The sequence below is a fragment of the Pangasianodon hypophthalmus genome, chromosome 1 (assembly GCF_027358585.1).
Source record: "Pangasianodon hypophthalmus isolate fPanHyp1 chromosome 1, fPanHyp1.pri, whole genome shotgun sequence".
Lineage (NCBI taxonomy): Eukaryota > Metazoa > Chordata > Actinopteri > Siluriformes > Pangasiidae > Pangasianodon > Pangasianodon hypophthalmus.
Genome location: NC_069710.1, coordinates 5,952,502 through 6,093,542, shown reverse-complemented (window position 1 = coordinate 6,093,542; position 141,041 = coordinate 5,952,502). Strand labels below are relative to the sequence as shown.

The window sequence follows — 141,041 nt, the reverse complement described above, 5'->3', positions numbered from 1 at the left end:
TTTTGTTTTTATCTTTTACTACTCCATTTCTCAATACTCATTTTAAGTGCATTGTGGTGGGTTTGTCTGTTTAATGAAAAATAAATTCACTTAATACATTCTCACTACCTTTAAAACCTAATGGGCCCCAAAGATTGACATGGGCAGGCATCTTGCTAGAGTCTGGTCCAGAGAAGCTGAGAAACAAATTAAAAGCAATACAAGTGTTTTTTTGTTTGTGAACGGTGAAGGAAGTACACTTCTTTTCAGATGCTTTCACTTAAGTTACTTTGATGTGGTCAGTTTTGTGCTTTGCTTGATTCAGCACACTTGACTCAACACGCGGGCTGATGATAAAGGCCTTAATGAGTTGAATCAAGTGTGATGGGGCAGAGGAAACACTGAACTGTGCAAGACAACGCCCCTATAGAACAGAATTTCTGTATCAAGGTTTTAAGTAACAAAGGTGGGTTTAAAAAAAAAGGCCTCCAACTGACAAGCTTATTTATTGGTCGTGATGTCACCTTACCCCTCAGCCTATGGTCACCCATCTCTGCATGAAAATCTCCATGGCTGTACTCATCATTTATACATCTTCATCCCCTCAAATTCATTTGCATAATATACAGTACTTTTACTGGGACTTAAAAAAAGTTGTTTAAGACATTACAGCAGTTACAACTAAAGTAAATGGTACTAAAGTAACATGGAAATTATGAACTATTACTAGAGTGCTTTCTTTTTTTTAATAATTTATAGTACTTTATATATTTGTATAGTGTATAGTCATAATATTGTAGGAAACGAAAAAATGTGTATAAAGTTGTAAGCATATTATCTCATAACATTACATGCTACCCTACTATAAACATTGTTGCACATTGTGGCACAAGACTTTTATTTCAGTTTATTTTCCAATATATAATACATCATTAAAGTACTATTGAAAGCCTATAGTGAATTATAGCATTCCCCACAATTATACAAATAAAGATCTGAGCATTTCATTTCCTTCAGAATTGGTTGGCTGCATGTGCATGAATCTGGTCTCTTATTATTTTGTGATACAATATAGCTTGTATTCATAGTATACAATTTAAGAGCTTGCAGGCTGTCGTAAGTGTAACTTTTGCTTTGTAAATATTTCATTTTTAATATTTAATATTTTGTTAATATACTTTTTTCACTACAATACCTAGTTATGGGCAACCTTTTCTGTTATAATCGCTTCGTAGTATGCTTCGAATCCATGCATCATCCCAAATACCAACACACACCTTTAGTCTTTCTCAGAAGGGATCACGAGTCCATATCCATACCATCTCCATCTGTCCTATTGACACGCTGCTGTGTGTTTCTAGGCTGAGGGGCAACAGGAGACAGTTGAGGGCAGTGGGGCTACCTCTAGTGGCTCAGCCGGCCCAGCCCAGGAGAATGGGCTGAAGGAGGGCACTGCATGTGGGGGCGAGGCACTCCGGGACCCCCAGGGCCTGGATTCTCTCATCCCTGAAACAAGTAAGTTTGTGTGTCATCCCGCTCCAGTCACAAGGCCTGCTCCAGCCCTCTCCCTCGGAAGCACCTGTCATACGTCAGGCTCAAAACCCATTATAAATTCCACTCAGGTGCATTTAGAAGCCTGACTCAAAGGTTTTGCTTGGGTCTAAATCAGGATTTTAGAAATGAATTCACGGCTGACTTGATTCTAGTGAAGACTAGTTTATTGCAGTGCTCATTGCTAATCATCACATTTTAGGCTATAATACAGTTATTTATTGTCCCCAAAGGGCTCCCCCTGCTCAGTCTTGTTCCAAGGGTTCTTTCTTCTTGTACATCCACTGTAGGGAGTTTGCCTCTCTGTTGCGCTTGGTTTGCTTAATAGGGGTTAAAGTTTATAATATTCATAGTTGCCTCTAAACTACAAAATTATTCTATATTATACTTTTTTATTGTGGCTTAGCTGTTTATGTTCAAATGCCTGGTTTGCTACAGGTAATAAAAACTGGTAGCATTTCTTTTAATTTTCCCTTTGACCATTAAACTTTAAATAAGACGATAAAAGGAGCCTCTATCTAAAATGTTAATTATTATATTGGACAAAATAACTGATCATCCGTACCTATCTAATCCTATAGTTATAGTTTAAAATGGAAGAGTATAGTATTCTGAGATCATTTATGTGGCGGTCTGTGGAAACCCTTTGGATGTTGTTGTACTTGAAAAACAAAAAAACCAAAACAAATATATTTCACTTTCTAACCTAGTCTTGACTGTCTGTCAGCAAAGATTTTTGTTAAGGAACCATTTTAACAAACACAGTGGAAAAACAGTCAGTCTACTAAAGAGTACCTAAAGACTACCTGAAGACTAAAACTAGCTAGGTTTTACCTTTTAATACTAATTTCATAATTCACATTCATTTTCATTTTGTAAATATATTTTGTTATATTTAATGTGTTTGTGTTGATCGTTATTTTTTGGTTCTTCTGGAGGGAGGGAGGGAGAAGGATTGTCTCTCTATAATCTCTTTTCCCTGACCACAAAATCATCTTGATTTTTTTTATTTTTCAGGCATCTAATTCTGCTTTTTGCTATCACCTTATCATTTCATTTCCAAAACACCTCCTGTCCACCTCCTCTTCCTACTTTGCTCTCCTTTTGTATCCAATTCTTGTCCTGTCTTTCTGTTTTTCCTATCCAATACTCCCTGCTGCAGATTGAATCTTTCAAGCTCAGCTTCCGCGAGAACGCCCGCTCTCGCACGGACCACGGCGCTGACATTATCACCTGGCCCGTCGTGGGTGACAGCCCTGCCCACCCCCATCCGCTCCGCAGCAGTGTCTCATTCAACGACTCATTGGTGACAGCCCACTTGCCTCGCTCCTCCACCACCCCCGCCCTCCTCTCAGCCTCTCAAGAGCAAGAGGGTGATGCTGACTCACTCAACACACTCCGCACGTGACTTCCACCACTCATCTGTTAATTCTCATGACCTCAGCCCATGGGTACACTGTTTCTGTCTGAGTATTCACTCTGGCGATTAGTAGGTGCAGATGAATTTGGCAGAATCTATTCACCGGCCCATCCTTAGCTTCATAACTTATACTCATACTCAGTTTATTCAACATCTTCCCTAGTAGGCTCTCTCCTGATTTTACTCTGGAAAGTTTGGTCTTATTCAGTGCTACAGTCTTAGAATTTATCTGATTTCCCATGACGTAGTTATCTGGATATACATGACCTGTATTCTTGTGTTTACACAACTCCCTTTAGAAACGTTGGACCATAGTGTTGTGTTGTACCTCTTTGTCAGCATGCGGGGCTGTCATGTGATCTTAATAAGCATTGACTACCCTGCTTCAGTATCTTCAAGTCTCATAACTCAATCGCTCTCATCTGTCACTGTCTCTTAAGCAAACTCACATTTAACATATGTAGTCAGTCTCAGCTGTAGGTTTCAATTAAACTGCTCTAAAATTGTGGTTTGTGCTGTTTTTGAGTGAATACTGTGGCTATGAGCTATACGTTTGTTTGATTTTTCATTTTCTGTATGCTCGGATGTTTGATTGTGTCATTTGTTTTCTTCTAGTAAAGCAATACAGCAGTCTTTGCCTATAGGACATTAACTACGTCTTGAAACAAATACACAAAAGGTACAGCTTAGAGTCTCAAACAAAGCTATATACATGTCTCAGAAAGAGTTTACGGTAAGCAGATGATGAGGCCTGCAGAACAATGAATGTGAGAAAGGACATGGGCATGCAATTAGTGGATGTTAAAAGAAGTGTGAATTTAGTGTGATTGAAGTGAAGCTATTGATTATGTACCACTGGTTCCGTGATTAAATGGAGGTTTGAGATGGAACGGTTAATTTTTCAGAGAGAGCCTGAATCAGTAACTACTTTTGGGAAGATACAGAGGCACTTAGAACGTCAGTTTCACACAAAATATTTTGTTTGGCTTGCTCAGTTGTTGCTTTTGATGGAATTTAGTTGACCTGTAAATGTACTTACACATAGTTCCACTGCCACTACAGGTGGTTTTGGCGTGCAAAAGCAAAGCTTGCCAGCATAACTTTTATTAAAGAGTCACTGAAGAATTATTTGACAGTCACATGTATGTTCCAAAAGCATGTTGGAGACAACAATTATGTTATAGCTTATTTCTCTTGTAGCATTTAATCTTAGTCACCTCTGAGTAGCCTTTTTAATGTGGTCATAATCATGTGTCCCACTCAGAAAACCTTACATGTCACATAGTTCTTTGGTCCCTTACAGCTAAGAAAGGAAATTAATTAAGGAAATTAAACTGCAAGAAAACAACGCAGTGCATTTTTTGCCTTATATTTCAGCAGTGAAGTGAGCTCAAAAACACTACAATCAAATAAATTCAGATATAAGTTAAATACCCTGTACTAGCACTGATCACCTTCATAATCTTGAAGGTTTTTAAGCACTATTATTGAATCACAGCAAATCATTCAAATTCACAATATTATCTCAGTAATATTTAATAGATTAAAGTGCCACTGATGAGAAAATCATTTACTCACTATGAATTATGAACTGGGGGGGTAGCAAAGAGTCTTTTGGTTCATGGGCAATAACTGTTATTATTTATGTAATAGTGATTTTGAAAAAGGAAAGGTTTGTAGATATTTGTATTTGAACTATGATGTGCAGCTTTCAAATGCTCTGAGTATGGTTCTCGTTGAGGTCTGACGTTATTTTGTAATCTTCAGCTAGGTAAATAAAATGTTGTGGTCATTTTAAACTCACTTCCCTGAATGCAGTCTTTTTTTTTTTTTTTTTTTTTTTTTTTTTTTTTTTTTTTTTTTGTTTGTTAAATGCAGTGTACTCTGCTTTTTCATTTAACAGCTATTGTTTCTCATTAGTTACTAGCACACTGCTATATGTAAATATATATTTATACATTCAATATTTGCGCTGGAAGAAAAAGTTGGAAGTAAAAAGAACATTAATCATGTTTTAAAAGGATGTCGAGTAAAGCTTTGGTATGTTGTTAAGAAGTGCGCTTGTCATTTATTATTATTATTATTATTATTATTATTATTATTATTATTATCAACATTGAAATTTAACTGCCTTTTTCTGAGAAAAGGGCTGACATGAAAGAATGTTTTGTATTTGCGTTTCTCACTTACTGCCATTGCTTTGGTATGCTGGTTGTGGCTGTGGGTAGTGGGTTACTCCTGCAAACAACAGACATCTACAAACTGATTATGGAGGCCGATCAGTTTCACAGATTACCTTTACCATCATCTTCTAGTCTTAAAACATGAAGAGCACACTGTCATATATACACGTATAATGTTCATACAGTATCAAAAACATCATTGTTTTTGAATTATGCTATTTTAATGAAGCTAGCTGCCCTAATAAAGCAGTGAGAGCAGAGATTAAAATTGGCTATGCAGTGTGAATTTGGATGTACCACCTTGGCACACTTGAGTATTTATCACAGAGCCGCAAACATGAAGCATACTACCCTTGTTTGAGTTATATTGAGGCTTCAGCATACAACCACAATCTTGTGTAAAACATATTATGTTAAAATTGCCCATATGAAAGTGTAAGAAGCCCCATAAACATGCTTAAGCTAAAATATTGTACTAACAAAAAACATACTAAGAGCATGCAGAACAATTGGGATGTGTATGGTAGCCTTGTCATGTGCATACAGTGTCTTTTGCAGGTTTTCTTTTTTTTCCCCTCTCCCATTTATTTTGAAATTCAGTTTATTTTCTGGTTTGAAAGAAGTGTTAATTGTGGTCAATTGTTAACTAGTGATGTGATAATTAAACATTAAATAAAATAATGTGTTTAAAAATGTTGCACATGTATTATGAAGTGTGTTTAATTTCTTGACACTGAACATTGACGTTAAACTGCATTGTTCTGTTGCAGGTAATTTTTAGTTTTTGGGTTTTTTTTTTTTTTTTTTTTTTTGCTTATTTTTTTTTAAGGTTAATATGATTAAAAAATATGTATGTGTAAACTGAGGAAAGGATCAGAGAATCTAAGGAAGGGCAAGACAGGGAGGCAAGCTCAGGAGGAAAGCAGTAACCCTGTGTTGGTCAGCAAAAAGCAAAAGTTAGTCAAGAATACAGTTGAAGCAATCACTGATTTTGATTATTATCTAGGAGCCACTGATGCTCTTTAGAGTCTGCCTATAACAATGTATAACAGCTGTCATGGTTAAAAAGCAGCTTACCTGATGCAGCGCAAACTGCATGAGCAAGGTATGTCAAACCAGCCAAGCCTTGTACCACAGAGAGTATTGACATATTATTTTGAAATAAATAGTTTTGCAATAACCATTTATATGTAGTGCTACAGAAAAGTAATTTGATCACAAAAAATTACTACACAAAAGTAATACAAAATACAGAGACGGGTGGTGAATTAAAGGGAAGCAAGACGTGTAAGCTTCAATGCACCTTAGTTGTGAAAGATTGTACAAGTCTTTGAAACTGTACAGGAGGGATGAATACACTTCTTCCAAAAGATATTTTAACTGGTGTTAACTGGATAACTGGTGTTTTAGTGGTGGAGCAAGTCAGTCCCAAATCTCCCATAGGTGTTAATTTTTTAATTGAGATCTGGTGACGATGAAGGCCATACTATTTGACATATTTTCATTCTCATCAAACCATTCAGTGAGCCCTTGTTCATTGTAGATGAGGGCATTTTCATCTTGGAATAAATGAAATAGATAATTAACTTTTCTATGCCAATACCATCAGTATAGAGAAGTTTCATTATAGGATAATGGTTATCATTCAGAATAACAAAGTGGGTTGTTAAATAATTTTGGGGAAAAAAAATTTTGGGGAGACTTTTAAAAAAAACTGTCTTTTAAAGTGCATTTAGACTTTGTCCAGCAGGTGGTGTTATATTACTGAGTCAGTGCTTAGACACAAACTTCCTTTCCTGGCAGTGAAATACTCTTAAGTAGACATTTAGGGTTTTATAATTTCAGTGTTCAAAATGTTAAGTAAGGCAGGACACCCCTTGTGCATTGTAATGGTGGCTTTTAAATGCATTGCAGACACTTTTGCCTTTGTAGTTTCAATGCTGCATTCACCTTACCTCTACTTTTCCTGGTTGGAGTTTGGGAATTACAAGTTACAACCTCAAGTTGAGTGCAGCACACGTTGAAAATGTTAAAAAAGAAGGCATGAAAGCATTGTACTACAATGCAGAAGGGCATTGTCGTAATGGTTAATAGATGTCAAGGCAGGTGATTGTGTTAGATGGACTAGACACTTGAAATGGAAACTTTCTTTGCAAGTATGGAGTGTCACTTTGCTGGCAAGGAAAGAGCCTGAATTAGTATGTGAGATGGAAGGTTATGGACAAAAGTGTTGTCTCTATGAAGTTTCAAGCTTCACATAGGACAAGTTGACTGTTGCTTATGCGTATGCACCAAATAACAGTTCAAAATATTCAAGTTGGAGCTGAGCTCCATAGTTCTACTGGGGGACTTAATACTCATGTTTGGTACAATGGAGATACTTAGAGGGGCGTTATTATGAGAAACAGCTTGGGAAAGGTGGAGCTGACTACATGGTGCAACTGGAGGGGTACTTAGATGGGTGTGATTGGGAGGATTGGCCTTCCAGATCTAAACCACAGCAGTGATGTTATTAGACATCTGTGCAAACAATCACTTTATTCAAAAACACATAGTTGTTTGAACCTGGTACTTCTCAGAGATTAGGGCTTTCGAAGATAGCGCCAGCCAGATTTACCTGGAAAACGCAGGGGAGTGGTGAGGGACGCAGTCATGGTCAAAAAGGAGGCCTTCTGAGTAATGCTCATGGAGGGCTGTCCAGATTTAGGTGAAAAGTATAGGAAAGAAGGACTGCAGCAAAAGCAGTTGCAGTGCAAAAGCTCAGGCATGGGAGGAGTTTGAGAGGTAATGAAAAAAAGACTTTCAGGTGGACCCAAAGATATTCTGGGAACCTTTTGAGAACAGAAGGAGGGGAAGCCCATGCACAAGCTCTGCTGAGCAAGTACAGGGAGTGTTGACCTCTACTGAGGCTATTGTTGTATAATGGAAAGAGCTCTTTGAGAAACTTCTTAATCCAGTGAACATGCCCTTCCTTCAGGAGGCAGTGCCAGAAATCTCTGTTGTTTTGCATCCCAACTTTGTGGCTGAGGTTACTATGGTGGTACGAAACCTTCACAGCAGCAAGGCTGCAGCCTGGATAAGATGTGGCTGGAGATATTGAAGGCAAGGACAAGGCAGGTTGTGTGAATAGAACTGTATATAGTTGGGTTGTGTGATTAACATGCCTCTTCAATTCTTCAATGTTGCTTGGAGATCTGGGGCAGTTCCTTTGGACTTGCAAAATGGGATGGTGGTACTTGTTTTTTTTTTTGTTTGTTTTTTTCTTTTTTAAAGTTTGGGCAGAGGGTGTGTTAAATTATAGGAATCGCACTCCTCAGCCTCTCAGGAAAAGTCTTTGTAAGGGTTCTGGAGATGACATTCTGTCTAATGAACCTAAGACTCAGGAGGAACAATGTAGGTTCTGCCCAGACTTTGAAATTGTGGACCAGCTCTTTACAGTGTGAAAGGGGTTGTGGGAGTTTGCTAATCCAGTGGATTTTCATAAGGTGATGATTGTGTGTCTCAACATTTGTTGTGGGAGGTACTGTCAGAGTGTGGGATATCTGGGTTTTTATTTTATTCAATTGGGTTTCTGTGCTAGCTTTTCTGCTCACCACAGTTGTAAAGAGTGTTTATTTGAGTTACCATAGCCTTCCTGTCAGCTTCTGGCCATTCCCCTCTGACCTCTCTCCTCAACAAGGCATTGCTTTTGCACCATTGTTTGTAATTTCTAGAAACTGTTGTGCCTGAAAATCCCAGGAGAGCAGCAGTTTCTTAAATACCCAAACCAGCCTATCTGGCACCAACAACCATGCCACAGTAAAAGTCACAGTGATCACATTTTCCCCATTCAACATTAACTGAAGCTCTTGACATGTATCTGAATGATTTTATGCATTGCACTGTGGCCACATGATTGGCTAATTGCATGAATTGCATGGCAGGTGTGCAGATGTTCCTTATTTTCAGATGTTTCAGAATTCCCCATGTGAACCTGAAATATACTGCATCTGATTATTACATGGCTCTGTTGAACACTGAGTTCTGATTACTTGTCACAATTAGAGCACAGGCTTAGCACACAGTAAATATAATAAAATCTGCTATTTTCGAACAGCATACTGGTAGATCTATATAATTAACCACAGAGTCCTGCTACTGCTTCACATTCCTCTTTTTGTTCCACCAACATGTGATGTTACTAAATGGAGGTAAGTTCACCTTTTTTTCTCGCAAAATGAACACCTCCAGAACGAAACATGATCCATCTGATTGTACAGTTTGATGTTGGTTTAGCCAAGGCACAAATGACATGAGTACACAGCCTTTAATCTCACTAGGGGTGTGTGTGTGTCTGTGTGAGTGTATGTATGTGTGTGTGTAAGGTACCTGTAATGCATTAGGGAATTACACAGTACCCATAAGCACAGTATACATATTCAATATTGTAACTATTTATTTTTTCTACATTTAAGAAAGGACCTGAGCATGATCAGTAGCTTTCCAGAGACTTCTGTATGAAGCTTCACTCTTCATCATGTCCTTTCTGTAGCAAGGAAAAAAGACCATGTCAATTATCCAAGGCAAAACTCTTGCAGATCAACATTTTATATGTATGGTTTTTGTTTATTATAAAATTGACAACTTGCCTTAGAGCCTGTGTCACGGCTCTTAGCCCTCAGCTTGTTAACCTGAGACTCTGCAATATCAGCTCTTTCCTCTGCCTCATCCAGCTCATGCTGCAGCTTGCGGAACTTGGTCAAATTGCCATTTGCCTGCTCCTCCTAAAAATAACAAAGTAGTTAATTCAGAATACAAACATGACATCCAATAAAGATTTAGAAAGCTAGTCCATAATTAACTTACAGCCTCCTCTGCAGCTCTCTTGTAGGATTTAACCTTTAGCTGGAGTTTGTCTACTAGATCCTGTAGACGGGCCAGATTCTTACGATCCTCTTCAGTCTACAGAAACATGGGGATGTATTGATTTTTCATTTTACTTGCTTGTTAAAATGATGTTAGATTTGCAAGATTACTGAAAAGAAATAGAACCTGGTAGGTCAGCTCCTTAATGCGGCGCTCATATTTGCGGACACCCTTAATTGATTCACTGGCTTTCCTCTGTTCCATCTCCACTTCACCTTCCAGCTCTCTGACCTAAAAATGTTTTGAAAAGAAAAAATTAATTGGTATAGAAAATGTATATTTTACACTGGATATGTTAAATAAAAAGATGTTTGTTTTACCCTGGATTCCAGTTTCTGGACCTGCTTCTTGCCACCTTTCATGGCGATCTGCTCAGCTTCATCCAGACGGTGCTGGAGGTCTTTAATGGTCTGCTCCATGTTCTTCTTCATGCGCTCCAGGTGAGCACTGGTGTCCTGCTCCTTCTTCAGCTCTTCTGCCATCATGGCAGCATCAGTAATGGCTTTCTTGGCTTTTTCCTCAGCATTCCTGCACTCTTGGACAGACTCCTCTACTTCACTTTGAAGCTGGCCAATGTCACTCTCCAGCTTCTTTTTCTGATTTAGCAAGCTGGTGTTCTGAAATGTAAAAAGTTTTTTTGACATTGAGACCCTAATCCCAAATAACAAGCTCTAATTTGTGTGTACATGCAAAAAGTGGGCGTGTTACAGAATAATTGTCAGAACTACTTCACATGCAAAGTAGGAGTTTTGGTTTATCCTTTTTGTTCATGGTGGCTGCAACAAGTTTAAATTTCTAACAAACTCTCAGAATCAAACTCAAAATAAACACATACATAATTGTTCCTCCAGTATAATGCCAATTGAAGGCTGTGAGAGGTGTCAAAAAATATTTTATGCAAAATTTTAAAAAATGTATGTCTGTGTGAATTAAAGCATTTTTTAAAGTCTCTACTGAATTGTGGTTGACATTGGAGGTGTGAATATCTAATATGAAACAAACTTTTTATTATTTTAAGAAACCTTTTGATCATTTTGATACCCTGAGACATAATATCGATAAACCTTATTGTTATTGAAATCTAGTAAATGATATAATTTTGTCTTCAACTGGCAAATCTCTGTATACCGTTAGTAAACATTGTTAACATTGCGCATGGTTATACAAGCACAAGTCATTATTACATCATGATGTCAGAATTAAAAAAAAAAACAAAAACATGTAGTGCATTAGATTTCTCTGCATGGACATTCTACAGATTCGGATTGTATACCTGAGAGTGCAGTAGCTGAACCCTCTCACTGACATCCAGCAATTCTTGCTCAGCCAGTTTGCGGCCTCTCTCGGTCTGCTCTACCAGGGATCTCAGTTCATCCAGTTCAGCCTGCAGCAGGTTGTTGCGTCTGTCCACAATAGCAATGTTCTCTTTGAGATCATCGTTAGCACGGAGAGCATCATCCAGCTGCAGTTGAGAATCCTGTAAAGTACAGATTTTTCAATTAACTCATGTAATATACTTACTCTTCAATTAAATTACACAACATTCCACTGATAAACAGAGATTAATCATTAATATACAAAGACTACTTGTGCATGCCTTCATATGTCCATGGAGACTCTTCAGCTGTTTCTGGGCCTCTGAAGCCTGCCTGTTAGCCTGGCTGAGCTGGATCTCCATCTCATTTAGGTCTCCCTCCATCTTCTTCTTCAACCTCAGGGCCTCATTTCTACTGCGAGTCTCAGACTCTAGAGAGCTTTGTAGGGTGTCCACCACTCTTTGTTGGTTTCTCTTGGTTTGCTCCATTTCCTCATCTTTTTCAGCCAGTTTGCGTTCAATGTCAGCCTTCACCTGGTTGAACTCCAGTTGGGCCCGCAAGATCTTTCCTTCTTCATGCTCAAGAGATCCCTTTCATTAATAAATCATGAACAAGACCAGTAAGAGGCCACAAGAGCTCATCACATTAGGTAACATTTAAAAACATTGCAGTTTTTTTAACTAAATATTATTGAAATAATTTTAGGTTAAAACATTACTTTATATGGATTCTTGATGAAGAAATGGATAGGTGTCTTTTCCAAATGACCTTAAATCTCTTACCTCAGCTTCTTCTAGAGCGGACTGAATCTCGGCCTTCTCCTGCTCCAACTGTTTCCTTGCTTTTTCTAGCTCATGAATACTCTTTCCACTTTCACCAAGTTGTTCAGTGAGATCAGAAATTTCCTCTGTTTAATAGACAACAGGTGATTAACACACCATCAGAACAGCAAACACTGTTATTTTGAACAATGTACCAATAATGTTAACCTTGCAGGTTCTTGTTCTCCCTCTTCATGGTCTCCAAATGGTCCAAAGACTCCTCATAGGAATTCTTCAGTTTGAAGAGCTCAGTACTTAGAGATCTAGCCTCTTTCTGAGAGCTTTCCAACTCGGACTGGGATTCCTCATACTTTTGCTTCCACTCAGCCAGGACCTGTGAAAATTGAGCACAGATATACTTTGTAGTACCTCAGCCAGATTTCATGTAAAGCTAAAGTAGACAATAAGAATATGTTCTCTTATCTATAGGTTTAGAGTTAACTAAATTAATTTATGAATGACCAGATTTGGTCACAAGTATTGACACACTAATATATATACCAAGTTTAAACGAATTATCCAAATACTAAACAAATATGAGTGTGTGCACTCATTTGGTACCTACCTTGTCAAAGTTTCTTTGCTTCTTGTCCAAAGCAGCAGCAGCAGCATTGGACCTTTCCACATCAACCATGAGATCTTCAATCTCATTCTGCAGTCTGTGTTTGGTCTTTTCCAGAGAGGAACATTTGGCATTTACAGCTTCCACAGCTTCTTCTGCATCTTGCAGACGCTGAGCAAGTTTTTTCCTGGTTTAAGTAAACATGTTAAATAAGTGTATAAATATATATTACACTGTTCACAGCTGATAGCTTGATAGGATTTATCTTGATAAATGGTGCAAACAAAACATATCTCACAAACCATTATTTCTAAGATATCAAAAATTAAATTGAGTAAATTGTGATTATATAATTATATAAACAGTAAGTTATTATGCACAAAGTACTTACTTTGCATCCTCCAGCTCTTCTGTTCTCTGGATGGCATCAGTTTCATACTTGGTCCTCCACTGAGCCACCTCAGAGTTTGCTTTGGAGAGACTGCGCTGTAGCTCAGCCTTAGCCTCCTGCTCCTCCTCAAACTGCTCTCTGAGCAGGTCAGAATCATGACGAGCTGACTGCACTGCATGAGCCAGGGCATTCTTGGCCTGAAAATCAGTTGGCACCATGGTTACCAATTTTTTTTTTCATCTGGTGGTTTTAAGTGTTGATTGTTGGGCATTAAAAAAATACCTTGACTTCCTCCTCCAGCTGTCTCTTGAGATCCTCAATCTGCTGGGTGTAAGACTGTTTCCCCCTTGTCAGCTGAGAGACCAGTGAATCCTTTTCCTCCAGTTGTCTGGAAAGCTCACCTGAAATGATGAGACAAGTCTAAGATCAATTGCACTATATGAATATGGTTTAATTTTTGGTTGTTTATGAGCTTACCATTTTCAGTCTGAAGCTTTGCCTTCTGCATTGAAAAATCATTGATTGTGCGCTGGCCTTCCTCAGCTTTGGTTCGGAATTCACTCATTTGGTCCTCCAGGGTTCTACACATTTTCTCCAGGTTTGCCTGAAAAATTTTATACATTTTGATGTGCTCCTCTTAAAGATAAAATATACACGTCTGTATACACAGTGCATAATTATTCATTGTTACCTTGGATTTAACAATCTGTTCCATGTTGGAGACCACATCATCTAGCTCCAGTCTCAGTTCACTCTTCTCCTTCTCAAGCTTCTGCTTCACTCTCTGAAGGTTGTCAATCTGCTCTCCCAGGTCTGCCACACTGTCTGCATGTTTCTTTCTTAAAGTTGCAGCAGTGGCCTCATGTTGCAGGGTGGCCTCTTCAAGGTCTCTGCGCAGTTTCTGGAACTCAGCCTCTCTCTTTTTGTTCATTTCAATCTGGGCAGCAGTGGCACCACCAGCCTCCTCCAGCCTCTCACTAATTTCTTCCAGTTCTCGTGCCAAATCTGCCCTTTGTTTCTCAATCTTGGCACGGGCAGCTCTCTCAGCCTCCAGCTCTTCTTCTAGCTCTTCAATACGAGCCTATTTCGAGAACATTGGCATTTTGAATTTTTTTATTTTGTAATTTTGTAATTTATAATTTTAACAATTCAAGCATATGCTCTGTTAATTTCCTTCCATTACCTGCAACTCCTTCAGTTTCTTTTGAAGTTGGGCTCCCAATGCTTGTTCATCCTCAATCTTACTGTTAAGCTGGCTGATCTCAAAGTCTTTTCTACAAAAGCAAATGGATATTTCAGTTTCTTTGCCATTGTAAATGTTCTGAATTTCACAAAATATATTTGAATTCTTACTTCTTAAGCCTCTCCTCCATTTGCTGCTTGTCGTTTTCCAGATCCATGACATTCTCTTGAGTCAACTTCAAGTCACCCTCAAGTTTTCTCTTGGCTCTCTCAAGATCCATTCGAATTTTCTTTTCTTGCTCGAGAGAACCCTCAAGCTAGACAATGTCAGAAGCAAAGGAAAATTCAGAAAATTTTGTATCCTGTTTAATCATCTGTGAAATTAAGTTTTTATGACATCTAAGCTACTCACATCATCAACTTGCTGCTCCAGTTTAGCTTTGGCTTTGGTCAGAGTGTTGACTTTGTCCTCCTCACTCTGCAGATCATCCAGTGTTTGCTGATGAGCTTCCTGGAGAGCTTTTTTCTCCTTGGTCAGCTTGGCAATTATTTCATCCAGAGCCGCCATTTCCTCAGTTAGGTTTTTAACCTAAAATTTATAGCAATGCTTCAGTACCTTGAAACAATGCATGCTTCTACCATGGACAAGCTGAATTTAACTATAGTAAATTACCTTGTTCTCAGTGGCATGCTTTTCTTTCTCCACTTTGGCCAGGGTAAGCTCCAGATCATCAATGTCTTTCTTCAACTCAGAGCATTCATCCTCAAGCTTTCTCTTCTTTGCAACCAACTCAGAATTCATTTCCTCTTCATCTTCCAGTCTCTCAGTCAACTCTTTGCATTTAGCTTCAAGTTGGATCTTGTTCTTAATTAGGCCTTCACATCTCTCCTCAGCATCAGCAAGGTTATCTTGTTCCTACAAGTATAAGTCAAGTTTTAATAGTTTGGAAGAAAAGGAATTATTGTGCCAGTCGAATAAATAATGTCATGAAAAACTACCTAGAAATAGCAAAAACAGAAATGCTAATAGTTGCATTATATATATATTTTTTAAACTTACAGATTGGACTTGGAGCTGTAGGTCATTCTTCTCTTGGAGAAGACTGACCATCTTCTCTTCCAATTCTTTCCTGCGGGCTTCAGATTTAGCATAGGCCTCCTTCAACTTTGTGAATTCTTCTTTCATGTTGGCCATTTCCTTCTCAGCCTCAGCTGACTTCAGCAGAGGTTTGATCTTGAAGTACAGCTTCATCCAGGGCCAATTCTTCACACCCATGAAAGCACGGACATTCCACTGGATTACCAGCAAGGCATCCCTGTAATGATTAAATTCCAATAGATATATCAGTTCTTCAAATAATTTGTTTAAAAAAAAAACAGTATTTGACAGCTGGTGTAACCTACCTCCTCTCAACAATCTTCTGAAATTCAATCCTTGAGAGAAGGCCACGAGCCCTGGCCTGAATACCAGTAAGGATGAGTGCAAGGCGGTCATCTCGCATCTCCTCAAGTTGTCCCAGAAGACCAGCCTTGAAGAACACCTACACAGAGATGAGTACATGAGAGATTATGTGTCAGAGAAGAAGAGGGGAAGTTGCTTATTTGAAATTTAATTTGTTGAAGCCTTATACCTTTGTATGTCCCAGTTTATACTGGTTGTGGTCAATGTCCAGAGAGCCAAGCAGTTTCTCTGCACCTTTCTTGTTGTCAATAAACTGCCCCTCAGGAATAGCAGCAGGATTCAGGATACGGTAACTGAATAGGAATTAGGAAAGACCCAGAATCTTAAATACATACAGGATTTTTTTGTTCAAAAGTAATAAAGATTAATAACAAAACTCACCGTTGTCTAAAGTCACCATACAGGATCCTGTTGGGGAATCCCTTTCTGCAGATTCTGATGCCTTCCAGTACACCGTTACAGCGTAGCTGGTGCATCACAAGAGGATTCTCCATGGCCCCAGGAGTCTTGGTCTCATTGGGGATAATGCAGCGGACAAAGTGTGGGTGTGTGGACCTCAAATTTGTCATCAACTTGTTCAGGTTCTCCTGTAGATAGCACCAAAGCAAGTGTTACACTATATGACCAAGTGTATGTGGACACCTGACTATGACACCCATATGTGGGCCTTCCCCAAACTGTTGCCTTCATTTGAAATAATGGGCCTAAACCTGTTCCAGCACAAACTCCCACAGCCAAATTCCAAAATCTAAAGCCCTCGCAGAAGAATGGAGGCTGTTACCGCACCAAAGGGGGAACAAATCCATATTATTGCCCATGGTTTTAAAATGGGATGTTCAACAAGCACATATTGTGCTTGGGTGTGATGGTCAGGTGTCCGCAAACTTTTGACCATACAGTGTATGTTGAATTACTAGATACATTTATCTGCACGGTGGTCTCAGAAGTGTTTAACAACTCACACGATGGAGAGCAGACACAGTCTGGAATGAAGAACCCTTCTTTTTCGCACCTTTGCCACCCTTTCCACCAGACTCCATAGCTGTTTAAAATGAAACAGTTGTAGTGTCATCAGCAATTGAAAGTATAATTGCTACTTTCCATTACTTTTCTGGGGCTAGACATGGTCTTTAATGAGAATACATGTCTGGAGACAGTATTCAGTAGTTCAATTTTGTTGAGAACAAGGGAAAACAATGCTATGCTGAACTGTATTTTAACATCTGCAGGTGTAACAATGTGCCAAGCAAGTTAAGTCTTCAAACTGGATGTTTTACTGAACCATTTTTGCTTTGCAAAATATACATCTTTTATATGTTTTTACTGCATTTAATCTTTTCTCTGTATCCATGATTCACATGATACTTAAATTGCATTTTATTTTAGAATATTTTTATTGTTGGCTGCCATCCTTACTTTGAGCTTCACTCTTGCAAGGTGTTGGACCGGCTTAGAAATTTAAAAGCGAGCTTGTTCATTACTAAGTTCCAACCTACCCTTCAGTCAAATTACCTTGTACACTTCTCCAGACATGTATTCTCATTAGAGACTGAGCCTGGTCCATCCAGTATAGTTTTCCATTAGTCTACAGTTTTGAGCTATTAGTCTTCAATTCTGTAAATACCCTTACCTGAGTCAGCTCCAGCATAACCAGCAAACAGATTGCCTAACAGCTTCAGAGTAGACTTTTGGAAAAGTCCTACTACCGTTTCATTGAGTGGATCCTTGTTCTTCACCAGCCAGTTGTTAATGTTGTAGTCAACAGTGCCTGCATAATGAACCAGGGCAAAGTGAGCCTCTGGTTTGCCCTTCACAATCCTGGGCTTCTGGAAATTATTAGATTTTCCCAAGTGATTGTCATAAAGCTTAGCTTTAAATGTGGCATCACTGGCTTTGGGGAACATGCACTCCTCTTCAAGGATGGACATGATACCCATGGGCTGAAATTCAAAGAACAAGTGGTCAGTGATTTTTTATTTTTTTGAGAAAATAACATGATTTTTTCCCCTTATACTTAATATTGTGTGTTACCTTTTCAATAAGCTCAATGCAAGCCTGCAAGTCCATGCCGAAGTCAATGAATGTCCACTCAATACCCTCTTTCTTGTATTCTTCTTGCTCCAGCACAAACATGTGGTGGTTGAAAAACTGCTGCAACTTCTCATTAGTGAAGTTGATGCACAGCTGCTCAAAGGTGTTGAACTGCAATAGAAATACAGCATCATTAACATGGATGAAGCCCAAAAAAATACCACAAAAATACCGGCAATATGAATGAAAATCTAAAAGCAGTACTGATTAACACATACATCAAAGATTTCAAAGCCAGCGATATCCAGCACACCAATGAAGTACTGGCGAGGCTGCTTGGTGTCCAGAGATTGGTTAATTCTCACAACCATCCAAAGGAACATCTTCTCATAAACTGATTTTGAAAGAGCACCAATCGCATAGTACACCTAAAAAAATAATACAAGTATTAAATAATAATATAATAATCATTAATAATATAATAATAAGATAATAATCAAAGACTACATCTTTAGAAGAGGTAAATTATATGTAATAAAAAACTCCATGTTATTACCTGTTGGACATTCTGTCCCTTGGTGACCCACTCATTTCCGACTTTGACTCTTGGGTGGCACAAACCCTTAAGCAGATCGGCGGAGTTTAGGCCCATCAGATATGCGACTTTGTCAGCATCTGTTTAGATAATGAAGATATTGTGAATCAGTGTATTGCAAATTATTGAATTAATTTGCAATACACAGCAAAGGTGTCTGATGGATATCACTCTTATCTGAAGGTTATGCAATTAACACTGACCCTCAGTGCCATCAGCCTCAGCCTGCTCCTCTCTCTGCTTTTGCTTGAACTTCATGTTACCAAAGTGCATGATGGCACCAGTCAGTTTATAGATACCGTTCTTCTCATCTTGGGTAAAGCCCAGCACATCAAAGGCTTCCTGTTGACCAAATACATTGTATTATATATTGTATCATGGATAGGAAAAAATATATAATAAGAGTTATACATACATCAGTAGCTAAAAGCTCTTCACTATCATTAATAGAGGCCACTTGTGTCTCTCCTTGGGAGATGAAGGCATAGTCGTATGGATTGTTGGTGATGAGCAACATTTCTGTAAGATAAACAAAATATACATATTCATCAGACATATTCATCTACATGTATGTATATGTCAGCAAGTCATTAAGTCCCACTTGCTGTACACTTGCCTTACTTTTAACCTTTTGCCTTTAATTAACACTTATGCAATTATGTGAGCTGTAGCAGGGGATATGTGAAGGGAAAAACCTTTACTGCTGCCCCTAAAGGATTAACCATGAAAATAAAGGACAAAACAGCAAAAGCAACAACAGTTGTGTGTTATGCATATATCAAACATAGCACTCTGTAGTGTAGGCAGAACCCTGCACCCACCCAGCAGTTCTGGTTTCTGTTGAGACAGGATCTGGTAGAAGATGTGGTAGTCTCTCTCAGCCTTGAGCTGAAAGGTCACACGAGACTTTTCCAGAAGATCTGTATAGAAATGTATACATTAAAATGTGTACTGTATAAACATTTCTTTGGACTTTTTTAAGATGAATTAGATTTTGATTAGAAATTAGATTCATTTTATGTGAATTAGATTTGTACTTACAAGTCTCAATGTCAGCAGAGGCCAATTTTCCACTGACACCAAAGTGGATACGAATGAATTTACCCTGTGTGTAAATAAGACCATGTGAGTTTTACACATTTCCTATATTCTTACAAGATAAATATAAACATACATGAAATATACTTACAAAACGAGACGAGTTGTCATTTCTGATGGTCTTGGCATTACCAAAGGCCTCCAGGGCAGGGTTACACTGGATGATTTGATCCTCCAGGGTACCCTAAAAATTAATCACATGCATTAAATGGCTTATATTTAGGACAATTGTAGGTAAATCATCTTCTTTATAAAATTACTTATAGTAAATTACAAACCTTTTTCTCCAAAGATGGATCTTTCTTTCCAGGTGCTGCTGCAATGCTAGCAAAGTACTGGATGACTCTCTTGGTGTTGACAGTCTTTCCTGCACCAGATTCTCCACTAATGATAAGAATTGATAATCACATATTTATCACAAATATACGCCATATTGTATGTGTCTTTAAAAATCAGGGTAAGTTTTCTACTTACGTGATAAGGATTGACTGGTTCTCTCTGTCTGCAAGTTAAAAATATAATTAAAAAAATAGATGTTAGACATGTTAACAGACACATACCTGTAATCTGAAGGGCATTACAATACATTGTGTTTACCTGCCAGCATGTACTGGTAGGCGTTATCAGAAATGGAGAAGATGTGAGGAGGAGCTTCACTCCTCTTCTTGCCTCTGTAGGCAACAACAACTTCCTGGTTGTACACTGGCAGCCACTTGTAGGGGTTGACAGTTACACAGAAAAGTCCTGAGTAGGTCTAAAAGAGAAGTGTAAGGTTAGAAATGTGACATCTTTGTTATTATTGTGTAGTACAGGTGTCATATCCTTTTCACTCACGTAGATCATCCAGGCTGCATAACGCTCTTTGAGGTTAAACAGCACAGCAGGTTCATGCAGGAAGGTGAACATCGCCATGTCCTCAATTTTATCGAACTTTGGCGGGTTCTGAGGGTGAACATCACACTCCTTCACAGTGACAGTCTGTGAAATAGAGAAACAATAGCTTAGACCATTGAACAACTGCCAAAATGATTGTTCATTAGTTTCAGTTGGACCAAGAACTCTACCTTTCCAAACTCAGTCTCTACAGTTGCTTTGTCTCCATCTCTGCTGGTGACGGTGGCCTTGACATACTCAACTTCAGGATCCGGCACAAAGCATTCCCGTTTCATGTCAAAAGGACGAGTCTGGGCCTCCAGTCGCTCCTTCTCTGACTTGCGCAGAAAAGGTGCTGCGGGACCAAACTCCTCCATTATTGCGTCTGCCATCTTTCTAGAGGACTTAGGACATATTCAATAATCAACACATATGTAATTAGTAATGTAGAAGGAGGAGCAATAAGATTTTATAAACCAGGTCTTTGCTTTATAATTTACATAATATTTTCTGGTATTTGTTATTGAGCTGCCAAAGGTAAGCAATGGTTCATGCGGATGTCCAAACGTTTGCATAATTTGTAAATCTGTCCACATTCAAAACATAAAGCAAGCACATTTTAACTTTTTGTCGATGTATAGAAATGTAATACATACATGTTATGGCAAACACACAGGTAAATTGTTTTGTGCTTGACCTGGAAAAGATAGAAAAGATTTGTATGCTTTACCAAATATTTTTCAATTTAGCAATCTCGTCATAGACCAGGTCTTATTTTATTACACTATATTAATGCATCGGTAGCATTAAAAAATTTAGGCATGACTTACCTTGAAGTGTAGTGATGTATGTGCTTAGAGCCTGTCTGTGGGTCTCTTTATATAGGGACTGAATGGAAGCAGTATGGCAAGAATGCCGATGGTGGTGACGTTGACATGCTCTATTTGGTTAGGTGCGTGTGGCACATAGCCCTTTTTGGAACACAGAAAGTATGTTTAAAGGAAGCTGTAGCAGAGCAGCTGAAAGGCCGTACTAGAAAAAAATTAAAAGGGTCTAAATAAGAATGGGCCTCTATAGTGTATATGGCTATGCAATCTTTTATTTATTTATTTATTTTTGAAATTTCCTTTTCTGTCACCCCTCACATGATTGGGGATATGTGTCAAGGTGGATAGTGGCTATGCATATCTGAACTTCCATCACAAGCTGTCCTTCTCAATCACAGTATAGCACCCGCTAGGAATTTCACAGGTTATCTTTGTGTTCAAGGATAAAAGCAAGGAAACACTGCAGAGCAAGCTTGAGACTGAGAATACTGTAGAACAATACTAATGGTAAAAATGGGAATCTAACCATGACCTTGGATCTGCCTGAACCATGGAAGACAGGTGTTGTTTTTGTTCGCATGCAGACTGTCATCAGGTTCTTACAAATATTTATTTTTATTTTTCTAATAGGCACAAATAGGCATGCATTTACTGAATTATAGAATATTGTCCTCCTTTTTGTATTGTTAATGTAATTGTTTCATTGTTGTGTGACACACTTTCTTTTTTTTTTTTTAAACAAACTACAAGCATCATCTTTGCCTGTTAACCCACTCAAAATTAAATGCTTTTTGGACATACTCTGTTAAAATCGGGAAAGCAAATAACTAAAGGGGACCAAGTTTTTGTAACCCTCCTCAATGCATATTGTTTTATTGCAAGAGGTCATTTTTATGACTATGCAGTTCCGTAGCTCATTCCTACATGGCTAAAATTCCAGATTTAGGACAGAAGGACAACTTAGTAAAAGCTGGACATTCCAGTTATCAGTTTTCAATAAAAAATTATGTGGTGAAATATTAACACAATTATGCCCACATAGTGAGGGACTGATGTTAATAAACCAGACTCACACCTTTATAATTTTAATCATAGATTTTATTGTGTTATATGGGCTGAACAGAGTTGCTGGTGACAATAACATATTGATAAAGCTTAGTTGGTGTAAATTGATTCAGGTGTTTAATTGATAAACAGACTTAGTCTAGAATTAACATTTTCTCTAACATTCCTCTTGACATTATGCTAGCAAGTTTTAATGAACCTCAGTATATCACTACTTTATTATGTACACTTGATCAGGATATTATGAACAGGATCGTTATGCTGAAAAGGACCAGTGTGTAAACGTGTAAACCAGATTATTGTAGCTTTAGACTATTATCGCCATTGTCAGATGTTTTGCACTGACCCATCATCCATCACTCATGAACCTTTGAAGCCTGTCCTGACCCCATGTCCTTCAGTTAACACGCTCCCTCTCATCAAGCACCTTACTTAGTCTTAACGCTTGGACAATCTATTCTAGGCTCTTGACATTCTTTCTGGTGTCCCATTCTCAGCTGTCTGATTGACCTGGATTATCATCACACAAGAGCAGGGACTGAAGAAAAAGTGGTACTCCTCCTGTGTTGAAAGCTGTAACCTGAACCTCCTTTTGTCGAACACTGCACTATAATTAGGAGGTTCTTGCATCTGTTCTGAACAAAAGGTGAGAGAACCCCCTGTCAGTTTTTCACACAGCCATGCAAACAGACATATAGGAAGCATAAATAATGTTTTAAGAACTTGGTTTACAGCAGTTTCAGCAGTACTTCAGTAAAATATTTTATGCTATAATATTTTGATTTTTACTGATTATTACTCCTGATAAAGCCAGTTGTGATTTTTTTTCAGTCTTTCTAGTTGGCTCTTCTTAATAGTCTATAGAAAATCTGGTAAAATGTTATGGTAGAAACAATTAGGGATTCAGTTGTGGCATAACAAAATACACAACATTCACACACTGTCTAAGATAATAGAGAGTCACCTCCAGAACTATTGGAACTTTTTGCGAAAGTAAACAAAAAGTAATTTATAAAATGAGTAACAAAAATCTTAAGTAGTGTCTTTTTTTCTCTCAGCATAACACCGGGTTCAAAGTTATTGGCTTACATTAAATATTTGCTGAAGCCTGATCTGAAGCAAATGACAGCCCTAAGCTTCTTCCTGTAATGTTTAATAAGTTTGAAGTACACTTATTAAGGGATCTTGGACCCCCGCCATGCATATCTTAGCCTATGGCAGCATACATTTTTGTACAAAATATTCCAATCCAGTATATAATCCTATGTTTATGAATTTAAAGTTAGTGCAGCATAAATAAGGAGTAGCTGAAACCACAAGCCATATGTTGAATCTCAAATGGCTTATTATTGGGCATAAAAGCTTATATCCTATTGCATACCCTATTTTGTGCTCTTAGGGAGTTGAAAGCCATTTGTGATTACACCATACACACATATATAGTTAAAATAACACACAATCCTTAAGTAATATTAGACTATAACTGTTTGGCAGTATCAATACAAATTTATCAAATTCAAACACAATATCAAATTGAAATTTATGGAATTAAATGAGCTAAAGAGATTTGCAGAACATTATTACAAGTGCACATTTAGAGATCTCATTCATACTGTAATATTGTGAAAGACTGTTGATCAGTCCTCACATTTATTACAATGAATAAGCACATTAAACTAATGGCCGACAACAGATAGCGAATGTTAGTAGGTTCATCTACAGATAGTGGCTAGGAGCTAGATAACATTGTCCATAAGCAATCAGACAGAACCAGATACAGTAGCTAGCAACTCTTCATACATGCCTTTTTCATGTATGCTCCTGTAATTTTTAGTTAGATATCAGTGAATAGAACTAATAAATATCAGCAAATAAGACAAATAAATAAGGTTTACCTGTCGAGAGAATTGCAGCTCAGAAACACTGGGTCTGTTTATTCAATGCAGATGGAGCCAAGCCTAGGGATTTTGTCTTTTACCAGGCCTGGTGACACATATCTTGGACGTATAACTTGGTCAGCCTTATTTGGAAATGGAGATGTGAGGCCGTCTTGCGAGATCATGCCCAGGCTCAAGTATGTCGATGTTTTAGATTAATTAGAATAAACTTCTCTACTTGGGAGTGGTCTATCTCCTACTTATAGGTGATATGCCCCAGGTGATAGTGAGGATCCTAATTTTGTGATATCTTGAGATCATATGTGTTCGACACTTGGGTTAAGCCAGTTGCAAAGCTGTCTAGTGATCACTTCGTGGTGAGTTTGATTCACCACACAGGTTAGCAGCCAGATGGACCTGGTTAACCCAGGAGAGCTTTCGTTGGAGCATCGAACAGAGGCTTTAGTGAAAGAGGAATTTAACTTCCACATTCAAAAGGACCCTTATCTTGAATAGAGTGAAGGCAAAGAAATCTGAATGGACTATGTTTAATGCAGCTGCAAAAAGCTGTAGCCAGAAGACTTAAAATCTAATGACAGAGGAGACACAAAATATATTTGTATGTCAAAAAGGTCACTATGCTGCATAGAGATATTCCAGCAGCACACATAACCAAACCTTTTATTAATGTATTCATTCAAACTCAACCCTTTTCTACAAATACACCACTCTCATGTGCGCCAGTAGATAAGAGGATGCTAAAATGCAGCAAACTATTATATAGACAACTATTATAGCAACTATTATGTATAATAAGATGGCCCTATTTTTTTGCCTCATTTATTAGATTTACATAGATGTACTTAGGGTCTGGATACTTTTTCAAATCCCTGCCCACTGCATACATTTTAGCTGGCATAATGGCTATTATTTTAACTTATGTAATATAGCTGTAGTGAGTTAGAATAATGAACGCTGTCAAAGATGTTTAGAATTTAAAATACTTATTTATTCTACACCAGAGAGTTCATGAAAACATGATCAACAGCTCTGCAAATATTTCTGTAGAAGGGTCACTCTTCATCATGTCCTTTCTGTAACAAATAGAGAAGAGAATTTTCCTTACTTAATTTTATGGCCTATATTGTTCAGGTCAATGTGTTCATGTGTGAACGCTATTGGTAAAAACTTAAAAACTCGATTACTTGCCTTGGAACCAGTGTCACGGCTCTTAGCTCTCAACTTGTTAACTTGGGATTCTGCAATATCAGCTCTTTCCTCAGCCTCATCCAGCTCATGTTGCAGTTTGCGGAACTTTCCAAGATTGGCATTAGCTTGCTCCTCCTTAAAAATAAAATCACAGTGAATGGCAAATACTAAACATGGTAAACAGCAAGAATATTTTGGCGTAGTTCAGCAATTAACTTACAGCCTCCTCAGCAGCCCTCTTGTAGGACTTGACCTTCAGCTGGAGTTTGTCTACTAGGTCCTGCAGACGGGCCAGATTCTTACGATCCTCCTCAGTCTACAAAATAAAAAACAGAAAGATATGCTGAAATTTGGCGTTCTTGTTTCTTAATGTTATTAGACAATGCAAATTGATCTTTGATAATAAGGCAAATAACCTGGTAGGTCAGCTCCTTAATACGGCGCTCATATTTACGAACGCCCTTAACTGATTCACTGGCTTTCCTCTGTTCCATCTCCACTTCACCTTCCAGCTCTCTGACCTAAATATTTTTAATAGAAAAATGGATTTAGTGTAAGAAATGGATTTTGTATAGTGCTGGTGTCAATCAGATGGAGATAAATGAATAAATTTACCCTGGCTTCCAGTTTCTGGACCTGCTTCTTGCCACCTTTCATGGCAATTTGCTCAGCTTCATCCAGACGGTGCTGGAGGTCTTTAATGGTTTGTTCCATGTTCTTCTTCATGCGCTCCAGGTGAGCACTGGTGTCCTGCTCCTTCTTCAGCTCTTCTGCCATCATGGCAGCATCAGTGATGGCTTTTTTGGCTTTTTCCTCAGCATTCCTGCACTCTTGGACAGCCTCCTCTACCTCAGTCTGCAGCTGAGCAGTGTCTGCCTCTAGTTTCTTCTTCTGGTTCAGCAAGCTAGTGTTCTACAGTTATATAGTTATATAGTTATAGTTAAAATATTCTATAGTTTATATTCCAGCATATCTACCATGTAATCGAAAATAGGAATCAATATACTACCTGAGAGTGCAGTAGCTGAACCCTCTCACTGACATCCAGCAATTCTTGCTCAGCCAGTTTGCGGCCTCTCTCGGTCTGCTCTACCAGGGATCTCAGTTCATCCAGTTCAGCCTGCAGCAAATTGTTGCGTCTGTCCACAATAGCAATGTTCTCTTTGAGATCATCGTTAGCACGGAGAGCATCATCCAGCTGCAGTTGAGAATCCTGTAAAGTGCAGAATAAATCATTTAATTTAAGGAAATCATTGTATACTGTGTTGCTGAAAAACTGTCATTAATCCCAATTTACGGCACCCATTAATTTGGCATACCTTCATATGTCCATGGAGATTCTTCAGCTGTTTCTGGGCCTCTGCAGCCTGCCTGTTAGCCTGGCTGAGCTGGATCTCCATCTCGTTTAAGTCTCCCTCCATCTTCTTCTTCACTCTGAGAGCTTCATTTCTGCTGCGAGTCTCAGACTCTAGAGAGCTTTGCAGGGTGTCCACCACTCTTTGTTGGTTCCTCTTGGCCTGCTCCATCTCTTCATCCTTTTCAGCCAGTTTACGTTCAATGTCAGCCTTCACCTGGTTGAACTCCAGCTGCGCTCTAAGGATTTTGCCCTCTTCATGCTCAAGAGATCCCTGTTAGTAACAAATAACAAGAAGTAATGTTTTTAAGAACATTTATTCAAAATGTATTTAAATTCTGACCAAATCCTTCTGCACTGATCTATTTGATTCAACCGTAGATTCATTATGTTTTGTTATAAAAGGATAATATAATAAATACGATAATATAATATAATGGAATGTGACCATTTTTAAAAAATTCACCTCAGCTTCCTCAAGAGCGGACTGAATCTCGGCCTTCTCCTGCTCCAACTGTTTCCTTGCTTTTTCCAGCTCATGAATACTCTTTCCACTTTCACCAAGTTGTTCAGTGAGATCAGAAATTTCCTCTGTTTAATAGAAAACAAGTGATTAACACACCATCTGAAAATCAAACATTTATTTTGAACAATGTACCAATAATGTTAACCTTGCAGGTTCTTGTTCTCCCTCTTCATGGTCTCCAAATGGTCCAAAGACTCCTCATAGGAATTCTTCAGTTTGAAGAGCTCAGTACTTAGAGATCTAGCCTCTTTCTGAGAGCTTTCCAACTCGGACTGGGATTCCTCATACTTTTGCTTCCACTCAGCCAGGACCTGTGAAAATTGAGCATGGATATACTTCCTGCACCCCAGCAAGATTTCATGCACAGCTAAAGTAGACAGTAAGAATATGTTCTCTTATCTACAGGTTAGAGTTAACTAAATTAACAGGTTTGGTCACTTGTGCAGATAACAGCATGTTAGTTGAATGTATGCATATACATACGTAGTACTTAAAGAAAGAATGCAATATTTGGGTTTGTCAATGGACATGTCTTTAATACCAAGTTTTGAAGGAATCATCATCAGAATATCAAACTAATATCAGTGTGTTTATTGTCATACCTTGTCAAAGTTTCTTTGCTTCTTGTCCAAAGCAGCAGCAGCAGCATTGGACCTTTCCACATCAACCATGAGATCTTCAATCTCATTCTGCAGTCTGTGTTTGGTCTTCTCCAGAGAGGAACATTTGGCATTTACAGCTTCCACAGCTTCCTCTGCTTCTTGCAGACGCTGAGCAAGTTTTTTCCTGGTTTAAGTAAACATGTTAAATAAGTATATATAGCTTGTTCACACTGATTTTGTTAGATTTATCTTTTAGGTTGATAAAATGGAACAATCTAAACAAACCATTATTTCTAAGATATCAAATTAAATTGAGTAAATTGTGATTATATAATTATATAAACAGTAAGTTATTATGTACAAGGTACATACTTTGCATCCTCCAGCTCTTCTGTTCTCTGGATGGCATCAGTTTCATACTTGGTCCTCCACTGAGCTACCTCAGAGTTTGCTTTGGAGAGACTGCGCTGTAGCTCAGCCTTAGCCTCCTGCTCCTCCTCAAACTGCTCTCTGAGCAGGTCAGAATCATGACGAGCTGACTGCACTGCATGAGCCAGGGCATTCTTGGCCTGAAAATCAGTTGGCACCATGGTTACCAATTTTTTTTTTCATCTGGTGGTTTTAAGTGTTGATTGTTGGGCATTAAAAAAATACCTTGACTTCCTCCTCCAGCTGTCTCTTGAGATCCTCAATCTGCTGGGTGTAAGACTGTTTCCCCCTTGTCAGCTGAGAGACCAGTGAATCCTTTTCCTCCAGTTGTCTGGAAAGCTCACCTGAAATGATGAGACAAGTCTAAGATCAATTGCACTATATGAATATGGTTTAATTTTTGGTTGTTTATGAGCTTACCATTTTCAGTCTGAAGCTTTGCCTTCTGCATTGAAAAATCATTGATTGTGCGCTGGCCTTCCTCAGCTTTGGTTCGGAATTCACTCATTTGGTCCTCCAGGGTTCTACACATTTTCTCCAGGTTAGCCTGAAAAATTTGGTACATTTTGATGTGCTCCTCTTAAAGATAAAATATACACGTCTGTATACACAGTGCATAATTATTCATTGTTACCTTGGATTTAACAATCTGTTCCATGTTGGAGACCACATCATCCAGCTCCAGTCTCAGTTCACTCTTCTCCTTCTCAAGCTTCTGCTTCACTCTCTGAAGGTTGTCAATCTGCTCTCCCAGGTCTGCCACACTGTCCGCATGTTTCTTTCGTAAAGTTGCAGCAGTGGCCTCATGTTGCAGGGTGGCCTCTTCAAGGTCTCTGCGCAGTTTCTGGAACTCAGCCTCTCTCTTTTTGTTCATTTCAATCTGGGCAGCAGTGGCACCACCAGCCTCCTCCAGCCTCTCACTGATCTCCTCCAGTTCTCTTGCCAAATCTGCCCTTTGTTTCTCAATCTTGGCACGGGCAGCTCTCTCAGCCTCCAGCTCTTCTTCAAGTTCTTCAATACGAGCCTATTTCCAAAACATTGGCATTTTGTAATTTCTAATTTTAACAGTTCAAACATATACTTTCATTTAGTTTCCTTCCATTACCTGCAACTCCTTCAGTTTCTTTTGAAGTTGGGCTCCCAATGCTTGTTCATCCTCAATCTTACTGTTAAGCTGGCTGATCTCAAAGTCTTTTCTACAAAAGCAAATGGATATTTCAGTTTCTTTGCCATTATAAATGTTCTGAATTTCACAAAATATATTTGAATTCTTACTTCTTAAGCCTCTCCTCCATTTGCTGCTTGTCATTTTCCAGATCCATGACATTCTCTTGAGTCAACTTCAAGTCACCCTCAAGTTTTCTCTTGGCTCTCTCAAGATCCATTCGAATTTTCTTTTCTTGCTCGAGGGAACCCTCAAGCTAGACAATGTCAGAAGCAAAGGAAAATTCAGAAAATTTTGTATCCTGTTTAATCATCTGTGAAATTAAGTTTTTATGACATCTAAGCTACTCACATCATCAACTTGCTGCTCCAATTTAGCTTTGGCTTTGGTCAGAGTGTTGACTTTGTCCTCCTCACTCTGCAGATCATCCAGTGTTTGCTGATGAGCTTCCTGGAGAGCTTTTTTCTCCTTGGTCAGCTTGGCAATGATTTCATCCAGAGCCGCCATTTCCTCAGTTAGGTTTTTAACCTAAAATTTATAGCAATGCTTCAGTATCTTGAAATAATACATGCTTCTACCATGGACAAGCTGAATTTAACTATAGTAAATTACCTTGTTCTCAGTGGCATGCTTTTCTTTCTCCACTTTGGCCAGGGTAAGCTCCAGATCATCAATGTCTTTCTTCAACTCAGAGCATTCATCCTCAAGCTTTCTCTTCTTTGCAACCAACTCAGAATTCATTTCCTCTTCATCTTCCAGTCTCTCAGTCAACTCCTTGCATTTAGCTTCAAGTTGGATCTTGTTCTTAATTAGGCCTTCACATCTCTCCTCAGCATCAGCAAGGTTATCTTGTTCCTACAAGTATAAGTCAAGTTTTAATAGTTTGGAAGAAAAGGAATTATTGTGCCAGTCAAATAAATAATGTCATGAAAAACTACCTAGAAATAGCAAAAACAGCTATAATGCTAATAGTTGCATTATATATATATTTTTTAAACTTACAGATTGGACTTGGAGCTGTAGGTCATTCTTCTCTTGGAGAAGACTGACCATCTTCTCTTCCAATTCTTTCCTGCGGGCTTCAGATTTAGCATAGGCCTCCTTCAACTTTGTGAATTCTTCTTTCATGTTGGCCATTTCTTTCTCAGCCTCAGCTGACTTCAGCAGAGGTTTGATCTTGAAGTACAGCTTCATCCAGGGCCAATTCTTCACACCCATGAAAGCACGGACATTCCACTGGATTACCAATAAGGCATCCCTGCAGAAATTAAATTCGAATAGATGTATTATTTAATTTATTAGACTAGAAGAATTAGCAGAATAAAATTAGAAGAATAAAAACAACATTTGACAGCAGGTAATAACCTACCTCCTCTCAACAATCTTCTGAAATTCAATCCTTGAAAGTATACCACGAGCCCTGGCCTGAATACCAGTAAGGATGAGTGCAAGGCGGTCATCTCGCATCTCCTCAAGTTGACCCAGAAGACCAGCCTTGAAGAACACCTAGATGAGTAGGTGAGTACACAGAGATGAGTACATGAGAGATTATGTGTCAGAGAAGAAGAGGGGAAGTTGCTTATTTGAAATTTAATTTGTTGAAGCCTTATACCTTTGTATGTCCCAGTTTATACTGGCTATGGTCAATGTCCAGAGAGCCAAGCAGTTTCTCTGCACCTTTCTTGTTGTCAATAAACTGCCCCTCAGGAATAGCAGCAGGATTCAGGATACGGTAACTGAATAGGAATTAGGAAAGATCTTAAATACATGCAGGATTTTTCCGTTCAGATAAAAAGTAATGAGTTTTAATAACAAAACTCACCGTTGTCTAAAGTCACCATACAGGATCCTGTTGGGGAATCCCTTTCTGCAGATTCTGATGCCTTCCAGTACACCGTTACAGCGTAGCTGGTGCATCACAAGAGGATTCTCCATGGCCCCAGGAGTCTTAGTCTCATTCGGGATGAGACAGCGGACAAAATGTGGGTGTGTGGACTTCAAATTTGTCATCAACTTGTTCAGGTTCTCCTGTAGATGGCATCACAGCAAGTTTATGTTGGATTACTACATATATTTTATTATGCTTGGGTGTGATCGTAAGGTGTCCGCAAACTTTTGGCCATATAGTGCATGTTGAATTACTACATATATATTCCTGCACTGTGGTTTCAGAATTGGTTAACAACTCACGCGATGGAGAGCAGACACAGTCTGGAATGAAGAACCCTTCTTTTTTCCACCTTTGCCACCCTTTCCACCAGACTCCGTAGCTGTTTGAAACAAAGCAATTGTAGTGTCATCAGCAATTTCAATTTCAATAGCTTTCCTCTTTTCCTTTTGTCTTGCAGCCAAACATAATCTCTGATAAGAATAAACATCTGGAGAAACTTGTAATCGAGTGTGGTTAGGGTGATCACAAACAACCCTACACTCACACGCTTTCCTTCTGTAGCCTGCCCAAACATCTGTGCACTTTTTCATGGAGTATGACATAGACATGTTAACTCCTCATAATGGATGTTTAACTGAACCTTGAAGAATATATTGTTAGGTTGAACTGCATGTAACCTTTTCTTTGCTTTTGTGGCACAGCTACATGCTTAAATGGTGTTTTATTTTTTATGCTCCACCTTCACAAGTCTTAGTAAAACTGAGCTTGTTCCCTAGTATGTTTCCACCCACCTTTGAGCCAGGCACCTCCAGATATTTATTCTCCTTAGAGATCACATCTGGCCCCATGCCAGTAACTTTCCATTAATCCACAGTTTTGAGCTATTAGTCTTCAATTCTGTAAATACCCTTACCTGAGTCAGCTCCAGCATAACCAGCAAACAGATTGCCTAACAGCTTCAGAGTAGACTTTTGGAAAAGTCCTACTACCGTTTCATTGAGTGGATCCTTGTTCTTCACCAGCCAGTTGTTAATGTTGTAGTCAACAGTGCCTGCATAATGAACCAGGGCAAAGTGAGCCTCTGGTTTGCCCTTCACAATCCTGGGCTTCTGGAAATTATTAGATTTTCCCAAGTGATTGTCATAAAGCTTAGCTTTAAATGTGGCATCACTGGCTTTGGGGAACATGCACTCCTCTTCAAGGATGGACATGATACCCATGGGCTGAAATTCAAAGAACAAGTGGTCAGTGATTTTTTTTTTTTTGAGAAAATAAAGTGATTTTCTTTTTCAATTTACACTTAGTTTTGTGTGTTACCTTTTCAATAAGCTCAATGCAAGCCTGCAAGTCCATGCCGAAGTCAATAAACTCCCACTCAATACCCTCTTTCTTGTATTCTTCTTGCTCCAGCACAAACATGTGGTGGTTGAAAAACTGCTGCAACTTCTCATTAGTGAAGTTGATGCACAGCTGCTCAAAGGTGTTGAACTGCAATAGAAATAAAGCATCATTAACATGGATGAAGCCCAAAAAAATACCACAAAAATACCGGCAATATGAATGAAAATCTAAAAGCAGTACTGATTAACACATACATCAAAGATTTCAAAGCCAGCGATATCCAGCACACCAATGAAGTACTGGCGAGGCTGCTTGGTGTCCAGAGATTGGTTAATTCTCACAACCATCCAAAGGAACATCTTCTCATAAACTGATTTTGAAAGAGCACCAATTGCATAGTACACCTAAAAAAATAATACAAGTATTAAAAATAATCAAAGACTACATCTTTAGAAGAGGTAAATTATATGAAATAAAAAACTCCATGTTATTACCTGTTGGACATTCTGTCCCTTGGTGACCCACTCATTTCCGACTTTGACTCTTGGGTGGCACAAACCCTTAAGCAGATCGGCGGAGTTCAGGCCCATCAGATATGCGACTTTGTCAGCATCTGTTTAGATAATGAAGATATTGTGAACTGATGTATTGCAAATTATTTAATATGTAGTGCTACCCCCACCCCCCACCCCAGTAAAAGTGTCTAAAGGATAAGGCAATTAACACTGACCCTCAGTGCCATCAGCCTCAGCCTGCTCCTCTCTCTGCTTTTGCTTGAACTTCATGTTACCAAAGTGCATGATGGCACCAGTCAGCTTGTAGATACCGTTCTTCTCATCTTGGGTAAAGCCCAGCACATCAAAGGCTTCCTGTTTACCAAATACATTGTATTATACACTGTATCATGGATAGAAAAATATTATTATAGTTTTTATATTACCAAAGTTTTAGCATTAAAGTTATTACAGTTATTAAAGTTTTGTACATACATCAGTAGCTATAAGCTCATCAGCATCATTAATAGAGGCCACTTGTGTCTCTCCTTGGGAGATGTAGGCATAGTCGTATGGGTTGTTGGTGATGAGCAACATTTCTGTAAGATAAACAAAATATACATTCACATATTCATCTACATGTATGTATATGTCAGCAAGTCATTAAGTCCCACTGCTGTACACCTTCTTGCTTACTCTATGTCCTTTAACTCATTTAATTCATTTAATTACTAACATTTTTTACTGACAGAAATTTTTACTGGTAGAACTATTTTCTGAACCAGCAACAACAAAAATTATATGTTATAAATATATCAAAAATAACACTCTGTAGTGTAGGCAGAACCCTGCACCCACCCAGCAATTCTGGTTTCCTTTGAGACAGGATCTGGTAGAAGATGTGGTAGTCTCTCTCAGCCTTGAGCTGATAGGTCACACGAGACTTTTCCAGAAGATCTGTATAGAAATGTATACATTAAAATGTGTACCGTATAAACATTTTTTGGACTTTTTTAAGATTTATATGAATTAGATTTGTACTTACAAGTCTCAATGTCAGCAGAGGCCAATTTTCCACTGACACCAAAGTGGATACGAATGAATTTACCCTGTGTGTAAATAAGACCATGTGAGTTTTACACATTTCCTATATTCTTACAAGATAAATATAAACATATATGAAGCAAACTTACAAAACGAGACGAGTTGTCATTTCTGATGGTCTTGGCATTACCAAAGGCCTCCAGGGCAGGGTTACACTGGATGATTTGATCCTCCAGGGTACCCTAAAAATTAATCACATGCATTAAATGGCTTATATTTAGGACAATTGTAGGTAAATCATCTTCTTTATAGAATAACTTAATAACCTTTTTCTCCAAAGATGAATCTTTCTTTCCTGATGTTGCTGCAATGCTAGCAAAGTACTGGATGACTCTCTTGGTGTTGACAGTCTTTCCTGCACCAGATTCTCCGCTAGTGATGAGAATTAAGTCACATGTTCAACAAAAAAAAACATATATATATATATATATATATGGTATTGTATGTCTTTTTGAAATTTGGGGTAAGTTTTCTACTTACGTGATAAGAATTGACTGGTTCTCTCTGTCTGCAAGTTAAAAATATAATTAAAAAATAGATGTTAGACATGTTAACAGACACATACCTGTAATCTGAAGGGCATTACAATACATTGTGTTTACCTGCCAGCATGTACTGGTAGGCGTTATCAGAAATGGAGAAGATGTGAGGAGGAGCTTCACTCCTCTTCTTGCCTCTGTAGGCAACAACAACTTCCTGGTTGTACACTGGCAGCCACTTGTAGGGGTTGACAGTTACACAGAAAAGTCCTGAGTAGGTCTAAAAGAGAAGTGTAAGGTTAGAAATGTGACATCTTTGTTATTATTGTGTAGTACAGGTGTCATATCCTTTTCACTCACGTAGATCATCCAGGCTGCATAACGCTCTTTGAGGTTAAACAGCACAGCAGGTTCATGCAGGAAGGTGAACATCGCCATGTCCTCAATTTTATCGAACTTTGGCGGGTTCTGAGGGTGAACATCACACTCCTTCACAGTGACAGTCTGTGAAATAGAGAAACAATAGCTTAGACCATTGAACAACTGCCAAAATGATTGTTCATTAGTTTCAGTTGGACCAAGAACTCTACCTTTCCAAACTCAGTCTCTACAGTTGCTTTGTCTCCATCTCTGCTGGTGACGGTGGCCTTGACATACTCAACTTCAGGATCCGGCACAAAGCATTCCCGTTTCATGTCAAAAGGACGAGTCTGGGCCTCCAGTCGCTCCTTCTCTGACTTGCGCAGAAAAGGTGCTGCGGGACCAAACTCCTCCATTATTGCGTCGCTCATCCTGAAATCTAGAGACTGTCCTACCTGCCTTCAAGTTCCCTCTTTGTTCAGCCAAGTTGATGTTATGCTAACAATGAAAGGAAGAATTTATCAGCTTTGATTAGTTTCTTACTTCTTTCTCACACTACTAAAATGATTATGATTAAATTACGATAACACCACATTCCAGGCCCACAATATACGAGATCATAATAAATCTGTTATAGCCCAATGTTCTTTACATAAAATAAATAGAAGCCTTTAGGTATTTTAATGCTCCACAAGAAGCTTACTCCTCCTGCTAGGATCTTGTCTTCTCCACTTACCTTCAGGGAGTGGAGTGGTGTGTCCCTGTACAACTCCATGCCCCCTTTTTAAAGGGAATCAGTCATCCTAAAAAGGTCATAGATGGATGACCAACAATGGTCACGCTAATTTGAAAATAAAACCCCCCTTCTCCCCCCAACTGATTGGAGGAGGTTTCCAAGGGATTGACATATATGGTATTTGTTAGCAACAGGTTTCAAGGAGGAAATAACTCAGATTTCTATAGAAACATCATTACCACCATCCTTACTAGGAGCTCCTTTTACGATGTTATGACAGGTTAACAAGAACAACACTGAAAGGATGAGGTCCATTTTGACAGTCTTCTCAGTGTAGGTTAATTTTCTCAATTCCAGTTATTTCAAATGTTTACTATTTTATTTTTTCTATACATATTTGCCTGATTATTGTTGTGTCTGATCATTTGATTAGTAGTATTTTTAGCATCACAAGGTGCTTGGTTTTTGTCCTCAGTACTTTGTTTCTTTGTAAGTTTTCTCAGGAGAGAACTGTAGTATAACTTTCGAATTTTCAAATGCTTATTTTGCTCTGTAATTAATTATTCGATGATTTTAAAACTTAGTGTATATCCATAATGTGTATATGCACAAAGTTATGTTAGTATTCTATTTTATATCAATTTCATCTTATGCATTAAAATGACAGTGGACATCATGGTATAAATGCTAACTGTAGAAGACAGCAACCTGTGTGATCTTAGGCTTGTGTGACCTTGTTACCAAGTACACTTTGCACTTCTAATCAACATGATAACTTATAACTGTTATCAATAACTTTGTAATATTGTTTTATAGGACTGTCCATGTGGAGCGAATCATTACTATAATAAGTTATTGTTCAGTATGTTTCTGCATAGAAGTGATAATTATGCTGCAGGCATTTGGTTTAGGCATGAAATAAGCCGTATATGGGTACTTACAGTATCGTACCTGTATCAAACCTATAATGTATTCATTGTGAATTGTTATTCTTGGAGCACAGAGTGCAGTTGAGTTGAAAGTAAACTATGCCCATTCAGAATGGGTTGAATTTTTACATGAACAGTGTATCATATATATATATATATATATATATATATATATAAACAAAATACCTAAGCTTACAAAAATCATCTGAATTCTAACCGTTCTTTTCTATTCAGTGACTTCATCAGATGATTAAATTAGAAGAAATTATGTTTAACTTAATTTCTGGCCATAATCATGTAGTACTTCGCTTTTTTCCCTCAATTTGGTGTAATGAGTTTAATGTGTGATGAATGTTATGTCATATTAATGTTTCTACATTAAACATATAATGGATTGAATGTAACTTAGACACCTAAAGTGACTAAATAGCAGAGAATCCATTTGCACATTGATTTTATTTTATTTAGCTGCAGACATACAAATCATGGAGAGCCTGGACACAATCTTGGGCACAAGCTTTTGAAAAAAATTCACCTATGGGGTTCATTCATCCTGCTTTTTCTGTAAGACAGAAAAATGAATTAAAGGTAAACATCTTACAGGTAAAAGGTATATATTATATTCTTAAATCAACTGTGTATCTTTAATTTGCATCAACTTTGTAATTTTTTGATAAAATAAAAAAATAGAATAAAGCCAGCTACAATTATTAAACATTAGTACAGAGAAAAACTCCTCTGTACTAAGAAGCAGAAAATAGTGTGCTGATATTTTAGTAAATCCAGTCATGCTTCTCAAAGGCAGAGGTCAAGAAAGCTGCCAAAATGTCATATACATTTTGAGAACCCCTAGCAGGTGCTAAAATATTATTGTAAGGACCTCTGACTTCTTGAAGATGCTGAGGACTAACACCCTCACACTATTTACCCCAGCCCCTGACTTCCTGGAACATTCCATTTTGAACACAATAGTACCACGTAAGAGATCCATTCTCAGCTGTGCAGGTCCCTCAAGTAGTCAGCACCCCCACTGTGCAAGGCCACCAACACAACCATCTGTACATCTTAAACAAAGGGTGGGCTATTGTTGGTGGTACAGTAGGTCATCGTGTCACTTGATTTGCATGGACACATGGTATGGCAACTTTAGACTCCTTTTAGGAATTTTAGGAATCCTTTATATAACTTAACTGACGTGTGAAATTCGTAAGCACTAGAAAGAAGTGTATCAGCAGGTTAGCTGTCAGCGTGTTCTGAGGCTTCTTCTGCTTTTGTGTTACACTATATCTATAATCAGTTAGTTGTTATTTCCAGTCATAGTTTAATTTAAGGGTCTTCTTTTAAGGGTCTTCTGCTTTTAACAGCTCTGTTCTTATTGTCTGTGTTTGAAGTAATACCTTCTCTTCATTTGCAGAACATGTTTTAAGTGCCTCCAGATTATAAATCGCAACTAAAGTGATAGCTTCAGATGAACTAATGAAATTTAGTAATTCAAAATATTCTTAATATATATAAAAAAGGTTCACTTTAACCTCCAATGATGAGCCAAACAGGTCCAGATTTATATTCCTCACTCTTCTAACTACATACAGTGCTAAATTTAGTGTTAGTTTAAAAGAAGATATTAAGTAATTTATAGTAATTATTAACTAATATGCCTTAAGATTAAGCTGAAAGTTTAATAGGTTACAAAGTGACCCATTAGTCTGTTTAAAACGTATCCAATTTGCCATTAAAACTTTCAGAACTGTGAATTCATTAAGATTTCACACATGCATTATAATGCATTATAATGTATTCCTTTATCAAAAAGCATTAAGTTATTTTTTGTATTTTTTCACAAAAATGTCAGTGTTTTTGCTAATGGATCTCTTCAGTATATGATGATATTAGGCCAGTATTTTAACTTCAACTTTAACTGTTCCTTCCCCACAATGTCTTCAGTTGTTCCAGTTTTATTTGTTCAGTTCAATTCTATTCAATTTTATTTGTATAGAGCTTTTAACAGTGGACATTGTCACAAAGCAGCTTTACAGAAATAAATAAATTCAAGATATAAATTTTAAATTTATAAATTTATCGTTAATGAGCAAGCCAGATGCAACAGTGGAAAGGAGAAACTCCCTGAGACACATGAAACCTTGAAACCTTGAGAGGAACCAGACTCAAAAGAGAACCCAGCTTCATCTGGGTGACACGGGATAGTGTGATTATAAATACTTTCCCTTCTATAACCATGTACTATATGGAATTGTGTAACCAGAAACTTCATTATAGTTTTAACATGAAGTCTATTTTGTCAAAGTTATCAACTGTTCACTGATGGAGACTTGAGTGCAAAACTTTGTGGCAATTGCAGTCCTAAAGCTATCATAGGAATTGTAGTCTTAAGCCATAGTAGCAAAACTGCTAAAAAAAATTCTTCTTTTTCACAAGAGCTCGGTCTATTAAACCAGTATTTTTGTTAAGTAATTACACTCAATATATGATGTTATGTCAACTTATTTTTTTAAGTGCCGAAAGGATATAGGCACCTACATGATCATAAGATTCATGAGATAAATAAAATGAAAAGATGGAGCAAATTTACTGCTGCTCACATGAGAGCCTATATTAAGAGTACTGGCATGCAGAACTGTCTTGGATCTTTGACCCTGAATGTCTGTTGTTGTCCAGCTGGTGGCAAAGATTTGTTTCCTTCGTATTGTTTCCTTTCTTTTGTCCTTGAGGACGAAGATAACCCTGTGAAATTCCTCCTGAGTGCCTCTCTCTTATTGAGAAGGGCAGCTATGCTGGTGTGGTACATTGAGATTTGAGTGTCAGCAGATGGTGTGTCCCTGAAGGCGCCACATTAATCATAGCATATTGTCACTTACAAATTCTGCGTCCCTTTTTGAAACCTGCAGGCTACTTAAGTTACAAAGGTTATTGAGCTAAAGTACACAATACCATTTGAACATTTTGAGGTCTAGGACACGTAATGCACAAAGTCAAAGTGTTATATATGGTGTGATGATTGTTATAAATGCTAAATTGTCTGTAATACTTTAATCCAGAAGGGAAAATAACATTGATCTGAGTAAATTTAGTAACAATTGTTTCTTTAAATAAAACACCATGATCAACAAAGATATATCTGTGGAGTGTATTAACTGTGACAATGACTCTTACTGCATGTAAGACTGCTGCTGTGCTTCTACACAGCTTCTCATGTGCTGTCAAACTGCATGTCTCAGCAATTGGGAAATATAATGGATAAAATATCTGCAAAGACCTATACATATAACAGTTCTGTTCCTGTGAACCTATGGAAGACAGTATGTTCCCAATGCAAGCGGGTCTTAATATAACCGAGCAGGTGAAGGTTGCAACAGACCACTTTTTTGACGTACACATCTCAACCCTCCTACACACACACACACACCCACACCCACAGAGCTGAGCTTTGCGCTCTTTCATGTCACTGTGTCACTTAAAGTATCCTCACCCTCCTGTTTTACTCCTAGGAGTGACACAGACAGTAGGACGTCGCTGCTGTAAGGGGTAAGGAGGACTGTATTATTATTTTCTTTATTAATAGGGCACATCATTTCAAACTATTAGTATATCATAAATGTTTTATTATCTACCTCATTTTAGGCTGTTTACTGCTTGTTTGACTAATATTTTCATTTATAAATTACTTTATATTTTACCAGGTTTATACCTGTAGTCAGTGTAATGCTTTGATTCTGACGTGCTGCCTTAAGTATTCTGTGCAAAATTGGTTTGTTGTAATACATTAATACATTATTTTTCCCCCAGTACATTTAGAAGATGTGAATTTTTTCATCAAATTTTTCATCCTGAGTCTCACACTGGCAGCAGAGTTGTCAGATGGTTACTATAATTAATATTTATAGCGTTATTACTGTAATGTTTACTGTAATGGCACATACTGTATTCTATTTTTAAATAGAGTGCACAACTGTATGTTTACAGGTCTACATACTAGTATAAGTATTTTACTGTAAAAAAATCTCTGCTACAAATTTAGGGTTGTATTTTATTGCCAAATCTTAAATAAATCTGATAATGTGTTTATAAAAGCAATCATTTCAGTTTACATAAGAACACATGTAAATCCTGTTACTCTAAAATAATAGAAGCTGCGTATTTGATCAAATTTCCTTAATAGAAGAAATGAAAAATGGAAAGTGAAACGTTTCACAGTGATCCTGTATGATTTACAGTGTTGATATATGTATTTATGGCATTTTTACTGTAGCTATAAAGTAAGCTTCTTTGATACAGTGTTGTAAACATTTTCCCACAATACCAGACTAGCTACAGTATCGAACTGTAAAACATATTGTACAGGTTTGAACGCAGTATATTATTGTAGAAATTACAGAAATGGTTTACACTGTAACATTCTAACCACTTATCAATGTCATACCCTACATCATACCATAACAGATGCTATTTTGATTAATTAATTTAGTATGGTGTACTAATGATTTTTCTGATTAAACAAAAGGTCTATTCATGCAGACACATGCACGCATTCTGCAAACTGCAAAGCACTTGGTATTGCTTTCTGTTGTTTTCTTTGTTGCAAAACGTCTTCTTGTTTAATTTTGTAAGTGACCTTGACATTTGAAAAGCTGGGGTATTATTATTATTATTATTATTATTATTATTATTATTATTACATACTTGATTTTAATTATTTTAATTACTTAATTTATTAATTATTTTAATTAAGATATTGCATATTTTTCTTTCTTTCTTTCTTTCTTTCTTTCTTTCTTTCAAAACACATGTTCCTAAAATTTTAATGCAATGCTGTGAAATTAACATTCAGTGAAAATGATATAAAATCGGATACTTTATAGAAAATTGTTAAGAATCTCACCATATATTATGTAGTAGATCAGTTTTTGGTCAGTAATTAATTTTATGCATCGTTTTCTGCTATTTTATTGTTTCAGGTATTGTTTCAGAGCTCTTTTTCATAATGAGTAATTGCTTTTAATTCTAATAGTTTTTCATATACAGTGGGGTCCAAAAGTCTGAGACCACAGAAAATAAACAGAAGGTTTTAGAATATTTAAAACAAAGAAAGTAAATGTTCAATATCTTAATATTTTATTTTAATATTTAATATTCTAGATTCTGCACTTTTTCTAGTTCCCTATTTAAATGTAAGCAAATTAGTGATATTGATCATGTTAACTGCTTTGTACAAAAGGTCAGATTGTCCTCAGGCCTAATCTCTTCTTTTGAAGCATGTGTTCAGATGACACTCTGATGGATTTGATCTAAAATGGATCATAAGATTTTGCACAAACTTGTGGAGTCCATGCCAGCTCGAGTACACACTGTCATTAAAACAAAAAGGAGAACGTACCAAATACTACAAAACTCTGAAATTCATGTAAATATTTAAATATTTCAAAATTTCCACTTTTCACTCAAGTTGTTGTCAATAATATAATTTATAATGAAAATTGTTGTATTAAATTAGAAAAGAATGCGAAATACAAGCATTTTCACTAGTGTTCTCAGGCTTTTAGACTCCACTGAACATGCATTATTTTTAAAATAAATAAATTATGGAATACTAAGTAATAAGTAAGGTTGACTTGATATGTGGTGCCTTTTTTGAGGCATTTATTTATTTATTTATTTATTCATTTATTTACCATTAGACTAATACAGTAAGGATTAGCATAAGCTACTGAAGTTGTAGTAACTAAGACCAGGTGCAGTATTGAATTAATGTACAGTAATACACAGTTACAAAACAGTATTCATTTGCACATTGAGTTTATTCTATCCAACTACAGGCAAACTCATGGAGGGTCACAGAAGACAAGCTTTTGAGAAAGGTTCACACGAGAGCTTCACTCTTCATCATGACCTTTCTGTAACACAGAAAAATGAAGAAAAGTATGAATGTTAAAGGTAAATTGGATTTTTGTTATGATGTTCGGCTAATATTTAATTTGTGTAAAGCATGTTTTAGACATATAATCAATTATTTAATAGTTTTGTGACAATTTCTACTACTGTTTAGTTTCTATCATGCAATGTTTGATTAGAAAGATGACCTTCAGCTAGCAAACTGCCAACAGAATATTTCTAAACCTGATAAAACATTTATGAAATTTGTGAGCATTTTCTATTTAAAATAAACATTGCCTAACTATTGTTTTTGCATCTCATTCACTCACCTTGGAGCCAGTGTCACGGCTTTTGGCTCTCAGCTTGTTGACTTGGGATTCAGCAATGTCAGCTCTTTCCTCTGCCTCATCCAGCTCGTGCTGTAGCTTGCGGAACTTGCCCAGATTGGAATTTGCCTGCTCCTCCTGTGAAATAAAAGGTGCATATTTGAAGTGAGAGAATCAGAGGAAACAAATACATATGACAAAAAGGCAACAGGTACTTAAAACATTACTTACAGCTTCCTCTGCAGCTCTCTTGTAGGACTTGACTTTCAACTGCAGTTTGTCTACAAGGTCCTGGAGACGTGCCAGATTCTTACGGTCTTCCTCAGTCTGTAAGAGAGAAAAAATGACACCAGCATGTTGCAGTACCTGCCCAGTCCACTAGAGTTTTCAGAGTTTTTGTCTTCTGAGCTCAAGTATTTAAGACATGTACTTTAGGTACTTAAGTACCTCTAAACTACTTAGGCTGTGTCTTCAAAAACATCTTTCATTACAGGTTGCCTCTGACTTCTCTGGTTAATTTGACATAACATTTTCTATTGTATTTTTACAAAAAACAGAGACCAACCTGGTAAGTGAGTTCCTTGATTCGTCTCTCGTATTTACGAATACCTTTCACAGAATCACTGGCCTTTCTCTGTTCTATCTCCACCTCATTTTCAAGCTCTCTCACCTAAAAGAGAAATAAATCAGTCCAGTGTAAATCTTACGTAGACCAACCCAATAATAATAATACTCTAGATTAATTATTTTTATAATATTTATATTGTGTTTTTTTTGTTACTCACTCTAGCCTCCAGCTTCTGGACCTGCTTCTTGCCACCTTTCATGGCAATTTGCTCAGCTTCATCCAGACGGTGCTGGAGGTCTTTAATGGTCTGCTCCATGTTCTTCTTCATGCGCTCCAGGTGAGCACTGGTGTCCTGCTCCTTCTTCAGCTCTTCTGCCATCATGGCAGCATCAGTGATGGCTTTTTTGGCTTTTTCCTCAGCATTCCTGCACTCTTGGACAGCCTCCTCTACCTCAGTCTGCAGCTGAGCAGTGTCTCCCTCTAGTTTCTTCTTCTGGTTCAGCAAGCTAGTGTTCTACAGTTATATACAGTTATATAGTTATAGTTAAAATATTCTATAGTTCATATTCCACCATATCCAAATTGAAATCTGCATACTACCTGAGAGTGCAGTAGCTGAACCCTCTCACTGACATCCAGCAATTCTTGCTCAGCCAGTTTGCGGCCTCTCTCGGTCTGCTCTACCAGGGATCTCAGTTCATCCAGTTCAGCCTGCAGCAGGTTGTTACGTCTCTCCACAATAGCAATATTCTCTTTGAGATCGTCATTAGTACGGAGAGCATCATCCAGCTGCAGTTGAGTATCCTACAAAAAGTCCACAGTGAAGCCACTAAAGAATCTCTCATTCAATAAGAAAGAGATTTACTTTTAGAGCAGATGCCTTATGCAGAGTGAATTGTTACTTTTAAGCTTTATAGATTTTTTTTGTTATTGGAATACCTTAATATGTCCATGGAGACTCTTGAGTTGTTTCTGGGCCTCAGAAGCCTGCCTATTAGCCTGGCTGAGCTGGATCTCCATCTCATTTAGGTCTCCCTCCATCTTCTTTTTCAGCCTCAGGGCCTCATTTCTGCTGCGAGTCTCAGATTCTAAAGAGCTTTGCAGGGTGTCCACCACTCTTTGTTGGTTCCTCTTGGCCTGCTCCATCTCTTCATCCTTTTCAGCCAGTTTACGTTCAATGTCGGCCTTCACCTGGTTGAACTCCAGTTGGGCTCGCAAGATCTTTCCTTCTTCATGCTCAAGGGAAGCCTAATAGATCAAATAATAATTAGCTACTTCATTCACATCCCAACAACTGATATTTTATCCCAGTGGAATACAATGTAAAATGAATTCTTGCATATATTAGGCAGATATAAATCTTTATATATGCACAAAATAGTCAGTGTACCTCAGCCTCCTCCAGAGCAGATTGAATCTCAGCCTTTTCCTGCTCCAGCTGTTTACGGATTTTCTCCAGTTCATGGATGCTCTTGCCAGTCTCACCAATTTGCTCAGTGAGGTCAGAAATTTCCTCTGTTTAACAAAGTTGACAACAAGTTTGTCAAAATGTGTTTTTGTAGGATAAGTAATAACTATTAATGTGTCACACAAACATAGCAACCTTGGAGGTTTTTGTTCTCCCGCTTAATGGTCTCCAGATGTTCAAGGGACTCCTCATATGAGTTCTTCAGTTTGAAGAGCTCAGTGCTTAGAGATCTGGCCTCCTTTTGGGAGCTCTCAAGCTCAGACTGCGACTCTTCATATTTCTGCTTCCACTCAGCCAGGATCTATTTCATACCAAAAGGTTAAATTACACATGGTCTTTTAAGCCTGGTGGTACCTTATAGTTAGCATTGTTGGATAGAGGATTCATCTGGCTCCATTTCCTTATCAAGATTTACCTTATGACATGCATGTTTATATTTACTTGGAACTAACAGTGAGTTGTATTTTGTAACCTTCTTGATAGTAAAATCCTGCATGAATGTGTCTATAACTAGAGACATGCAGCACTTTAAGTGGAAATTCTCAAACCACAGTTCTCTATCTAGATGTCCCTATTGGTGTAATTAAATATCCCCATTTATTTTAACTACAGGTGAGTGCAACAAAAGTATAAACAGGTTCCTTTGGTGTCATAAACATTCACTTAAAGTGCTGCATATATTTGTTCATGTTAAACATATGCCATGTTTGACTGAAGATTATGAAGTTTGTAAAAAAAAAAAAAAAAGTGCCATTCATGGTGGGTTATTTATAAGTATCATACAGTCTGATGTCAGTTGGGAAATACTGACATTAATATAGATGGAGTTACCTATTTATGCAACCTATACGCAAATGGAGGTTATCATATTGTCACCTTGTCAAAGTTTCTTTGCTTCTTATCCAGAGCAGCAGCAGCAGCATTGGACCTTTCCACATCAACCATGAGATCTTCAATCTCATTTTGCAGTCTGTGCTTTGTCTTTTCCAGAGAGGAACATTTGGCATTGACAGCTTCCACAGCTTCTTCTGCATCTTGTAGACGCTGAGCAAGTTTCTTCCTGGAAGAGAGAGAAGTGTATGTTTCTGGGCATTTCAGTGTGGGCTTTCTGTTCTACAGTAAATGCCATCTTAGTGTGCATAATGGCAGATTGTTACATGGGAATCTGAAAAGTCAGTAGGTTCTTACTTTGCATCCTCCAGCTCTTCTGTTCTCTGGATGGCATCAGTTTCATACTTGGTCCTCCACTGAGCTACCTCAGAGTTTGCTTTGGAGAGACTGCGCTGTAGCTCAGCCTTAGCCTCCTGCTCCTCCTCGTACTGCTCTCTTAGTAGGTCAGAATCATGACGAGCTGACTGCACTGCATGAGCCAGGGCATTCTTGGCCTGGAAAAAAAAAAGAGTTTCGATTGTTTGTTTTTATTTAGTTTTGCACTGTGTGAAAGGTTTTTGAAGCACCAGTTGTAGAAATACCTTCACTTCCTCTTCAAGTTGTCTCTTAAGATCCTCAATCTGTTGGGTATAGGACTGCTTGCTTCTGGTCAGCTGAGAGACCAAGGAATCCTTCTCTTCCAGTTGTCTTGTGAGTTCACCTTGATTACAGATTAGTTTCAGTTACATGTGTGTGTTATATGCAACACACAGAACACACACCCTCATCCCTTAACTTAGTCCTTACCATTCTCTGTTTGCAATTTAGCTTTTTGCATGCTGAAGTCATTGATGCTGCGTTGTCCTTCCTCAAATTTAGTCCTATACTCAGTCATCTGGTCCTCGAGAGTCCTGCACAACTTTTCAAGGTTTGTCTGGACCAAAGAATAAAGAAAATCAATATTATGGAAACAAAAAAGGTGAAAAGCTATATAATATTTGACAGCAAAGTGCTTACTATGGCCTTGGTTTGCCTGGAATAATCACCATATTTTGATGTGTTCCTCTTAAAGATAAAATATACATGTGTGTATATATACAGTGCATAATTATTCATTGTTACCTTGGATTTAACAATCTGTTCCATGTTGGAGACCACATCATCCAGCTCCAGTCTCAGTTCACTCTTCTCCTTCTCAAGCTTCTGCTTCACTCTCTGAAGGTTGTCAATCTGCTCTCCCAGGTCTGCCACACTGTCCGCATGTTTCTTTCTTAAAGTTGCAGCAGTGGCCTCATGTTGCAGGGTGGCCTCTTCAAGGTCTCTGCGCAGTTTCTGGAACTCAGCCTCTCTCTTTTTGTTCATTTCAATCTGGGCAGCAGTGGCACCACCAGCCTCCTCCAGCCTCTCGCTGATCTCCTCCAGCTCTCTTGCCAGATCTGCCCTTTGTTTCTCAATCTTGGCACGAGCAGCTCTTTCAGCCTCCAGCTCTTCTTCAAGTTCTTCTATACGGGCCTAGAGTATAAGATTTTATGGTAAGCACAGAAGGCGGAATTAGAAAAGCCAACTATCCCAGTGAGGTATCAGATTACCTGCAACTCTTTGAGTTTCTTTTGAAGTTGGGCTGCCATTGCTTGCTCATCCTCAATTTTGCTGTTGAGTTGGCTGATCTCAAAATCTTTTCTGTGGTTTTGATAAACATACATGCATAGATGTTTAGTAGTAGTTTATTGTTGCATTATTATTCCATGCTTATTGTTAGCAACCTACTTCTTCAGCCTCTCCTCCAACTGTTGCTTGTCATTTTCCAAGTCCATAATGTTCTCCTGAGTCAATTTTAAGTCACCTTCAAGTTTTCTTTTAGCTCGCTCAAGGTCCATGCGTAGCTTCTTTTCCTGTTCCAGTGATCCCTCAAGCTGAAAAAAACAACATTTTGTTTTGGTATCATAACTCTTTTAGTGAGATTAATATTTCATACCCATAACTGTGCAACAAGTACTAACATCATCAACTTGCTGCTCCAGTTTAGCTTTTGCTTTGGTCAGAGTGTTGACTTTGTCCTCCTCACTCTGCAGATCATCCAGTGTTTGCTGATGAGCTTCCTGGAGAGCTTTTTTCTCCTTGGTCAGCTTGGCAATGATTTCATCAAGAGCTGCCATTTCCTCAGTCAGGTTTTTAACCTGGGAAGTGATAGCAGAATGAATTTACCATCCTATAAATCCATTCTGCAACCATGATTACAGTAGAGCCTACCTTATTTTCAGTGGCATGTTTTTCTTTCTCCACTTTGGCTAGAGTAAGTTCCAAATCATCAATGTCTTTCTTCAGCTCAGAGCATTCATCTTCAAGCTTTCTCTTCTTAGAAACCAACTCAGCATTCATTTCCTCTTCATCTTCCAGTCTCTCAGTCAACTCCTTGCATTTAGCTTCAAGTTGGATCTTGTTTTTGATTAGTCCCTCACATCGCTCCTCAGCATCACAAAGATTATCTTGCTCCTGTTTATACATTCATTATAATGTAGTATAAATTTCTGTTTGAAATCTGTACTTTTGTCATAATGTCAAATATCACAATAATAACTGTAAACTCACAGCCTGGACTTGGAGTTGCAGGTCATTTTTCTCTTGGAGAAGTGTGACCATTTTCTCCTCAAGCTCCTTTCTGCGGGCTTCAGATTTGGCATAGGCTTCTTTCAGCTTCAAGAATTCTTCCTTCATGTTGGCCATCTCCTTTTCAGCCTCAGCTGACCTTAACAGCGGTTTGATTTTGAAGTAGAGTTTCATCCAGGGCCAATTCTTCACACCCATGAAAGCACGGATATTCCACTGGATCACTAGCAAGGCATCCCTACAGAGTCACACAGCAAATTTTAGGATATTTTTAAGCTATTTTATACCAAACAGTCACTCCGTTGAGAATAAGATAATATATATAAAATTACCTCCGCTCAACAATTTTCTGAAATTCAATTCTTGAAAGAAGACCACGAGCCCGGGCCTGAATACCAGTGAGGATGAGAGCAAGACGGTCATCTCTCATCTCCTCAAGGAGACCCAGGAGACCAGCCTTGAAGAACACCTTTGTGATTTAAATCATAACAACAATTTAGAGAAAATACATAATAGGAATGAAATTTGGGCAAGTTTACTTTTCCACCATTTTGTGTGAAACTTTCTTTATTCATTACAAAATTGTACCTTAGTGTGGCCAAACTTGTACTGGTTGTGGTCAATGTCCAAGGATCCCAGCAGCTTTTCTGCTCCCTTTCTGCTGTCAATAAACTGCCCCTCAGGGATAGCAGAAGGATTTAAAATACGGTATCTAAAATAATGAAATAATAACATTGATCACTTTGGAAAGTGCTGCTGGTAGAAGTTTTGGTTCTATTAAGTCATTCAGAGTTGTAAGTATTTCATATGGAATTTCTATAGGCACAAGGGGCAAACTTGTACAAAATGAGTAATTCTGCTGTACTACTGGCAACTATATAATCCTCAGGGTTATTAAATTGCTCTTTGTTTTATTTGGGAAAAGAGGGGTTTCAAAATTATCATATGATAAAGGGTCTCTTTGTGTTACAAGCATCAAATTAATGGGTAATGTAAATGTACCTCTGTTTGAAGTCACCATAGAGGATCCTGTTAGGGAAGCCCTTTCTGCAGATTCTGATGCCCTCCAGCACACCATTACAGCGCAGCTGGTGCATTACTAAAGGATTCTCCATGGCCCCTGGAGTCTTTGTCTCATTGGGGATGATGCAGCGCACAAAATGAGGATGAGTTGATCTCAGGTTGGTCATCAGCTTGTTTAAATTCTCCTAAAGATGGAATATGTAGAGCACATTATACTAAATTATATTATTATAGATATTGTAGATAATGGGCCAGTGGTCCAAAGCTGATCATGTAGATAATACATGTATATATGACAGTTATACCTATGTAATCCTTTCTATAAAAAATTTAAACAAATTCATTATCTCACCCTGTGAAGGGCAGACACAGTCTGGAAAGAAGAACCCTTTTTCTTCTTTTCCTTTCCTTTTCCACTTGATTCCATGGCTATAAGAACAAAATGCATGTCACTATCACATCTTGGAACAAAATAAAACCTTAAGCTCAAATGTTTGTTTCTTTATGACATTCCTCAGGCATCTGAGTCATCTTACCTGAATCAGCACCAGCATAATTTGCAAAAAGGTGAGCAAGCAATTTCATGGTGGATTTCTGGTACAGCCCCACAACAGTTTCATTGAGTGGATCCTTGTTTTTCACCAGCCAGTTGTTAATGTTGTAGTCAACCGTGCCAGCATAGTGAATTAGGGAAAAGTGAGCCTCTGGTTTACCCTTCACAATCCTGGGCTTCTGGAAGTTAGCAGATTTGCCCAAGTGGTTGTCGTAAAGCTTAGCTTTGAATGTGGCATCACTGGCTTTGGGGAACATGCACTCCTCTTCAAGGATGGACATGATACCCATGGGCTACAGAGAATAGAATGAAAACGCATAAGTTTATCTAACCAAACTGCGTTTGTCAAATTAACTTATTTCTAACCTCACATCTTTAAGCTCACATTTATATTTACCTTTTCAATGAGATCAATACAAGCTTGCAAGTCCATGCCGAAGTCAATGAACTCCCACTCGATACCCTCTTTCTTGTATTCTTCTTGCTCCAGCACAAACATATGGTGGTTGAAAAACTGCTGCAACTTCTCATTAGTGAAGTTGATGCACAGCTGCTCAAAGGTGTTAAACTGGAGCAGAAATATGATATCATTATAATATATGAATTATAAAAAGTACATAAAGAAATGAAAAAAAAACCCACTGTGCTATGTTGAAAGAAGCTAAATAAAAATTACATCAAAGATCTCAAAGCCAGCGATATCCAGTACACCAATGAAGTACTGGCGAGGCTGCTTGGTGTCCAGAGATTGGTTAATTCTCACAACCATCCAAAGGAACATCTTCTCATAAACTGCCTTTGACAAAGCACCAACAGCATAGTACACCTAAAAGAGAAAAGTGATGTTACTTTCGGTATCTTGTACTTGGCATGTGTATTTTGTGATAAAGCATTTTACCTGCTGGACGTTCTGTCCTTTGGTAACCCACTCATTTCCTACTTTGACTCTGGGGTGACACAGAGCCTTGATGAGATCGGCAGAGTTCAGGCCCATTAGATAAGCGGATTTGTCAGCATCTAGATTTATAAAACAAATAAGGTTGAAACCAAAATTAAATGATTAAGTGACATCATTTTAGATGCCTAATTTACAACACATACTTTCATCTCAGTAGCAGAAAAACATATGATATAAAATTAGAAAACACTTTGGTTATTCATCTAATCACAGTTGAAATAAAAGGTCGTGTTTTCACTGACCTTCAGTGCCATCAGCCTCAGCCTGCTCCTCTCTCTGCTTCTGCTTGAACTTCATGTTTCCGTAGTGCATGATGGCACCAGTCAGTTTATAGATGCTGTTCTTTTCCTCTTGGGTGAAGCCCAGAACATCAAAAGCTTCCTAGAGCAAAAGAATTGTAGTGTCTCTCTTAAATGTGAGGCATATTACAGCAGCTACCTGTTCAGCAATAATACATCAGCATAGACAGTAGAGTTAAAAGTTAATGTACTTGGGCTTTTTGAACCCACAGTTAACATAGAAAACTCTTTAGAAAACTCTTTTCACGTACATCAGTAGCCATCAGCTCCTCAGCATCATTAATAGAGGCTACTTGAGTCTCTCCTTGGGAGATGAAGGCATAATCGTAAGGGTTAGCAGTGATAAGCAGCATTTCTGTAACAGAGGAAAGAGAGAAAGATATTTTTTGTAACAGGTATGCATACATATGTGTACTGAAATGTACTGATTGCATTATTAATATTGATATTTCTTGCTGACCTAGCAGCTCAGGTTTCTTCTGAGACAAGATCTGATAGAAGATATGGTAGTCTCTCTCAGCTTTGAGCTGGAAAGTCACACGGGATTTCTCTAGGAGATCTGTATCAGCCAGAATAACAAGACAAACAGTGACCAAATATAGTATTGACATCACTCACATGTTGAAAACGAATACGAATTCAGAGAATTAGTTTACTGAATGAATGCCCTTACAAGTCTCAATATCAGCAGAGGCAAGCTTGCCAGTGGCACCAAAGTGGATTCGGATGAACTTGCCCTATTATAAAGTTATATTTAAAGTATATATTATAAATAATGCATAAATAAATCATGAAAAAGGCACTAAAAGTGTTGATAAAACACATCATTAGTAACAATAGACACTCACAAAACGAGAGGAGTTGTCATTTCTGATGGTCTTGGCATTACCAAAGGCTTCCAGAGCAGGATTACACTGGATGATTTGATCCTCCAGAGTACCCTGGAAAGAAAACATAAAAAATTATTGTTATGAAAAGTCATTTTTCATGCAGTGGTCAATGATGATATGTGTCAGATATGATTTATTTTTCAACCTTCTTGTCACTGGTGTCCTTCTTGGCAATACCACCAGCAGCGATACTAGCAAAGTACTGAATGACTCTCTTGGTGTTCACAGTCTTCCCAGCACCAGATTCTCCACTATAAAAAGAATTTCATTTTAGTAAAATGATATTGTAAAATTGTATTGTATTATATTAGCTCTAGGAACTTACGTGATGAGAATAGACTGGTTTTCCCTGTCTGAAACAAAGAATGTTTTGAATTTATAAACAAAGTTTCACAGATTGAGGTGATGAAACCATAATTTGTAAAGCAATTTCATCATGTGTGTTTCTATCATATCTAGTGATTACAAAAACACAGTCTACATTTCGGATAGGTTATGATTACCTGCCAGCATGTACTGGTAGGCGTTATCAGAAATGGAGAAGATGTGAGGAGGAGCTTCACTCCTCTTCTTGCCTCTGTAGGCAAGAACAACTTCTTGGTTGTACACTGGCAGCCACTTGTAGGGGTTGACAGTTACACAGAAAAGTCCTGAGTAGGTCTGTAGAGAAAGAAACCAATGTTTATTGTCTTAAGAGCCATACGACATAAAAGTTATAGTCCTTATGAGTGGAGAAATTCACATGCACAACTCACGTAGATCATCCAGGCTGCGTAACGCTCTTTGAGGTTAAACAGCACAGCAGGTTCGTGCAGGAAGGTGAACATCGCCATGTCCTCGATTTTATCGAACTTTGGCGGATTCTGAGGAAGAATGTCTGCTTCCTTGACAGTCACAGTCTGCAGAGAAAAGTATATTGTATGTACAAAATATGCCATAGTTTATGGTAGCCAAATAACTTTTTCTAATGATTTTAATTCATAACCTTTGAAAGTAAACATTTATATTTACAGTAAACATTTTGTGCTTTCAATATTTGAATATTATTTAGATAGGATGTTGTAGTTTTAGTTGTGATTAAATGTATTATAGTTTCTGAATAAAAGTCCTTTATAAGCAATTGTATTTTGTTTAATATGTTGGATAAAATTTGTTGCTGAAAATAAAAAAACAAGTAAATAAAGACTTTGTATTTTTCCTTTCTACTTTTACACATGCAATTTCTATATCAGTGATGTCAGATATCAGTGGCCTTCTGTGGAATGATTAACACTCTTACCTTTCCCTTAGATGTTTCACAAGTGACTTTGTCACCATCCCGACTACTGACTGTTGCCTTAATGTACTCTTCCTCTGCATCGGGAACAAAGCATTCCTTCTTCATGTCGAAGGGCCGAGTCTGGGCCTCTAGTCGCTCCTTTTCTGACTTTCGCAGATAAGAAGCTGCAGCCCCAAACTCTGCCATCTGAGTATCCGACATCTTTCACCCTCTGATTAGTTCAAGAACATTTATTCTTTTGTTAAATCTATTCGTCAGATGAACCCAAGGAAAGTAATGTATTTTTTATTGCTGTGTAAGTAAAGCTCAATCTTTTAAAGCCACTTACCTTTGCTGTTTCCCCTCTCCAAGAGTTGATGATATACTGCCCTGAGACGATACAATCAGAAAATATGAATTAATGTAACATCTGAATCACCTAGGTTTTACACTGTGACCAGCATCTGTCTAAAGGAGACAGGACTAAAGCTTATCTCTCAATTCTTAGCCTGGAATTTTTTCTAAATAAAGCCCCTCTCTAAAAATGCATTGCTCTTGGTGCTCAGAGAGTCCTGGGCTTCTCAGACAACTCACCGTTAGATGACACAATTCAAAAAACCTTTAGTGAGTTGCTCCTCTCTCCCTTTTATAATGCAAAGGCTTCTCTAAATATGGCTGTTGGCACCATATAATGCATTGTACTGTCTCGATATGGTGAGGGACCTGATAGCACAGAAGGGGGGGTTGGTATCTTTTGTTCATGTATTTTATGTCAGCAAGGGTCCCTTCTGAAGTAATAAAGAACTATGGACATCAGGTATTTAATGCTTAACAAGAAAGAAATGCAGATGGTGACAGCAGCCCAGCCTAAGGTCAGATGATGTGGTGATTGACATATAGCTATTTTCATTTTAATATTTTGAATATTCATGAATAATTTTACACACATACTATATGCAAAATAATGCATAATTATAGGTAACGTATGTACAGTTATATTTATCTGAATTTATCAGATCAGTCCTTCAAATCTTTTGGAGGTGGCCTTAAATATGACAACCAGGTAATAAGTACAGTGATTAATTTAAAAACTCGCCAAAGGTGTAGTCTGTAATTTAACATTAAACATGTTATAAGTCTTATTGTGGAAGTTAAGCACATTCATAGTTTGCTTCTGTGTCATATCTTCTGTTTGTTTAGATAAGTTTCTGTGTAGCTGTAACAGGTGCTTTGTTAGCCTTGTTAGAAAGACATCAGAGACAGCTCTGTCTCTGAGTGGTAACGCACACCAAGGTCATTCTCCAGCTGGTGTGAATGTTTCACTCAGCCCCGTGGTGTTGAAATGGCATTGTTTCCTTTCCCTTACACTTGAGGACAAAGATAACCCTGTGAAATTCTTGCCAAGTGCTTCTCGGTGATTGAGAAGAACAGCTTGTACAGTCTGTATGTCCACAGCCATTTATGTGTTGTCTTTTTGACTGTGTGACCCTTTTCTAAGGATGTTCATGAGAGCAAAAGTTGCTGCACACATTATCCAGTTAACTTTGTATTTAAGGTTAAAGAACAATTAACAATAAATTTTAAGTTAATTGTAAGGTCTATAGTCTATAGTAAGAGTTATAGTCATTATTTGAATAAAATAATCTTTTTTGTCCATACATACTATGCTACAATAGTATTAGGTGTTAATTTTTAATTGTAAGGTTAACTGTAAAGTATTAACAGCCACTTTTGAGTTAGAGTGATTATTTGCATAAATAATGATGGTTTTATCAGCATGCTTCAATAATTTTGGGTATTTATTGTTAATCAAGTTACTATGGAATCTCATCTTTGGTCATGCCTCATGTCTTTCAATATCTGAGGTGCCATTTGTTTTCATTACACCCTTGAGTGAGTCATATACATTAACACTCCAGAGTGATAAATGGGTTCAAGATTAACAGCAAGCCATGCTATGTATGGACAGTTGAGGGTTAAAGAGCAAGCAAGTGAAGAAGTGCGGTACAAGGTGCAAGTCAACAGCAATAAGTGTGAATTATGTTTCTACATTCACTTTCCCCTCTTTAGATAAAGTGACACTGACATAAAAAGACGAGCCTGCGTAAAGGTTTTTAAAATGATGGACATTCAGCAGACTCACTTTGCTGAAGGACATTTAAAAAATGGTTTACGTTATTTATTTATTATAATTATTATTTTATTTTTTATTTTTGGTAATACAATGTTATCTTTTTAAACAGAAATTTTGATTATCCAGTATAGGGTAGAAATGACTAAAACAGAATAAAATGTTTATACATTTTCATACATACATAATGTGTGGTGATTTTTATAGTGATCAAAACTATATTTACATTACATTATGTTTATAATTTAGTTACTAAGAGAAAATACTGTAAAGACTGTATAGATATTTTTGCTCAGATGACCAAAGGATGTGCCATTGTCACAATCTTGTTGACGCTGGATTGTTTTTTTTTTTCCCCTATTGTCCTTGAGTACAAAGATAACCCTGTCAAATTCCTACTGAGTGCCTTTCGCTGATTGAGAAGGACAGCTCATGCCCTATATGCCTGGAGCAGATGCTCCTATTGTAAAGGTCTCCAAGCACATAAATAAAAGTATCTACTTATAGTTTTGGCAGCGTTGCATGCTTTATAGACTATAGACTATTTACGTTACATGGCCAATTGAGGGAAAACAATGCAGGTCCTAACATATGTTCACATGCTTATTCCAATTGTACGGATTAAAAAGATGTGGCTATTGATAATTATTTCAGATGACTTTGTCTAAATATTTTGTTTTGCCTAAACAAAAGAGGAAACATCTGGAAAACAGTGTTAAGGTACAATCTTTAATCCACCCTGTCCTCAAATTCTCAGCTGCTCTTTGCAGACTCCTCCTCTAATAAACACCATCCTATTGGCTTCCTTATCACCTTGAACAACGCTAAGGCAACTCAGATATACTGTAACCTTCAGACTATCCAGCAACTCCCTGTTTCTCCTGATATATATTTGTAAATTTTGCAGATGTGTCTATTTCCAGGCTAGAAAAGAAGGAAAAGTTTATTTTTTTAAGGTGAGACAACTGTCAAAAACATTGAAGTGCATGCTATTTTCCCATAAGTAAAACATGGTTGTTTTTCTTTCTTTTTCCTAGTATATACAGATCGGGATCTATTAGGATACTGCAACCTCTGAACAGAGAACAAACTGATGAAGAAGATGTCTCCATGTCTATGACCACCTGTAAAATGTCCATCATACCTTTTATGGCACATAGCCACTAACAGAGCACACACAGAGGCTGTTTATTTGGCAGGTAGGTCCTTCTTCTTTATGTTTATCACACAGGTACAATTGAATAAATTCAGGTATGTGTGGGACACTTTCAGAAAATTTGCTTTTTAACTTTATTAATGTGTTATTTAATTATTTCTGCCTGTTCTACATTTCTGTAGAATGCTATGGTCGCTTCTTATTAATTACTCTGCTGCTTTAAAACATACATTTCTGAATTTTCATTCTTTACTAATAAGTGCAAAATATACAAGAGCTTTTGAGACAATTTCATTATTTTAATGAAATGTATTAATTTATTTCATTATTTTAATAGAAATTAATTTCATTATTTTAAATGATTAGTATTTAATTTTAAAAAATGATGTCACGTCAGGCAGACAATCATATCCTTTGGTATACGAAAACAAATTTGAAAACAAGTTACAAATTTGATGTTAATTTAAATTTTTCTAATATTTGACACAGCCTTTGCCCTTCTAATTTTTCTTAGTAATAAGCTACATTAAGTAATAGTATGTTTTATATGGAATTCATGAGGCTGTGTTAGCCTCAACCCTCTCTTTAGAGCACTTTCAGTTGGAGCAGTTAGGTAAACTTAAATTAATTTAGTGTTTTTATACAAATAAATAAATAAATTCTACTACTACTACAAATATGGATACTACTTCTACTACTACTACTACTACTACTACTACTACTATACTATTCTTCTTCTTCTTCTTCTTCTTCTTCTTATTATTATTATTATTATTGTGCTATTGTAAATTAAGTGCAATATCATTTTGACATAATTTCCTCCTTTATTCATTTTGATAGAATTTTTCTCCTTCCTAACCTTTATCTCTAACTCATGTTTTCTTTTAGCTGTTTACTAGTTACTAAATAGTTATTAGTATACTATAATTTGAAAAATAAGAAAGAGACCTAAAGGGTGTAACCAATTAAAAAATATATAACTATGTTTTAATAGTAAATTAATTAAATGTTTGCCTCCATGGTTGGAGGTTCGATTCTTGCCTCCACCCTGTGTGCGTGGCATTTGCATGTTCTCCTCATGCTTGCAGGGTTTCTTCCCGGTACTCCGGTTTCCTCCCTCAGTCCAAAGACATGCGTTGTAGGCTGATTGGCATTACTAAATTATCCGTGGTGTGTGAATGTGTGTGTGATTGTGCCCTGTGATGGGTTGGCTCCCCGTCCAGGGTGTCCTCTGCCTTGTGCCCGGAGTCCCCCCGGGGATAGGTTCCAGGCTCCCCCCGCAACCCTGTGTAGGATAAGCGGTATGGAAGATGGATGGATGGATGGATGGATGGATGGAAGAATTGATAGGCTTGTAACATTATGAAAAAGATCTTCAGAGCACTTAATACCAGTAATGAAATATGAACATTTTAAGAGGAACCTATTTTCAATTGATTTCCTAATCACTTTTATGCTAATCCCAGAAGTTATTTGATAGCTAATAAGTTGTGCTCAGGGCACATACAGTATAACCACATTTGCCTAACAATGACATTTTTGACAGACAGATATTAAATCCACAAATGGCTCTCATGTTGGAAATGAAATGCACTGGATGTTGAAGCCTTTATTTATTATGTAGAAATCTTTATTTATTATTTATTTATTATTTGTTAATTTCTAGAAAATCCAATAAGTCTAGGTATTTTGAGAAAAATCTGAAATAAAAAATAAAATCAAAACAAATTTAAAGGACTGAAATAAAATTAAGTGTAATGAGTGAGTTTTAAAGACATTGCTGATCCTTTGTCTTTTCTAAACTTCATTGATACATTTCTCATTACAAGTTCTTCCAATGACACCAGAAGAAACCTAAAAAGTAAATAACCACTAAGTTGTGATGAGCAATTGTAACAATCTTCGACAACAGGCAAGCAGAAGGCAGGAAGCAAACCCCCAATCCTGGAGGTGCAAAGCAAACAGGCTAACCACTAAGCCACTGTTCACCTCTTGCTTGGGTTTCGGCACCAATGTGACAACCTTCGTGGACGGCAAGGAAGAGGCGGGAACCGAACCCCCCCAGTCCTGGAGGTGCATGGTGGCGTAGTGTTTAGTCTGTTTGCCTTGCACCTCCAGGACTGGGGGTTTGGTTCCTGCCTCCTCTTTGCCTGTTGTTGAAGATTGTTACAGCAACATTTACAGTTTAGTGTTGGGTTCCTAAAATTCTACTTTTAAAATATGACATATTCAGACGTCTCCCCAAAAGGTTTTCTACATTGCAACTATCTCCTTTTTGTATTCATTTTGCCATTGTGCATCAACCTTTTTTTAATGTTTTACTGTTTTCCAATTTTTTCAGATTTTCAAATAGGAAAATGAATTATATTTTGTATTTTTTAGCAGGACATGCATGTAAGCAATATAATGAAAAATCAAAACATTGCATTAGGAGGCTTCATTCATCTGTAGCACCATCAATAAATGTGAGGGGTGGAAAATTCTGCCAACCCTAGTCTTACCTTTATAGAAAAATAAGCAGCAGTTGATGGCAGTATCAGTGTCAATTGATGTCCATTTTCACCAGATTATGTTTCTTCATTTAAGCATGAATCTCACAAAAGAACAGTAATTTCTTACTATGATGTGAAGCTGGATAATAATCTACATTATGTGAATATGACGTTAAAAAAAAAAAAAAAAAAAAAAAAAAAAAAAAAAAAAAACAGGCTATAAGGAAAAAAACGCTAATGTAAATACAGTAGATACTTAACATGTGTTTAGTTTATTAAATTTGTGTTTTCTCCAAAATAGAAAGAAATATTGGAGAACACAATATTATAAATAATATTTAATGAGGTAGTCCAGTATTTTAGTACACTGACCATTGTACTGCATTTATAATTTAAATTAAATGCTGTATTTAAATTGATATATGGTTTTATCATGCACTGATCTACAAACAATTCTTTACTCTCCTTTTATTTGTGTTACGTATTATGGCATTATTTTTAATACAGGAAAAAAAAAACACAGCCAAAGGGTTCATTGCTAATTTTTATTCTATTCAGCTACAGGTTTTAGTGTCAAAGAGCACTAAATCACAGTGTACAAGCTTTTGAGAGAGAGTCAAGTGAGCTCTTCACTCCTCATCATGAGTTTTCTGGAAGAGGAAATAAAGACAAGAGCAGGAGTTATAAAGTGAGTATTCTCTCATTCTGAAATTTTGCATTTCAAAAAGATTGCAGATTAAAACTGTAATATGTAGTTTATTAGCCTATATGTGGACTTGATATTTACAATTCCGTGTTAACAGTAAATCAATGATTTAGTCAAGTAACTTAATAGTTAGTTGATTAAATCATTGAGTTACTGTTAACTTATAACGTATTAATGTAAGCCAATTTTATAGCCTCGTATATTTTAAATGTTTTAACAATAATCATATACAACCACAACAACAAAAAACATGTGTCAACACTATTAAATGTGCATGTAATATCAAAAGGATGAGGCAAACATGAGAGCATTTTATTGGCTTTACCACTCATTAACTTTTGGATGATAAGGGAGCTTACTTTGGAGCTTATGTCACGGCTCTTGGCTCTCATCTTGTTGACCTGAGACTCTGCGATATCAGCTCTTTCCTCTGCCTCATCCAGCTCATGCTGCAGCTTGCGGAACTTGCCAAGGTGGGCATTGGCCTGCTCCTCCTGAAAAGTGTTTGCACAAATTTCAAAAACAAATGGAAGAACAAATGCATATTAAATGTGTGCATCAGTTTCATTTTGATGCACTTACAGCTTCCTCTGCAGTTCGCTTGTAGGACTTGACTTTCAGCTGCAGTTTGTCTACCAGGTCTTGTAGACGAGCCAGATTCTTGCGGTCTTCTTCAGTCTGTAAATACCATATATATATTGTATATACAGCAATTTCTACCCAATTTGTTTCACTTATTTTGAAGGTGATAAAAGAGATATTACCTGGTAGGTAAGCTCCTTGATCCGTCTTTCATATTTCCGGATTCCTTTTACAGATTCACTGGCTTTTCTCTGTTCTATCTCCACCTCATTTTCCAGCTCCCTTACCTAGAAAAATATACAAAATGTTTTTGTAGAGATTCAAGATAATGGGTGGTATTTCCATGTTAATCAAGAAAATTCATGAATTCACCCTGGCCATTACCCTCACCCTGACATTTTTTTTTTTAAAGAATAATGGAATTAATGTAAGAAATGGATGTTTTAACATGCTGGTGTCAATCAGATGGAGATAAATGAATAAATTTACCCTGGCTTCCAGCTTCTGGACCTGCTTCTTGCCACCTTTCATGGCAATTTGCTCAGCTTCATCCAGACGGTGCTGGAGGTCTTTAATGGTCTGCTCCATGTTCTTCTTCATGCGCTCCAGGTGAGCACTGGTGTCCTGCTCCTTCTTCAGCTCTTCTGCCATCATGGCAGCATCAGTGATGGCTTTTTTGGCTTTTTCCTCAGCATTCCTGCACTCTTGGACAGCCTCCTCTACCTCAGTCTGCAGCTGAGAAGTGTCTGCCTCTAGTTTCTTCTTCTGGTTCAGCAAGCTAGTGTTCTACAGTTATATACAAATTTTACAGGTTTATATTATATGGAATCTTTAATTTCATTACATTCTTTTGTTTCCTTTTATGAAGGGGAAAAAAGAAGAATCAATATATTACCTGAGAGTGCAGTAGCTGAACCCTCTCACTGACATCCAGCAATTCTTGCTCAGCCAGTTTGCGGCCTCTCTCGGTCTGCTCTACCAGGGATCTCAGTTCATCCAGTTCAGCCTGCAGCAGGTTGTTGCGTCTGTCCACAATAGCAATGTTCTCTTTGAGATCATCGTTAGCACGGAGAGCATCATCCAGCTGCAGTTGCATATCCTTCAAGGTAAAAATATCACAATGAGATAATTATAGAATACATAGGTAATTAGAAACAAAAAATCCATCATTACTTCTTTCCATCATAATTACATTTGTTCAAAATGTACCTTCATATGTCCATGGAGACTCTTCAGCTGTTTCTGGGCCTCTGAAGCCTGCCTGTTAGCCTGGTTGAGCTGGATCTCCATCTCGTTTAGGTCTCCCTCCATCTTCTTTTTCAGCCTCAGGGCCTCATTTCTGCTGCGAGTCTCAGACTCTAGAGAGCTTTGCAGGGTGTCCACCACTCTTTGGTGATTCCGCTTGGCCTGCTCCATTTCCTCATCTTTTTCGGCCAGCTTACGCTCAATGTCAGCTTTCACCTGGTTGAACTCCAGTTGGGCTCGCAAGATCTTTCCTTCTTCATGCTCAAGGGATGCCTAATAGATCACAGTTCAATCAAAGCCAAAATCTAATTTTCATTCACTCTCCCATGATTGCTATTTTATTCTCTAATTGAAATCTATGACTGCAGAATATAGAATATGATGTACATATGATGTAATCAATAATAATAATGCACCTCAGCTTCCTCCAGAGCAGTCTGAATTTCTGCCTTTTCCTGCTCCAGCTGTTTACGGATTTTCTCCAGTTCATGGATGCTCTTGCCAGTCTCACCAATTTGCTCAGTGAGGTCAGAAATTTCCTCTGTTTATCAGGAAAGAATATGCTTGTCAGTGTATGATAAATACTACACAAATGTTCTAGACCTCTGAAATAAACACTGGTACCTTGGAGGTTTTTGTTCTCCCTTTTCATGGTCTCCAGATGATCAAGGGACTCCTCATATGAGTTCTTCAGTTTGAAGAGCTCAGTGCTTAGAGATCTGGCCTCCTTTTGGGAGCTCTCTAGCTCAGACTGTGACTCTTCATATTTCTGCTTCCACTCAGCCAGGACCTGGTGGATTGCAACAAAAACATATTTACAAAGATAGACCTTTGAACACAGGACAATTCTGGCAACACTGCAATGAAGTGAATAATAACCTTATCGAAGTTCCTTTGTTTCTTATCCAGAGCAGCAGCAGCAGCATTGGACCTTTCCACATCAACCATGAGATCTTCAATCTCATTCTGCAGTCTGTGTTTGGTCTTTTCCAAAGAGGAGCACTTGGCATTAACAGCTTCCACAGCTTCTTCTGCATCTTGCAGACGCTGAGCAAGTTTCTTTCTACATGCCAGGACATGTTTCAGTAGATTTTTTTAACACCAACCACTTCTTAACATGAAAACTGAAAATCACTACATGCAAAAATGAAGATTTTGATGGATTCTGATTTCTTACTTCGCATCTTCTAGCTCTTCTGTTCTTTGGATAGCATCAGTTTCATACTTGGTCCTCCACTGAGCTACCTCAGAGTTTGCTTTGGAGAGACTGCGCTGTAGCTCAGCCTTAGCCTCCTGCTCCTCCTCGTACTGCTCTCTTAGTAGGTCAGAATCATGACGAGCTGACTGCACTGCATGAGCCAGGGCATTCTTGGCCTGGAAAAAAAAAGAGTTTCGATTGTTTGATTTTATTTAGTTTTGCACTGTGTGAAAGGTTTTTGAAGCACCAGTTGTAGAAATACCTTCACTTCCTCTTCAAGTTGTCTCTTAAGATCCTCAATCTGTTGGGTATAGGACTGCTTGCTTCTGGTCAGCTGAGAGACCAAGGAATCCTTCTCTTCCAGTTGTCTTGTGAGTTCACCTTGATTACAGATTGGTTTCAGTTACATGTGTGTGTTATATGCAACACATAGAACACTCACCCTCATCCCTTAGCTTAGTCCTTACCATTCTCTGTTTGCAATTTAGCTTTTTGCATGCTGAAGTCATTGATGCTGCGTTGTCCTTCCTCAAATTTAGTCCTATACTCAGTCATCTGGTCCTCAAGAGTCCTGCACAACTTTTCAAGGTTTGTCTGGACCAAAGAATAAAGAAAATCAATATTATGGAAACAAAAAAGGCAAAAAAAAAACTGTATACGCAACACATTTTGATGTGCTCTCCTAAAGATAAAATATACATGTCTATATACACCATACATAATTATTCATTGTTACCTTGGATTTAACAATCTGTTCCATGTTGGAGACCACATCATCCAGCTCCAGTCTCAGTTCACTCTTCTCCTTCTCAAGCTTCTGCTTCACTCTCTGAAGGTTGTCAATTTGCTCTCCCAGGTCTGCCACACTGTCTGCATGTTTCTTTCTTAAAGTTGCAGCAGTGGCCTCATGTTGCAGGGTGGCCTCTTCAAGGTCTCTGCGCAGTTTCTGGAACTCAGCCTCTCTCTTTTTGTTCATTTCAATCTGGGCAGCAGTTGCACCACCAGCCTCCTCCAGCCTCTCGCTGATCTCCTCCAATTCTCGAGCCAAATCTGCCCTTTGTTTCTCAACCTTGGCACGAGCAGCTCTCTCAGCCTCCAGCTCTTCTTCAAGTTCTTCTATACGGGCCTAGAGTGTAAGATTTTATGGTAAGTACAGAAGGCAGAATTAGAAAAGCCAACTATCCCAGTGAGGTATCAGATTACCTGCAACTCTTTGAGTTTCTTTTGAAGTTGGGCTGCCATTGCTTGCTCATCCTCAATTTTGCTGTTGAGTTGGCTGATCTCAAAATCTTTTCTGTGGTTTTGATAAACACATACATGCATAGATGTTTAGTAGTAGTTTATTGTTGCATTATTATTCCATGCTTATTGTTAGCAACCTACTTTTTCAGCCTCTCCTCCAACTGTTGCTTGTCATTTTCCAGGTCCATAATGTTCTCCTGAGTCAATTTTAAGTCACCTTCAAGTTTTCTCTTAGCTCGCTCAAGGTCCATGCGTAGCTTCTTTTCCTGTTCCAGTGATCCCTCAAGCTGAAAAAAACAATATTTAGTTTTGGTATTATATCTCTTTTAGTGAGATTAATATTTCATTCCCATAACTGTGCAACAAGTACTAACATCATCAACTTGCTGCTCCAGTTTAGCTTTTGCTTTGGTCAGAGTGTTGACTTTGTCCTCCTCACTCTGCAGATCATCCAGTGTTTGCTGATGAGCTTCCTGGAGAGCTTTTTTCTCCTTGGTCAGCTTGGCAATGATTTCATCAAGAGCTGCCATTTCCTCAGTCAGGTTTTTAACCTATGAAAGGAAAATACTTCGTTGAATGTCTTCAAAAGACATAAATTGCTCTAAATTGCTTCAAGCTTATTTAGAGTAAACTTAAACCTTATTCTCAGTGGCATGCTTCTCCTTCTCCACTTTGGCTAGAGTAAGTTCCAGATCATCAATATCTTTCTTCAGTTCAGAGCATTCATCCTCAAGCTTTCTCTTCTTGGCTGTCAGCTCGGCATTCATTTCCTCTTCATCTTCCAGTCTCTCAGTCAACTCTTTGCATTTAGCTTCAAGTTGGATTTTGTTCTTAATCAGACCTTCACATCGCTCCTCAGCATCACAAAGATTGTCTTGCTCCTGTTTTGAAAAAAAAAAAAGACATCAATTAATGTTAAATTTTGAATTCTGGTCTCTGGACCAGAATTCTGGACAACTGCATGATTTCCACATTTTCAAACCATAAACTCACAGCCTGGACTTGGAGTTGCAGGTCGTTCTTCTCTTGGAGAAGTGTGACCATTTTCTCCTCAAGTTCTTTTCTGCGGGCTTCAGATTTAGCATAGGCTTCTTTTAGTTTCAGGAATTCTTCCTTCATGTTGGCCATCTCTTTCTCTGCTTCAGCTGACCTTAACAGGGGTTTAATCTTGAAGTACAGTTTCATCCAGGGCCAATTCTTGACACCCATGAAAGCACGGACATTCCACTGGATCACTAGCAAGGCATCCCTGCAAGTCATTAAATGTTGAAATATATATTTTTTTGTTATGGAAAATGCCTTGAGAAAATGAACACAATGTAGAGTCTTACCTGCGTTCAACCATCTTCTGGAACTCAACTCTTGAGAGAAGACCCCGAGCACAAGCCTGAAAACGAGTGATGATTAGGGCAAGACGATCATCTCTCATCTCTTCAAGGAGACCCAGGAGACCAGCCTTGAAGAACACCTTGAATAACAGCATATAATATCTCAATATGCATACTAAGGTTTATTTAGGGTAGAATGACTTCAGCTTTCAGGTAGTATTGCAAAACTAATATGATTCTTAGTATTGAACCTTAGTGTGTCCAAACTTGTACTGATTATGGTCAATGTCCAGTGAAGCCAACAATTTCTCAGCTCCCTTCCTACTGTCAATGAATTGCCCTTCAGGAATAGCAGCAGGATTCAAAATACGATATCTGCAAATAAATTGTTGTAGAAATAATTAGAAATATTCAGGTATTTAAGAATAACTGATAGGCTATGGTTTAATGCACACTTATTAAAATTATTATTGGTAAATAAATGTATTCTACTTGAAATTTGCAGATTTAGTCATGCCCCAAGATATAAATTGATTGGTCTTTACAGCTACAAAAGGATACAAATGTGCAGATTTTTTTCTCTTATGAAGTATTTATATGCTGAGTTGTATAGTCCCATCCGAAAGTATTGGAATGGGGAGGCCAATTCTTTTGTTTTTGCTATACACTAAAGACATTTGGGTCTGTGATCAAAAAGATGAATATGAAATAATAGATCAGAATTTCAGAACATGGCACTTTTGGTGGCAGACCAGCCAATTTTTAGGTGAGCAAAACTATAGGAACAGAAATTCTTAAAGTAAATAACACTTAATATTTGGTTGCATATTCCTTGCTTGCAATAACTGCATCAAGCCAGTGACCCACTGACATCACCTAACTGTTGCTTCTTTCAGTTGTTGTTTGTTTTGGGGTTTCTCCCTTCAGTCTCCTCTTCTTTAGGAGATGAAATGCATGCTCAGTTGGGTTAAGGTCTGCTGGCCAGTCTAAAACCTTCCACTTTGTTCCCCTGATGTCAACAAACTACTTTGTTGTGTTGACAGTGTGTTTTGGGTCATTGTCTTGCTGCATGATTTAGTTCCTCCCAATTATATTGGATGCATTTCTCTGTAAATTAGCAGACAGAATGTTTCTGTAGGTTTCTAAAATCATTCTGCTGCTAACCATTATGAGTTACATCAATAAAGATTAGTGAGCCTGTTCCATTTATGGCATTTGGCAGACACCCTTACCCAGAGCAACTTGCATTTTGTCTCATTTATACAACTGAGTAGTTTAAGGGCCTTGCTTATGGGCCCAGCAGTTGTGCTGGGATTTGAATTCATGACCTTCCAATCAGTAGTCAAACATCTTAAACACTGAGCTAACACAGCCCCTTTCTAGAAGCAGCCATGCAAGCCCAAGCCATGATTCTGCCTCCTTGCTTGACCAATGAGCTTGTATGTTCTGGATCATGAGCAGATCCTTTCTTTCTCTACACTTGGGCCTTTCCATCACTTTTGTAGAGGTTAATCCTGGTTCCAAATTTTTTTGTGGATCATCTCTGTATTTCTTTGCGAATTCTAATCTGGCTTTCTGATTCTTATTGCTGATGAGTGGTTTGCATCTTGTGGTTATGGCCCCTATATTTTTGCTCTCTAAGTCTTCTTCAAATGGTGGATTGTGGTACCTTCACCTCTGCCCTGTGGAGGTTGTTGGTGATGTCACTGACTGTTGTTTTTGGGTTTTTCTTCACAGCCCTCACAGCGTTTCCGCCATCAACTGCTGTTGTTTTCTTTGGCCAACCTGTTCAATGTCTGGTTGTTAGTAAACCAGTGGTTTTCTTCGTTTTCAGGGCATTCCAAATTGTTGTATTTGCTATGCCCAATGCTTGTGCAATGGCTCTGATCGATTTCCTCTCTTTTCTCAGCTTCAAAATGGCTTGCTTTTCTCCTATAGACAGCTCTCTGTTGTTCTTGTTGGTTTATCCTTTTTAACAAAAAAATGCAGTCTTCGTAGGAGAAACCCAGGGCACACACCAAGAGTAGACATTCAGAGCTATTAATTGTTTAGACAATCAATCTAACAGGGCACACTTGGGCAACAAGAAACACCTGTTCGTCAGTTCCAATATTTTTGATCACTTGAAAAATGGGGGGCTTCAAACAAAAGGTGCCATGTTCTAAGTTGTTTAATACATCTACATGTAAATATCAGGTAATGAGATTTGAAATTCTGATCTATTGTCTCATATTCATCTTTTGATCTCAAACCCAAATGTCTTCAGTGTGTAGCAAAAACAAAAGAATTGGCCTTTCGGAGGGGACTGTGTATGAGCAAAATGTATATAGTTTGCGCAACTGTGCAGAATTTCAACAAGTAAGGAGCTTGATAGTAATTTCCTTATGCTATAGCATGTTACCGTTGCTTGAAGTCACCATAGAGGATCCTGTTAGGGAAGCCCTTTCTGCAGATTCTGATGCCCTCCAGCACACCATTACAGCGCAGCTGGTGCATTACTAGAGGATTCTCCATGGCCCCTGGAGTCTTTGTCTCATTGGGAATGATGCAGCGCACAAAATGAGGATGAGTTGATCTCAGGTTGGTCATCAGCTTGTTTAAATTCTCCTAAAGATCAAATAAGTACAGGCAACATGGTCTCACACTTGCAAAGTTGTAAGAATTCACATGACTTGATTTGTATAAAAAGTTAAGGCTGGCATTAATGGCTGACCTTGACCAAATTTAACGTAATGGTACACCACTGATCACAGAAAAACTTTTTGTCTGTTTTATGTTCATTATCCATTAAACTAGTATACTATACTCTGGGCAACTATAAAACTACTGTCAAAATGACAAAGTACTGATTTGGTAATGTAACTGTACCTTATATCAGTACAGTCACTGTATGTCAAAATGTTGAGCTTTCTATAGTTTTGAGATTTATACAACTTATCTCACCCTATGGAGGGCAGACACAGTCTGGAAAGTAGAACCCTTTTTCTTCTTTTCCTTTTTTCCACTTGCACTCCCTTCTGCCATGGCTATTAGAATAAAATGCCTGATGATTAGAACAAAATGCTTGATGACTAGGAAATGGTAATACATTCTTCAGCCATCTGAGTCATCTTACCTGAATCAGCACCAGCATAATTTGCAAAAAGGTGAGCAAGCAATTTCATGGTGGATTTCTGGTACAGCCCCACAACAGTTTCATTGAGTGGATCCTTGTTCTTCACCAGCCAGTTGTTAATGTTGTAGTCAACAGTGCCTGCATAATGAACCAGGGCAAAGTGAGCCTCTGGTTTACCCTTCACAATCCTGGGCTTCTGGAAGTTAGCAGATTTTCCCAAGTGGTTGTCGTAAAGCTTAGCTTTGAATGTGGTATCACTGGCTTTGGGGAACATGCACTCCTCTTCAAGGATGGACATGATACCCATGGGCTACAGAGAATAGAATGAAAAAGCATGAGTTTCTCTCATTTCCAAACTAGGTTTCTGAAATCAAGTTGTTAGCTCAAATCCCACATCTCACCTTTTCAATGAGATCAATACAAGCCTGCAAGTCCATGCCGAAGTCAATGAATGTCCACTCAATACCCTCTTTCTTGTATTCTTCTTGCTCCAGCACAAACATGTGGTGGTTGAAGAACTGCTGCAACTTCTCATTAGTGAAGTTGATACACAGCTGCTCAAAGGTGTTAAACTGTTAAGGAAAACATATAGTGATTAATAATGATGCACTCCTCATAAATCCTGATATAAAGCTCTTTGGCAGTAGAGATTTGTATGAGAGCAAGAAATTTGTACAAGCAAACGTACCTCAAAGATCTCAAAGCCAGCGATATCCAGCACACCAATGAAGTACTGGCGAGGCTGCTTGGTGTCCAGAGATTGGTTAATTCTCACAACCATCCAAAGGAACATCTTCTCATATACTGCCTTTGACAAAGCTCCAGTAGCATAGTATACCTATAGTGCAGAATATATATTCATTCTTTATAGAAATATTATTTTGATGATAGCCTTATAGATTGTATATCTGGTTGGTATCATTCGTTTCTAACCTGCTGGACATTCTGGCCCCTAGTGACCCACTCATTTCCTACTTTGACTCTGGGGTGACACAGAGCTTTGATGAGATCAGCGGAGTTCAGGCCCATTAGATAAGCGGATTTGTCAGCATCTGAAATAGACCATTCCCATTATTAATCATACATTTCTTGCTTGTATAATCTGAGCGCACCCTTGTCAAATGGTGGGAATTACCATTTGGTCATCTTTACTAGGTATGTATTGTGCCTACACTACAAGGGCCTGCTCTACTCTGGGTAAGCTAGACTCCCAATAAGTAATGAGTGCAAGTTGAATTGCTTACTTTAATGCTAATTTGCTAATAGTTGAACCTTTTCTTCTATCAGCACAAATCTAGTTGACTAAGAAGTGAATCATTACTAAATTTTAACTGTAAAAATGAATTGAAATGACACATTTTGTCACACCTTCTTAATTTAAGCCATCTGATATAATTTTTAAAATTTAAAATAATACAAATAATCATATCCCACTTACATATAGTATATTCTTACAGAAACACATTAATGCAAGAAAAAAAAATCCCCATCAGCATCTTGTTATTATGAGAAAAGCATCTTGTTACTGCAAGAAAACATTATTATTACAAAAAAAGCATCTCTACAATATATACATGAATAATCATGCACTAATACCTGAATTAATACTTACTTATGAGCTAATAATGAGTTAAGGCATGTACTAATCACAAACTAATGAAGAGCTAACCTTAACTACGATGTGAGTCTTATGAATTCATGCATGAATAACAAACACCTTAAGTACATATTAGCACATATTAGTTTGTAGTACGTTTGTTAGATAATGTATCAATTAACACATGGGGTAAACTAAATCAAACATGCTCTATAAGAAAGAATATAAATTAAACATGCATAATTGTTTATATAATTTGCCATTTCATCTCAACCCGTTTTGCGTCATTCTCCATCCATTTCTCTTCAAATCCCACTGTAGTAATAGAATGTGCTCTGGGTGGCTAGGGCTTGGGGCACTCCTTTGCCCACAAGGGTGAAATTAGCCACCCAGAGCACATACTATTACTACAGTAGGATTTGAAGAGAAATGGATGGAGAATGACGCAAAACAGGTTGGTGTTTATTATTATTGCGTCTTTCTACATATGAAGGACTCTTAAATCCCAGTGTTTATACAGATGCAAAAATTGTTCACGCTCCTTAGACAATTGTCCAATCCTAGCAGATCTAGTTGAATGACATGAGAAACTCTAGTTTACAGTATTTTAAATGTCTACAGGCTGGGATTGTTATTACATACCCAAAACGCTGTCAGACTTTTATTTAAAAAGATGTGTCTTTGTGGAGTTGAGATGCAGGAATGGCCTTTGATGCAGGCTGTATTTCTTTAGATATATGGCACAAGCACCTGTATAAACACCGGGATTTGAGAATTCTTTGTAAAGTGCATGTAGTACTGACAATGCCGTCTACAGCGCTCAGTGACATTAACATCTCATTGTGGTTTAAGCCAAGCATGAAGTAAAATTTCAGAGATAACGATATGTTTTCTTGTAGTCACAAGATGCTTTTCTCAGAAGAATGAGATGTTTTCTTGTAATCACAAGTAATACCGAGATACTGACGGGGATTTTTTCCTTGTGTAGCAGCAGTGTGCTTCTTTATATGCTTTTTAGAGTGTGTAAATTACAAATCTTTGTTGCAATTATAATCCCTTTGTTGAGATTAGTTATATTAGAGAACCTGTAATTAAAGAAACTGTAATCGATTTTACCGAAATATAAACAATGCATTTATTTGATGATGATATACCCTCAGTGCCATCAGACTCAGCCTGCTCCTCTCTCTGCTTCTGCTTGAACTTCATGTTGCCGTAGTGCATGATGGCACCAGTCAGCTTATAGATGCTGTTCTTTTCCTCTTGGGTGAAGCCCAGAACATCAAAAGCTTCCTACAGAAAAAAAGTGAAGTGTCTCTCTTTAATACAAGTATGTCAGCTTGACTCAAGTTGCTCAAGAACATCAGCATAGACTGTACAGTTAAAATTGAATATACTTGCCCTTAGGAACCTACAGTTAACATCTTGTTACAATATCATTCATAATTCTGATTTTGGTTTTAGATAGCTTCTTTTTTTTTTACATACATCAGTAGCCATCAGCTCCTCAGCATCATTAATAGAGGCTACTTGAGTCTCTCCTTGGGAGATGTAGGCATAATCATAAGGGTTGGCTGTAATAAGCAGCATTTCTGTCAAAGATGAAAAAAGAGAGAAAGACATTTTTGTAAAGGTTATGTAAAGTATGTGTACTGAACCGCACAGAATGCATTATTAATATTGATATTTCTTGCTGACCTAGCAGCTCAGGTTTCTTCTGAGACAAGATCTGATAGAAGATATGGTAGTCTCTCTCAGCTTTGAGCTGGAAAGTCACACGGGATTTCTCTAGGAGATCTGTATCAGCCAGAATAACAAGACAAACGGTAACCAAATTATTATTATGCTCATATAAAAAAACAGATTGAGTGGTTATGTTTTTTTTTTTAAATAAAAAATGGTCATACATGTCTCTATATCAGCAGAGGCCAGTTTGCCAGTGGCACCAAAGTGGATCCGGATAAACTTGCCCTATTTGAAAAGGTAAACATTGTTTCGTCCTTTTTTTCTTCTGAAGTTAGACATGATAATAGTCCTTACAAGCAATTATTAAACTTACAAATCTGGATGAGTTGTCATTTCTGATGGTCTTGGCATTTCCAAAAGCCTCCATAGCAGGGTTACACTGGATGATTTGATCCTCCAGAGTACCCTAGAAAGAGATAACAAAAATGTTCATGTGTGAAAAACATCAGATTCAAAATGTCATGTCATGTTAATTCTCACATTCAGGAAACTTTTGAATAGTGACTGTGGAACAAGCCTTTGGTCAAGGTTTTGGGCTGAAGTGTTTATCAGATCCATCCTTTCCATAAATCATTTGAATACTTAAGCAATATCACACGAGTGCGGTTATACTGAATAACTGCTTCATACCTACACAGGTATGGTTTGGTGTAGGTATGAAGCAGCGGGCAGAGTGCTGTAGCTCATCACAGCCTTTCATATTTTAAGTCAAAAGTTATATTCATGAAAAATATATCATTTGCCATGTCTGCTGATGATGTCGCTAACTCTACTCTAGTACTGTCGCTAACTCTACTGCATCCCAGTTCGGTTATACTATAAGCACTCTTGGAATGCTGCTCGACCAATCAAATTAGAGGACCGGAACTAACTGTTGTATAATAGTTAACCAATGTTGCTTCTAACATCTCATGAAAAACTGTTCAAAGTTTTCTAAAGATGAGAACTGGTATTGTTAAAATTAATACATGACTCCTTGATAGACTTGTGTGGAAATCTCATTGATTTAAATATGACAATGTGTTTCACCCTCTTGTCATTGGGATCCCTCTTAAAACCACCAGCTGCGATGCTGGCGAAGTACTGGATGACTCTCTTGGTGTTCACAGTCTTCCCAGCACCGGATTCTCCACTATGAAAAGATTTATTTTTTGTACAAAATCAATGTATTATTTAAAATATAAGAATAATATTTGAAGGCTTCTTAGACAGACTAGTTTTGTTAAATTACATTTTAATTCTTGATATTTCAATAGTTATATTTTTTTATATCACAGTTTCTCAAAAAGAGGTAGACTTACGTGATAAGGATGGACTGGTTTTCCCTGTCTAAAATAAAGGTAAATCTGAGCTCAACACATCAAATACATTTAGATGTTATCAATACAAATCAATCAGGGGAAAACAGGATCAGGAATTTTTCTATCTAAACTAAATTTATTTTTATTTGAACATTGTACTAGGTTATGATTACCTGCCAGCATGTACTGGTAGGCGTTATCAGAAATGGAGAAGATGTGAGGAGGAGCTTCACTCCTCTTCTTGCCTCTGTAGGCAAGAACAACTTCTTGGTTGTACACTGGCAGCCACTTGTAGGGGTTGACAGTTACACAGAAAAGTCCTGAGTAGGTCTGTAGAGAAAGAAACCAATGTTTATTGTCTTGAGAGCCATACGACATAAAAGTTATAGTCCTTATGAGTGGAGAAATTCACATGCACAACTCACGTAGATCATCCAGGCTGCGTAACGCTCTTTGAGGTTAAACAGCACAGCAGGTTCGTGCAGGAAGGTGAACATCGCCATGTCCTCGATTTTATCGAACTTTGGCGGGTTCTGAGGATGAATGTCTGCTTCCTTGACAGTCACAGTCTGTATGCAAGAGCATATTCTATTTTTGTCAGATGTTGTGTTTTATAGTAGTTTTTAATTATTCTTTTTTTTTTTTTTTAAACAAAAAACACAATGCCTCTCAGTAAATGCTTACCTTTCCTCTCTCAGTTTCACAAGTAACTCTATCTCCATCACGACTGGTAACTGTTCCTTTAACATATTCTTCGTCTGGATCAGGAACAAAACATTCCCTTTTCATGTCAAAGGGCCGAGTTTGGGCCTCAAGACGCTCTCTTTCTGACTTTCTCAGGTATGAGGCTGCAGCCCCAAACTCCGCCATCTGAGCATCTGTCATCTTTTAGCCTATGTATCAAAGATGCCAAGCTTTAGTTTATATGTATCAGAACCAAAGCCGGTCAAAGTGCTTTTGTAAATTTATATAAAGCACTGAACACTAACTAGTATTATTGTTTTAACTCGTATTGCTTTAGACAGCATTGCCAAAAGCATGAAGTCACTTCAAGCACACAGATGGTTAGTGCTTACCTCTGTTGTTCACCCTCTTAGCAAAAATGGATGGTATTGTTGCTCTGGAAACAGGCAATTAAAAAAATTCAGAATGACATAGAAGTAGGCTTTTTAGCTTTTTACCATAGCCAGTTCATGGCTTTTGAAATTCGGCACTGTTCAAAACTTTTTTCCACCACAGTTTAATATGATGAGTATATGTTGCATTTGCTTTACATAAAACCGAATCATTTAGGATTGTGACACCTCAGCGGTTATAAGATAATGAACAAGACTAATGAAAAGCTGCTAATAAAAGGTATTTTTACCTCTGGATGATTGAAGTTCAGAAATCAGCAATGTCCAGGCCATCGTCTCCCTCTTTTATAAAGCAAGCACCCTCTAAATATGGCATTTGGCATTGTTAGGTAGGAGTGCTATTTTGTTTGATTAAACTGCAGGTGGGTGGGGTACAGTGACTTTTCTACATTATAGTGGTCATGGTGCGTGGAGAGAAGGGAGAGAAGGGAGAGAGTGGTCAAATTTGTGCCAACAACCAACCCACAATGGAAACCTAAGGCTATTTAACACGAATACATAGAGACTGGTGTATATTTTATATATTATATTATATTTTATATTTTGTACATGAGCATGATTTTTGTTGAAAATTACTATACATGAAATTAACTTTTATTTGTTTACTTTCAGGCTGTGATACCCTGATGCTATGACACTCACAGTGCTACAGTAAAGGTAGGAGCTTACAAATCAGTCATCGGTAATCTGTTTCTGTAAACTGACGTATTCAAGTTATGAGTGCAGGGCATCTTTTTACATTTTAAACTAAAGAATTACTTAACATTGAATACAGAACATGTCAAATGATTCATGCCATTCCTTCCTATGCTAATGCCTGTAGATAAGACCTTTAAAATAATTTAGATTTCTTACACGTTTTATTTAAGCAAAACAGGAACAAAGGTAATATTATTACAAGTAAAATCCAGCCAGTCTCACATGACTAATGTATTTAGACAGTGACTCATCAGGGATCAAATAATATGCCTTATACAGGAAAAGGAAAAAACCACTGCTGCATGTCTCAAATGTCTTTAGATATCTGTCATAGTTAGCAGCAGTTAGCAGGACTCGAGGTCCATCAACAGTTGTTGAAATGATTCCTCATCTCATTGGTGCTTTGTTATCTCCACTCCTTTGTCCTTGAGTATATACAGATAATCCTGTAGCATTCCTGTCGGGTGACAGTGTTTGATTGAGTAGCACAGGTTTCTCCACACACAGTGGCACACCCATATTAGTGAAACTGTAGTCTGGAGTGTTTTTGTTGCCATGCGGGTACTAACTCCTCTCGAATATGGATTTATCCTGATAATATTCTTAGACCCTCACCAATGGAGACTATAATGCATTTCTGTATGTTGCTCTGGATTAGGGCTTCTGCTAAATGCTGTAAATGTAAATGCTGATATTGTTGTGATCTGCTACGTGTGTGTGTGTGTGTGTGTTCTTATCACAGGCTGATAAACAATATGTGGTGTCTTATAGTACCAATTCTCTTCCCAAAGTTGCTGTGGTGATGACATTTGGATTGGGATGCCCTTTTTGCATTACCAGGTATTTCATCATGTCACTAGTAGAAATTATTTTCAAAGTCAATTGACTAAACATTTGCCTGTTTCTTTTTTTGTGAGTGATGACACTTGGGAATGTGAAGAGCAAATGTCTGAATTTTGCTGGCACAAATATTATTCTAGTAAACATCTGAATAATATATATACTTTATATATGTTGCATGTTATTGGGAAATTCATATTAGTACACTGAAATGAATAATAGTATCCACCTAAGAACACTACTCCGAAGTATGAGGATGTATTTATTTTTAGAATGAAACATCTAACAGGGTGAAGTAAGCCTGCATGCCTTACCAAGTGAGAGCAACAGAAACCCTACATGCTTTACCAAGTGATAACAACAACAAGGCAGAGGTCAGTCCACTTAATAGTGCAAGTGTCGGTGATGAGTATTAAACCTGCTCTCCTTAATACCCTCTTTAGTTTACAGGGAACTGTTCTATACATCCAAAGAAATATGATATAACCTTAATGAGCCATGGCGAGAGACCTAGGAAATACCTAGCCAGAATGAGCATTCAAGTCAATTACACTGTTGACCTAATGGATTAACAAGAATGACGGAGTGTATTGGAGCTGCAAGGGTGTGTTTTGCTTGTAAAAGAAGTCAAGCATTTTATTTTTCCATGGAAGAAGTAGTCCAAACCTGACGTGATCCCCACCTCCCCTCACTTAAAAGGTGAAAATGACATGTAAGGACTGTACCTCAAATACGTTATACAGTGCATTCAGAAAATATTCAAAATATTCATTTTTTCCACATTTTGTTATGTTGCAGCCTTATGTTAAAATGCTTTAAATTATATTTTTCCACACCAATCTACACTCCATACCCCATAATGACAAAGCAAAAACCAGATTTGTGATATCTTTTCAAGTTTATTAAAAAGAAAAAACTGAAATATCACATTGACATAATTATTCAGACCTTTTGCTATGACACTTGAAATTTAGCTCGGGTTCATCTCATTTCTCTGGATCATCTTTGAGATGTTTCACTTTGATTGGAGTGAACCTGTGGCAAATTCTATTGATTGGACATGATTTGGAAAGGCACACACCTGTCTATATAAGGTCTAACAGCTGGAAATGCATATCAGAGCAAAAACCAAGCCAGGGTTCAGAGACAGGATCGTGTTGAGGCACAGATCTGGGGAAGGCTACAAAAAAAATCTCTGCTGAAATTGAAGGTTCCCAAGATTAAATGGAAGAAGTTTGGAATAACCAGGACTCTTCCTAGAGCTGGCCGCCCAGCCAAACTGAGCAATCGGGGGAGAAGAGTCCTGCTAAGAGAGGTGACCAAGAACCCGATGGTCACTCTGGTTGAGCTCCAGAGATCATGTGTGGAAATGGGAGAAACTTGCAGAAGGTCAACCATCACTAAAGCCCAGATCAGTGGAGTATTGCAGGGATGGTTGACCTTCAAGTTTTTCCCATCTCCCATTACCAAGGCCCTTCTCCCGCCGAATGTGAATGTGATATTTCAGTTTTTTTCTTATTTAATACACTTGCAAAGTTATCACAAATCTAGTTTTTGTTTTGTTATTATGGGGTATGGAGTGTAGATTGATGTGAAAAAAAAATTAAAGCATTTTTGCGTAAGGTTGCAACATAACAAAATGTGAAAAATGAAGGGGCCTGAATAGTTTCTGAATGCACTGTATGCTTACTTATTTACAGAACAGGACAATTTCCTGCGAATCATTTACTGCTGTCTTACATTCATCCAATATTGCTACAGAAAAACCCAAAACCACAAAAACTGTAATGTATGTCAGTAGATGAGACAGCTATTTGGTTTTTTCTGATGTGTAGCAAGCAAGAGAAAGAAAACAGTAAGGTAAAAGTCTGAGACCATAGTCCTGCCCACTTCCTTTCTATTAGCTCACAAGATCAAGGTTTGCGAATTCATAGGTTAAAGTTCGCCTAGATAAAATCGTTGCGAAGCGGAAGAAATAAACAAATAAGTGTCTTTCACAAAGTGAATTCTTCAGTGAATTGGCTTTTCCACTGTGAAGGGGATTTGCATTTGGCCTGACCACCACTTTACCTGAAAAGCTTAGTTTTCATGTGTACCCAAGTCTTATTTTTCTAAAGCAGTGGAGTCTCACAGCTGTTGATTACTATAGTTCTCCCTCTTGGTGAAGGCATTTTTCCCACTCTCTGAGATACTGAATCTCTCAGCCTGTCTACATCACCCCAAAATGGTTTGTTCTGTACCCTCTTGCATTCAGAAAAGTCAGCCAGCCAGAGGTAGACCAGATGTGACCCTAACACTCTGTTCTCTGTCTCTACAATGGTGTTGCAAATAAACCATATCTTGCATAACACGACATGTTGCTGATCTTTACCGCAAAGTCCCTGTGCAATCTGAAGAAATTTGTGATCTCCTCTGTATTGCTGTGTCAAGGGGTCAAAGATGGTAAATGCCACCTCTGTTCATTGCACTATGGTGTATCACTTTTCTGCACAGTGACAGATACTCACTTTATATTTGGTTGATCATCCTCTGATATAATTATTCCAATGTTACAGTATGTGATATGTGTGTATTGTTTGTATGCTCATGTTATTTAATGTATGCCAAGTCAAACTCCTGTGTACTCAGTATATTTGGTGAATAAAAATATTCTGATTTTGACATGCTAATCTACAATGTTTATTGTTTGCTGTATTAGGAGGTAGCTTTTTCCAAGAAACTGGCTACACAATGCTCAGTCAGAAATAGTGAGCCAAACATAGCCACAACAGAGCCGACTGGCTGACCTACCACACCACATGAGAGAGAGAGGGCTGCTGCCCGAAATTGTAATGGGATGAATCACACCCTTGTCAAAATAGCACAATGCCATTGTTTATAAATCCAGAACATTTATAGCAAGTTTTTATATCGTAGTAAAATATGAAAAGGAATAGTACAAATAAAAATCCTTGAGTATAAAGTAAAGTAAAGTGATTCCTTCCAAATGCCTTCTGCAGCTATAATTTTTATATACATACACAATACATTTATTATAGAAACCACTGGAACTAATAAAGAAAGCACATGCTTGATGCTTTATGGCATTTCAAAATAGATCACAAAGGTCCCATAGCAAAACGGGTACCCAGCTATGTGCCAAAGGTTTTGGATGATCTTACTCAGTAATGCCACATAGCATATTGGAGCCCAGCAACTACTTCAGCTGTTTCAGATTATTCCAGTGTCCTAAACACTAACATGTGCTAAAGATCAAATGTGTGTTCAGAGGGAGTTCAATCAACACTGCTGTGATGTTTGAAACAGAACTATTTGTGGGAGATGAGTATGTGAATACAATACTAAGGTATATTTCATTAATTCATTCTTTCATTTCCAGTAATCGCTTTATCCTGGTCAGGGTCGTGGAGTTGTGGAGTTGTGGAGTGCTAATACAATACACACCAGTCCATTACAGGTCATATTACATTACATTAATACAAAGACAGAACCAACTTTCATTTTTAAAATTTTATTTTCAATTAAATTAGGTTAAAGATTTATTAACATAATTACAGCACATATTATTACTTGGTAAATAATCCTAAGCAATCAGTTATTAAAGTCTTATTACTACTGTCAAGTAATTTTTAGCAATTATCATAATAATCATTAATTGTCTTATTATTACTACCAACAGAGAATTAAGTGCATTTTTTAAAACAAACTAACAAATTGACAGAGCGGTGATTCTAAGACAAGGCTGCATTATTCATTCCTTCAGTTTCTTTGGCTCATGTTCCATGCTTGTGCTCAGAGCATGACCACACGGACCACACATTCTAGCACTTGTCCTTTGCTTCCCTTCACACTCATTAATACTGGGTGCAAGATTCAGTCCTGTTTCCCCAAAGTGTCTATAAGAGTGCTACAGGCGCTGTGTGTAACATGAATACTCCTTCCCTGTCAGCATGCCACACTCCCGCATACACGAATCAGAATAATCAGTACCATAATGCCATTATAAACTACCCGTTGATAAATAACAGAAGAACTTGCAATGAAGTTTTTCTATTGTGCTGATGGGCCGGCAGGAGCATAATAGAATGTCTATTTCCTCCCTACCTTTTATATTCTATTTCAGTTCAGAGAGAGTATATTTAGGGTATTTACAAAACAACTGTAGTATTTTGAGCCCTTGCCTGTATGAAGTGGGGCTGATGTACTTAGGGGATTTGTCACTCTGCTATATGGGCCATACACACTTGTATTATGTCCATGATGGCAACTGTCTGGTGTGTTACTTTTTAGGGTTACCACCTGTTGCACGGTATATGAAATTGGCACTCACTGCTAGCTGTAGTTGAGCCCTGGGATACTACAGAGCACGGTTGGCTCTCTACACCGTTGAGTTTCTCACCCCTCGCACTTCAGCAGGAGCGTGCTGTAGCTCCATTTACGCGTTAGGAATGATTACAGGATGGGAAGTTAAGAAGGCTTGTCCCATGCGCCCCCTCTCGTCCTCTGCCACACAGACATGGTGAGAGTCAGGGGAATGGCTGAGGTGGACAGGTGCATGTGTGTCTACAAAGAAGGCTAGGTCTCTGGATTTGGTGTGGCAAGCAAAGGAACGTTGTCCCTCCTCTTCCGGCCCAGTGGTGGGCGCCTGTATTGCTCACCATCAGCTAGTGTCTGTGGCAGGGGCTTCCGTTTGCTCTCCGGAAGCAGCAGAATGGACAGAACAGCCAACAGGGCAAGAGAAGAGTAGACTACATGGTGCAGGAAGTAGCCATAATGGTTGCGTAGGTCCATCAGAGGAGAGCTAAGCCGACCCACGCAGCCAAGAGCCAGGATAGCACCCACCCCACTTCCCCTGGAAAGACCAGGAAAATGTGACGAGTTTAACATTTAGTTTAATTGCTGCAGAAATACCAATGTGTCCGAGCAGCAAATTGGATATTAGAATCACATTTGAATTGCTTTTATTTAATCAGTATTGCTCCACTTATTTACAATATATCTAATCACCATTCATTTATTTTGCTAAAAAGGATGGATCCATATAAAAAAGGACATTATGGCTTTATAGAATTTTACATTATTCTGCTGGAACAAATTTCACCATTCAAATACTTTTAAAAGATCTCATGTTCTACTTTGATTCACTTACTGCAAGCTTTCCTCAACCTAATGGCTAAATGACACTTGAGATAGGAAAAGGCCTCCGAGTAAATACATGTTAAGTAAATACATCTAAGTAATCCTTAATTTACAAATTTTATAATTATAAAAATTAACAGACTGCTTCTGTGGCTGAATGTGAAATTATGATTTATTGAGCATACAGTATAGTGTGCTCTATCAGTGTATAGTGTGTGTTCTGGAAGGCCATTATATTATACCATATTTACTGACCATATATAGTGAATATGAAGGCATTCAGCCTAACCGTGAGTTGGAGAGGTTTAAATAAATGTAAAGTGTTACCTAATGATGGTGGGCATGATTTCAGCCGTAAAGAGGACACACAGAGACGCAGCAGCCTGTGATGAGAACAGGCCCAGCACGGAGAACACTGTAATGGCTGACTCGCTCAGATCTACAGACAGAACATACAACCATTAAGTCCACAAGTAGAAAAATGTTTAGAAAAACCATCTTAAATATATACAAATAGATCTAGTAATATATGCAATTACTATAGAGTAATATATGTGTAATTTAATACTTCAGTAGGTTTTTACCATTTGTGTGATACTACTGTACTACTGATCTGCCACATGATGGCAACATAGTGCCAGTATGGATCCGGGGTTTTTAAAATTTGGCAACCTAGTGCCAGGAATGTCCACAAAGCCATCTCAAATCTTTCTGAGAAGTCAACATTTTCAATTTCAAAGACAACATTTCTATCAGCAGGATCTGCACTCACACTCCATCAGGCCCAGCAGAATGAGAGAGGCGAGTCCCGTCATTGTCATGGCCAGCAAGAGGATCCCACGGCGACCACACCGGTCCACTGTTGCCCAGAGCAACAGCCAAGCTCCACCTCCTGCACAGACAGACAGCAGGTAGGTCCAATAGAAACTGGAAGTAGTGCCTCGGACATCACCCCTGAAGGAGCTGTAGCAGTGACTAATGCCATGAGAGATGAACCTGAGAGAGCCAGTAAGAAAAGGAAAGAGAGAAATGATGGATTGAGTCTACATAAAGCAAATTTCTATTCTCTTATTCTGTAATTTATACTGGGACTATCTTAATAATAGGTGTGTCCTGGAGATCTGGAGCCTATCCCAGAGACGCCATTCCACTGCTGGTCGCAGGCCACCATGCGCACACACACATTCACATACTCATTCACACCTAGGGGCAATTTAGAGTAGCCAATCCACCTATAGGCATGTATTTGGGAGGTGGGAGGAAACTGGAGAAACCCACGGGGTAGAACATGCACAGAAACTCCACACAGACCGTAACCTGAGCTCGGGATCTAGGACCCTAGAGCTATGAGGTGTCAACCTTACCCGCTGAGCCACATAAACTAGAAAGGTAGACATTTAATTTTGACTTACGAGGTAAAGCCCAACACACACATGTTTTTCCAGATGTTTCGACTCTGGAGTAGCTCTGGGAAGGACAAGTGAGGACGACCAGGCTGCGGGGACTCCGACTCCAGCTCTACAGGGACATCATAACAGGTCACATTTACACTCCAAATGGTCAAGCATGCTACATTTCTTAATCCCACAACAAAACATGAAGACTCAGACTCTCACAGAGAAACAGATCTAAATGGCTATTCTCCAAAGCATTAGAGAAAGCATAGCGAAAACAAATCTGTGGCTGTTTAGCAAGTGCTGAGTGACTAAACTAGTTAGGCGGTGATTGGTGTTCATGAACAGACCTGTGAAGCCATCATCTTCTCTTTGTCGCTCACTGTGTTCACTGAACGAGTTCATGTCACCTGCTCTCTCTGAGAGCAATAACCAGCGTGGAGACTCTGGAAAGACACCTGGAATACTAAGCACAGGCAAACAGATATGACTGTTTGTTGACAAGTTGTTAAAAACAAAAAGTAGAACAACATAACTGACACATTAATACTAGCAGAGAGGTCTGGCAGATATAGAAACCAAGCTGATGCACTGTTACAGGCAGGTGCTAATGGACACTCGCTAATGTCTTCATGTTTCTGAGGGAATGTCAAATCAATAAAATTTAATGACTCTCAAGATGTAGTCAGTTTGTATTCATCTCTTTATCTGCAATGACTGTTTTATGCTTGTCGAGTTGCTCTGTCAGGACCCTGTATAGCCAGTACCTCCCTTTCTTTAAAGCTGACCACCTCCAATCCTAACCACTATAAACTGAACAGCTGCAAAAGTTCAGAGCTGTAACATTTCCCAGCAGTCCCTCACCCATAGCAGAGGAAGAGAGAAAGAGGTGCCGCTCCGGTTCCTATCAACCCCCTCCATGTCGGGCATCCAACAGCTACTCCCAGCAATAAGAGCTCCCCGGCAACTGTTGTCAGTCCCGCAATCATGGTCACCAGGAGACGCAGTGAAGGATCACACAGTTCCAAACCTTTCATTAAGCAGCGATACAGCACCCAAAGCAAATACAAAGATCCATGTCATAAACACAGCAATAAAGAATATAAATGGAAAAAAAATTTATGCACATAGTGTCATAAGTACACTAATACCACAGCACTGCTGAATGCTTGATTCTGATTGGTCAAAAGGGGCTGATTAATTTTCTATAACCACGTGATGTGCTCTTTTTTTAATAAGGTATAGCAACACCTGACACAAGGACTTGTATGGTGGATGCTCCACATAAACAGATTTAAAAAAATTATATAATCATTGATTTGGTGAAGTTTTCTGTAAGGAGACGTTTATTTAACATTTTTGAAAGGAGTCTCCAGTATCAGTAATTTGTAAAAGGGCTGCACGATATCGAAGAAAAAATATATGCGATATGCGGTACGATAATGCTATATGTGTGTAAAGTCAATTTAAATTATATATATATATATATATATATATATATATATATATATATATATATATATATATATATATATTAAAAAACTGAAAATGATGTAACCAACATACATGTTTCATGTTCTTCTGAGGAAAAGAAAGCATTCTCTGCTATCTGCGTCACCCTAAAACTTTTGACTTTTCGTAACATTTTGAAGTATTAAAATCATTCCGTTATCGCAAACCCTTACGTTATGCATATCGCGATATTAACATTTGCGATATTTCGATAATTTTGATATATTGTGCAGTCCTACTTTGTAGTAGCCTAGGTAAAGAGGTAAAGCTGTAACAGGAAAGTCTTCAGGATGGAGGTCTTTGGCTTCTCAGTAACACAACAAGCTGAGTTTATTTTTGTCATTAATTTAAGGGAGAGAAAAAAGAGAGGATGGGAGGGGAACGAGTGTTTATACGATATACAAGTGTTTATATAAGTGAGAACAGGAACTAACTTGTTTCATAGACATTTCCAAAACTTTAAATGCTACTATAAGCAGATAAAAAGTACGTGTCCTTTTCTAATTAATTAAAAATATTATAATCATTGACAGGTATAAAAAACATCAGGACATGCTGTTATTTGAAAATAATTAACTTCAGGGTGGCATCACAGGCTGCATCACACCATCCCTGCATTGATTACTATCCTACAACATCACATCCTGAAGTCTTTTATTCCTTATTCATAAAAATGCATTTCAGTTCATGCTTCTGATAGCATCTCCTCTCATGAATTAATGTTTCAACCATCAAGAGAAGAACTAATGGCCTCTGCATTTTAGCTATACTCATACACGCCAGACTCACTCAACTGATGAATGTCTCTTTCAAGATGCACTCTACTTACGTGCAATATATAGCACGAGATAAATGCCAGCAGTGGCTGCGGCCAAGCAGAACCGCATGGCGATGAACATAGGTGGTGAGGGAGACACACACACCAGTATGCCAAAAACCACAGACAAAGTGAGAGAGATTAGCAGGGTCTTCAGCCGGCCCAATCTGAGGAAGGGACAAACCATTACAGAGACATTCTACACCATGACATTTAGCCAAAACCACTATACTGTTTCTATACTGACTGATTAATAATTGTAATTTCAACATATTTTTAGCCATTATTGTGCATTTGCTTCTTATTTTTGCAGCAAAACCCAGCAGCCTTCATTATGTTTTTTTTTTGTCTCTCATGTAATATGCTGCTTTCTTTACTGACATACAAACATTTTTCTGTAACATTTAATTTTGTGCCGGAAAACTAATGTTTGGAAATCTAAAGTGTTTTTGTACTGAATCAATAATGTAGAAGTCATAAAATAAAAATCTTTAACAAAGTTTGTACTAAAAAAAAATAGGGTGCCTAAGACTTTTGTACAGTACTGTACCTCAATCTATACAAGACTATATATTAATGCCCTGCATGCTAAACACAAGGTAATAAGATTTTTGTGTTCTTGCACTGCTTCTCACCGGTCAGCAGCATATCCAAGGCCCAGGCAGCCTATCAGGATACCCAATATGAAGCACACTTCCTCCACTGGGACCAGCCAATACTGAGAGCACACCAGATTCCACTGCCAAGACAGGAGTCATGCAGACAGGAAGTCAGGAAATGACAGTTTCTTGAAAAAGATGACCTGGTAATGTAGCTATTTTAATTGGATATTATATCTCATAAAAGACTATATAAAGTCCAAAAAAACAACACTATATACAACAAAACTACAATTCCCTTCCTCCATTTAGCTGAACAATCTCCTTTCAATTAATTAATTAAAAAATAGAAAGGAATATATCAAATCTAAAACAAAACAAAACAAAACAACAACAAGCTGAATTGAATCTATTTTTTAGAGATACCATAAATCAACTGAGAATTATTCAGGGCTCCAAGCATGGCATAATATTATTGCTTAATCAACCAGATAATATATAGTTCTCTCTGTACTCAGTGGTATGTTTGGGGCGAACGGGAAAAATGCAAGGCATGTGGAAAAGTCTGGGTGGAAACTCGTCAAGCAAGTTCTAAAGCAGTTTACAATGCATTTATTAATTATGATGAGCGTGCAGCTCATGCTGTGTTTAGTTTCTTTCTGCCTGTCCACACCCTGAAAATAGCAATGACACTACACCTTGTTCAGAATGCTTAAAGAGTATCCACACAAATATGTCCAACTTCCAGCAGTGATGGAAATGCTGACGTTTCACTTTAAAGCATTACTGCCTTAAGTCTCTTAAGGGTGTTCAACTCCCATAATATCCACAGTGGTTGCTAGGTGATGTATGAAGCAAATTATTTTCAAGTTTTCATAAGCTGTGCCTGCTTATGCCCTGTGCTTTAACTCTCTTAGCAGGCAGCGGGGAAAACATGCTAGAAATGCACAGGCTAAACACCACAGGATGCTGAGCAAAGCAGTGAACTTCAGAAAGACACAGAATCTTCCCAAGTACACAGTACACAGAAATACACACAAACATGCAAGCTAACAACATACCTCAGAGAGGTTTGCGTACTCTGTCATACTTTACACTTCCAGTCTTCCGTACACTCAGAGTATGAACATGTGTACTGGTTGTACTCTTTAGTAGGTTCAGATTTTCAAACTAACATCATCCCCACAGCATGCCAAGTACTAGCTACTGACCTTGGCATGTGGTGGATTAATTCAAGTGCAAAAAAATCCCAAAAGTTGAAGTCATTTTGCGACAGAATGACATTGTGTATTAGGTAAACCCAGGAGTATGTCGTTATGGTTTAAACTGCAAAGCGAATTATGATTAACAAATGCTAATGAGTGGAAGACAGGCTTCCAACACACCACTGCTGGAGAAGGGACACTCTGTGTGGAATAAAGCATGAGAAAACACCAGGCTATTGTCAAATTGGTTATTCTCAAAATCTGGCAATAATACATGTATGGGTCACAGACAAGAAAAAGGTTTTCGAAATAATCCAAATATTAATTTCACGGCTTTATCCTAGACAGTGGGATGTATACCGGTAGTATATTTATATAAGAATAATGTCAAACATACATGAGATTAAAAGAAATCCTGCTCAATAGTATATCATCCAGAATAACACATATTACTTGGAATAACACGTACTACTTGGAAAGTGTGTATAAATGAAAATCTCACTCTAAGAATTGTGCATCATTAATAATAATTAAATAAAAATTATTGTCAAACCTCTATATTTTCCTATTATAACTACAATTTCAGCTTTCTGGTGTGTAAGATGTTATTTAAATTTATTAAAAGATGATTCATTGTAAGCCATTGTAATTACTAAAAGAGTACCTCAGTGACAATGTTATTCCTCAGGCCTTCAGTGACATTAAAGTCCCACCCAGCTTCACAGTCCACTACACCAGAGCGAGTGCCGTTAAGGAACAGGTACTGGGTGCACTGGGAGAGCCCCCCACTGTCGCCTTCCCTAGTACCCTTCTCCCAGGGCAGTGAGGCATTTAGCATCTCATCCGTGGGGTTGGACACCGACAGGTGACAGTGATGGGGTGATGCCAGGGTCAACAGCGGGTCAGAAGACAGCAGGAAGGCCAAAAAGAGGTTAGGCAAGATGGAAAGCACGATGAAAAGCCTCTGTTTCTTCCGTCCCAGGGCCATCACCATTACCTCACCTGTAGGGGGTAGCGAGGGAGGCACCGGGACAGTAGAGGGCGCAGGAGAGGATGGGGCAGGGGATGAGGGCAGAGAGGGAGGGGGAGGAGGGCAAGGACAAGGGGAAGCCAGAGGGGAGGGTGGGGACGTCATAGCTCAAGGTGAGAGGTCAGTGAAAAGCCGTCTGCTGTGTGGTATGGAGTCCGGCGATTCGCACCTGGCTTTGGCTTCACCCTTTAATGTTGGCGTAAGAATAGGGCAGATAGAGAAAAAGAATGAAACAGAGAAAGACAGAATTTTAGATTTTGGTTTCTCTCATCCTTCTCTCTTCTTCTGTCCAAAGAAGAGAAAAATAATGTCTAACATGGAAAAATGAGAAATGTAAACAGAATCATTGCTATTACATTTCTGTTACATACTGTTATATCAGAATCACAGAATTACCTTTCCAAATTATCTCTGGCAAAAAACCTAACAAACACTCCCTGAAATACTGCCCTCTCTACACACCTAATAATCTATTATTACCCCTGCCTTGGGAATCAATGAAACCATGGTACATTCTGACCGGGGGACAAAAAGACAGACGTCAGATACAGTGTCCTACACACCTGGAATAATCTTCAGAGGTCCTTGAAACTGTATACTCATATGACACTGAGCCAGTTTAAACTTGAAACCCTTTAAGACCTAATTCTTTCCAGCCAGTGTGTTCAAACAAAATTCAAACCTGAGATCTTAACAGCTCCATGTTAAACTAAAGAAGTAGAGGTGTTATGCATTATTGCACTCATTCCTTTCATGCACTAGTGGTGAAAATGAGCACACACCTGTACATACTGTATAGTGTCCAAACAGACAAGAGCATTCCAGTCATTTTTAACAGTTCATAAAGAGTTTTATACGTCAGAGATTCACTAATTCATTAATCTGATTGGTCACGTGTTGATTAATTTTCTATAACAGCATGGCTCTGTCAATAGTGCTGGCTGTAATTTAAATAATAACTTTATATTAATGTGCATTCTAATATGTTATCATTTCTATTGTTTCACAGGGATTTGTATAATCTGTATAATCCGAGGCTAGTAATAAACGGATTTTAAAAGTGAAAAACAGATAATCCCTGACGTGGTGACCTTTTCTGTGAGGAGACATCAGAACTTTGTAACAGTCAGTAGGTTTTCCACCACAAAAGAGTCTTCAGCACAGAAGGTTTCAGGACAAGCTGTGTTTTTTTCTTATTAACATGAAGACAGAGAAGTAAGAGGCTGGTGAGTGAACAAGCTACTATAACGTAAGTGACAACAGATAACATTTGTCTCACAGACGATCCAAAACATTAAATGTAACTATAAATGGTTAAAAAGCACCATATGTCACTCATTAATAAATTAAAAATTGTAATCATTGGTAAATTGCTGCGGTATAAGAGGAATTAAAAACGTCAGGATGTTGTGATAAGACAATAATCCGCTTCCAATCAGGCTGTATCACACCAGCCCATCGCTGAATATTTACCAATAGCATTATTAGTTACTTATTACTGCAGTTATTTACTCAGTTTGCTTTTCTATGTTTTATTGATTTTACCGTAAAATGCGAAATCATATAATAATATTTTTGCTGCTTATATGGAATATTTGTGTTTACTTCAACTCTATTCAATTCAATTTTATTTGTACAGCCCTTTTAACAATGGATATTGACAATATTGACAATATTGTCACAAAGCAGCTTTACAGAAATAAATAAATTCAGGATATAAATTTAAAATGTATAAATTTATCCCTAATGAGCAAGCCAAAAAATTAGGAAGACTTGAGGAACCTATCCTCATCTGGGTGACACCGGATAGTGCGATTATAAATAATTCCCTATTAAAAGTGTGTACTATATGGTCAAAAAGTGTTATTGTGTAACCAGGAAATTCATTATAGTTTTGACATAAAGTCTGTTTTGGTGAAGTGATCAAACTGTTCACTGATGGAGACTTGAGTGGAAAACTGTTCGTGGTAATTGTTTAAGACTGGTATAACTAAGGTCTGAGTTTGTATTTGTGACTGGTGGAATTGAGAAACAGAGTGCTGAAGCAGAAAACACAAAAACAGTGATCACCAAATCCCAGGAAAAACTTATGAAATGCACAAGTGGCCACACTTAAGCTTAGACATTAGAGGGTTAATCATGAACTTGTGTGTCTGTAAATGGATGTCTAAATCTTCTTTTTTGTGTGTTTTATGGCTGTCTCTTATGCTTCCTGTGTTTGGACTGCCCTCATTTAACTTCTAGAAAATTAAAAGAAATGAAACAGTTCATTCATTAGTCTCATTTGTCTTAATCATAACAGTTACCTCAGTTGTCTTATTATCTTTAATATTGCGCAATCAATTGCCCAGCTCTGTTCACTAGGCCTCACAACTACATCAACCATCATCTTCATCAGCCATCTCTAAAGACTTCTTAATATCCTCAAGGTGTAAGAAGATCTGACTGGTTTTCAGGATTTCAAGATGGAGAAAGAAGTTGGAGCATGTAGTGCTTAGTACAGCCTAGTGGCTGGATGTGTGTATTCCAGCATTACATAAGAGGCACATTAGAGATGGGGAAAAGTGCAGCATGTAAATAAACAACAGAAGAGCAAGACTCAAGCAGGTCGTTCTAATGTGGCTATAAACAGAGCAGTGTGTGTTTGTGTGTTACTGTAGAAACAGCTGAGCCCTGCTGACACACACACACACACACACACACATACCGCATGAACACTGTAAACACTCCTGCTTTCCTTCTCTAAAGGCACATCTTTCACTTGGAGATTGATATATAAGGAACTTACTGTAATGATGATGATGAGGATGATGATGATGAGACTGTGACAGCAAGTGTCAGTAAATGTCACTCTGTCAGTGAGCGCAGTGACAATCAGCAGGCGCAGGTGATCTTCTTTCTTTCCTTCTTTCTTTCTTTTGGAGAAGAGCTCGTCTCATAACCGCATTGTCTCCCCTCTTTAACGCGTGTCCTATTCCCGGCTACCGTCCACTGTCCAAGTCTTCATGCTTGGACACTAATGTCCACTAAGCACAGGAAATTCAATGGCGTGGCCCGGGAATGGCACAAGTAGCCCTCTGTCCGAACAAAGGCTGTTGCTGAGCTGTCCTCCTGGCCGAGGTGCAATCCGCCGACAGGAAACACACACACGTTAAATACAGGCGCATTTCCGACATGCGCGACTTAAAGACTCTCAGCACAGAGCGCACGAACCGGTTCCTCCAGGACGCAAAGAGGGCGGAAAAAAGCTGCAGCGGAACAACGTCCGGAAAAAGCGGCCAGTCTCGTGCAGCATCGGCTCCATTCGGGATCCTTTCCCCTTTCCCTGAAAGAGCTGCGGGTTGACTGTGTGGCCGCCAGGTGGAGCACTACATCCGCACAAAACGCTGTGACCTCATACTGTACAGGTCTCTCTGCAAACGTGGAGGCTTTTTATTTACCGTGCATGCATGCATGCTTAACATGCTTATCATGCTATGATTTCACAGAGGTTGCTTTGCTTCAGTTCAGATTACCTCTACAGAGAGGTAAATGCTGTTTAGTCAAATGTGGACATACACATAAATTACACATATCAATCCATTGTCTGTACCACTTATCCTACACAGGGTCACAGGGAGCCTGGAGCCTACCCCAGGGGACTTGGGTCACAAGGCAGGGCACCAGACACACACACACACACACACACACACACCTTTGGGCTTGGGGGAGGAAACCAGAGTACACAGAGGAAACCCCCAAAGCACAGGGAGAACATGCAGGCTCTGCACAGGGCAGAGATTGGAATTGAGCCCCCAACCCTGAAGGTGTGAGGCAAACATGTTAACTACTAAGCTACTGTGCCCCCTGCCCCCATATGGCAGTAAAGCAGTACGTACATACATACATACATAAATGCATACATGCATACATACATACATACATACATAAATACATACATAAATGCATACATGCATACATACATACATACATACATACATGCATACATACATACATGCATACATACATGCATACATACATACATGCATACATACATACATACATAAATGCATACATACATACATAAATGCATACATACATACATACATACATAAATGCATACATGCATACATACATACATGCATGCATACATGCATACATACATACATACATACATACATACATACATACATAAATGCATACATGCATACATACATACATACATACATACATAAATGCATACATGCATACATACATACATAAATGCATACATGCATACATACATACATACATACATACATAAATGCATACATGCATACATACATACATAAATGCATACATGCATACATACATACATACATACATACATACATACATACATAAATGCATACATGCATACATACATACATACATACATGCATGCATGCACACACACCTACAGATTAGGTCCAAGTCATTATTTACAGGCCTACTCGTTTTTTTTTAAGTTGTTAAACAAGTCAAACAGGCTACAGTAAAGAACTCAATAATTCCTTTTTGATTTTCACCACTGTACTGACCCCTGGCTCTGCTCCATGAAGCCCACTTTGAGAACCACTGGTTTACACACTGGTTTATCTAATGCAGCTATAATATAATATTCACTCACAAGTGGGGGTATTATTAGGAATTTCAGAACATTTTTTTTATTTTATTATCAGAAATTTATTATCAAATTACTTTGGGTTGCTTTACTGCCATGTGCATGTCTTACATGCCGTGATTTAAGACACTGATATCTGTAAAGTTGTTAAAAAGCACTATAAAATAAAATGACAAATTATGTGCTATTTTTTAGCCATTTATTATGCTAAGCTTTATTATTATTATGTGCTAATCTTGAGTGTTTCTCCAGAGGGAACCTTACAGCACAGGGTTTCTTTTTCAGAAAGGGTTCTAAGTAGATCACGTTTAGGAAGTTTAGGAGACATTAATAATTTAAAGAACCCCTGGAAAACCCCTTTTCCTAATAGTGTACATACAGTGTTGTAGTCTGATAGGATTGGACTTTGGTGTCTGTGGATTATGCATTATATGGCCAAAAGTTTGTGGACACATAACCATCACACCCATATGTGGTTCTTCCCCAAACTGTTGCCACAAAGTTGGAAGCAAAGCACAGGATGTCTTTGTACGCTGTAGCATGAAACTAAGGGGCCTAAACCTGTTCCAGCATGACAATGTCTCTGTGCACAAAGCGAGCTCATGAAGACATGTTTTGCCAAGATTGGAGTGGAAAAACTCAAGTGGCCTGCACAGAACCCTGACCTCAACCTTTGGGATGAACTGGAACTCCGATTGCACCCCAGGCCTCCTCACCTGACATCAGTGCCTGACCTCACTAATGCTCTTGTGGCTGAATGAGCACAAATCCCCACAGCCACACTCCAAAATCTAGTGGAGAGACTTCCCAGAAGAATGGAGGTTATAACAACAGCGAAAGGGGACAAAATCTGGAATGGGATTTCAACACACGCATATGAATGTGATGGTGAGGTGTGCACATACTTTTGGCCATAGAGTATTTTGATTTTATTTGTAGTTACAGATGATTCCCTTACAGAAAAGTCACATGAACTTCACATATGAATTCATAAATTCTAAAAACTTCACTTGTAATGTTTCACACACATTTTTTTTTTAAGTTCATGTTTTTTTCACAGGATTAATTTATTTTTACATCTGATTTTTTCACATATTATTCACATAGTCACATATTAAAAAAGCCTTTGATGGTGTGAAATATATGCAATTAAGGAAACTTTGTACAACTAATAATCTCTTTTCTTCACATTCATCTCTTGGTGGAGGTTCTTTCTCACACTCTGTTAATCACTTATAATTTTCCATTCTAGTGGTTTGTAGTTTGTACGATTGCATTTAGCTTAATCACAATTACCAGGAAATACTGAAGTTCCCTCTAGATTTATTGGCCTTTGAGTACATGCAAGTCATTGGTCATTTGGTGTTGCGCAACGCCGGGTTTTGAGGTGCTGAGACTGAGCTGAAATACTGTCTTTCCTAATCGTGTGGCCGTATTTCAGGCCTGGAACCACATATTGCCCCATAGAGACTGGTGCAACTCAAACATTTGAGCACAAAGTTATTTCAACATATATTCAGGTACATTTGTAAGTTCTCTGAAGATTTTCCACTGCCTATCCAAATTTCTCCCCTGCTCTCTTACCGTTTTCCCTCATTGCACTAACAACCTGTCAGTTTGGTGATATCAGCTCCAACCATCTGCTCTCATGGCTTAGTTTTAACTTAGAGTAAAAACTGAAGACACACACACACACATGTATGTGTCAACTAACCACCTGGTATCATTGTGCCTTCTTACTACTGTGTATTCTGTTTGCAGTGATACTATAGAGAGATGGCAAAGACACTTTTCATCCCAAGTAAATGTTATGTTGTGAGAACAGATGACAGGGCCTGATAACACTGGATCACCAGCAAACACAGACAAACAAGCAAAAAAAAAAAAAAAAAAAAGCCCTGTGTGTGTCCACTTCCCACTTGCTATCTGTGTGTCCTCTGTCTGCAGTGGCAGCCACAGGAAGGCTCATAAAGCCATGCTTGTTGATGATATCTCCAGTTCTGTGTCCCACACAATGATGAAATCATACCCGTCCCACCAGAGCTGGGCCTCTGCTCTTCCCCACTCAAAATCCTGTGTCATTGTGTCAGTTAGCAAGAGGCTTGAGATGAAGTAAGGGGTAGGAAGCTAAACATTTACTAATAATGTAGTAAGTAATGTGTTATATTCATCATGAAATGGAGTGATTTTCTAGCCTGTGCATGCTAAAATAGTTATAAAATTCAGAAATATTCATACTCTTATTTGCAGTGGTGGAAAGCATACAAAACACACTGACGAATAAAAGTACTGTTCCTGTTGTGATAAGTCACACGAGTAAAAAGAAAAGTATTGATCAAGAAAAATACTTGCGTAAATAAATCGTCTGGTGAAAAACTACTTGAGTAATTACTTTACAAATTACTTCTTCATATGTCTAAAATTGACACAACTAATCTGGAAATATTCTATACTAACTCACCAAATGAGCTATGATGAAGTGAACACCATGCTGATTATCAAAAAAAAAAAAAGTAAAGTTAGCTAGCTAGCTAGCTGAGGTTAATTCATACATGTTTCCACTTATATAGGTCACTATCTAGCAAAGATGTCCCTTACACATTATCCTCTCTGTCCAGGGGCGTTGTGTCATGGCTGACCCTGCACTCTGACCCCAGCTTCCTAACAAGCTGGGATATGCGAAAAGGGAATTTCACTGTGCCGTAATGTATATGCGACAAATAAAGGCTTCTTCTTCTTAAAATTTAAAAAAAACATTACAGTCAACCATGTACTCCAGTACTATAACAAGAGCAGATGTGTTTATATTCCCCTGATTATATATGTGTGGTTTACTACGATATAGGTAAAAGAAAATCTGCTATTAAATGTAAAACGTAATATAAAGCAAGTAATAGTTTAAAAGTGACCTTTATTTATTTTACTTTTGAACAAAGCAAAAATGTAAAATCTAGAAAAAATATCTGAAGTTGCAAAGAAAAAAAAAAGTTCTCCATTATTTTCTATTTGTCCTTCTTTGTTTAAGGTTTTCTGTCATGTATATCAGGACAATTCTTTTTATCACTAACATAACATACATGTCCAGGAAATTACCTTAAAACATACATTATTTATATGAAATATAAGTTCAGTGCAAACAATTGCATAGACTTACTTATTTAAAGCAACTTAATGAGAGCTTTACAGCTGTTTCATCATATCATAAGGAACAAAAATTGTCAAGAAAGCTCATGTTAAGATAATAAAACAAATCAAATCAAATAGAAGTGAAAGTTAATGTGATATAAAAGTGGATTTATTTAAATTGCCTCTAAGGACTTTTTCTGGTCTTCTGATATTTGTTTTGAGTTTTGTGCTGTTTCAGATATTTTTCCTCAGCTCTTATTATACACTTTAATGATAAATTACTTTTATTATCATTATACACATACAATGAGATTCAGTGTGCACCGAAGTTTCCCGCCGAAGCTACGATACATATATATGGTTATGAGGAACATTCAAATAATTTGTCAAAAGGGATGTGAAATTCTGTGCTTATTAATAAAGATAGAGTTAGAAACACATTGCTTGCATAGCTGATGAAGGACCTTTGTATGAAACATCCTGTTTCTCTTGAAACTTTGTTTAATTCACTTCTACCACAATAATACTACAATAATTACTGAAGTATGCTGCAGTTACTCCCTGGATTCTTGGAAAAATACAAAAAATACATTTGCACCATTATAGGTGAAAAAACCCTATATGGCAACAGCATTGATCTCGTGACAAAATCCCCCTAAATGCCCATGTTTATAATGTTTTCTGGACGTTACTTAGTTTTATAAATTAGAGACTACTGAAATTTCCAAAAGTGTGCCAATTTCCTGCTTCTCTTTTACTGGGTAATTTGAATACATAAAGGAAGCTCTTTAATAATGTTATACTATCTGTAATTTAGCTATCCGGACTACTTTTCAGAATAATTTTTGGTTCATTTTGATCTGAATGTTTTTCTAGACTATCTTACTGATCTATAAACTGAACGAGTTTATAATATAACAGTATAATCTTACAGTCTTTACATATCTTCATTTATGTAATTATGCAGTCAGGTCCACTAACCTGATAACTAAGGTAAGCGAGTTTCTAAGGTCACTCAACAGTTCTCTTCAACTCCTACATCATTGACTTTGTTCTGTAGGTGGCGCTGAGAGAGATAGCGACTGAGTGTGTCCACCTCATGGCTAAGCTGTTCGATGTGCAGTAGTAGCCTGTGATTTTCCTCCTGAAGCTCCAGGGCCTTTTGCTGGGTGAGCTGGATACGCCGGCGTGCTTTATCACGGCTCTTCCTCACAGCAATGTTGTTGCGCTCGCGCCTCATCCGGTATTCCATGCTGTCCTTACTCAGGCCTCTCTTCTGGCCTGACTGCCGAAATGTGGACGGAGGAGGAGGAAGAAGGAACTGAGAAAACTCCTTCACCATGTTGCCAAGTTCACAGACGAGGCAGAATGAACACAAAAGCAATATGATCACTTGACTTGCAGTAAATACTATTATGCAAAATTGTATCAAAGTAGTAGGAACAAAAATAAACCTTTCATAACAACACTTCTTGTACCTGTTGTATAACGTGACTGTGCTGTGCTGGTCTTTCCATTGTTGTGTTTGAACAAGTAGAATAGGGCAAATACGCCATGCCCATCATCGGCTCTCCGCTCCTCTCGCTTGTCCTGGACAGTCCCTGAGACCCCATCGAATAGCCATATGGTCCTCCTTCCATCTGGGGAATGTGACTGGGCAGGTTACTGGAAGATGAAGTGGTGGAGTCGGGAGCCAAGGCCAAGGTATTGTTGACCAGTGAGGAGCAAGAATGATTATTGGATGAGAAGATATGAGCGGTAGAACGACTGTGTGAGATTGACATCTAAATGGACAAGAGATGATAAATAAGCAAAAGTGTTTCTATGGTCGTTAGTAGCTAGAAGAATAAAAATATTTAAAAAGTTGAATTTAGTCATGTAAAGATGGCAGTACTTCCAGGTACGTAAATACAAAAAATTCAAATGATATAAGTTATCTTTCATAGTCTCTGCTGGAGAGAAAAGACAGTAAAATAGATATCTGAAAAGAACTCACCTTTAATATGCCTTCTTCGGTGTGCGTATAGCTCCACTCTTGCACCCAAACTACGCTGGTCTGTCCACAAAATCCGTTATGATACAGGTACTCAAGAGATCATGACACCATCATTTCCTCTGTCACAACCCCCTTCTCTGTCTCTCTCTCTCTCTCCTTTGCCTCACAAATTGGCTTTTTTAATTTCACTGACTTTCTAGCGGATAAATGTAAATTATTTAACTTGAATTTTCAACAAAACAATATTTCAATAATAATATATCTAATATTCAGGAATAGAAACAGGAAGCAGGTAAAATATGTAAATGTCTTATTTATATGTAAATGTCTTAATTATATTTATTCTTATGTTTAAGCTAAATATATCTGTGCTCTGATATACTTTTTTTATTATTGTTAAATGTTGTAGTTTCTCAATCAGTATGACCCATAAAACTGATAAAACGTTGGAGGCTGGGTGCCCAAACTGCAGCCATACTAATCAGAGAAATAAAAAAGTTTATTAGTTCATATATATAAAAACAAATGATCCATGATTTATAATTTTCTCTGGTCCATAGAGCTATCTGTATAAGGATATAATTGGCAAACCTGTTCCTAGACTTGTAACACAACTTTGAGAAAAAAGGTCAGAGAAATGAATTTAAATGATGAAAGTTAGACCACGAAGCAAGAATCCTTGACCAGAACCGGTCAGTGATGGATGGACAGTCAAACAGTAGAGCTACAAAACTGAACTGAATAACTGTTCACTATTCTAATCTCGGACCTCACAAACCTGGGCATGGATATTATCTTCTTAAATCAATACACTTCATTAGTTTAGGGATTTTAGCACAGGAGAAGCTCTGACTTTACCTCTGAATGGATAATTGGGTCAGTGATAAAAGCCAAAAAAGCCAAACTGACTTTTGTCTGCTCTTAAAATGTATGATAGTGCTTCTGTTCTTCACAGGGATGAGTCAATGCCTCACTTGTTCCTCATTTGTTCGATATTTGTTCAACAAGGTCTTAAGCCTTTAAGATTAAAGTCTGTTTTTTATATTTATATTACCATTTATTGTATGGTGGTTGTGTTATTATTTTAAACAACAAGCAGACAAATGTAAAAAAAAAAAAAAAAAAAACATCACACAACCGTTAACATTTCTACAGATTGCTTGGTCTTTTATTCAACAGCCACAAAACATGTTGTTTACGCGCTTTCCTGTGAAAGAAATAAGAAGACATGTAAGTAAAGGGAAGTACACATCAGTGCTCCACAGTAAAAGAAATCACTATTGTTAACTGTGTATAATTTTGGCATCAACAAGATTTTAAAGCCCCAATCAGAACATGCCATAACAGTACAGTGATTCTAGTAATAAAATCTGTCTTTACACAAATTGTAAGGTTTATTGTGTTTGGACTAAGTACTTTTGTTGTTGTTGTTGTTGTTGTTGTTGTTGCTGTTGTTGTTTGTCAGTCTGACCAGCAGTTTTCATTCAGGACTTTAATCTGAGTATATCTAATTGTAGCATAAAGTTTGAGCATGATGCCAGCCATGCAATTTCTAATCTTTTTGAATTACTTTTTGAAAGTTCCTTAAAAACAAGACCTTTAAGGTTTCACACTTCTATCAGCAACAAAAAAAAGAGAAAACCTACATTATACAGCCATTCACTGAAGGCAGACACGCGAGTGAAGACTGTTGGTTTGGTGTACAGGTTGCAGTTTACAGAAGAGCCAAAGCTGACTACACCATGAACCGTCCAATAGCCATCAACGAAGCAGCTCAGAGGTCCACCAGAGTCACCCTGAAATGTTCAAATGGCCCACAGGATCAGGACAGAAGTTCATTACAACTATAATGAAACAGTATTGTCAAGGCTGGGAAAATATCTGTACCTGGCACCCAGAGGTCAAACCGTCTCCTCCAGCGCACACCATGGTTTTCTTGACCACAGTGCTCCACCATGTAGGACTGGAGCACACAGAGAAATCCACAATACCAATGGGCGCCTCCTGCAGGATGTCTGGCATATAACTACCAGCTGAGAACAGAGTAATGTGAAACAAGAGCTAGTCAGGTATTACAAATCAACATTCTTTAATTTACAGAATATTATTTCTACTCATACTTAGATGTAGATTGCAAAATTGGACACATTGAAGATGGTTTGGTCCAACAAACTCCTCTTTGATTTAAATTACCTGAGGGTACCATAATCCATGTAGAAGCAGTAGAAATATCAGTGTCATGTTAAATTCAAGTTAAAATTGTAATAATAAAAGTACAAATAAAAGATGTTAATATATTTCACAAACAAAAGAGACATACTTTAAGTAACAACATTTGCAAACTTTTTTATTTATTACAAAAGTTTCAATTAGTGTTAGCTAAAACCAAGTTAATCGGTCTAAAGTGCAGTCATGTGGAGCAGAAGCATCAGGAACATGGATTTCAGCTTAGAAAACAAAATCTGATTAAGCAAAATTGTTGCATGTTATTGTGAAAAACCTTTTCATACTCACTAGCCAGAAGGCCCCATCCTGTAATATAGCAAGGAAAGCCATTGGGCAAAACTTGACCAGGATAAGGCAGATCTGCAATGGCTACATAACCATTGTCATAGGCCAGAGAGTCCAACTTCATCAAGGCAAGATCATTTCTGATGGGAATAAAATATGGTGTAAGCACATAACATGCAGTAAGTATGTTTCATAAGTAAGGTATAAAATATGACACAGTGTGCAGTTATAGTAAAATAATTCACAACAAGGTGGTGCGATGCTTCACATCAGGCCTTTACCACCATGAAGTGGATTATTTTCCTATAACAGCATGTCCTGAAGAGTTTTATCATTCTTATACCACAGTGATTAAATGTTCTAGTTTTTGAATTAGAATTTATATTTATTAATGAACGACACTTTATGCTTTTTAACCATTTATACATTATGTGGAACAATGTAAGTTAGTTCCTATTATCACTTTTGTTATATCAGCTATAAATATTAATTTCTTCACCAGCCTCTCTTTTTTCTCTCTTGAAGTAATAAGACAAAAAATGCAGTTTGTCATATTACAGAGAAAGTGCAAAATGAAAAACTGCTGAAGACTTTTTACAAAGTACCGACAACCCAGACTCCTTCCATACACATTACATAAATGTCTTCTAACAGAAAACTTCTTCATATCAATAAGTATACATTTTTATTGATTAAATAACGACTTTTTTTTAATACATTGATTATTAGACTTGGAATATGAAGAGCGGCTGCCATACAAGTCCCTGTGAATGAGTTCTTACTAGGGAAATAATTATGTATAAGAACAAGCACAGTAATATAAACCAATACAAATCATTTGAATTATAGCTAGAACTTCTGTCAGAGGTGCTGTTATAGAAAATTAATCAATAACTTTTGACTAATCAGATTTGAGAATTTAACACTGTGGTATAGTTTATACAGCATATAAGAGATTAATAAAAATATAAAAACTTTAAAGTTGCACCCGTTTGCAAGATCGTTAGTCCAGCCAGGATGAATTTTAATCCATATCACACTACGTGTCTGCTCACGGCCTTCAATCTTACTGAGGTTATATTCCCCCAAAACCACACGGTATTTCTTGACGTCCAAGCTGAGAGCGAGAGAGAGAGAGAAAGAGATAAACTTATTTTTGTGCTTATATGTTCCATAATAATTTAACAGTGCTATATTGTATGAGTATTTACATATAAAAGATGCAAATTACATTTTTAAGACTAGAAATACACAGAATTGATTATAGAAATGCCAATGTCATGTTAAATTCAATTTGAAAAAATTTTATTTCTGTGCTATGTCCATAATAATTTTATAGTGCTATGTTGTATGAGTATTTACACACTACATTTTTTAGACTAGAAACACACACAGAATTTGGAAGTATTCTACGGAAGAGAGAAAAGGCCTCACTCGAGGATGCAGTGGGCTGCAGTCATTACGCAATCTGCACTAATAAGGGTGCCTCCGCAAATGTGACCAAAGTCACCTGAGTTCCAGGAATCAAACTGCAGAGATATCTGCAAAATACACAGAGCCAAAACAGGGTATAACAATAATATTACAATATTCAACAATATCATCAGCTTGTTATAACACTCTTGCTTTTGGACTCTGGAGAGACATATAACTATGACTAATGGGTATTAGGAAAATCTAAAAATATGAATATCATAGTTGGTTAGTTTTGCCATTTCTAGTTTGTGATTACCTGCCATTTCCATTTATTTGGTTGAGCATTGGAACCACCTACAACCTTCCCACTTTGTCCGTCATTATCCACTGCCTGCTCAGGTAGAGCAGTGGCAGAGACGAGGCCTGCAAACCACAAATTCATTTAGAGATATTAAGCAGAAGGTTGAAATAATAAAGCAGAACCAAATGAAAATCATTAAAGAATTGCATGTGCATTAACATCACTAGACAGATAAAGCAACTACATTTTTTTTTCTGTATGGAAAGCATGAAAAAAGTAAAAGGTGTATATGTGTTACCAATACAAGTCAAGAGAACCGCAAGGTGCATCATGCTGGACTGAAAATGGTTTTCTATTAAGAATGACCTCATATTTATACATCTGGTGGGAGTTCAGGTGTCTGACACAGGCAGGGTTTATTTACATTGGAATGTGTGAAGATTGTGATAAAAAAAAAAAAAAAAAGTCAAATAAAAGTCCCATACAGAAAGATAGTGGTATCTTTCATTGCTTTTACTGGAAAAACACGCAGACTCAAGGCTGTGAAACAGAGCAGGTGGGCCAAGATTCATACCATTTATTATTTTATTTATTTATTTTAAGCACAGATGCTTTATCATTATTATTAATGCAAAACAGTTCATGCAGAAAGTGGGCTGGCAACAGAAATGAGAAATAAATAGACTGATTAGAAACTTTTAGAAACATTTACAGGTACAATCAAACATTTAAATATGTTTTTGCACACTCCAGTATCCATTCATTAGAACACTTTTAAAGACATCACACTGATAATGTAAGCAGTATATAAGTTTCTGTATACTTACTTACTGTATACGAATTTTTACGTCAGTATCTAAAATATGTATATAAAATTCAAGCTGTACATCTATTATATATTTATTTATATCTATAGGAAAGAGAAAATATGGTACAAGCCAAGCACATTTTATCTAGTCTACTTTGCTATTAAATCAGTGAAATGTTTGATAAAAAAAAATTGTGAATGTCTTTAGGTTGATGAAATGTCTCTTTGTGCTTAGGGTCTCAGAGAGAGCTGGGCCCGGTGTAGAATTTCAGTTTGGATCTGAGGATAATCAGGATGCTCCAGCAGAACCTGAGAAAACAAAACACAGCTTTTACATTCTCATAAAACATCTTATAATAATTTAATCTACAAACGGATTTCATTAATGACGCAGTGGGAAACCATGGAGCTTAAAAGCTGAACTGCTTTTGTTCCAGGTGTTAAGGCAGAGCCTGCACATTTCTCCCCTACAACGGTACCATAAAATTCTGAGGCTTTTATTTTATTTATACAAACCTGATGACAGACATCAATGGCCTGTGTGTAATTCTTGTACTTCAGATAATTGAAAGCAAGTCTGTATCCTGTGGTGAGAGTAGAATTAGCTGTTAGAGATGTGATTAGTATAGGCAGATAAATCTGTCTAAACTGAAACAAATAAAGCAGTAGTATATAATAAAACTATAATCACATAATAACAATAGTCTTGGCAATGATATAAAGAAAGATTTGCTTAATCAACAACGGAGAAAGCTTTGTGCTCAGATAAAATCCCTACCGATTGCAGGGTCTATGCAGTAGCTGTATTTCCAGGCCAGTTCATATTGCTCAGCAGCATCTTTATACCTCTGATCATTCTCCATTATGAAGCCTTTGTACTCATATGCCTTGCTGCATGACTGAATAATTCCAATGCAAAACACAGCGTATATAAAAAAGTTATTTTATATAGGAAATTATATATCACCACAATTATGGTATTGATATAAATCTATAAGACCTGATAAAAACAGGACACGGAGTTCCACCTAAGAAACAAACACTGAAGCTTTCCTAAATGAAATTTTACTGCTAAGGCTAACAATTTTCAATGTGACAGTTTCGTACCTTATTGTGTCGAATACAATCATCCAGAAGCTTGTCAGCATTCACATATTTTCCTGTTTTGATGTACATGTCAGCGAGGAGCAGGCAGCTTTTCTCAAAGTCCTCAGCAATGCCAGGGGTCCATTGCATCTTACTGATCCTCTTTAGGAAGTTTCTCGCTTTGGGAGTCTGTTTGAGCAGCAGCAGTGCCTGAGCTACTACAAGCAATGAGCTCTCCAACATCACCTACAGCCATGGAGAAAAGTGACAAGCTTCCACATTCACATTTCAGCAGACTGTACTTTTGCTGTACTTTATGTTGTGTTTAATTGTCAGTAAGTCAACAAATAAAATGTATAAAGAAATGTATGCAGAGTAGGCTGCAAATTGTTGGTCTGTTAGATGCTACCAAATGCTTTTCTTCTCACAGAAGCAGCACTCAGTGTATAATTAATATCTGCATAAATAATACTAACAGTGTTCCTTATTAGCAGTAATATAATGCTTTTTGATCACGTTATAATGCATTTCTGGGATAATATTACATTAGAATTAGGAGTAGGGATTAGTATGTTTTTACTCTTATGTTTATGTATGCATGTCATCAAACAGATGTAATTCTTCCAAGAAAAAAAAATGCAAGTTTCCTAAAAACCTCGGTTTACCTTCTTTTCCATCATGTCAGACAGGACATGCACAACACTCTCCATTTGTTTCGGCTCCTTGCTGTAGATCAGACAGAGGTTGTAAAGGATTGTGGCCTTGTCCTGGCTGGCTCTGGTGCGGGGCTGGAAGTCTCTCAGCAGATTCTGGGCTATGTTCATTCCCATTAACTTTTCATCATCAAGGACAAGTGGCACACTGGAGCTGGGAAATTAAAAAGAGTTTAATTATGAAAAATTGAGGCAAACTTCAAGTTTGATTATGGTACAGTTTCACCATTATGTTCCAGTATTACATCATATGTAAATTGCTGGTAAATACTTCTGAAACAACCACTATTTTATCATTTATGTTTAAATGACCTCATCTTAAATAATTTCTTAAATTATTAAAATTTGAATTTCATCTTAAATTTGAAAATCTAAAAAAACAAGAAACATTTATTATTAAATGTTGACTGAACCAAGAAATGTTAGAAATAACTTCATTATTATACTAGATTTAATCTAATGGAAAAAGGCCAAAACCTTTATCACTCTAATTAGACACACCAGATATTTATGTTTTACAGTTACACCTAGCATTGTCTATGAGTCCTTTATCTAAACACTTATCAGGTTTACCCTCCAAGAATACCTGCCTTTAATAAAGCACTCATTTAGAGTAGTATTAAGATTATCCACAAGGATTACATAGGTTATTTATTTAATTCTGTATCATTTTGTTTGGTCTGTAGCAATAATAGTGATTAAATTTTGACTGGCATTGTACATGTATCACATCAAAACAACTTAGAATAGAGCATTGAATACAATTAGAAGAAAAATGAAAAAGACATTTGAAAACATTTTCCACTTTTCATTTGAGACAAATGAAAATTGAATTTATACAAGCAGGACATGTAGTGTATTTCGTTTCACTGATGTTCCTTCAGCAAAAATGGCCAAATAGTGTACGCCAAAATATCAACAGTGATATATTCTCTAAAATCATTTATGCCTAATCTTTGCCTTTAAAACTACCTCCAACCAACTACCTTTGTATCCTCTGATGAGCTTTAGATCCTCTCAGTTGTAATGTTGGCTAGTAGGCCATCCCCTGCACTTTCTTCTTGACACATCTACTCAAACTCTATTAGATCTCACACACACTTCTCCCTCAGATGAGGTCTGGAAAAACTTCTTCTCAAACTAATTTTCTATTAATTTGGCCTTGAATTATGGATTGTTATCTTGTTGCAGGATACACCTTGTTTTGCAAGATGTTTTTTTTGCAGAAAAATGTTCTTGTTACCTGGTGCACAAACTAAACTAAACTAAATGGTGATAAAACTTAACTAATGAATACAATGCAAAATATAGCCGCAAGCAGCAATCTGCGATGTCCAAGCACTCTTGGAAATAGTGGCCAGTCTTTGCCAAATTACATAGAACAATAAAGAGATTTTAGATCAAGTTTTGCATCCATAGGTTCCTGAGAAACAGCTATTTGGACTTAAACTCCACCACCTATCAGTGACAATACCTCAATTTTTGTAGAGGTCATCAGAACCTTGCACTGATCATGTATTTCAAGTTTGGTTCAAATCCATATGACCAATCATGAAATACAGCTCTTTGCGTAAAAACATTCCACTGTGCTATAGCATCAAGTAACTACTGACCAAATTTCATGTCTCTTGCAGTTCACTCTGCACAATATGTTTTAAGGCAGAAAAACATTAAGAAGATCAAGAAGAATTAGAAGAAAAAGAACTAGAAGAAGAAGAACTAGAAGAAGAAGAAGAAAATCCTAACAATTACAATAGGGTTCCAGCAGGTGCTTGGATCCAGGCTCCAGGACCTTCCAGCACCTTTGTTGCTTGGACCCCTGATGAAAAAATTAAATAGTAATAGTAAAAAAAAAAAAAAAAAAGGGCTCAGTGCATGTTCTGAGCAATAAACTTCATAGAGTCACTTAATGGGCCTTTGCAGTGCAGTTCTACTGAAGCAGCTCTGTACCTTGAGCCCTCCTCTGAGCTCTCGAACGCCTCTCCTCCAAATGTCTGCTTATCTGGGTTAAGACAGATGTGCACCATCAGCTCGAGTGCATCTTCTCCCCACTCTGCATCCCTCCTGGCCTGGTTCAGGTGCATCATTGCTTCCCGTACACGGTACGCATGCCTAATACAGACAGACAATGCTTCAAATACACTGCCTGCTTAGCTGAGCTAAATGTCCAATGAAAATAATGTCATAGTATCATTCTCAGTTGTACAATGGCATTATCAACATTTAGATGTTTTTCTTTGTTAGATAACAGCATGTTTTATCTGTTTACTATAAGTTCATTCTTATTATGTCTTTATTATGTGACCAAGAAACTTCACAAAACAACGCAGTTGCTCTTTCATTACTTTCATTGCAAACACATGCTTCCAGCACAAACAACAGACTTGGTGGTTAGCCACAGACCTGGATAAATACTAAAAAAAAAACTGGTTGGGGCAACTTAAATGAAACTCTAACAATGCTGATGACCAGGGTCATGTGTTTTGAGACTGACTGTTTTCATTCTTGTTACTTTAAAAGAGAAGGTCTCACAGTGAGGGCTGCGTGATACTGACCAGTAGTAGAGGCCTTTGCAGTAGTTGTAACCTGGTTCTGTAACTGCATTTGGAGAGTAGGCTTCACATTTCTCAAAGAACGACAGCACTTCATCCAGTCTCCCCATCCAGCGTAGCATGTGGAGAAATTTGACCAGTGCATGGAAGTTGTCTGTTCCAAACACAAGCAACATTGTCATAAAGTTGTATGAAATTTTATGTTACACTATATGGCCAAAAAATTGTAGACCCGACCATCACAGCCATATTTGTTTTTCTGAACATCCCATTCCAGATTTAGTCTTCTGGGAAGGCTTTCCACTAGATTTTGGAGCATGGCTGTGGGGATTTGTCCATTAAGCCACAACAGCATTAGTGAGGTCAGGCAGTGATGTCAGGCAAGGAGGTCTGGGGTGCAGTCAGAGTTCCAGTTCATCCTAAAGGTCTTCAGTGGGGTTAAGGTCAGGACTCTGTGCAGGCCACTCGAGTTCTTCCAATCCACCCTTTGCAAAACATGTCTACATAGACCTCGCTTTGTGCACAGGAGCATCGTCATGCTGGAACAGGTTTGGGTTCAATCCTTTAGTGTCAGTGAAGGAAAACTTTAACGCTACAGCATACAAAGACATACGATACAGTTGTTTACTGCCAACTTTGTGGTAACAGTTTGGGGGAGAGACATAGGGGTGTGATGGTCAGGTGATCACAAACCTTTAGCCATACAGTGTATGTTAGTTTCCCACATAATTGTTTCCAAAATCATTACCTGGATGTTTGTATAGGATATCTGTGTATAGGTTGAGGGCTTCTTCTTTTTGGTTTCTCTGGAACAGCACATCAGCTAACAGCTAAAGGCATGTTAAATGTGCAGAAACAGACATTAAGCTACTGGAACTGGTGGAAAAACAATAAGTGTCAAACATATGTGTGGTGTTGGTATGAAAAAATAAACATTAGATGTCACTGGAACTGAATTAAAAAAATATATATATATAATAGGTTGCCTTTGCCAACTCAACTTTAATAAACTATAAATATATTTCACCAAATTGACCCGTAACCGTTTTGTTTACTTTTTACTCTTGCCTTGGATATTCTGCAAATGTCCACGGCAAGAGTAAAAGGAGCCAGTTTAACAAACACAGTGGTAACATCAGTGAGTCTACCTAAAGATGTCTAAAACCTTGCTAGTTTCATCTCACAGTGAACGTCTGGCTTTGTTCAAGTTGTTGGATAGATATGTGCTTGAACAAAATGGACATTTGCCTAAAAACATCAATTTGTAATAAGATACTGACTGTCATAATGTCTGTGATGGTCCTGCACTGCATTTGGAATTAAATCTTTAAATGCAATTTCTCCCTTTTCACTTCTAGAAGTAAACCTTTAAAATGCTAGAACTTGTGGTTGAGGTTTCAGTTCATCAGAGTCTAAAGTTTTCAGAACTAAATATAGAAAATGTCAAAATTTAACTATGAGAAGGGTTTGCTCAGGCCACCACAGATATATTAACTAGTCCTAAAATAAATATGGATTTTTGCCACAATATTTAACCACACTGATCATGCAATTTCGTCTAAGGCTTGAAAAACAGACTCTAAACTACACATGTACATACAAATATAGACAGTACCATAGTGGTGCTAGTATGATTTTCATTGAGCTTCAATATCTTAAGACAATGGTCTTCACAATAATCCAGTTGGTGGTGTTCATAGTACAACTGAGCAACCTGTAAATGAATCTGCAGAAAAGAAAAACAAATATTTATTATCAATTATTGTCTGTTAGTTCCTTGACCTTCCTATCTTTGAAACTTGAGGGCATTGAGGTGAACACTACATGACCTCTATGTTGTCTGGAGTGTAGCTCAGAGCATCTGAATAGCACTGCTTCGCGCTCTCTAGATCAGATTTCCTGCGATACTCTCGGGCCTGTTCACAACAAATAGCTGCTGCCACTTTCCTCTGCTCATCTTTGGTCTCAGGCTGCTCAAACGGCAAACGTCTCATAATCTTCTGCTGGACATCAGAGATCTGACAACAAGGAGAAACATGCAAGGAAAATAAGAGTTCGTAAAATAGGTGCACAATCATAGGGTCTCAAATTAGAGTACATAAAGAGTGAATGGATAAAAGGTATCATTTAAACCATAAATTATATTCTTCATAAAGATCTGATAAAATATTACAAAAGCAACAACATTATCACTTAACAGTAATGGTTATAGATGAATACATAATGATAGATGATAATGTACTGTCCACTTCACTTGTTATTCTGCTGTTGTGGCAGTAAGGGACCCAAAGTGTGAGTAATATGCTCCGTACTCAGAATGTAAATACACTATATGGCCAAAAGTATGCGGGCACCTGAGCATCACACTCATATGTGCTTGTTGAACATCCCATTCCAGATTGCTGTTATAATAACCTCCATTCCTTAGGGACAGCTTTCGACTAGATTTTGGAGCGTGGCTGTGGAGGTTTGTCCATTCAGGGGTTCTAATTCATCCTAAAGGTGCTCAGCTGGGTTGAGTTCATGGCTCGGGGCACTCGAGTTCTTTCACACCAAACCATGACTTCACGGACCTCACTTTGTGTGGGACCTTAGTTCCAGTGAAGGGAAATCTTAATGCTGTGTCATACAAATACATTTTAGACAATTATGTACATCAAATTTTGTGGCAACAGTTTGGGCGGAAGAACCACATACGGGTGTGATGGTCAAGTGTCCACATACTTTTGGCCATATAATGTATATTCTGTACCTTTAAATAAACAAGATAAATATTCATTGACCTGTTGTATCTTCTCCAGACATGGTTCATTTCTGGCCTGCAGAATTTTCACAAGCATTCTTGAAAATTTTACATCATTCATCATGGTGGTCAAATCAGTGCCTGAGTAAAGAAGAAATATATAATGGTGTTTTTTTTTTGTTTTTTAACACTCATCTGAGAGAATGCTAAATGTTAGCTATAAAGGCAGTCTATTAGTATCTCTGTATTTCTACAGTATTTCTAAGTAGCAGTAATAATGTAGTACCACTAATACATCATACAGAAAAAAAAGGGTTCGCCCAGAGGGATAAACAAAGAGCCCTTACAGTATATATATTACACATACATACACACACACACACATACAGTATACTGTATGTATGTATATTTTATATATTGTATCAGCAATATACAGATACAGTATATCGAAAATTATTTTTACTAAATAATGTTAAAATTAAAAAAAGAATATTGTCCTGACCAGCACAAGAATAGGTAAATAGGACATCTATTTCAAAATATCCAAAGTAACACACTGAACAATATATAGAATCTATAAAAAGGAATTACTGTCTTCATGATCCAAGGCCTTTTGTATGATTTTCTCAGCCCTTTCATAGTGCTTGAGCTTAAGCAGAAGCTCAGCCAGCTCTAAACACACAGATTCCTTTATGCTGGTATTGAGGGCAGTTTCATAGTAGTTAACAGCCTGAAGGATAGAAGTCAAATCATGTCACATATGAGAAAGGAGTTGATCATTCAGTGCATAAAATTCAGAGACAAACTGCATTCACACAAAAAATAATAATAGGAAAAAAAAAAAAAAAAAAAAAACCAAGGTCACTTGCCTTTTCATACTGGTGTATCCTCACCAGGGCTTGACCTATTTTCTTGGCAAGTGTTGCATCATTGGGTGCCATTTTTACTGCTTCTTGATAGACCTCGATAGCTTTTTCTGGCTATGAGATAACAAATGTTTTTTTGTGTTTGACTTTGTCATGGCAATAAGAATGATGATTACAGGAAAATATCTGCATATAAAAATCCACACGTACCTCTTGTATCTTCATAAAGGCATCACCAAGCAACACATTAGAGTGAGGTCCTGGTAGCTGTTCGCAGATTTCTCTGAAAGATTTATAAATCTTCTTTAGTTTTATTGGAAATGTTCAGTAATGAAGAGCAGGAATTAGAACAACTATCATATGTTCATGGCCATGACCATGCTGTTTATAGGACAGTGATAGCTTTATATGGGCAGTGGTTCAACAGTTAAGAATAGATTAAGAATTGATTCCAGATTAGTGAGCAGATGGTTGTGAGTGGTAAGGCCTCAACTGCTCAGCAATATTCATGCATTGGATTCTGCCTCACATATAAGCACTTTGGATAAAACTCTCTCCAAAATTAATACATGTAAATGCTAATTTTTTTATACAGTATGTACAGTCAGTGCAGACTCAGTTACTCAACCCAATCTGTACTGCAGACTGCTATCCAACCATTTACATTACCTTAAATAGTTCTATAACCAGGTACAATGTATTTAAGGTTATTATAAATCTTTGAAAAAGTGTACAATCACCTGTAGCATGCTATGTAGAGACTCCTGTTTCTCAATCTTTCAAGGTAAATGCAGGCCATCTTCTCCTTGGCATGTATGTAGATGGACTGACCCGGCATTATATTTCCCAGTGCATTTAGAGCTGCGTCAATATTATCTTTAGCTAAGGCCAGGTCTACATTAGCCACCATAACCCTCACTTCTTCAGGGGTGTCCTTAAACTGCCAAATTGCATCCTGTATGACTTTCGTAGCCTCATGCTAAAAAATATATATATATATATTATATATATATTTTGTACATGCATTGTACCATGTACAGTGTATATAAAGATCACTTCCAAAGCAAACCCACACTAAAAATGCTTCACATTAAAGTTTATACCTGCTCTCCATTTAGCCGCAGGGCATCTGCTAGCTCCAGAAACAGAGAAACTCGCTCACTGCGGGAGATCAAGTTTTCTTGTCCTTTAATGATCCTCTTGACCCCCGGCATGCTTATCATCATGTGGAGACACTGGATGGCCTCAGACAGCTGCCCAGCTCTCTTCAGAGCTCTGGCCTTGATTAAATTATACTGTGGCTTCTGTCTTAACTGAAAACACAGACATACATACATACAATATTGTCTGAGTTTTAATTGTTGTCCGGGATAAAAAATGATTATGGGTCCAGTAGGCTCAGACACAATGTAAACAGATACAATTATTCTAATATGGTGTAATTAATTCTGGTAAGATATTATATCTATGCACCATATTCCAAAGTTACCTGATGTTACAGTATAGTACGTTAAGTAAAACTCATTAAAATGGAAAGATGGTATTGACAAATAGTTCAGAAAAAAGTGATCCCTCTGACTCACTTCAAAGTTATAGCTGACTCCAGACTCCAAACTGCTAAGACACTTGCTGTAATCTCCTGCATGAAGGTGAAGTTTGGCCTGCAGTAAGTGGATCTCAGGCATGGAGGGATCTTTCTCCATACAGATGTTCAGAAAGTGCTGAGCAGCTGCCTGATCACCTTCAAATAAAAGGCTGAGGTATTCAAAAGATTCCATTTATATTTAAGGAAGAAACTATGACAGAAAATGCTGTTATTGGAAAATAATCCCTGGCATGTTGGTGTGATAGATCGATTGCTGATCATTTTCCTATATCAGCAAGTCCTTAAATGTTTTACTCCTCTTCCCTGACAGCAATTAGCCAACTATTACAAATTGTAATTTTTTTTGTAAAACAATTTATTCAAGAACACATCATACTTTTGCACATTCAGCTAATGTTGTTGAACATTCATAACACAAGTTAGTTCCTGTTTTATTTTATGTTACAGCAGGTATAAACATTTGCTCCCTCATCAGCATCTATTTTTCTCTCTCTTGATGTTAATAACACAGAAAAATGCAACTTGTCATTTTATAGGGAAACCAGAAAGCACAAAGTCCTCTGTCCTGAAGATTTTCCTGTGGCACAAATCTTAGTGTTACAAAGTGCTTAACCCTGAGACTGCTTCCATCGGACTGTTATTAGTCTTAGATTGTGCCATGTCTGCCATATATACACGTCCCTGTGTACGTGGCTACTATAGAAACAATAACGTATTAGAACAAGAGATTTACACAGCTTTAGCCGCTATATAGTCAAGCACTGTAACTAGATAGCAGATAGCACTGTATTTTAATGATCACATACCTGTAAGGAATTTGACATGTGCCATGTAATAGCAGCTGGATAACACACGGGGAGCAGCTTTAATTACAGCTTCTAGTATCATACAGGCGTGCTTCAGTCCAAAGGGATAGGGTTGACCAGCATCATGCGGCATATCCTATAGACATCAAAAAGTGTTTGACTTCAAAGAGCAAGGAATACCAAGCCTCAGTGTGACAGAATGGTGGCCCGAAGGGCAAAACCCACTGGAAGAGGGCTGGCCATAATCCAGGGACAAAGTGAGGGTGCAACCAATCCTAGGTTTATTAAGTCAATATTATTTCCCAAATGACAGCAGTGAAAGAACGGGGGAAAATCTACCATCAATTATAATGAATTTTGAAGAAAAAATACAAAAAGAAGTTTAAGTTGCACACAAAAATTACTGAGCAATGGCTTCAAGTATGAATTTGCTCTGCTCTTGACTCCAACAGTAGATCAGAGGCCTAATCAGCACCAGAAGCTCTAGGGCACATCCAACTCTCACAGTTACCTAGGCTAGATAAAGCACACAACATTAATCCTATGGCAGCAACACCATAGAAACACATAGGGGGAATACACAAATACAAAATCACAAGACACAAATATTGTCCTGAACTTAACATTCGATGTTAACCAGTATATTCAAATAAAATACAAAAGGCACTCAACCAATATCTAATTAAATTAAATTGCAAAAGAAAAAAAATAATAAACCTCCATACTCAAAAAAATCTCTCAATTGTCCCCCCTGTGGCTGCAAACCTGTGGCTTCCCCCAGCTCTCGCTCCTGGAACAGAATATATTCACACTGTTTCCTCGGGGGGACCATTTTGCTGCTGGACCATCCACCAGGCTACCACATTTAAACCATTCACTCTAGTATTTCCCTTTTACTTTTACACTATTTTAAGTCCGTGCACTAACTCAAAGTAACGTCTCTATGATGTCACATTTCAGGATGACAGAGTTAAGAAAGGGAGTTCACTGTGTTGTCATTATTTAAGTTGCTGGTTGGCATCATGACCATCAGACTCAGATATTCCACCCACAACTCACAAAGCAGCTACAATCTTTGGTACACCTTTCTGGCTACAAGCTTCAGAATGTTGAAGGTTACAATCCGATTAGCTGTCCGCACTTCCATATGCTAACATCCAGTGGGAAATCAAGCTTCTGAACATCATAACACAATCAGGTTTTTGGAAGAAAATACAGTAACTGGACACAAATCCCACAACATCCTGTCTTTAAAATTATTGTGAGAGATTGAGATATGGTTCCTGTCAAAGTATTGGATGTGGGTCTTGGCCGCATTTATTAAAAAAGCATACTTGGGTGAAAACTAGAGGTCTGGCTTGGGAGAACAGTGAATTATTAGCATGTTTATTTTAAACAATAAGCTGTACAAATATCTATAAAGGATTGTCATTCTTGAAAAAAGCAAGAAGAGGCAGAGAAGCACCTGACTGATGGCAAGATGCATGCTGACAACCTGGAGGAGAAAGCTGAGGTTGAGTCTCTGTAGGTAGTCCACACCATAAGGTAGCCCTCGAAGAGTCTGAAAATGGAGCTCTGTGGCCTCCTTCAGCAGGGCCACCACACTCTCCTGAGCTGCTCCTTTCTTTGTGGCCAGTATGGCTTGCAAAAGTATGATTTCCTGCCAGATGAAGACATCTATGGTTACCAAATACTGCTTCTAAAATTCAATTCAGTTCAATTTTATTTTATTTATATAGCGCTTTTAACAAGGGACATTGTCACAAAGCAGATTTACAGAAATTCCGGATATAAAAATTAAATTTATCCCTAATGAGCAAGCCAGAGGTGACAGTGGCAAGGAAAAACTCCCTGAGGTGACAAGAGGAAGAAACATTGAGAGAAACCAGACTCAAAACGGAACCCATCCTCACCTGGGTGACACCAGATAGTGTGATTATAAATTAAAAAAATGGCTTAAAAAATTATAAAATGGCTTTTAGAGTCATTTTAACAAGATGGTAGTAATAGAGGTTCCATGTTGGAATGACAGACATACTGCTGAGCCTCCAAGTGATGCATGGAAGAACTCCAGCTGCTCCTCTGCCTTCTCCAATCGCCCATCCATCAGCTCACACCTGATCATACCTAAACACGTACAAAAAAAAAAAAAAAAAAAAAGAAAAAAAGAAGAAGCTGCTTCTAGAGAATTCCACTGATAAGGTGCATTTTAAAGCAATGAAGCTATTACACGAGTGCATTATAAAACAAAAAAATGTGTTGATTAACCGTCTAGTCTAGTTCCAATACCTGATATAGCAGCCACACTGTCAGAGTCTATATTCAGAGCCTTAGTGTACCATTTGTGGGCCTCTTTGTACTTGTGTTGGAGAGTGAGAAGGTAACCGAGCTCGGAGGCTATGGCAGAATCCTCTGGGGCTCTGGACGCACATCTCTGCAAAAGCGACATCAGCATCTGCACAACATCTTTATTGTGTCCACACTGTTGGAAAAGAAAATTTTTATTTTTATTATTTAATTTTTTTTAATTTTTAATTTTTTTCATTTTAAAATCACTTTTGAAGAAACATCATCAGTAATGAGATAATACAGGATACTAAATGTAATTCTAGAAGGTATTCTACATTTACTGTCCTAAAATTAAGACTCGTTCATGTAGTGTGAGTCAAAAGCTCTGTATACACAGGGCATAGGAGGTCAGGTCATAGGTAATTGGAGCGCAACAGTTAATCATTAATGTGGGATTAGAATATGATGTCATCTTTGTGCTTAAAAATAATAAATCAGAATAAGTCCATCTGAGGCAACGTGTCAAAGACAACCAAATGAGTCTTTAAAAGAAATGATAAAGGTTAATATGAAGCAGTGTAATGGAATAGCAAAAAAGGAGAGAAAAACTAAAAAGTTCACAAGCCAAAGTGTACCAAAGTTGTATACAAAACAATAACACTGTCCTGTATGACTTTATTACAAAAAAATCTAACTAAGATTCATACAAGATTTGCAGCCTCTTAGATCCAATCAAATTACTCTGAACTTATTTTACAGCAGGATGATCACCTAGAGCACTACAGCAACTAGAAAGTATTTTTTTTTGTCCAAGAAGTGGAAGGTTCATAACAGACCATTGAGGTTAGTTTCACTTACTGGAGACAAGCCAGAAGATAAAAGAACTGAAAATAGCTGCATTACAGACCTGATAAAGCATCACCCTAGGAAAATACCCAGTGTATGATGACTTTCAGTCACAGATTTCACCAAAGGATTTGCAAATAATCACTATACATGATAAAAACACAATTATTCTTTGGTTAATTAATTAATTATGACCAGAGCTAGCGGTAACCAGTAAGTTGCTTATTTTCATGACTCTATGTTGTCAGTACAGTTCTAAACATAGTTCTAATGAGGAAAAAGTGTGACTGGTTGGGTTTGCATTTGATCATGGTTATGTCTTAAATCCATTTTACACACAATATATATCAAAATAGAATGCTACTTTAGCTACAATACTTACAGTAGTGAAATATCCAGACATACTATGCGGTACAATAGCATTAAGACATAGCTTGTGTCTTGAAAATGATAATAAATAATTAAAAAGAAAAACATTACACAGAAATAAAGGACAGAATGAAGGACAAAGGTCTGTTGACTATGGGTCCTGTTTTACTGGTGAATAGAGCCAAAAGCACAACGAAGAAATATCCCACTGCTCAATGAATCACTTTTAATTTTTAATATTCTCCCCTAATAAAGCAGTATATATGCATACTCTAATCCCTTTGATAGATGAAGCAGATGTCTCACCAGTCTGCTGATGGGCACGGTGACCTCCATATGAAGACTAGGAGTGCTGGGCTCTGTCACCTCAACTGCATTCAGAAGTAACTGAAGATATTTTTTCACCTGCCGCACATAAACATTATAAATCTAATGCTGATGTTGTTGATGAAGGACCAAGGCTGGCCACTGGATAATTCAAATGATTTAGCTTTAAATATTATAAAAATGACTGTATAGATAGCTTTATTACAAGTAGATACAATATAAATATGCTACCAGTGTTACTTAAGGTCCAATTCTGTATCAGAAGTCTGGCTAAAGGTACAAAACTGACAAGCATTGTACCTTTAAGCCCAAATTCTGTAATTTTTTTTTTTTTTTTCCCCAAGAGTGTACCACTCCACTTTTTTGCTCCAAATAATGACAAAAAGCTACATACTGTTCATGAACACCTACATAATTACCTTTTCTATATCACCGTCCGTCACTGCAGAGATTATGCTTAACATCTGAAGTGCTTTTAAGTTGTGTGCATCTAGCTCTAGGATCCTGTAAACCAGATCGAGAAAGAATATGATTAAATCATTAAATCTTCACGCCTTTATCTAATAAAATAATCCAAACTCACACCAGGCCTACCTTTCAGCCACCTCAGTTGTGTGTTCCCAGTTATAGAGAGACATAAATATGTTCATCTTGAGAACCAGAGCTGGAATAAAGTCAGGATAGGAAGCTATGATCTGATTGATGATATTCAGAGCATAGGACTCCTTCTGTCTTGCCATGAAGAACTCAATCTATGAGCAGAGCAACAATTAAAACCCAGGTAAGGGTTACTTTGCTTGTATATTCTTGTCTCAATGGGGGGAGGGTTATAGTAATTCTTATCATGTTACAACATTCATGTAAAATTCAAAATGATGTACCTTTGCCATCAATCCAAACACATTTTTTGAGTCAGAAATTCCACTGTCAAAATATCGAGAGGCCTGAGATCGTTCAACATCATTCTCTGAGGTCAGGACAATCCAGCACTTAAGAATAAGCCCCTATGAACACATACATTAGTGTCTTTGTTTATAGTTTAAAAAAAAATATTCATAATAAATTGCAAAACATTTTAATGGCAACTGCATCAAGTAATGAATAAAACATGACAGAGCATGCTGTTGTAGGAAAATGATCCAGAGCAGGGTGGTGTCATACCACCCCAATGTACATCCCGGCGTACTATTTTATTCCTCTTATACCACTGCAATTTGCCAAAGATTGTAACGTTTGATTTATTAGTGAATGACACACTGTGCTTTACAATCATTTATAATTACATTTAATGTTATGGAACGTCTGAGCAACTAGTCCTTGTTATCACTTATGCTATGGCAGCTGTAACTAGTCATTCCCTCAGCAGCCTCTTTTTTTAATTTAATAAGACAAAATACGCATCTTGTCACATTACAGAGAAATGGCAAAGCATAAAAAGTCCACCACCCTGAAGATGTACCAATGGCAGAAGACTTACTGAATATTACAAAGCTCTGACACTGAAGACTCCTTCCATAAATGTTATATAAATATCTCCTTACAAAAAACATTCAGCATATCAATATAATATAAAAGTAAATGATTGTCTTTGTGAAATAAATCTTTTTTGATCCATTAATAATTATATTATGAAGATCATCCAATGTACAATATACAAGTTCCTGTGAACTTTAATACTACAGCAATGATAATGCATTAGAACACATTACACATTAATAATAAACCTGTGCTTTGAATTACACTTTGAATTATCAGCACTACTACCAGAGCTATTTAAATTAAATATTTAATTAAAATAATATACTCCAAACTATACAGAATCACAGCTTCCAGTTTAGCCTCTGATTTAACATTCACCATTTATATTAAACCACACAAACCTCAGAAGATCCATTGGATAATTTGAGCATCTTGTCTATGTACTCTCTGGCTTTCTGATTTCTCCCCAGAATCCAGTAGAGCAGTGCCACGTAGTACAAAGCCTTTTCTCCAGCTGTCCTCTTGGATCTCTTCAAACAGGACTCCAGCTCAGACACTGCCTCTCCATCTCACAAACGCAGCAAGAGATAAGGGAATTTATATTACAATGCTACCGAAAAAGCTAATCCAATTATCTATAATAATAATTCGTTTTATTTCTATAGCATCTTCTATAGCATGGCAACACTCACCACTAATTTTATATTTTCCTAAAAAAAAATTTAAAAAAAAGCTAGCAAGAAGGTAAAAGTTTTGAGAGAAATTAAACGTTTTGAGATTTGTAAAGAGATGATTTGTAAAGATGCTACTAACAGGTTCCAGAGACTGAACAGAAACAGGATCCATGGTACTGAACTGAGATCATGGGACGGTGACACTACAGCGTTCTTCACAGGGAAAGACGGCTGAGGTTCGGACGTATAGTGTGGAGGAGCCTGACAGCTGAGTTCTCAATACACTCAAACATATCAAGGGTTTTTTCCAGAGATACCAATGAAGAGAGAAGTGCAGTAGTGTGTATAAGCATGAAGCAGGGTTTCTACATCTTTCAAACTAAAGTAAGGGTTGAAGTCGAGTGATGATGTGGAACTTCAGCAACGCATTTTAGCGAGCCAAATAATACGGCGTTCAAAGAAGAGGAAAGATTATCCCAGGATTGCAGATAAATCAAGAAGGTCTACGAATAAGAGAGAAGTTTTGGGACAAAGTGCAAGAAATATCTAAAGAAGAGATATAACAGTGACTGACTTTACAAAGGCTGCACTAATGTCTAGAAAAATGTTTAAGGACATAAAATGACAAAAATATTATTTTCTGTGTGTGTGTGTGTGCTGGGTGTGTGTGTGTGCTGGGTGTGCTGCAATGTCCTGCCGTCCCATCCAGTGTTGCTGGGACAGACTCCAGATTCACAGATACCCTGACAAAGATAAAGCAGTTACTGAAGATAGATGAATGAATGAATGAGTGAATGAATGAATGTCCTGTAAAAGCCGTTCTATGCAGAGTGTCTAAATCCAACATTAGGTATGCAAACGTATGTACATTTACCTATTTCATGCATAAATTATTTAAAAATATAAATCCAGATTTTACAGATGGTCTTTAAAACTGCATGTCTTATGAATTTGGACTTATTCTAAAGATTACTTATTTAAAAACGTACATAGATGGTCCATATGTAGGAATATCAAATTGTATATTAAAAAATGTATATAATAAAATAAAATATTAATATAAAATATATATATAGGTATAAATATAATATATTTAATGTTGATGGCATTAAATGACAAAAATAGTTTAGACAGAAAAAGTAATATTCTTGACATAAAAAATATATGCAGTTTAGGACTGTTGCATGATTTTGAGGGGAAAAAAACAAAAACAAAACTAATACTCTTCATAAGTGTGGACACTCTGCACAAAAGGGTTTATTAAATGAGTATTTTTTAAAACTAGAAATACAAAAAAAAATACTTACAAGGATATCAATCAACTGGGAAAGATTAGTCGTGATATCGTGAAAAAAAAATCTACAGAAGCTCTATTCACCTGTAGTGTTTTGCTTTAAGAAGGGAGAGATGGTTCGAGCTGGCAGGAGGAGGGATGGGGGTTTTTACATTAGAACTGAGAGAAGGTAGGCTTATCAGTAAAAGTGGATCAGGGATTGCTCAGGAAATGAGGAATAAGAGGAGAAATCCTAGTTAACAATACACACCATGATGCATTCATGGATCATGACTGTGCAGAAGAAATCAGATTGGAATGTGATTTTTTGGCTCAGCGGAGACGTGCGACTGCTCACCAGTGGTCTCTCTTTGCTTGTGTGCCCACAGCAGGGCCATCACTGAGCACAGGGAGACCTGAGGCTTGTCTCTCAGACTGTTCAGCTCTCTCACAGCCTCCTGAAAGCGTCCTTTAACACACAACACGTTAACAGGCAACACATTAAACATACAATTGCACTAAAGCCCCTATCACTGTATTGTAAAAAGCCATGATTTTGGTGGGTTAAGCTATCTATATATATAAGGAATAATATTCTGAGTGTTTTACAGTTTGAGGCCTCTAGGTCAAACGGTCATTGAGTTGGAATGGAATTAGCATATTACATATATTTACATAAATATTGTTAAAATAAATATAGTAATTTGAAAACATTTAGTATGTAAATTCCACAAACAGAGCCTTGTGTCATGAAATGGATATTTTTCTAACAACTTTTCACATTTGGTGTATATATATATATATATATACATTGTGCTGTGCAGAGAAAACCTATTCATGCATTTCCAAGCTGTTTTGGCTTGAGGATGTGATATGTGATATGAGAATGTAATGGGCATTTTTGCAAATGTCAAACATAAAACTAACTTTTTCAGCCTGATCTTTTACAGTACCTTCATTCAGAGCTGCAAAAGCTTTAAAGAACAGGAGCACGGGGTCGTTAGGGTAGACTTTCAGGTAGTTCACAGCTGTGTGTATCACTTGTCTGTAGAATCGCTCCCTCAGCAGATATATAAGAGACGCCTGAAGTACAAATAAATTACATATACATATACATACATACATATATATGTATGTATACACACACACACAGTACTGTGCAAAAGTCTTAGGCACCGTATTTTTTTTTAGTGCAAACTTTGTTATAGATTTTTATTTTATGACTTCTACATTATTGATTCAGTACAAAAACATTTTAAATTCCAAACATTAGTTTTCCAGCACAAAATTAAATGTTCCAGAAAAATGTTTGTCAGTAAATAAAGCAGCAGATTACATAAGAGACACTTTTCAGACAAAAAAAACATAATGAAGGCTGCTGGGTTTTGCTGCAAACATAAGAAGCAAGTGTGACAGTCAAAGTCTCCAGAAGAACTGTAGCTGTTTCTGCAAGATGCTCAGTAACACTTACAGCTCATTTCCTTATAAAACTGCACACACACTGTACCTGAGACTACTATTTTTTTTTTAAAGCGAAGGATCATCACACCAAATATTGACTTTGTTTCTTTTATTACTGTTTACTGCTCTTTATAGATTTTTTTTTTTATGTAGAAACATTTAATTTCATTATTTCTAAAGGCATCTTTACTCTACAGCATTTCTTTCCATGTGCCTAAGACTTTTGCACAGTACTGTATATATATATATATATATATATATATATATATATATATATGTATATATATATACATGAATGAAATTAAAATCCCAGTAACCACTCAGATCATAACTAAGAAACAAAATGACTGCTTCGACTTACTAAACAGGTCGGATCTGATTCTGCCATGATTGTCTTTGGTTTATAGTGCAGTTTATTTATTCAGATGCGTTTCCGAAGATTTGAGCCTGAAAGCAACACTGAAGCAGGAGAACAGCAGCGTGTTTGGTTACTAGGCAACACCAGTCAACACCTGCAGCGCACAGGCTGACTAATCGATCACTGACCGAAACGCTGTGATTTACACCGATCAGCTATAACATTAAAACCACCTGCCTAATATTGTGTAGGTCGCCCTTGTGTTGCCAAAACAGCTCTGACCCATCGAGGCATGGACTCCACAAGACCTCTGAAGGTGTGCTGTGGTATCTGGTAGCAAGATGTTAGCAGCAGATCCTTTAAATCCTGTAAGTTGTGAGGTGGGGCCTCTATGGATCTGACTTGTTTGTCCAGCACATCACACAGATGCTCGATCGGATTGAGATCTGGGGAATTTGGAGGCCAAGACAACACCTTGAACTCTTTGTCATGTTCCTCAAACCATTCCTGAACAATTTTTGCAGTGTCGCAGGGCACATTATCCTGCTGAAAGAGGCCACTGGCATTAGGGAATACTGTGGCCACTTGGTCTGCAGCAATGTTTAGGTAGGTGGTATGTGTCAAAGTAACATCCACATGAATGCCAGGACCCAAGGTTTCCCAGCAGAACATTGCCCAAAGCATCACACTGTTTCCGCTGGCTTGCCTTCTTCCCATAGTGCATCCTGGTGCCATCTCTTCCCCAGGTAAGCAACGCACATGCACCCAGCCGTCCACATGATATAAAAGAATAAGTGACTTATCAGACCAGGCCACCTTCTTGCATTGCTCCATGGTCCAGTTCTGATGCTCACATGCCCTTTGTAGGCGCTTTAGGTAGTGGACAGGGGTCAGCATGGACACTGACTGGTCTGTGGCTGCGCAGCCCCACACGAAGCAAGCTGTGATGTAGTGTGTGTTCCGACACCTTTCTAATCATAGCCAGGATTAACCTTTTCAGCAATTTGTGCTACAAATTGCTCTTCAGTGGGATCAGACCAGACAGGCTAGCCTTTGCTCCCCATGAGCCTTGAGTGCCCATGATCCTGTCGCCTGTTCATTGGATCAATTCAATTCAGTTTATTTGTACAGCACTTTCAACAGTGGACATTGTCACAAAGCAGCTTTACAGAAATGTATAAACTCAGGATATAAATGAATTCATAAATTTATGAATTTATCCCTAATAAGCAAGCCAGATGCGAGGGTGGCAAGGAAAAACTGCCTGAGACGACATGAGGAAGAACCTTTGAGAGGCACCAGACTCCAAAGGGAACCCATCTTCATCTGAGTGACAACAAATAGTGCAGTTATAAATAATTCCCTTCTATAAATGTGCAGTTGTGTAACCACAAAACTTCCTTGCACCACTTTTGGTAGGTACTAACCACTGCATACCAGGAACACCCCACAAGACCTGCTGTTTTGGAGATGCTCTGACCCATCTAGCCATCACAATTTGGCCATCACAATTTGGCCCTTGTCAAAGTTGCGCAGATCCTTCCTGCTTGCTTGGTTTTTTTTTCCGCTTACAACCCAACACCTTCAAGAACTGACTATTCACTTGCTGCCTAATATATTTCACCCCTTGACAGGCGCCAGTGTAACGAGATAATCAACATTATTCACTTCACCTGTCAGTGGTTGTAATGTTATGATCAGTGTATGTGTCAAGACTTCGACTAAAAGCTGAAAAATGTCAGTGTTCAAGTAAATACTTACTGTTTTAATACTAACTTACTTAATTTACTGTATCTCCACAATACCTAATACTCCACCATACGTCAAGTCTCCACATACAGTACTGTGCAAAAGTCTTAGGCACCTTTTTTTTTTTTTTTTTTTTTAGTACAAATTTTGTTATAGATGTTTATTTTATGACGTTTGCATTATTGAGTCAGTACAAAAACATTTCCAAACATTGTAATAATGTTACAGAAAAATGTTTGTATGTCAATAAAGAAAGCAACATATTACATAGCAGACCACTTTTCAGACAAACACAAAAATGAAGGTTGCTCGGTTGAATTTAAAAAAAAAAAAAAAAAAAAAACGCAACAGTTAAAGTCTGTGGCAAGATTCTCCAAGATGCTCAGTAAAAAACTTACCAGCCAATTTCCTTATAAATCTGCACAAGAAATACCCAAGACTACTGCTGTTTTTATTTTAAAAAGGGTTGTCACACTGTTTACTGCTCTTTATAATATTTTTAATGTAGAAATTAATGAAGGGTCTTAATTTCATTATTTTTGAAAGCATTTTTGCTCTACAGCCTTTCTTTGCGTGTACCTAACACACGTGCACAGTACTGTATACAGGTAGATGTACTGTATAGAGGTACATCTGCAATAAAAGCAATGCAAAAAAAGAAAGGAAAAAAAAAAGATAGAAAATGCAAACATAAACGGTGCATATCAGAGTCACTCAGCCAGGGTTTTGGGAATATTTTCATTACAGTTTGATCCTATCACAACAAAGTACACTTCTTTCTTGCTTTCTTTATTTATTCTTTCAGACTAAAACCAAATATAGAATGCATTTCTATAACATTGTGCAATTTTAGCTATGATTGACAGTTTGCAAAGCCCAATCTCTTTCGCATAAATAAAAATCAGCCACCCAGATAATCTTTATTAATTAAGTTTTTACTGTTTTTTTCCCCCCCCCCGCCTTCTCCGAACGCTTTACAGTATTTTTCTGCCCTCTTGTGGTTGGACAGGCTGTTAGCAGCGACTGGATCATAAGAGAAACCTACGAGCCTGACCCTTTTTGTCATATTTCTCATAGATCACACAAAAAAGCACCTTTTTTGAAGAACAGGATTACATAAAAAAATTAAATAAAAGCAACTCAGAAGGTAAAACTGCCTACAAAATAATTACAATCTATGTACAGAATGATGGCATCAATGATTACAGCACAACGTTAGTGAGAGAGATGGAGATGCATTACTTTTCTGAGTGGGCGGTAACAAGTGTGAAAAAAAAACTCAGGACATCTTTACACTTCTGGACTAAAGGACATGAACTTTTGAAAATTGCACTCCTTTACATTCAACAAAATGTTTAATGGTTTGAAATCAGGCCCAGATCATTATCAGTTCATTTAGATTTTGCTTTTCTCTCTAACATAAGGATTGAAATATAGCTAGCAAATCAACATCTCTGGAATGTATAAAGGAGGGAGAGCAAAAATATCATGTGTTTGTCATTCGCATCACAACAATGTGTTGTCCAACATGGTGTGTATCAAAAACTAACAAACTCCACACAAAACAGGGCAATAAAAATCCTAATGACACATGAAACAGATGGCAATTAAATAATAATCTCAAGCTTCAAAAAATATTCACACCATCTTTTCTATTTGTCAGCTGACTGTTCACAGTAGATTCCCTTTCCCAGTGTTCTCCTCTTCTTACTTCAAACCTGACACATCCAGATCCACTTCCGGACTGTGGAGATCTGGTGAATTCACGGGTGAACGTGTATTTGTGTGTGTCAGACTCCATGGAACATTACACACCAGATCACAGGGAGCATGAGTTTGGAAGTCCATGACAGGGTGTGGAACAGGAAATGTGGACAGATGTGTAGATCTACAGTCGTTTCCTTACGTGGACTTTTGCCTGTAGTGAAGCGTTAGGTCACCGCCACTCTTCCAAATGAAATGCTTTACTGTACGCAGATCCATGTTAGGATCCAGAACCTTTCAGAGGAAATTCAGAGCAAAGCAGTGTCAGAGAAATCCAGGTTATAAATAACAAACCAAATCATGACTTCAAGTCTTCAAATCTCTTAAACATTCGGACACGACCTGAAAGTAAATGCAATACAGATGAGGATAGACAGATGAGGATAACTTAAATCATTACCACTACAATTCTCAATCACAGGTTGTGAAAGAACAGTTATGGAAGGCAAAGATCCAAGAGTTATAGAAAACAGAGAAGAGATGAAGTTGAAAAACATTAGAAAGAAAGAAAGAGAGTATTGATTATATTAATTACAAAAGAATGAGAGAAAGCAGATACCCAAGACCTGAGGCAGTCTTCAGATCTGTACCTAATTCACACCTGATAGACTAAATTAGATTTGGACTCAGATCTCAGGTTTTTCCAGTTCGGATGAATCTGTGAACACCTTGGACAGTAAAAGCGATGATGGGCTTTACCTGGTCCTGACACAGCAGCTCGATCTTCTCTTCAGCCAGTACTGCCATGTCCTCCTCCTCTTTCTGCTCACTTGGCTTCTCTCCAGCTGAACCGCTCGTCTGGGACTCGCTGTCCAGGTTAATGATCTTCTCATAAACATGCTCCATCACTTTTCTCACCTGGAGCATGTCACTAGCTGACAGACGATCCCTAAACCAAGACAGACCAGAGAACACGCAGACATTACAATTTGCACACGTTTGCATATAGTTTGCATGGAAATTAAATAAACCTTTTTTAAACTTCCTTGAAGGTCAGAGAAGATTTAGTAACATGCTACACAGGTAAGACTGGATGGTTTTATAATCAAAAATGAGACCAATCTAAATTCTTGTGGTCTAATTTTATGATTTTGTAACCCAGACTAAAGACAAAATAATCTTATAATAATAACAAAACTTGCACAAAAAAGAATATTTTTCCTTTAAGAAAGATTATTCAACATGTACTGCAGAATCACGCTGTATTTAACATTTTTGGATAAACATCAAGACATGGGCTTTAAATACAATTATTACGCATCTAAGAATAAGACAATGTAATTAGGAAATGTGTTTAAATATGATCTATTTTTGATATATTTTACTGGAGGGTAAAAATCTGCAACAATCATTATTATATATTTGTCTAACAGATGACACTTACACTGTGTAATATCAACTGTAAGACTAATCTAGGCTTACGGTAACTTACAGTCTTACAGTAAACACTTCACCAAACAAATGCACTTGCCTTTAATAAAGCAATCATTTATAGACTCATTACAATCTGAGAGTGGACAATGAAGAAGTCCTTAATCACAAAGATTTAGGGATTAGTTTGAAGACTTCTTTATTATTTTTTTCCTTATTTAATTGCCAATATTGAGCAAATCGTAGTAAAATGTGAAAGAAACCCGACACCACTGCTATAACAGATGCATTCTGAGTTTTCCAATATTACAAGTTATTCTGTGATTTTCCTGAAATAGTAACCTACTTCTTCAACGTCTTGGCACCAGATGAAGAATGGGGCTGGAGGTAGAATGGGATTTTGTTGAATTTTGGCATGTTTTTCTGTACAAGGGAAACAAAGCAGAATAAAGGCTTCAGAAAGGAAGACATTTTTGACATGCATATTTCAAAAGCACTACTTGGGTCTTTTGGCCAAATTTAGTTACACAGCACTGGTGAAAACCTCTACCTGCATTAAATCTAACACTCTGAGAGGTCTAAATGCAATTGATTAAATGACATTTAGACTACAAACAGGATTGGCACTGAAGGGACTTAAGCACTCACATCCACTGTGATGTCAATCACCCACTGTGGAACCGTTTCATTGAGCAGCATGGACTCAGTCTCGCCTCCAGAGTCTCGACAGAGCAACCTGCACATACACAGAGCCATATAAAAAACTGAGGTTCACACCATGCATTCCAGTCTCTGTTTGTCCAGCAAGACCACAAACAAACTCAAACACTTATTAAGAAACATACCTGAACAGTGTTCTTCCTCCTGCTTCTCCAAAAATGACAGGAGTGTGTGGTGGCACTTGGAAATAACCGTTTCCTTTCTGTATCCTGTTCTCATGCTCGCCATTCACTAAAGCAACAAACACATAGACTTAACATGATATTCTGTAAGGAAATAATCTGAAGACATGGTACACAAAAGCATCGGCATTAACAGAATTTCTTACCATGGTTCAGCTCTGTTTCCTCATCCATGGGGCTGCTGTGTGTCCTGGGCCAATATTCCAACAGGGCTTGGAGCAGTAGTCCACCCAGATTCACTACAAAACACACAACAGCAGTCAACTGCTATTCCATGCAAAGAAGCATACATTCACTTTCAGTAGAACCTTTAAAAACCTTAAATCAACTTGATTTCAACAGGTTCCTTGGCACCTTGAAAATTCTACTCTTGCATTCACTGACATGATGTTTCAAAACAATTAGAAATGTTTTGCATGCTAAAACTTTGCCAAAACTGGACAGTTGAAGAAAAAAAAACATTGCCTGGTCTTTTTTTAATCTTCAAATGTCCATTTAGGCTCAGATTCCTGTTTTTGGCTGACAGGAGTGGAACCTGATGTGGTCTTCTGCTGCTGTAGCCCATCCACCTCGAGGTTTAACATGTTGCAGTCTGAGATGCTTTTCAGTACACCACAGTTGTAAAAAGTGGTTATCTGACTTACTGTAGCCTTCCTGTCAGCTCAAACAAGCCTGACCATTTTCCACTGACTTCATCAACAAGGCATTTCCACTTATTTAACTAGATATTTTTGCCTCACTCTATGTAAACTCTATAAATTGTTGTGCATGAAAATTCCAGATCAGCAGTTTCTCTGGCAACCATGCCACGGTCAGTCAATGAGATAACAGTTTTCCCCATTCTGATGTTTGATATGAACATTAACTGAAGCTCTTGACCTTTACCTTACTGAGCTGTGTACTGCATGAATGTGCATGTGAACAGATGTTTATAGTAAAGTAGCTGGTGATTGTATGTAATATACATACGTATGTACGTGAAATTCTGGTCAGCTTAAGAAACTCAGTGTTATTCAGTGCAACTACATGCTTCCAAACTAGTGGACTGTTTCACATTTTATGAATCTCATAGCTCGTATAATCTCGTAGTACCATAGAGACCTTTGTTGCCCATGTCAGGAGGCATTTTTAATGGAAATGTCATTGCACTTTTACATACCAGAATTGGCAGTAACATAATGTTTCACAAACAAATTTCACATTTTTTTTTTATGCCATCTGTTTCATGTCCCAAGCATAATGTACACCCTGCCACACACATTTTCACACTGACTCAGACAGAGGGAGGGGTTAAGGTCAGGGACAGACATATCACAGCACAGACAAGTGACTTTTACACATATACACATGTGTTTCTCAGATGACTATTCACACATATTGCTACACTCACATTTCGGGTCTGAGCCATCTGGACTGGTAAATCCAGCATCCTTGGCCGAGACCCAAGCAGCAAAGCAATCACTCTCATCGAGTGTAATAGTCAGCATCTATAAAGCAACAAATAGAATAAAATTACCAAAACGTACACCTTGACATTAAACACTGTATAACATTCTCCATAATGTAAATATTATTATGTAGATAAAACGTATATCATTTTAGAAATTATTCCACAGATGACTCATATGCAGGGATGTGACTCACCCCTGTTTTAAGATCCACGGTGAACCAGTTAGGCACATAAACCATCTTAAACCGTTTCTTGATCTCCTCATCAAACTCCATCTTTCCCAAATCTTCAACTTTACATGCCTGCATAAGGGGTACGGATGACTAACCAAGACACTGTGACGATGTTTGGATGCAAAGGAAATCAAAATGCAACAGTTCATACCTTTAACACATCCCAGTATGCTATGTTGTTGTTGGTGTCTTTGGTGAGTATGTGTCTCTTATCATTCAGAATGTGGCACTGAATTATACTGGCTCCACCTAGAGGACAAATTAAGGTACTGGAAGTGTGTGCTGATATTATGAAACCACCAGCAAATGGAAAAGTATGACTGAAAGAATGTGGAAATCCTAATAGTTTCACATTTATATGGTTGAATACCACAACAATTTTAAATACAGTCTAAAAGTTTTGAAATTGCCCTATAATTATAACGCATCAACTCACCATTAAAGACTTTATCGTAGAAATTACACGGCTTTATATGTATGGTGGTCCAGGAAAACAAATCAAACATACTTTGACACTTCTACTTTAAAATGCTGGTTGAGCATTTTGATATGGCAAAAGAGAGAATGCATATTGGACTAATTGGACAACCGTATAATCAGTACATAGACGTATGTAAAGTGCATAAATGCATAGAGCAGTGTGCAGTGAGATGCTTACCTTTAATAACCTGATCCGGCTGTGTGCACAGTGGTGTCAGGGGGGTACTGCAGTCATTGTCGTAATCGCCAGATGCTCGGAAATTGTGGATGCCCTTTAGAGACTGCAGGGTAATAGAGATTAAATGAAAATTGAGGCTCAAAGGCTCAAGGCTCAGATCTTACAAAGACATTATTGTGCTGAGATTTTAGCTTTTTTCAAATTTCAAGTTCAGAGAATGTTAAGTGGGTGACAGGACATGAACTAGTGGGACACTGTGTATAATCATGTGCTTGTAAGTCAATCAACACATTACTATTAGTACTTCGTGCCATATGATTAGAATCTAGTGCTATATTCAAACAAGTGGAAGGTTCAAAGTAAAAGCAAAGGCAAAAGGATGATTAAAGTTTAGGAGGGCGAGTCTGTATGATGTGTCAGGAACAGCTGGGGCAGGTGGCGTCTTCATTCACGTCACTGTAGAAGGCAGCTGTGCTCACCCATTTGTTAACGGTGGACTTTGTGGTGGAGACCCAGATGGCCGACGGTGGGTCCGCTGACCTGTCCAGCTCCATCTGTCCAAGGCCAAATATACATTCAGCAATTTTGCTTTCTTCGCACATAGGTACAGTTCTTCAAACTACACTCTAAACAATTTTCGCTCCACACCTGTTTTTTGCTTTAGCAACTGTCTTTGTATTTCACTGCAGCCTGTTACTTAAAGTCAAGGGACACTCAGGACAGTGGAAAAGAACACTGGCAACAAGTCAGTACAATTTTATGGACATTTTTAGTAATTATACAGTGAACTGCAGAATTATTGGCACCTTTAGTAAAGTAGCTTAATTTCACATTGAATCCATGAGAGAAATCTGACCTTTAATTGAAGTAAAACAATTTATAAATAAAATAAATATTTTTAACAAAATTGCTTATTATTGCAACAATAATTGGCATCCTGCATTTAGTACTTTATATAACTTCCCTTTGCCAACATCTTTCCCTACCATATCTGATAAGACTTGAGAATACAGAGCAAAGAATCTAAGAGCACTTCTGGTGTATGGGTGTATGGGTGTGTGTGTGTGGGTTGGTGTCAGTCCAGTCTCTGAGTACTCAACCACAACCTCTGCTCCTTGGCAGAGGTAGCCCAATTTTCACTTAAAATCTTCCAGTATTTAATGGAGTGCATGATGCTGTGTATCCTAAAAAGGTTTTCAGGGCATTTAGAGGAAAAACAGCCCAAGAACATCTCAGATCCTCCAACAGTGGGGATCAGGTTCTTTTCTGTATAATCATCCTTCTTCCTATGCCAAAACCACCTTCAGTGTTTGTTGCCAAAACTATTTTTGCCACATCTGACCGCAGAACCCAGTTCCAGTGGCGAATAGCAACCTCCAGGTGAGTACATACGTGGCTAGATGAAAGAAACGTCTGACATAAGTTTTTTTATTTTTGAATTTTTATTTGGAGATTTGGTCATCTTCTGCAAATCTCCAACTGAGATCACTGGAGAAAATTTAGCCTGTCTAATCATTCTCCTCATTGTGTGTGGGAATAAAATACACTTGTATAAGTTCATTACAGCTGTTTTCTAAACTTCTTAATTACTTCCCTAAAAGTGAATATTGGCATTTTCACTTTTCAATATTGGTGTAGCTATTTTTTTATAGCCATTGACGAAGGGAATTTGGCCTGTGCGTCACCTTATATTTATAGCCCAGTGAAACAGGAAGTCATGGACGACTGCTTAAGAGTTTGTAAACACTCCGCTGAACATAATAAACACAAAAAATATAAATGGGAACGTGTTTCAGTTATATTTTATTCAGCAGAATTTCTTGGTGTGCCAATAATTGTGACAAATCGTTTTGTTAAAACAATATTTTTGATAAAGGCTTTATTTTAATTTTCTGAGAATGAAATTACTTCTCTTAAAGGTTACATTTCTCTCATATTTTCAGTGTAAGGTTAAGCTAATTAACCACAAAGACATCTTATATAACCTGTAATTAAACTTATCTTTATCAAGGGAGCCAATAATTCTAGAGATGACTGTACCTGAAGTAAACAACACTCTGTAGATTTGTGTCATTATGGAAGCATGGTATTACAAAGATTAAGGGGTAAAGTGTATAAACGCCATCCTCCTGAAAACGTACACAGTGTCTAGTGTCCTAGTGTATTCCCACCTGTTCATATCTCACCTACCTTAAGAACAGGGGCCTTCTCTTCGCAAATGAGTACACGTATGTCTGGATTGCGCAAGTCTGTGCAGTAAATCTTCCGGTCCCGGCCTCCAGAGTAGACGTGTGTAAAGGCTTCATTGACCTGCAGTGCCCACACTCCCTCATCATGGACACGGTACGTGGCTATACACCTCTGCTGTCCCAGTGACCACAGCCGGATCGTGCCATCTGAACTGCCTGATAGGCACTAAAAACAGATCAGGGCACATAGTTAAGCACACTTTATTATACTGCTTCTCATAATGCTCTCTATAGCACAGCAAAAAGACAATATTATGTACAATGTTAATGACAAAACAGTGATCTAAATATATAAAGAGGTACAGGTCACTATATATTGCATCATGAAGCAGTTCCACTTGGTCAAAATGTCATTCAAATTTCAAATACTTTCATAAAATGTCAGGCACCTGAGTGCCGTCTCTGTTGAGCAGCAATGACTTCACATTATCTGTGTGTCCTTTCAGCTTCATGAGCTTGGCACAGGTGCGTGGGTCCCACACTCTTAAAACCTGAGAAAGCACACACACACACAAACCTCTAACTAAACAGGGCTAGCAAAAGAAACACATTTAATACAATTTATATGAAAAACTTCATGTATAAAGAAAAGAAAATTGGGACAAGCCTTCTCAGTTGATCCAGATACTATTACTGTGCCCATCTGATTCATCGCCAGACTGTAGATTGAATCCTTGTTCCCGCTGAGAGACGATGCTGCAGGATAAATGATAGCAGTAGAGAGGTCTTGAATTGACTGAATGAATAATGAGGTTCGATTATGTCTTGGTTGTGCAAATCTGGATTAAATTCCAAGCTTTAACTTTAGTACACTACCAACAATATTAGGATCATTTGTCTTGAGTAATTTGGCATATACAACCAATGCTACGCATTATCCATACAACATATTAAACATTAGGATACAACCAAGTATAGATACGTTTACTTATAAAGCCGTGGAAAGATACACAACATACACAATGCTTAACAATACACCGTATACAATATGTAAGCAATAAAACACTACAGAGAAGTACAAAGCTGACACTGGAGACTCCTACCATAAATGTTAATGTCTCCTCACAGAAACCCTCAACATATCAAATCGATAAAATGACGCACGTTATTTAATCTGTTTATGCGGAAAGTCCACCACACACACACACACACACTATTAAACCTATTTTACAACAGTGGACACACTAATGGGCATTTTTCCTAAGAGTTTAGAGTGATGTCATAGGACTGAATGGACATCGTCAGTGTGCTTCATCTACAGCACCTCCAGCTATTCCATCTTACCTTAGACATGTGAACAGATTGTCTGAGCTAATCTCACTACCAAACAGCTTGTAAGCAGCTCGCTCACATGAGAATAATTTTAGGAGATCATTCATTTAAGATTTTAACATCAAACCAAGCTGCTTCAAATTTCTCAGTTTTGAAAAACAAAAGAACATAAAAAAAAAAATAAAAAGCTACTGGGATACCTACAATATGCTAAACACTCTAAACATGGCTGAACATTCTGCTTCAACATAATTGTTACTTCAGTTTAAGTAAGCTGACAGACAGTACTCACTAGTGACAGTATTATTGGAGGCAGTCAGTGCTGTTAGTGTGTTTACATCCCACAAGAAGATCTGTCTGTCCAGCCCTGCCGAAGCCACCAGCTCTTTATCTTTAGCGTACGCTAAAGCTTTAACATAATCCTGTGCAGGAGAAAACACAATAACAGGTGTGAGTGTGAATTCAAAATAAATACCCCTCCATCATTAGGAATGTATTTAGAATCCATAAAAATTACTGTATAAGCTACAAAGATCTTAAGCTCTACTCAGGTTGGACTAGTCTTCCATTGGAAGGGGAGGTAAGTATTATCAGAGTATCTCAGGGATTTTAGCCCTGTCTAATTAAGTCATGTTATTAATTTTTACATACTGCATATGTATGGGTATGAGAAGATTATTTTAACATCTATAAAATGAACAAGAAATAAACCAAGGTAATAAATATATCCAATCCGAATTGACGTATTTGTAATGATTCCATTGTATCCTGTGGGGGAAAAAGGGGTTTAGATGATGTTTAAAAGGACATCATCCTTTTAGGCAAGTTACTGAACACAGATATAGCCTACATTTTATGGGTCTATGACCTACTAAAGGCTTTGTGTGTCCACAAACTCTACAAATGCTTCTGATAAAGGTCAAAGCAACCAGTCTGTATTAAAATGAGGTGTATGTATCCCACACGTATTGCAATTAAAATCTTTAGTGCAACAACCATGCATACATCATGAAGACACTCCCATCTCTGTGATTTATACAGGGATTGCTTTGCCTTTGCCTGTGCGAACTGATCTTAATTACTACAGCAACATTAATCTTATACCATCCGAATAGCTATTTACAATGCGTTGAGTGTTCAGACAAAAACGGCTACTATTATTAAAAATGTAAAGCTTAAACTAATAACTAAAATGTAAATATTTGTTATATAATGCAGTTTTATATACATCGCTAACACAGTAACTGCCCCCTCATCGAGATGCAACATTTCATCAATATCAAAGGCAAATGATTAGAGTTCTATATTTACTATTAATTGTACTGAACGTCTAGGCCAGGGGTGTCCAAATTTAAAAGACAGCCAGATTACCAAAATATTACTTTAATGCTCCAATATAGTGAATTTAATTTTAGTGAAATAACTGCAGCAGGGTATCAGCTGACAGCTGTATTTGTTTCACACAAGATTATAATCATAACTTTGTACTTATTTTCAGGACAAATGGCAATGACCACTTTAATCTGGGAATCTTTCAAGAATTCATGAATGGTTTTCCATGCTTATTAGGTGGAAGCACTGCCACTTATTAGCTCTATTAATGCTCTGATAGAAAAGGTGCTTCTGCCTGGATAGCTTCTAGCTGCTTCAGCTTCTCTGTCCTCTCATCCTCTGAATATATTTTGCATTGCCCATGATGTTTCATAATGTCTCATGATATTAAATTCCTTAATTACCTCAACAGTCTCTGGAAATATGAGACACGCATTTGCTATGGCTCTCGATGAAAAAACTATTCCTGTTTCCAGCTCTTTTGAAATCGCTCCTTCTCACAGATAACTTTTCGTCTATAGCCACGACTAAATATCATTCAGTGAATTAATCTGCAGCGCACTCGGAGGAAATAATTTAGCTGTGTTAACACAATCTACTGCCACTGCCAGCTGAAAGGAAAAACTGCAACGAGTTGGCAGACGGGCTTCCTATTATCCGTTCATCTGGCACTGAGGGAGGACTTTGGAGCCCCCTGGTCTAGCCTAGATCACGTTTTCAGCTTAGCCGTGTCCACGGATCCACTTTGAAATAATTTTTGTACTTACCTTATGTGTACGCAATGTCGACATACAAAATCCTTTATGTGCATTCCAGACTTTCACAGTGGTGTCTGATGAAGCAGATATCACTGCAAAATATTAAAAATACCATGTAACACTGGAATTACACAATGTACTGTAGTAATGAGTTCCATAAGCGATATGTGATAGATGGCATTTCTGCAGCAGGTTGGGTCTAAATTTTGACAGTTAATTATTTCGGAAATAACAGAGCTCTTCAAGCAGAACGCTTCCGAAAACCCTGCACCTGTGTGCAAAGTTCAAGTTCAGGAGAATATATAAACGTGCGATTCATTCAATATATGATGCGGATAGGGTTAACATCCAGGCCAACAGATACTTGTCCAGGTATATAAAAGATAGCTGCATATAACTAAAGTCATGCTCACGTGTTTTTCCGTTGCAGCAGAGGACGATGTCATTGACCCAGTCTGTGTGATGCTCCATTGATGCTATGTAGGGGTCCTGCTGAAAAGCACACAAAACAACGGCAACGTCAGTGAACTTCCAATTTTCAATTGAGATGCTGGCTAGATCAAAATATTCCATTACTAGTTAGCCTTGTGTTTGCTTCCAACATTATTACACTACCAGATTAGCACAGACACTGAATAAGGAACTGACAGATTGGTACCTTGTGCTGGTTGACGCTCCATATCCGGATGATGGAGTCTCGACCAGCGGTGAAGAGCCGGTTAAGAGCTGGGTCAAGCTGTAGAGCATTAACTCCATTACGGTTGTATTTCTCCACTTCATCTCTGATCACATACGACACCTGGGGCACATGGAAAATGCAGGATTTTTATGAAGAAAATGAGTTTATTTTCTTATACGACACAGAAATGTTGCCTCATATCACACTTAAACCAGCGCATCTGGCATTTACCGTATCATCCCACTTAAAACAAAACAAAAAAAAAATCCATATTTGTATATTAAACATCAAATACACAAGCCTGAAGCTTGTGTATAGTAGTGGTGGGCGATATGACAAAAAAATAAATAAATAAATGAAAAATATTCATGATTCTTGAAGGCATTGTGTATAACAATATACTATAACAAGGTTGCATTTAAAAAAAAAACAATTTAATGTCTACAAAAATTATAATTTAAATTAATTTAAAAAATTATAATTCAGAATTTTACATAAATGTTTTTCATATTTATTTATAATCTTATACAAAATAAAAATATTTAACACAATCTTTAATATTTGGTGGGGTGGTGGTGAGGGTACAAATCTGTAAAAATGAACAATTTATAATTTTAAAGGTTAAATACAAGATCACATCAGCTGTTCCTAGTCATTAATTAAATTAATTAAAATTTTTTTTAAAAGATATCAATATATCCACATGTTATATTGTCATATTGCCCAATCCAAATGTATACAGGTATAAAATATGTCTGATAGAGATACATTTTCAAAGCAATATTAGATTTCCAACGAGGCAACTGTGGTGCACGTGCATCGTTCACTATAACTGCAAAATTATTTAAAGTGTCTTCTGGGAAAATTATAATAATATAGAAAAGAAATTCACATGGCATTGTACTAGTCTTAGGTACTTAGGTGTGTCAATTGTGCAAAGCAAAGATGACTTCAAAAATAAAAGTAATAATATACATTTTCATAAAAATGTACATTATAGAGCTGTAAACAATAATCAACTAAACCACTTTGATATTTGGTGTCACCACAGCTTGCATTTAAACCTGCAGCAGTTCTCTGAGGTTCACTCGTGCAGTTTTATAAGGAAATCAGCTGATAAGCTTTTCCAAGTATCTAGGAGAGCCAGGCACAGTTCTCCTGGAGATTTCTGCCTCACTTGCTTCTGTTTTTTGCAGATAATCAGAGACATGCTCCGTTATGTTTTATCTGAAAAATGGTCTATTACTTAAAGATGTTACTTTTATGATGTACAAACGTTTCAGTTTTACTGAAGATGAATGTTCGGAAAGCTTGGAACGTTCGACACACTAAGGCAGAATAATCAGATAAAAAATGAATAATTAAATAAATAAAAATATATACCAAAACCAAGCTAGATCTACTAAGGTGTTTGCAAGAAAATAAAAAAAATAATAATAATAAAAAAAAAACAAACAAAAAAAAAAAACACACACACACACACAGAAAACATCAAAACTTTCCACAAAAATGATCACCATTCTGACACATCATCAAAAAATGTGGATTATAAACTTCACAAAGCTGGATTTCAAGGCAGGGCTGCTGCTAAGAAACTGCTTGTATCGAGTCTGACGCACAAGCAGACATAAGCTGGTATAATGTAGCGCAAAAGCAGGATGCCTGAGCAAAAGGAAAAGTACCATGTGATGAGTCATGCATTACTCATTTTTTTCTACATCCAGCTGTATTTCTGCTTGAAAAAAACAACCCAAGGATGTTTTCAATCCACAGACTGTTGCTTGCTGTTTAAACATGACAGTGCATTTGGAATGGCATGGGCAAGCGTCTCAGCGGAGTGATCATTTTAACTTCAGGACCTCCGCATGATCCCATAATGGGCAAGAAATATAAAGCCATTTCACAAAGCCAAGTGCACCCTGGGGTGCAAACACTGCACATGTATGATTTAGCAAGATGATAACAAATGATCCCATAGACACAGATAAATAAATTCGAAAGGTTTCATGAACCATCTGAATCTCTGTATAAAGCATCACGATCTCTGTATTAAGTCACAAATCATGTGCCTTCTGAGGCCTTCGCCTTCACCACCTTTAAATCTTACAGATCCAAATTTTAACCTTACTGCTCTCTCTTTGTGAATGCAGTATGAATGATGGAGAGTCAATAAATTTCTCAAGACTGCTAAACTAAAAGAAAAAAAATAAGATTGTGTCACGATGACTAATTTGTTGCAAACAACCAACTGAACCACAGCTAACAGGGACGATAGGCCTAATACATCATATCACGATTCTCACAGACCCTTCCAGCAAAACAGCGGTGGTTTATTTAAAACACAAGTTCAATAACACTTAAACATTTACAACAGAAATGATTTAAAAATAAAAAGGAGGGGGAAAAAATGTAAAATTTACATTGTGCTCCCCTGTTGGAGGACAATAAGGAGCAACATATAGAGCTGGGTTTTTATGGACTATTAAAGCCATCCCTAAGAGATGGAGAGAAAAAATGAGAAGGGAAAAAAAAAAAAAAAAAAAAATGTAAAGCAAAAATTAAAAATAAAAAAACTCAAAAAATAAGAGGAAAAATACAAGAAAATAATATGTACTATGCATATCTGCAAGTACCCAAAAAAAATAATACAGGGGAGAAAAAATTACAGTGCCAGCTGCTTAAAGTTGGTAATTATTCAAAAAATAAATATATATATATATATATATATATATATATATATATATATATATATATATATATATATATATATATATATGTATATCACAATATCCCTTTAAAGTGTAGTGATATAAATTACTAGGAATTACAGATATTATATTGTCATGTTTAGTATCAAGGAGAGGGAAGTTTTCTTCACTGAATACACACACATCGTCCTAACAGACACATGCCTCGGACTGTAGCGATATGAACCCTATCAGTGATCTGTGAATCACAACAAAGCACGGTCCTTCATGTTTCATAAACGCAAGCCCAGATGTTTCCTAGGCATGCCATGGGAGTTTACCATTGTTGATGAGATTCCAGCCACATAAATAAGCACACTTCTACACTTCTAGATGATTTTGTTCTCTTATAAATTCACAACTGAATCAAATAGGAATGATGTGGTTTTGCATGATCTGGTCTACTGGGGATTTAGGTCTGCATACTGAATTTTTGACCAGAATTTTGTAATCTAACTGGACAACTGTTATCGCACAGTGTAAAGCAGATTTAAATGCCTTGGAGTTCAACCTTTCTTGGGTTTTGGAGAAAAGCTCTGTTGACAATGCCAACTCATCAACCCTGATCAGTTACTAATGTCTGTCTCTTTTCTCTAAAGTGTGAAAGTTGCTCCTCTGATTTCTGGATTCAAGTTCACACATTATATAGATAACAATAAGCTCATAACATTGTCCAGTAATGCAGCAGGGAATATTGATATATTGATACTTCAGTATAAATACTGGCTAGCTATTATTACGTTTCAAACACTATCTAGGCTTCGTATATACTTATGCACTTTGCGCCAATTTTACGACAGCTCAAAATACGGCAGACTGATATACTGATATACGGCGACACCGGGGGCATTCTGGTTTGCCAAATGTGAACAAATTTTGTAGTTTGATACAAGTGTCTTGATTTTTCTGTTAACGAACCTATAACTATCTTAATTATTCTGCGTTTTAATAATTTGCGTGAAAGAGCCCAATGTTACTCTACTGCAGGGATGAGTAGGAAGGGGGCGTGGACTTAGCTTTAGCGTTAGCTTAGCAGAGAGCTAGCAATCAAATTCACACGACGTGTCAGAAAAATAGACAAATGCATAATGTACAAACTGGACATCTACTACAACTTCATCAATACGCATTATTTTTATAGATAGGAACAAAATAAAAATAATGTCCACCCAAATACGAGGCAGTAAAAGCACTGGAACAAACTATAAGTATGCTAGCTGAAGATTGTTGCTAGCTCCCGAGTCGGTAATCAGGGGCTGAATATCAAATGCATCCAATTTGATACATAATGCACTTGCGTCTGTCGTATAAGGCGCTATTTCATCCCCTATGTAATGCACTTATGTAGAGAGTAGAGAGTAATTTGGGATTCAGCCCCAGGTCACAGACTCCGCTCGGGTTTGACACAGATATGATGATAAAATACACACACAGTATTGAGAAAGCTTCACAGATACGTCCTTAAATAATCATCACCAAATGCTTGTCTATGCACATGTAAAAGAACGCCGTGAAAGTGGAAATTTACCTGCACTTTCCTCCGCCCGGCAGCATTCTGCCTGTGATGGGTCGCCATCTTACATGTTGACAGCATGACGTCACTTCCGTGAAGCGGAAAAAAAACCCGCGCGCAGTACAGGAGCTGTGCAAATGACAACATGAAATCGGGCCATTTAGGCTGTGTAACTGTTTCAACTGCTTATCAGCTATCAACAAATTCACCTCAGCCGAGTTGTTTCAAAGCCTGTTTTCAAAAGTTTGAATGATTTCGGGAAGTTAAATGTTGCTTTTGTATATAACCTTATATAACTTTATAATAATAAAGTCATGAGTTCATGTTTTCAGTTTTGTTATGCATTGGCTTTCAAGCTACTTTCACACTGTGTACATTTTATATGTCCAATTGTAACTTTTACTGCTGTTTCAAGCATGTCTAGGTTCATTTCTGCATAAACAAGAATTATATTTTATTTG

The 141,041-nt window shown here is 37.6% G+C and overlaps 10 protein-coding genes and 1 long non-coding RNA gene across 24 annotated transcripts in view; 2 read left to right on the top strand and 9 right to left on the bottom strand.

Moving 5' to 3' along the window:
- LOC113526501 (uncharacterized) overlaps window positions 1-5,830 on the top strand; it is a 75,154-nt gene extending 69,324 nt beyond the window's left edge. The window contains exons 20-21 of the mRNA XM_053241578.1: window positions 1,341-1,494; window positions 2,548-5,830. Coding sequence (XP_053097553.1) covers window positions 1,341-1,494; window positions 2,548-2,555 — 162 coding nt within the window. The 3' untranslated portion in view covers window positions 2,556-5,830. The remainder of the gene's footprint in view (window positions 1-1,340; window positions 1,495-2,547) is intronic.
- Window positions 5,831-9,550: 3,720 nt separating this feature from the next.
- Window positions 9,551-21,282, bottom strand: LOC113526615 (myosin-7). Its single transcript, XM_053231001.1, has 39 exons — window positions 21,200-21,282; window positions 21,026-21,066; window positions 20,561-20,773; window positions 20,331-20,474; window positions 20,094-20,250; window positions 19,971-19,998; window positions 19,775-19,880; window positions 19,588-19,680; window positions 19,440-19,503; window positions 19,220-19,318; window positions 18,814-18,917; window positions 18,602-18,740; window positions 18,360-18,478; window positions 18,082-18,231; window positions 17,804-17,974; window positions 17,403-17,712; window positions 16,735-16,814; window positions 16,154-16,359; window positions 15,942-16,065; window positions 15,715-15,851; window positions 15,371-15,626; window positions 14,984-15,226; window positions 14,723-14,899; window positions 14,482-14,627; window positions 14,312-14,402; window positions 13,820-14,209; window positions 13,606-13,732; window positions 13,411-13,529; window positions 13,129-13,325; window positions 12,741-12,924; window positions 12,344-12,509; window positions 12,137-12,261; window positions 11,636-11,944; window positions 11,312-11,515; window positions 10,359-10,655; window positions 10,165-10,269; window positions 9,979-10,074; window positions 9,758-9,896; window positions 9,551-9,654 (listed from the first exon to the last, which is right to left on the bottom strand). Exons 3-39 carry the CDS (start codon window positions 20,759-20,761, stop codon window positions 9,638-9,640), a joined length of 5,820 nt encoding a protein of 1,939 aa, XP_053086976.1. The 5' UTR covers window positions 20,762-20,773; window positions 21,026-21,066; window positions 21,200-21,282; the 3' UTR covers window positions 9,551-9,637.
- Window positions 21,283-25,125: 3,843 nt separating this feature from the next.
- On the bottom strand, window positions 25,126-35,618 carry LOC117597793 (myosin-7). Its single transcript, XM_053230942.1, has 37 exons — window positions 35,323-35,618; window positions 35,093-35,236; window positions 34,856-35,012; window positions 34,734-34,761; window positions 34,520-34,625; window positions 34,343-34,435; window positions 34,195-34,258; window positions 34,008-34,106; window positions 33,645-33,748; window positions 33,386-33,524; window positions 33,150-33,268; window positions 32,910-33,059; window positions 32,632-32,802; window positions 32,228-32,537; window positions 31,614-31,693; window positions 31,246-31,451; window positions 31,036-31,159; window positions 30,793-30,929; window positions 30,426-30,681; window positions 30,036-30,278; window positions 29,775-29,951; window positions 29,534-29,679; window positions 29,364-29,454; window positions 28,893-29,282; window positions 28,679-28,805; window positions 28,484-28,602; window positions 28,202-28,398; window positions 27,830-28,013; window positions 27,373-27,538; window positions 27,168-27,292; window positions 26,667-26,975; window positions 26,357-26,560; window positions 25,963-26,259; window positions 25,764-25,868; window positions 25,568-25,663; window positions 25,344-25,482; window positions 25,126-25,228 (listed from the first exon to the last, which is right to left on the bottom strand). The coding sequence occupies exons 1-37, from the start codon at window positions 35,521-35,523 to the stop codon at window positions 25,212-25,214; spliced, it is 5,820 nt and encodes a 1,939-aa protein (XP_053086917.1). The 5' UTR covers window positions 35,524-35,618; the 3' UTR covers window positions 25,126-25,211.
- A 6,933-nt stretch (window positions 35,619-42,551) lies between these two features.
- Window positions 42,552-54,126, bottom strand: LOC113526616 (myosin-7). The gene is made up of 39 exons (XM_034306394.2): window positions 54,061-54,126; window positions 53,816-53,856; window positions 53,488-53,698; window positions 52,964-53,107; window positions 52,712-52,868; window positions 52,534-52,561; window positions 52,354-52,459; window positions 52,167-52,259; window positions 51,992-52,055; window positions 51,779-51,877; window positions 51,570-51,673; window positions 51,262-51,400; window positions 50,960-51,078; window positions 50,738-50,887; window positions 50,459-50,629; window positions 50,045-50,354; window positions 49,861-49,937; window positions 49,488-49,693; window positions 49,074-49,197; window positions 48,818-48,954; window positions 48,468-48,723; window positions 48,129-48,371; window positions 47,879-48,055; window positions 47,646-47,791; window positions 47,468-47,558; window positions 47,001-47,390; window positions 46,686-46,812; window positions 46,481-46,599; window positions 46,197-46,393; window positions 45,885-46,068; window positions 45,144-45,309; window positions 44,931-45,055; window positions 44,480-44,788; window positions 44,141-44,344; window positions 43,758-44,054; window positions 43,538-43,642; window positions 43,204-43,299; window positions 42,976-43,110; window positions 42,552-42,666 (listed from the first exon to the last, which is right to left on the bottom strand). Exons 3-39 carry the CDS (start codon window positions 53,686-53,688, stop codon window positions 42,646-42,648), a joined length of 5,817 nt encoding a protein of 1,938 aa, XP_034162285.2. The 5' UTR covers window positions 53,689-53,698; window positions 53,816-53,856; window positions 54,061-54,126; the 3' UTR covers window positions 42,552-42,645.
- Window positions 54,127-54,281: 155 nt separating this feature from the next.
- Window positions 54,282-78,641, top strand: LOC113526619 (uncharacterized). 10 transcript variants are annotated; one of them, XR_003402794.3, is made up of 9 exons: window positions 54,282-56,553; window positions 56,635-56,796; window positions 59,804-59,933; window positions 67,940-68,126; window positions 71,964-72,084; window positions 72,184-72,241; window positions 73,282-73,344; window positions 75,054-75,098; window positions 75,883-78,641. It is a non-coding gene; the product is annotated as an uncharacterized LOC113526619 (long non-coding RNA). The 10 variants fall into 10 exon arrangements; XR_003402795.3 differs by having other exon boundaries at window positions 72,181-72,241; XR_008301244.1 differs by having other exon boundaries at window positions 67,940-71,588.
- LOC113526618 (myosin-7) lies at window positions 59,777-74,754 on the bottom strand. Of its 2 annotated transcripts, XM_034306384.2 has the most exons (39): window positions 74,672-74,754; window positions 74,382-74,425; window positions 73,990-74,198; window positions 73,731-73,874; window positions 73,479-73,635; window positions 73,306-73,333; window positions 73,034-73,136; window positions 72,318-72,410; window positions 72,166-72,229; window positions 71,957-72,055; window positions 71,747-71,850; window positions 71,413-71,551; window positions 69,595-69,713; window positions 69,350-69,499; window positions 69,063-69,233; window positions 68,662-68,971; window positions 68,490-68,572; window positions 67,948-68,153; window positions 65,798-65,921; window positions 65,550-65,686; window positions 65,212-65,467; window positions 64,857-65,099; window positions 64,593-64,769; window positions 64,360-64,505; window positions 64,180-64,270; window positions 63,713-64,102; window positions 63,444-63,570; window positions 63,239-63,357; window positions 62,956-63,152; window positions 62,658-62,841; window positions 62,403-62,568; window positions 62,195-62,319; window positions 61,743-62,051; window positions 61,429-61,632; window positions 61,023-61,319; window positions 60,716-60,820; window positions 60,534-60,629; window positions 60,311-60,445; window positions 59,777-59,895 (listed from the first exon to the last, which is right to left on the bottom strand). In XM_034306384.2, the coding sequence occupies exons 3-39, from the start codon at window positions 74,188-74,190 to the stop codon at window positions 59,875-59,877; spliced, it is 5,820 nt and encodes a 1,939-aa protein (XP_034162275.1). In that variant the 5' UTR covers window positions 74,191-74,198; window positions 74,382-74,425; window positions 74,672-74,754; the 3' UTR covers window positions 59,777-59,874. The 2 variants fall into 2 exon arrangements, with proteins under 2 accessions (XP_034162275.1, XP_053087048.1); XM_053231073.1 differs by lacking the exon at window positions 74,672-74,754 and having other exon boundaries at window positions 74,382-74,518.
- Window positions 78,642-79,416: 775 nt separating the features above from the next.
- Window positions 79,417-91,028, bottom strand: slc22a17 (solute carrier family 22 member 17). The gene is made up of 10 exons (XM_026914398.3): window positions 90,465-91,028; window positions 87,311-87,862; window positions 85,478-85,581; window positions 84,855-85,009; window positions 83,378-83,543; window positions 82,864-82,979; window positions 82,532-82,637; window positions 81,892-82,115; window positions 81,447-81,558; window positions 79,417-80,832 (listed from the first exon to the last, which is right to left on the bottom strand). The coding sequence occupies exons 2-10, from the start codon at window positions 87,779-87,781 to the stop codon at window positions 80,556-80,558; spliced, it is 1,731 nt and encodes a 576-aa protein (XP_026770199.1). The 5' UTR covers window positions 87,782-87,862; window positions 90,465-91,028; the 3' UTR covers window positions 79,417-80,555.
- A 4,163-nt stretch (window positions 91,029-95,191) lies between these two features.
- cebp1 (CCAAT/enhancer binding protein (C/EBP) 1) lies at window positions 95,192-98,413 on the bottom strand. Its single transcript, XM_026914423.3, has 3 exons — window positions 97,420-98,413; window positions 96,902-97,207; window positions 95,192-96,756 (listed from the first exon to the last, which is right to left on the bottom strand). The coding sequence occupies exons 2-3, from the start codon at window positions 97,205-97,207 to the stop codon at window positions 96,439-96,441; spliced, it is 624 nt and encodes a 207-aa protein (XP_026770224.1). The 5' UTR covers window positions 97,420-98,413; the 3' UTR covers window positions 95,192-96,438.
- A 146-nt stretch (window positions 98,414-98,559) lies between these two features.
- On the bottom strand, window positions 98,560-102,082 carry LOC113526964 (elastase-1). The gene is made up of 8 exons (XM_026914422.3): window positions 101,946-102,082; window positions 101,663-101,769; window positions 101,365-101,471; window positions 100,919-101,047; window positions 99,934-100,070; window positions 99,307-99,452; window positions 99,066-99,215; window positions 98,560-98,626 (listed from the first exon to the last, which is right to left on the bottom strand). The coding sequence occupies exons 1-8, from the start codon at window positions 102,016-102,018 to the stop codon at window positions 98,615-98,617; spliced, it is 861 nt and encodes a 286-aa protein (XP_026770223.3). The 5' UTR covers window positions 102,019-102,082; the 3' UTR covers window positions 98,560-98,614.
- A 202-nt stretch (window positions 102,083-102,284) lies between these two features.
- On the bottom strand, window positions 102,285-122,031 carry ttc21a (tetratricopeptide repeat domain 21A). Its single transcript, XM_026913916.3, has 29 exons — window positions 121,907-122,031; window positions 121,038-121,167; window positions 120,443-120,553; window positions 118,539-118,705; window positions 117,540-117,662; window positions 117,253-117,410; window positions 117,078-117,162; window positions 116,638-116,736; window positions 115,117-115,309; window positions 114,866-114,954; window positions 114,293-114,487; window positions 112,828-112,963; window positions 111,999-112,156; window positions 111,519-111,728; window positions 111,156-111,394; window positions 110,626-110,698; window positions 110,419-110,529; window positions 110,141-110,279; window positions 109,590-109,690; window positions 108,636-108,824; window positions 108,422-108,532; window positions 107,555-107,636; window positions 106,810-106,960; window positions 106,205-106,366; window positions 104,207-104,408; window positions 103,563-103,787; window positions 103,234-103,354; window positions 102,972-103,039; window positions 102,285-102,764 (listed from the first exon to the last, which is right to left on the bottom strand). Exons 1-29 carry the CDS (start codon window positions 121,931-121,933, stop codon window positions 102,687-102,689), a joined length of 3,933 nt encoding a protein of 1,310 aa, XP_026769717.3. The 5' UTR covers window positions 121,934-122,031; the 3' UTR covers window positions 102,285-102,686.
- A 1,953-nt stretch (window positions 122,032-123,984) lies between these two features.
- On the bottom strand, window positions 123,985-140,729 carry wdr48a (WD repeat domain 48a). Of its 4 annotated transcripts, none has more exons than XM_053235216.1 (19): window positions 140,596-140,729; window positions 136,300-136,440; window positions 136,055-136,133; window positions 135,651-135,733; window positions 133,844-133,973; window positions 132,887-132,975; window positions 132,669-132,770; window positions 132,221-132,445; window positions 130,510-130,584; window positions 130,031-130,133; window positions 129,524-129,654; window positions 129,334-129,441; window positions 129,080-129,176; window positions 127,836-127,928; window positions 127,633-127,738; window positions 127,436-127,523; window positions 127,134-127,210; window positions 126,116-126,305; window positions 123,985-125,650 (listed from the first exon to the last, which is right to left on the bottom strand). In XM_053235216.1, the coding sequence occupies exons 1-19, from the start codon at window positions 140,725-140,727 to the stop codon at window positions 125,555-125,557; spliced, it is 2,145 nt and encodes a 714-aa protein (XP_053091191.1). In that variant the 5' UTR covers window positions 140,728-140,729; the 3' UTR covers window positions 123,985-125,554. The 4 variants fall into 4 exon arrangements, with proteins under 4 accessions (XP_053091191.1, XP_026770193.3, XP_053091194.1 ...); XM_026914392.3 differs by having other exon boundaries at window positions 129,524-129,621; XM_053235219.1 differs by having other exon boundaries at window positions 136,055-136,130.
- Window positions 140,730-141,041: the final 312 nt, after the last annotated feature.

Excerpts from the sequence above, each read along its gene's own strand:
- LOC113526615 (XM_053231001.1), bottom strand. The coding sequence starts at position 20,761 with ATGGCAGACGCAATAATGGAGGAGTTTGGTCCCGCAGCACCTTTTCTG. Across the intron at positions 16,815-17,402 it reads TTATGCTGGAGCTGACTCAG|CTATGGAGTCTGGTGGAAAG; the intron begins GTAAGGGTATTT and ends CATTTTAAACAG. Across the intron at positions 9,897-9,978 it reads AGAGAGCTGCAGAGGAGGCT|GAGGAGCAGGCAAATGGCAA; the intron begins GTAAGTTAATTA and ends TGTTATTTTTAG.
- LOC117597793 (XM_053230942.1), bottom strand. The coding sequence starts at position 35,523 with ATGAGCGACGCAATAATGGAGGAGTTTGGTCCCGCAGCACCTTTTCTG. Across the intron at positions 34,626-34,733 it reads AACCAGTCAATTCTTATCAC|CGGAGAATCTGGTGCAGGAA; the intron begins GTAAGTAGAAAA and ends TCTCATCACTAG. Across the intron at positions 28,014-28,201 it reads GAAGAGCTGGAGGATGCAAA|GAAAAAACTTGCTCAGCGTC; the intron begins GTATGTACCTTG and ends TACTTAAACCAG.
- LOC113526616 (XM_034306394.2), bottom strand. The coding sequence starts at position 53,688 with ATGTCGGATACTCAGATGGCAGAGTTTGGGGCTGCAGCTTCTTATCTG. Across the intron at positions 51,401-51,569 it reads AGGAGCTGATGGCTACTGAT|GAAGCTTTTGATGTTCTGGG; the intron begins GTACGTGAAAAG and ends CTTTTGCTCTAG. Across the intron at positions 48,724-48,817 it reads CAGAAAATTGTTGAGCGGAG|GGATGCCTTGCTAGTGATCC; the intron begins GTAATTTTATAT and ends GTGACTCTGTAG.
- LOC113526618 (XM_034306384.2), bottom strand. The coding sequence starts at position 74,190 with ATGACAGATGCTCAGATGGCGGAGTTTGGGGCTGCAGCCTCATACCTG. Across the intron at positions 65,687-65,797 it reads ACAAGTTTGGACACACTAAG|GTGTTCTTCAAGGCTGGTCT; the intron begins GTTCAATACTAA and ends CTGTTATTCAAG. Across the intron at positions 59,896-60,310 it reads GCCGTGACATAAGCTCCAAA|AAAACTCATGATGAGGAGTG; the intron begins GTAAGCTCCCTT and ends TTCCTCTTCCAG.
- slc22a17 (XM_026914398.3), bottom strand. The coding sequence starts at position 87,781 with ATGACGTCCCCACCCTCCCCTCTGGCTTCCCCTTGTCCTTGCCCTCCT. Across the intron at positions 82,980-83,377 it reads TCTCTCTTCCTCTGCTATGG|TATTCCAGGTGTCTTTCCAG; the intron begins GTGAGGGACTGC and ends GCCTGTGCTTAG. Across the intron at positions 82,116-82,531 it reads TGTGTGTTGGGCTTTACCTC|GTTCATCTCTCATGGCATTA; the intron begins GTAAGTCAAAAT and ends TGGCTCTCTCAG.
- cebp1 (XM_026914423.3), bottom strand. The coding sequence starts at position 97,207 with ATGTCAATCTCACACAGTCGTTCTACCGCTCATATCTTCTCATCCAAT. Across the intron at positions 96,757-96,901 it reads ACAGTCACGTTATACAACAG|GAGTTTTCTCAGTTCCTTCT; the intron begins GTACAAGAAGTG and ends AACATGGTGAAG.
- LOC113526964 (XM_026914422.3), bottom strand. The coding sequence starts at position 102,018 with ATGAGGTCATTCTTAATAGAAAACCATTTTCAGTCCAGCATGATGCAC. Across the intron at positions 101,770-101,945 it reads GGTTCTCTTGACTTGTATTG|GCCTCGTCTCTGCCACTGCT; the intron begins GTAACACATATA and ends TGTGGTTTGCAG. Across the intron at positions 101,472-101,662 it reads CAAATAAATGGAAATGGCAG|ATATCTCTGCAGTTTGATTC; the intron begins GTAATCACAAAC and ends TGTATTTTGCAG.
- ttc21a (XM_026913916.3), bottom strand. The coding sequence starts at position 121,933 with ATGGCAGAATCAGATCCGACCTGTTTA. Across the intron at positions 112,157-112,827 it reads ACATGTCAAATTCCTTACAG|GTGATCAGGCAGCTGCTCAG; the intron begins GTATGTGATCAT and ends TTTTATTTGAAG. Across the intron at positions 106,961-107,554 it reads TATCCTATACAAACATCCAG|ACAACTTCCATGCACTGGTC; the intron begins GTAATGATTTTG and ends TGTTTGGAACAG.
- wdr48a (XM_053235216.1), bottom strand. The coding sequence starts at position 140,727 with ATGTTGTCATTTGCACAGCTCCTGTACTGCGCGCGGGTTTTTTTTCCG. Across the intron at positions 136,134-136,299 it reads GGAGCGTCAACCAGCACAAG|CAGGACCCCTACATAGCATC; the intron begins GTACCAATCTGT and ends TGTGCTTTTCAG. Across the intron at positions 127,524-127,632 it reads GGAGGAAGAACACTGTTCAG|GTTGCTCTGTCGAGACTCTG; the intron begins GTATGTTTCTTA and ends GTGTATGTGCAG.